This window comes from Urocitellus parryii, chromosome 3 (assembly GCF_045843805.1).
Source record: "Urocitellus parryii isolate mUroPar1 chromosome 3, mUroPar1.hap1, whole genome shotgun sequence".
Lineage (NCBI taxonomy): Eukaryota > Metazoa > Chordata > Mammalia > Rodentia > Sciuridae > Urocitellus > Urocitellus parryii.
Window position 1 is genome coordinate 35973578 of NC_135533.1, and position 144179 is coordinate 36117756.

Genomic DNA, 144179 nt, shown 5'->3' on the forward strand with positions numbered 1-144179 from the left:
CTACTGATGAGATAACTGACTCCTTTTTCACATTTTGTCATTAATTATAATAGATTTTTTAATTACCATTAGAAGGTTTTGTAATTAGTAACATCTAGCTATATAATCAGTGACCCTAAGCCTTCTAATTGACATAACACCTAAAAATTACTCAATGCATGTTGTAGCTTTGCTTTGTGTCAAGAAATTGAGTCTGAAATCCACTTGTGTAAGGAGGGTGGACTTGTGAAATCCATCAAGGATGTATTGTGGCTCGGTGATGTCTGATGAAACTCAATTGTCCTTGAAGAGAAAGAAAAGGAAACTCAGCAAGAAAAGCTTAAAAAAAAAAAAAGATTCAGATGAACAAGATGAATCATTGTAAATGAAGGAGAATCAAATGTTTTTGTTTATCATGCTATCTTCCTTGAAAGTATCAAATGTTAACAATGTGCTTTTTAGTGGTACAAACTGTTAACTTGAAGGAAGCTTAGATTTTGAGAATTCAAATTTTAAGAGAAATCAATTTTAAAGATTGCTTTCTCAGTCCTTCTAATTTTGAAAACAATTAATTTCAACAATTCATTCTTAGAATGATGAGTCATTCTAAGAAGCAGAAATTAGTAAAAATATTAAAATATTTGGATCATACTTGTCATAGGCAATGATGATTTTTATCTCAACTATATTTAGGCACATTACAAAAACAATCATATTTGACCTCAAAGGTGAACAATATTTCTTAAGTACAATAATGAAAAAGATCTACTTTTGTATATTTATTTCTCACATAACACTGAAATCATTAAATAAAATGATTTTACACACAAGGTAGCACTTACACTTTACTTTTTTGCATTTTATAAGGTAGCTCCTATGATAACATTTAAATATTAATAATGGCTGTTTTTATTAACATACATGCTGTATGAAGTGGTAGGTTTGGTGAGAATCTCTGATAAACTCTTTCTAAAGTTGTAGATGTATACTTAGAATACATTCTTAATTCTGTTCAATTAATTTAGTACTTAAAACATTTTCTTTCAAAATGCATACAATTTAAGCATTGCCTTTTAAGAGAGTTACAAATAATAAAGTTCAAAAATTTTTCACATCATTCTGATTCCTTAGAAAACTTGGAAAGGAATCACCATTTTACACAGTTACCCCACTCTTTGGTCTATACCCAAAGGACTTAAAAGCAGCATACTCCAGTATTTATAGCAGTTCAACTCACAAGAGTCAAGCTATGAAAACAAGCTAGGTGTCCTTCAGGATATGAATGGATAAAGAAAATTTGGTATATATACACAATGGAATATTACTCAGCTATAAAGAAGAATGAAATAATGGCATTAACTGGTAAATGGATGGAACCAGAGAATATCATACTAAGTAAAATAAACTAATCCTAAAAAAATTAAAGGCCAGAAGTTCTCTCTGATTTATGGGTGCTAACCCCAAATACAGGAGGTTGGGGAGGGGAATATTAGAAATCTATTGGATTAGACATAGGGCAATGAAGGGAAGGGAGGGGGAGGGCAATAGGAAAGACAGTAGAATTAATACATCATAACATTCCTAGTGTTGTATTTGCATCCACAACCATGTAGCTCCACATCATGTACAATCACAACAATGGGAATCTTAAATGGAATAAGTTATAATCTATGTATGTATAATTTGCCAAAATACATTCTACTGTCATGTATAACTAAAAATAAAAAAGCAAAAACAGAAACAGAAAAAAATTTTCATCATTCCATTTCACTGCAGTCAAAATGGCAAATTATTAAATATACAAACAACAATAAATATTAATAAGGATGTGGACAAAAAGGTACACTCACACATCGCTGGTGGGACTGCAAATTGGTGCAACCACTATGGAAAGCAATGTGGAGATTCCTCAAAAAACTTGGAATGAAACCACCATTTGACCCAGATACCCCACTCCTCAGCTTAAAATCAAAGAACTTAAAATCAGCATACTATGGTGATGCAGCCACATCAATGATTATAGTAGCTCAATTCACAATAGGTAAACTGTGGAACCAACTTAGGTGTCCTTCAACAGATGAATGAATAAAGAAAATGTGACACACACACACACACACACACACACACACAGTGGAATATTAGTCAGCCTTAAAGAAAGAAGAAATTATGACATTTGCCAGTAAATGGATGGAGTTGGAGAATATCATGCTAAATGAAGTAAGCTAATCTCCAAAAACCAAAGGACAAATGTTTCCTTTGATATGCTGATGCTAATTCACAATATGGGGGAGGAGGGGCCTAAGGAAGAATAGAGGTACTTTGGATTAAACAGAATATAGTGAAGAGAGGGGAGGGACAATTCGGGTAGGAAGGACAGTGGAATAAATCTGACATTATTACCCCATGTGCATATATGATTAAGTAACCAGTGTAATTCTACATCATACAACCAGAAAAATGAGAAGTTATACTCCATTTATGTATGATGTGTCAAAATGCATTCTATTCTCTTGTATAACTAATTAGTACAAATTTAAAAATTTTTCTCATCATCCTCTTTTTATAAGGAAAGCATTGTCAAATATTTTACCAAAATTGTTTATAGGTTTGTATTTTATGTATTGAATTAGAAATGTAAAGTTGCAAATCCCTATTCCCTTCATGCTAATTTCTTTGAAATATTGCTTTAATTAATCAATTTATTATTAAATGTGCTTTTATCATTGTATGTATTATTATCCCCTCACAATTTACTGGTAAAATCATAGTTTTAAATATTAAGAAACAAAAATATCTTGTCCTATGAAAATTACACTGCAGTAGAATCATTATTAACTACAGTCTAAACATAATCATAAAGGGATTTTCAAAGGAAGTGTGCCATGTGCCCTTTGTACATCAATATTGAAAAGTGCACTGTCTCTCAGTGGAGAGCACCAATATCTTATGCATTGTATAAAAAGACAGTGATGTTTTAGGCAAAAAATGTTTATATGATTATTTCACTGATTTACAGAAGGTCACAGAATGTTTCGGTCATAGAGCTATTTTTTTTTTTCATTAGTTAAAATGCTTTTAACCACTCTCTAAACTTTCATCACTAAGCTTGTATATAATTAAGGTACAAAAAAATATTTATTTAATCACTTCAGGTATATATTTTCTACTGCAAGTATTACCACAGACAGTTTAGAAATATGTACTTAGATTTTATAAATGATGATATTCCATTTGAATTTTTACCTTTTGTGATTCTTCTTAATTGAAATTATAAACTTTAGTGTTCCTAAAAATCTAGGTGTATTTCTTGTTTTTGACAAAATAGATAATAAGAGTCAATACATTTATTTCAATGTATATTGGATTATAATTACCTAAAAGTTCATTTTCTATATCTAGTATATGATATCAATATTAAAATTATTCTTAAAACTACTTCTTAAAATGCTTTTTTTTTCTATTAATAAGACATCTTAAAAATTGAGTGGTGTTGATACATCATTTATCTCAGAAAAACTTTTGTTTCATAGTGATTATGTATTTTTTCTATAAAAGTTAGTTAAAGTAGACCTGTGAAGTAAATTTATTTGAAATTAGTAAATATTATCTTTTTAATACAGATAAATTTACAGTCATATAACTATAAAATTAAGCATTTAACTTTTATTAAACTCAAAGATATTAAATTGAGTCATTTCTAGAAAATAATCTATACCTTTAATACTACAAATTCTCACATTTATTTCATTTATCATTCAGATAAATTAACAAATAAAGTTTCATAGATGTAATAAAAGAAAGGGTTTGGGGGACAGGGAATGTAACCTAACATTCATAAATTCCTGGGTTCAATCCCTGCTACTACCAAAGGGAGGAATTAAAAAAAAAGAAGTAAGGGGATTTTCATAAAAAATTGGTTGTAATTTCTAACCTCAGTTCCAGTTTGCTATATTTAGCCAATCAATTTCCAATGTCCAAACTTCATATTAAATATTTTTTTATACAATATGACATGACTTCTTCACTTACTGTTTCAAATGACATGGAATCCAGTTGTTCGTATTTTGTTTCCTCTTATCTTTTAAAACCCTGCATTTCTTTTTTATTTATTTTAATTACTATATATGACAGAAAAATGCATTTTGACTCACTGAACACAATTGCAGCACAACTTTTTATTTCTCTGGTTATACATGATGTAACATCATACCCTATGTGCAGTCTGACATATATCTAGGGTAATTGTGTCCTTCTCATTTCACCATCTTTCCTACCCCTCTGCATCCTCCCCACCCTCCTTCCCCTTTACCCAATCCAAGTTTTTCCATTTTTCCATGCCTCCCACCTCCCCATTTTGGATCAGCATCCACTTAGCAGAGAGAACATTAGGCCTTTGGTTTCTTATTAATGTTTACATTTAAGTAGTCACATGTGGCTTGTTGCTACTGTACAAAATAGTACAACTGTATAATTTTTAATATTTCATTAATTATTATGTGTATTTTTAGATACATGATGAACTGTGCATCAGTTAGTATGTTCTTGTTGCATTCCTAATTACATTTCCCCATTCACTTTTTTTTTTTAAATTTTTGCCTGTCTAGTATGCAATTAATACCATTAGTTGCATGTTTTGGTTGTTATATTTTTCCACAAGATTTCTGATTGGTTTTATTGTATATCTTATTATTCTTTTTTTTTATTTTGCTGTATCTTTACTTTGTAATATTTTATAAAGGGAAAATTCACCCTTAATTTTCTCACTAAGCAATTTTAACATATATACTCTTAAATCTTCATCATCTATTTCTATAAACCTATATCTTTGAAATATACACATTTCCAGATAGCTGAGTTTATTGACTTTGTGAACTTTTTTTTTTTTCATGCACCTTAATATTTTGGGCAAAAGACATATTTAAGGAAGTGCTTTTTCCTCTTCCATTTTCTTTGTTTGATTTCATCCCTTTTTGTTCAAATTTTTTGCTTCTTTCTATCTGGTCCATAGACTCCCCATTCAATAACAGGTTTTAAAGTTAAATTTAGGGGCTACCATGTCATGGTTAAATTAAAGATATCTCTCTTCCAGGCAATACAGTCCTGAATTATTTGGCCTAGTTTCAGGTGAAATGACTTTGTATGTTCCTGTTTTTTTAAGTCTATCATGATGATGGTGGTTGAAGATAGTTTTTAAATTTCTTTTTTTAGTTGTTTAATATTATAATTTCCCAAATTAAGTGATTCATTCTGAACATCTGCCTCTGTGCGGTGGATCTGGGACTATTTTAAAACCCTTTTAAGTGTTTTTATTCCAAATAATAAAAAAAAAATTATTTATATTGCTTTGTGCTAATGAAGAACCTACTGATTCCATAATTCAACACCATTCAAAACTTTAGTTTTATTTTGTGATATGACCCTGCTTTTACCTTTCTCATTTTTACTTGCGTTTTATCTGTCATTGGGTTGAAGGGAGTGTATCAAATGTGTTTTAAATGATTAAAAATGAAAGTCTGATGTGCAGTTTACAAAATAAGCCCTTTTGTCTTTGGTCTGTTTACAAAGAAGAAATAGATAATTCACTAGTTTTAAATGACCTTTTAGGTGCTACCCTTGCTCTCCAATGCCAGTGCCACTTCCAGAGCCCCAGACAAAGGAGAAGGGGGAAAGTTGAGAAGTTCTTTCTACAATGGCTCCTGAAAAGTAGACTGGTTGATTATTGACAAAGCACCCAATAAACAACTGCTACAAAAGCCTGTGACAAGAAACCTCCCTCTACTGGAAGGATGAGGAAACCTCACCACCAGAGGCCTGGGACTGTGGCACTCCATGAAATAATAAGTTACTGGGCTGGGGATATAGCTCAGTTGATAGAGTGCTTGCCTGGCATGCACAAGGCTTTGGGTATGATCCCCAGTACTATTTAAAAAAAAAAAAAAGTAAGTCCAGTGAACTTCTTATTTGCAAACTCAAATCAGAAACTCAAAGCCAAATTTGAAGTGTTCGATGCAGAAGTAACTCAGGACTTTAAAACAGATGGGCACTTCCAGAACACAGCTATTCCTGGTTTGCAGGAGGCAAGTGAGGCCTATTGGTTTGGTCTTTTCAAGACACCAACCTTTGGGCTGTGCATGCCAAAAGAATCCAATTAGCATGTGCACATGCAGACAACCGTGCTTAAGAAGTCATCTAGATGGGAAGCAATTTATATTCCAAAAAGTAAAGTGTTCTCTTCTTCCTATTATTAGTAGTTCTGAACATTATATATATATCTCCTCCCCTACTACCAATGGAGTCCAAAGATACCTAAGTATATGATTGCAGGTGAAAAAATAAGGCAAGGAAATCAGGTATTGGCTGTTTTCCATTTTAATTTGTGAGTTTTCACCATAAATGCAGGAATGTAAAGCATTAGTTCAAGGTAAAATGTTCCACTGAGCAAGTGTTATTAGTTCAGTTTTATAACAATTACAAACAAAGCTGTCAAGTTTTTCTAGACCATGCCAACATTTGGAATTTTTTAAACAAGTAAATTTCTTATTGATGGCCAATACTACTAATAAAACAAGAACAACTTTAATCTCATTTTATCAAGAATGCAACTTTTATAATCAGAAAATAGCTTTCCCATTGTTATGAGCATACCTAGAGGGTGATTTCTTTTTTTCCCTAGTAAAACTATTTTTGACAGATTGTTTGTGGCCTAAATTCATTATTATCCTATCATTATAATGACTAGCATAAGAGAAAATGTGGTACAATACATTAATCTCAGAATAGTGTGTGGTTTACACTAAACTCTTAAAAAATGAAATATGTATTTAATCAAACTTTCATTGAGCAAATAGGAATATTGTAAATTATTAATATTCCCAGTAGAATAGGTATTATAAGAATATCACATTAATATTTGGATAAATTTATATGGAAACTTTATTTGTATAATTAAAGATCTTTTTGGTACTGATGACTTTCTGTTTATAACAGTATCCTATAAATAATTAATACATTTTGCTTTGAGAAATATCTTTTTAAATTTGCCTATGTGTACCTGAAAAGTCTATGATTTTTTTTTCTAAGAACTGCTTGACCCTAGAATTTAGTGTAAAAGTTTCAAGTAGTCTAGGTTTGAAAATTCTTGTTTTTAAGGTTCAGGGGGAAGTTATAAAAATTTGTCTTCCAGGTGGGAGAGCTCTAATTCAAATGTCTATCGACTTTACATTTTTTAAGCCCTGAAAATTTAAGGGATAGTTTTTCTATCTAATGTAATTTTATTTTCCTTAGTAGGAAAATATATTTTCCTATTAACAAAACCCAAGATTTTTTTCCAAATTCCCCTTTGCATGTCCAGCAAAACCCTGAATATATACCATTATGAAAGAACATGTTTGGCTATGGGCTTATAAATCTATTTTATCTTTTCAAAGAACCAATTTTTCATCCATATATCTTTCTTTGTTTTTTATTCTCAATATAATTGATTTCAGCTCTGATATTAATTATTTATTTCCTTCTACTGGTTTTGGAACTGGTTTGTTCTTTTTTTTTTTTAAGAGTTTGAGATGTATAATTTGATTTTTCCTTTGGGATATTTAAATTTTTATGTGAGCATTTATAGCTATAAACTTTCTTTTTAGAACCACCTTTGTAGAGAGAAAGGTATAAGGGTGTATACCTGATTTGATTCTGTTTGTTTGGGGAATACATTTGCATGGTACATCAATTTTCATCTTTTTAATTTAGTCTGCATCTATTTTTGTCTTTATACACTTATAAAGCTTTATAACAATTATAAACAAAGCTTTTAAGTTTTATCTGGACAATGCCAACATTTGGAGTTTTTTAAACATGTAAATGTAATGTCCCAGAAGTAGATCTCTCATTTGATTCTAAGAAATTCTAAAATTTATCCCCTGATTTCTTCTATCATTTGATTCTAAGAAAATCTAAATTTTTTTTCCTGATTTCTTCTATCACGCATTCATCATTCAAACATGTATTGTTTGATTTACATTGACCTATATAGGTCCTGTGGGTTTTTAGTGTTGATATCTGTTTTAATTCCATTATCATCAGGTAAGATGCCAGGAATTGTATCTTTTTTTAATTATTTGCTAAAAGTTGCTTTATGGCCTATTTTGGAGAAGGACCCATGTGTAAGTGAGAAGAGAGTGTTGTTGGCTGTTGTTGAGTGAAGTATTCCATAAATGTCTGTTAAGTAAAATTGATTTATAATATTTTAAGTCCAAAGAGTCTTAACTGACTTAATGTATGGATGATCAATCTATTGGTGAGAGGTGTGTGGAAACCACCCAAATTTTGTTCTGCTATATATCTTTAAATTGAGTTATGTCACTATTATATAATTAGGTGTACCAATATTTGGGGAATAAATATTTAAAATTATCATATCTCCTTGTTTAATTTTTCCATTTACCAGTATGAAGTAACTTTCTTTAGCTGTTCTGTATAATTTTGACTTGAAATCTGCTTTGTTGGGTATAAGAGTAGACATTTCTGTTTGTTTGGGAGCTTCATTTGCATGGTACATCAATTTTCATTTTTCACTTCAGCCTACAGCTATCTTTGTCTTTAAGGTAAGTCTCTTACAAACAACATATACTTCAGTCTTAGATTTTAATCCATTCTGCTAGCCTATAGCTTTTAATTGGAAAGTTGACATCATTTACATTCAATATTATTATACAGATCTATTAATTCATGTCATTTTGATTTGTTTCTAATCATTAATTTGGTCCTGTTTCCCATTTGGATAGCTACTCTTGAAATGAGATTTGTTCATTTGTATGCTCCGGAGAGTTTTTTTCCTCTTTGTGAAGTATTTCTTTAAGTATTTTCTGCACTGCTGACTTACTAGACATAATTCTCTTAAGTTCTGCTTTTCTTATTAGGTTTTTATTTTTTCTTCAACTCTGAAAGATAACCTTGCTGAATACAGCCATTACAGTTGCCAATTGTTTTCTGTCAGGACATGGAACACATAATTCAAAGTCCTCCTAAATTTCAGAGTTTGTTCCAGATTTGAAGTTGCTAAGAAATTGGAAGTAATTCTAATTGGCTTACCTTAAAATTTGACTTGATATTTTTCTCTTGGGGATTTTAAAAATTTGCCCTTACTCTAATTGGCAGGCATTTTAATTATAATGCATTGTGAAGAGGTGCTTTATTTGTTTGTTTGTTTGTTCTGTTTTGTTTTGGTTTTGATCTTGCTTATTTGGAGGTTCTGAATGACTCCTGTATCTCAATGTCCAATGTCATTCTCTAGGTTTGAAAATTTTTCTGTTCTTATTTTCTGGAAGAGCGTATCCATTCCATTAGCCTGGATCACATGATCCTCTTCAAGTCCAGTGATTCTTTAATCTGGTCTCTTTGTATTGTTCCGGATTTCCTAAATATTTCTGTCATGGTTACATATTTTCTTTAATACTTTCTCAATGTTCAAGGTTAGCTATTTTGTTTTCTGGCTCTAAGATTCTCTGTTTAGCATTGTCTATTCTATTAGAGAGACTTTCAAATGAACAGTGTATTTGATTTATTTTGCCTTTTCATTACCAAGATCTGTTCAATTCTTTTTCATTGAATTCTGCATTCATAACCTGTATTGACATGCTTAATTCATTTAGTTGATTTTCTGTGTTGGAATTTACTGATCATTTATATAATCATTCTTTTGAGTTCTTCACCTGATATTTTATCCATGTCAATATCTTTGGAGTCAGTTGCTAGTCCATAATGAACTTTCTGAGGTGTTATGCTACTTTGTTTCTGCATATTTCTTGTATTTCTGTGTTGAGTTTTACATATCTTTGGGAACAATGGCTTTTGCACTTTTATGTGTGGGTCTTTTTAGGTCCCAGCCTTCTCTGTGTCCTAGTGATCTAGATTAAGACCCTTATGGTTGTGGTATCCATAGCCTTTGCTTTAATTTTCATTGTTTTTGCTGTAGGAATAGCTATTCATGAGAGGAACTGAGGGCCTTCACTAGCCATTTCTACTTGGGTCCTGGTCATTAGTTTAGAGGTTTTGTCTCTTCTATCTTTTGTATGAAAGTATTGCTGAAGTTTCTGTGTGGTTGATTTTTGACTTGTGTGTGAAGCAGAGTGTACTAGCTCTACACTGAATCCAGTTTAGCAGTAGAGTCTCTTCCCCTGTAAACTTGTAGTGTCCCTGTAGATTCCCTGCACCTCACTGTGAAGCAGTATTCCAACTGCTTAAACCCCAAGCCACAAAAGAGCAAATGGGAATGAAGCTTTCTTCTACTCCACCATCTTGAATCTCCCACTGGTTATGAATTTTAATACTTTGTATTTCAAGCATGACTCTGGATAAATACATGAATAGACAGGAACAGGAATATAAGGCATAATGACATAGTTAATCTAGGCAGGCTAATTTTTTTGCTTAGAAAGCATTGTTTTTTTCTTCTCTATGTATATCGAATAAGGCAGAAGTACACTGCTTTTTAAATAAAGAAATTATTATAAATTTTTACACTTCTATTTTTATGTCCTGTAACTTTCTCCATCCATAGAAATAATATCATCATTCATTGAAATCTTATAAGACTGCTGTATATTTAAAACTGATTTAACTTTAGTTCTGATGAGTTAGTGTATTTCTTGAATTCACACAGAAATGTAAGTCACATTTCTATTTTTGTAGGCTATAGCCTATCATTTAGAATTAATAGAAAATGTGTGATGTCTGTGAAAAATTGAAGAAAGTACAGCAATGTTAGTACATGAAAAGAAGGCTAAGACAGTCTTACTATAGAAGAAGTCAAAGATGAAGCTAAAGAATAAAAGGTGGCTAACAACTCATGAATTGATATCAAATGCCTTGGTTCAACTTGTGACTAGTCATGCTTTCTATATATGCAAATATGGACAAGCAACATAACCTTTCCAAGCCTCAGTTTCCTTACATGTAAATCAGGGAAGGTGATGGTCATACCTGTCAGAGAATTAGAGTTATATGAGATAATACAAGTAAAAATGCTAACATACTGGCTCATTCATAGAAATGACTTGATACAATCTGGACAAAGCCACTCTTCAATGGATAATTCATTTTATGTAAAAAGCATTAATTTGGTAGAAGCTGGGACACATAAAATACTCAGCAATGCACAAGGCCACTCCCATCAAACACTTCTGCTATAATAAAGAATTTTCTGGCTTAAAAATCAATACTGTTACTGTGAAGAAATACTGGCTTAAGTTCATGTTTTTCCACTATAAGTCACAGCAGAGTATAAATTTTATTAGGAAATTATTTGTAACATCCTTATTTAATACATAAACTACGATACAAATAAATTTGTGTATAATGTTTTGTTGAAATAATTCTTTTTCATTCATTATTAATATCTAAATAAAAGGAAGAAAAACAGCAACATTAATCCCTCAGAAATTAAGAAATCTGTTCAAAATTAAGAAATCTGTTCAAATTTCTTGCTTTAGGTTTCAATTTTATAAATTGTTACTAACAGCAAAAGAACTCTTTGCTGCGTGGTACTTAGGTCATCAGATAAAACATCATATAAAAAGCTAATCCATAGTAACAAATACAACCTGAATAATAACAGTTCTACTCCAAAGAAAAGTTTTTAATAGTCAATAAAATTTCTGTCAATTCTAAATTTCAAAATGTTTTACATCTCTCTCTTTTTTTTAACTTTTCCATGACTGTCTTCATCAGCATAAATTAATAATTATCTAATTGTTTCTCAGTGCAAATGTACCTTGATTATCAGTTAAAGAAATATAAAAATACTCACTGCCAGATCCCATTCACTGACAAGTGAAATCTCTATCTCTTTAGGCCAAACCTGGTCATCAGTCTTTTATTTTTTTAGTTGCCCCAGATAATTCTCACATGTTCTGTGGTTATAAACCTGCAGGAGGAAAAGCTCCTGGTATCTACTTTATATGTATGATAAGTTAATAAGTGTGAAAATAACAGTTCAATTGGCTAAACACTTATTCTTACAATTTTAAAAAATATCCTGGATAAAGTTTAACAGGCAAACTTATTTAAGGCTACTATAACAGGGGGAAAAGAAAATAATGTAGTTGGAACTCAACTCCACTAATGCAAAAAAGCAGGGCATTTTTTAAGTGCTGGGGTGGAAAGACTTTAAACCTTACCCAGAGGAAAACAGGCTGTCTTTAATCTTCATGTCGAGAGGTAGTTTCACAAACTGGAACAAGGAATCCACTTTAGACTCCTGCTCTTCCACAGAGACTGGGTGACAGGGATGCTCTGCCTTCAAGTTTTACCTTGCAAATACATTGCAAAGTTCTAAAGTGATGTAGGTGGTTGAGAAACACTGGTTGTGTAAAACTGTCAAGAGGGTTTTCAAAAAATTTATATCTCAAAGAGGCAGAGAATTTTTAATTGACAATTAAAACTTTCAAAAGTAAATTAGGAAAGGGATGCCCAATAATTAAACTAAAGGTGAAGGTAATATTCAGGCCATTTTGGACACAAGAAATTACCTCTTTTTCTAGAATAATTGTGCTCAAATTTGGCAGCAACTTGTATTCACCTGAGAGTTTCACAAAAATACTGATAAATGATTCATTCTTAAATGCTTGTCCTATTACTGATCTTATAATTTCTTACTTCTTACCTGTCCTCTTTTTGTCTTTCAAGCTATAATTGTCCTACATTTGCCCCACATTTTCTCATTTTGTATCATAAATGTTAACTGTCTCAGGCAGGACACATATCTGTGATAGTGTGCTAATAAAATCATGATAGTGCTATTTCTGTAGTAAATGTTCTTACAACTTTTCTTTGGTTTCCTAATAACAATTTTTCCCATCAAAATCAGTGGTAGATTTCACTGGTTTAGTTATCAGCATAGATGATGGAAATACGACCTTGTTAGTTTGATGGGTCACTTTTATTTAGTACACATGTGAGCATGTGTATCTATTTATTTCATTTTTTTATGCTACTACACAATTCACAATCTAGTATGGGTTCCAAATTATGAATGTTCACATTCCTCTTTGAGAAACTGATAAATTCTTAGAGACATCTTCAGATAAATCCTCAAATACCTACATCTACAAAACTTTGGAAACAATTTCACAATATCCACAGGCTCATTAAAGCCTATTCATGTACTCTAGGGCTATAAGATCTCATTATTAATTTTTATAAAATAAAAATGAAATAAATATCAAAGTCACCTAAGAACATCAATTTTAAGCATAACAAACTCTGTCAAGAATTATCCAAACAATATTTTAAGTTAAATGGTTAACCAAATTACTGTATTAGTTTTACTTATAGTTACAAATTAACATTTTGCTATAATATCTTTTTTGAAGTTATAAAATGTAAAGAATCAGATAATCTCAATTATTTAGAATTTTCAAGCATTCTATAAAGCTTTGAAGTAAATGTAAATAAATGTTATTGAAGTAAATGCATTACTTTTTCACTCTGTTCATTTTTATATTTCTATTCCCATAGGAGGGATATTAATTTTGTAGTAGTTTTCTTCCTTTTTTATATCAGGAATTAGTAAGTGTGTTTGAGAGGTTAGAAATTTCAGCCACCACATTGCACTGATGCTCTGGTCATGAAGAACCCAGTGCAGTGTAGTGTATCATGACAGCCTGAAATGGAATTCCAGCCGTGTGAAGGTAAATTTTCCAGCCGCACTAGCACAGATTGAAATAACTCACTCTTGACTGCTGCTGCAGAAAGTGTCAGTCTATATCTCAGACTGTAGCTATCAACCACTTTGTACTGCTGCCTGCAGCAGACACACAGATTCTCAAGTAAGAAGGGGAGGTTAATTCATTTCAGTGGAGTGACTTACAGTATTTAAACAGTTGCAGAGTCTCTATTTTTTCCACTAAAAGTTCTTTCTTCAGAGCCAGGAACTTTGTGGCGTGTGTGTGTGTGTGTGTGTGTGTGTGTGTGTGTGTGGTGTGTGTAAACATAGGGATGAAAACCAACGTCCCGTGCACTCTATGCAAGTGCTCTACCCCTGAGCTATTTTTCCTGCCTGTACACAGAAATGATTCTATTTGTTAAATTCGGTTGCATGTTATTATTTTTTTTGTTATCTTTCTACTCAAACTAGATAAGCACTTGTGCATGTTCAATATTTAAATGTGAACAAATAAAATATGGAAACATCGTGGACAAATTAGGAATTCTTACCAAATTTTATGATGAAAGTCCCCGGTCTTTCATAATTGCTGCATTTTAGTTGTACATATGATGGGATTTGTTGTTACATATTCATACAGTAATGTAATATAAAATGTAGCAATTTGAACAATAGCATGATGAAAGTTTAGAGTAAAAATGTTATGTTTTTATTAAATTGCAGTGTAACTTTGTCTTTAAGAGTTATGTATGTCACTGATTTCTCTCAAATATAAAAAAAATAATAATTTTCTCCAAAAATAAAAATTTTCATTCTTTGTAACTGGCTTCGAGGAAAAAAAATAGATCATTAAACAATAGCATGCTAGAGTTGGCTTTTACTCATCCTTGAAAGCCAATTATGCACAAATCTTCCCAACACCCTGATCAGTGATGTCACTTTAGTATCTTGAATGGAAAACACTGAGAATATTTACAGCACAGAAATTGTCAAGACGCCAAATTCTCCCTTGCCTATCTTAAACCAGGTGCTAGTTATTCACTAGCCTAGCACTGAGATTATAAAATGATAGAAGCCCCCTAGTCATACAATATAAATCAGGTTCTTCAGATAAGGTCAGTAGACGAAGGTGATCAAAGCCTAACTCCCTTTCTTGGACTTTGCAGTCAGATGGTGTTTTATTATTAAATCAAATTTTAGACCAGATTCTGGAAGTTATATATGAATTAAAAAATAAGAAAAATAGTTACGTGACTGGTTCATCTATACTCAGTAAAGCCCAGTCTCTATCTACACTCTAACAAGAGCCTTATTTTAAACACTCACATTGAAAAATCATTTGGAGATGGAAGACCCAACTGAATTACCAGTAAGTCTTTGGAGGTTACAGAGACCTTTTTGCTTAAGGGATGGAAAAAGCATAATAAAAATTGGTCACTGAGAGTTCTGCTCTGAATATGTTGATTTTCAGAACTCTTATAATTTCTACAAGCAGGGATAATGTTGGAACCATCTTTCTAGTCAATCATACATTTTAAACACTATTAATTTCACCAAGGAAGTCTCACCCGAGAACCTCTTATGCTAATTAACATTCCTGCAATGTAGATTTCAATAATGATATTTGCAGTATTCATGTAGCTCTTTTAGAACATGTGTTTTCCTGGTTAGGATGTAATGAATACTAACTGTAGATTCACTATAGTACTTATATACCAATATTAGATGTTTTTATCACAAAATTATATTACAATCAATTATCATATATACAGTACAACATGATGCCAAAAATCTAGTTTAAAAAATACCAGTTTTTCATGTTGAGAGACAGTTTTGCTGTATGTTTCTGTAATGTATGTTTCTGTATGCTGTATTAGCTTTTGCTATTAGAATACCTTGTCAAGGATATTGTTACCATAATCAGCCTTGGAAGATATAAAATGTCTTTTCCTCCTATTTATTTCTGGCAAGCATAATAAAGATAATATCTACTGCAGGGACAAAGATTTGTCAGCAGTTTTCTTATAAGAAAGGGGATTCTCTGAGCTCAAGGTTCTACAGCTATGATACAAACGAACCATAGATGAAATATTCAACTGGGCTTCTTCCCATTATGGGACTTCAAAGTTCATAGAAGTGATGAGAGTGAAATGCCCATGCTCCCTGCTCAGCTATGAGTAATAGACACAGGACTTTATTGCTCATAGTAGAATATAGAGCATTGGCAGCCTGGCTTCCATTAGCATCTACAAACTTTAGGAGGCTAAATTATTCATTTTTGCAAATAGTTAAAATCTCAGCCCCATCACATGTGTTCACACTGCAGACAGGCAGAAAATCTGATTTAATCCGAAGCCAACCATGATAAGCATTCAAGAGTTAAAAATACCACATTTTAAAATGGGACACAAATTAATTACTGTTGCCAACATTTTAATTTATGGAACTTATATTAATATGGAAGGCACTAGGGATAGGAATAGGAAAGACAGTGGAATGAATCGGACATAACTTTCCTATGTACATATATGAGGACACCACAGTGAATCTCAACATCATGTATATCCACAAGACTTCCATCCTAATAAGAATAAGATATATTCTATTTTTGTATAAATATGACAAAATAGATACTACTGTCATGTAATACTAAAAGGAACAAATAAAAATTGAAGAAATGATGCTAATATTTTTCTCACTTTAATGCAGTAAAATATAAAGAAGTTTTACAAAATGTTAATACCTATTATATCATCTTCATTTTTAGACATTGCATTGGGTAAAATCAAAAACTATTATAAATGCAATGTCCCTGAAATATTAATTTGAAAATATTCAGATATTTTAGAAAATATTGGTCTTATTAAATTAATCTTATAATTTTTATTAATAGCTTTGAGACTGAATGAGATAAATTTAATAGTCATCTCTTCATAGATATATCTGACCTCCTTTTTTCAGAGACTTTACATTAGAAAACTTGCAATTATAAATTCTTTCTTTTTCTCTTTGATAAGTTAATTTTCTCTTAGCCTCTTGCCATAATTAAAAAAAAAAAGTCTTTCTCAAAGACCAAAGAGTCATTTCATTAAGATAAAATTATGAAGAAAAATAGGGTCCATTTCCTCTAGTGTGCATAGGACAGTAAGAGCCTAACTTCAAAATTGCCATTTAGCAAACACAGATGACCTAATCACATTGACCCCCATTCCTCCCTGTCCTCCATTCATTTCTACTCTCTCACCCCAGCAAAAACTCTCCTGCTTTCTGTTTCAAGACCATTGAGTTCAATCCATATCCCCTGTTGCAATAGTCTTGAATAAAACCTTCCTTTTCTGACTTGTTCATTGTCAATTTTCTTTGATAAAAACCAATAAAGTTAATACATTTTATAGTCAAAGTATAAAAAACCATATAGGCTATTATAGAATCATATTTCATACTCATAAATATTTGTGAATTAAGAAAAGTAATATTTAACAGAAATAAATAGGTGAACTATTAGGTCTGTAATCTATTTTGAGACTTTCAAAATGGAATGTGTGTTAGTTTTTGGACAAGAAAAACAATATAAAAGATAAATTGTATAGGATGAAAAAAATAGTTGACTTGTTTAAACTAGAAATGGAGGATTTTGATTAAGTTTTTCATGCAGTTCCATTAATAAAACCAAAGAAATCATAGGGAGAGATGTTACAGTGTGATTAAAAGATAGGAAACAAAGGAGAGGAATAATTAGGCAATTCTCAGGACACAAAGTATTTGCTAGTGGGGTGCCCAATGGATTAGCACTGCACACTGCAATTCAAAGTATCTAAAATGTGGATAAGTAGGAGCGTCGTTTATGCTTTGGTTAGTTGGGACTTTGTGAGACCTTTAGGAAGACTTAAAAAACAAAAATAACTAACTAATTCAGGGCAGCAGATGAAATGCAAACCAAAAAATAAAGTATGTCATATTGAAATTATCAGCTTAAACTATTTATATTGTATACTCTAAATTAGTTATAACCTCTCAGAATAATCTCCCAGAAAATTGACCTGAGTAATCTCAGGAATTCTCAATCAGGGGTTTTCTCAAAGTGAAATAAAGCTCATTTTTATTAACAGACCAAGTACAAGAGAGTTCATCTTTCACTATGACAGCCATGGCTGAATAATAAGGGACCAGCTGAGTCTGATAGATTAGGGTTATTGACAGTCTCCATTCCATAGCTCACTTATGGCCTAAATTTTGCAAGCAACTGTAACACTCTTCAAACTTTTTGAACTAATTCTGGACACCAGAACATTTCCTAATTAGGCAAAAAATAATAACACTATCCCCCCAAGATGATGTTCTTAATATTATTTACAATAGCACTTTAACCATAACAGACATAAAACCCAGCCCCTAATCTTGCCTATTTCCTTGCAAATTAATTACTGGTTGCCTAGAAGAAATTGATTCATATTACAAGGCAAATAACTGATACAAAAGATTTAAAATTTTGTGAAGGAGATGGCCTTGATGATTATGCAAGTCATGTTGCCATTTTGTGCTAAGAAAAGTGCTAGACTGTCACACATACTTGAAAGGCTTCTAAGGCTCTGGAATTGAATAATTAAAAAGAGTTTACTCTAAATTTGAATTAAAATCTTCTTATTGAATAATAATAATAATAATAATATCTTAGGATATTAACCCTTATCTTCAGAAGAAAAGGTACTTTGGGTAGGAAATGTAATGCTGCCTTTCAAACATTTTACACATCTGTGGTCAAGTTGCTTTCATGTTCTTTACTGGAAAGTTTTAATAGAGAGGAATAATCCCAGACTATTCTAAGAGTAAAATAATGCTAACTGTTTAGCTTTGGGAGACCTATCCTCCCAACCCCAAATGGAACATACCTTGGCTACAGAAGCAGAATCTGACCAAAAGTAGCCACCTGGAGGACAAGTTAGCATCAGTTACTGTAGGGACCGTCATGGAGGCAGCTGCTGATTAAGGACAACAAGTATAGAAGCAGTTATAGTCTGAGAGCTGTTCTTCCCCCAATTCATAAATTCTAGCCCACAGGGTTATAGTATCAGGAAATGCGGCTTTAGGAACATGATTAAGTCATGAGGGCAGGACTTTCATGAGAGGGATTTGTTCCTTCAGAAAAAAGATCCAAGGGAACTTTGTTGCTTCTTCCATCATCTCAAGTCAGCAAGAAGATGTCCTGTGTGAGCTCAAAGGCATGTCCTAACCTAACACTGGATTGGCCTGATCTTGGGCTTCCCAGCCTCCAGAATTTTAAAAAGTAAATTTCGCTGTTTATAATCCACCCAGTTGATGGTGTTTTGTTTTAGCAGCCCAAGTGAGATTCAAAAGCACATAATGGCACAGGAATGAATAAGGGAAGAAATGCCCATAATATTCAGGACCTTGACAGGAGAAAGGAAAAATTTGACTTTCCAAAGGTTCTGCACGGTGGGAGTACAGACTATGTTCCAAAGACTCCTTGTGATTCCTTTCCTTAAACTATAGACAAAGATGATGCTATATAGCTAAATATTTCAAGCTGAAGAAAAATCTATTATAAGTGATTAATTTCACTCTGAAGTGTTATTTCAGTAATGGAAGAAGCTGGTGTAAAGGTAAAATTTCTAAGCTGATTCTAAGCTGCAAAAGTCTGAGTTAAAGTGTAAAAGACCGGGCATTATAAAGCTTCTAAATGGCAAGGCCTGGGCTAAAAAGTAAAGACTAGGTATTGTTAAAATTCTTCTGCTATCCCCGGAACCTGTAATCTCTGTAAAGTTGTTAGGACAATGCTGGAACTGCCCAGTAAATATTTCCACTGACTTTCTGGTTATTTAATAGCTAAGGGTTCTGAGTTGCTTGGCACGTAGGCATTGCAGGACCTAAACCAATCAGTTTGAATGTGTACCCCACTTAGGAGAACCAATCACCCCTGCCCTGAGTGTTCCCTCCAATGTATGTACTAATCACGTTTCAGAATTGTTGTTCAATTTTCCCGCGCCTCATGATGATTTGTTCTGATGTATGCAAAACCCCCCACCCTCTCCAAAAAGTGTACTTAAGCTCTGCTTGAACTCTGCTCTGGGCTCTGGGCTGCTCTCCCTCCTTGAGTGAGCACAGAGTCCCAGCGCGCTGGAATGGATCCTCAATAAATCCCCTTTTGCCAATTGCATGGAGTCAGTCTCTTGAGTGGTCTCTCCCTCCGACGTTTCGCTGGACCCCCCCTTACACTGGGTCACCGGGAATGTTTTTTATCAAAAATCTTTTGAGTTAGATTTTCCATATGTACTCTGTATATTGTTTTCAATGATCCAAATTTTAATTGTTTGGTACTCCCTTTTATACAAACAAAGAACAAAGACCTCCCCCAAGAGTTTGACTTGGCAATATTTGACACTATGACAGCCATGGCCAATTGGTCACACTGTGTTTGAGTCTTGATGGGTTAAAAAAAGAATGAATGAATGAATGAATGAATGAAAAAAAGAAAGGAAAAGAAAGAGAAAAGAACCATGTTGTTATCCTCCTCCTCCCACCCCATACCTACATTTTCTCTAGCTCCCAAAGAAAAAATATCTGGAATCACATGGAATTTTATGTCTGGAAAAACTTACAATGTGCAAAATGAGAGGAGGTAGTAAACTATTTCCTGAATTTTGATCAAGAAACAATGTGAATGGTCCATTCCATTGATGTTTCCTGTTTACAAAATAAAGGATCTTTTTTTTTTCTTCTGAAATATTCACAAACTTGAGTTTTATTGCATTTAAAATATTTGGGCTATTCTGTTAGTTTGTTTAATGTATGTATCCTAAAATGAAAGAGTCATAACTTGGATTACTAGATTGAACATTGAAAAAAAAAATGTTTTCCCTCAGAATATTCACTAGATTGAAACATTTCATTTTACTTGAAATATTTAATTCATTTGTTATCTATTTAGTTTGTTGGTGTAAATAAGGCATGGGTTAAATGGTAACTACATCAAGCTAATTAATGCATCAGGACTGGGGTTTTGAAAATTAGGAAGAAATGAAGCATAACTCACAAAGAATTTCTCTAACATATCTTTTGCCTCCTACTTCACAACCTCACTTTAATCTGACATTCTGAATCAAGAGGTATTCTAGCTCAGTTAATTTTAGTTAGCTATATTTTCTCTTTCAAGCAGTCAAATCTTTCAACAACCATCAGCTGAGGTTAGGAGAAAACCCAACCACAGTGGAAAAGTGGGTGGAAGATAAAAAATTTAAAACTCAGAGCCATGATGCTCAGGGCCTTTAGGCCAGGAGTAGAGAGAAAATGAAGTAAAATTAAGAAAGATCAGTCATGAGTCTCTATCCCCTTCCTGATTAGAATATAGGCTGAGCATGCTTTATCTGAAATGCTTGGGACAAGATGTACCTAGGATTTCTGGGGTTGTTTGTTTATTTGTTTTTTATTTTCAGTTTTGGAAATACTTGGATATCTTGGGGATGGGACCCAAGTATGGACATGAAATCATTTATGTTTAGCATATACTTTAAGTACATTGCCTAAAGGTAATTTTGTAACATTTTTAATCTACTTTCATTTGGACCACAACCTGTTGCAAGAGATTCAGATATGAAATTGTCTACTTTCAGTGTTAGGTAGAAGCTCCAAAGTTTTGGATCATGGAGCATTTGGGATTTCTAATTTGGGGTTAAAGATCTTTGACTTATTATACATATTTGAGACAATTTATTTGTTCACAGTTATTTGATTAATACCACAAACAGCCATAATAATTAAATTGTAATACAGAAATATTTAGGAGTTTACAGTTACATAAAATGCTAAACAATTCTATATATTCAAGTTTTAAAGTTTTCCTGTTATCACTTTTGTAGTATATTCTCCATGCTTTCTCTCTTCTCTGTCACAAGCAAGTTGTCATTTGTCATTTCCTTTTGCTGCCAACGTCCCTGTCTATAACATTTCTAAAACTTTTCCATACTCTTAAAATAAAAAGAGAAAGTCATAGGCAAATGGGAACTATTAGAAACCAGCAGAGCTTACTTTGAAATGTTCTACTTTACAAGCAAAGAGCTTCACTAGAAAAAGCATTTCTGGAAGGAAAGCTTGTGGAGTACATTGTGGTTTTCAGTGAGATAGAAAAGGAAATATGTATCAAGGAGTGGTTTTGAGAAGACAAAGGAGTGTATAAGACCAGTGGACACAACACTGGAGAGAAAGCAGCCACCACATGCTCATTGCCCAGCTCATGAATTCCTTTTACTGGAATATTGAAATGTATGGGCACCTTTCACTTCCTACTTTGTTTCACTGTGAGACTTCCAAGTATATCCTCAGCTGGTGGAAAACAAAACAAAACAAAACAAAACAAAAAAAAAAACTGACCAAATCAAAACACAAAACCAGAGGCTGGTGTAGCTCAGTGACAGAGTGATCCCCTCACATGTGGGAGGCACTGGATTTGATCCTCAGTACCACGTATAAAATAAAGGTATTGTGTCCATGTACAACCTAAAAAAAAAAAAAGTCAGTCAAAATTAGTGTTTCATGAGTTTGCCTGTTTTTTATAAAAGATCATCATTTTTCTTTTTACTAACTTTTTATTCTTGCTCTTTTAGTCTTGTCTTCCAACCATATTCTAAGATGGGTTTTGAGCCAATGCTTCCATGTTCAGGACTAGATTCCAGTTTCCACTTTTCATCTGATTGCTTGATGTATGAAACTCCAACATTTCATACATTACTGGGACTGATACTTACAACAATTTCAACATACCAAGAAATGTACTTAGCTTTTTCCTTCCTAAAAATGCAGCCTTCACAATTTGATTTAGAGACACCATCATGTTTGACTAGCAACTCAGGAAGATGTCTTCTGGCTAAAACTATATTTTTATACAGTATGTGTGGGGGTATGGAAGGTTGGCTTTGAGGACCACTGAAGACAAAGTTGAGGTGAGGAGGGCTGATGGAGGATGCTGGTTTAACTCCCCTATTTTAAGTACATCCTTATGGACTCCAGCCCAGCTAAAATCACAACTCTCTACTCTTGCTCATTTATTTTTACATTTTCAAAGCTAGAATCAAAGCATTATTAATATCTCCTTTATTCTATTTATCTTAATGACCATTTAATGGTATTCACTGACATTTCTTTTTCACTCAATCTTATCACTTGATCCTGAGATCATAGCAACCTCTTAACTGGAATCTAATGTGTACTTCTTCAGCTCAAATTCTTCGTCATAGGACCATCATTGGTTTTTACTGTGCACATTCCTTAGGAAGGAAAAATCAAGGTGTGGGGTGGGGAGCAGATAGAGAGAGAGAGAGAATATGAACATAAGACAGAGATAGATGAAATGTAAAAAGGTAAGGGAGCAGGGGTTGGGGTTGTGGCTCAGTGGTAGAGCACTTGCCTCGCATGTGTGAGGCTCTGGGTTTGATCCTCAGCACTACATAAAAATAAACAAACAAAATAAAGGTATCATGTCCATTTGCAATTGAAAAAAAAATTTAATGTAAAAGAGCCTTGGTATTAAAGAGAAATTGGAATTAACTTCTTATATTCACACTCACATAGATAAGGAAATTTGAAAACATTCCATCCCTACAAAATCATATTACTGAATCAGGTAATATGAAAATAAATCAAAATTCCATCTTTTCAAAGAGGACCTACTCAATTTCAGCAGGTAAAATATCACTTATTTTTTAATTGTTCAGATACAAGTATTTACATTTATGGGAGCACTTATCACATCATATACTGATTTTTATGGTAATTTTTCACTTTTGTGTCTCCTCCAAGTGTTGATAAGTTTATTTAGACAAGGGTTCTGCCTTATTAATTTCATTTATTAACCCTCCTGTAGGAAAGTAATGTAAAACAATCAACTATTCAAAATACATTTTTATTTGGAGTGTCAATGTCAGGCAATATTAAGAAATCGAGTCTAAGAGGTAATAGACATTATGCAGTTATTTCAACTCTCATCAGTTATAACTTTATTTAGGTTTTTACATTTAAAATTTGTAACTGATATATTCAAACATAAGATTTGTAGACATTTATTGAGTATCAAGATGTTTCATTATGTGCATACTTTCTTTAATTTGTTGTTGTTGTTGTTGTTGTTACTAGGGATTGAACCCAGGGGGCACTTAACCATTGAGCCACATCCACAGCCTCATATTTATTTTTTATTTTGTGACAAGGTCTTGCTAAGTGGCTTAGGGCCTCACTTAAATTGCTGACTCTGGCTTTGAACTTCTGATTCTCCTGTCTCAGCATCCTGAGCCACTGGGATTACAGGCAATACCACCACACCCAGCTTACATTGTATAATGTTTAAATCAAGTTAAACATATCTCTTTCCTTAACTGTGTATCATTTATTTGTCGCAAACATATTCAAACTCCTTTATTTTAATTTTTTGAAATATGCAGCATATTGTTGCTATCTATAGTCATCAAACTATGCAATGGAACACCAAAACATCTTGCTCCTGTCTATTACTTAGAACCTATTGATCAACCTCTCCTCATCTCTTCCTTCTACTCTCTCAAGTTCTTGAAACCCACCACTCTACTCTCAACTTCTTTTTTTTAAAAAAAAAAAATGTTTCTTTATAGCTACACATGACAGTAGAGTATATTTTGACATATTTATACAAACATGGAGTACATGTTATTCTCATTGGGATTTCAGATCAACTTTTATGGGATTTCACCTATGAGTGAGATCATGTCGTAACATGGTACTCGCCTTTCTGTCTTCTTTCACTTCCATGATTATCTCCAGTTCCACCCATATGGTCTTGAATGACAAGATGTTTGCCTTTTTATGCCTGAGTAATATCCCATTGTATATATTCACCATAATTTCTTTAGTCATTTCTCAGTTGATGGGATGTTTGCATCTCTTGGTCATCGTGAATATAGCTGTAATGAACATGTGTACAGATGTGTCTTGGACACTAATTTCATTTGCTATGAATGTATATCCTTTAGTGATTTGCTAGACCACATAGTAGTTCTATTTTTATTTTTATTTTTTGTAGAAACTTACATACTACTTTACATAATGGCTATACAAATTTATACTCCCACAAAAATTTGCAAAGATTATCTTTTCTCTAAATCTTCAACAGCACTTGCTATCTTCCATCTCTTTGATAAGGATAACTCTAACTGGAGTGGGGTGATAATTCATTGTGAAGAAATCTTCAAAAAAATTTTAAGGCTTTTGAATATTTTTTCTGCAATAAAATATTGTTGTATGTTATGGTTACTAAGTAAATGATGTCGAGTAAAAGAGTTTTTTTTAATTTACTTAATTGATACATTAAGCAATATTTCCAGGAGTTGATTTTTATCCTATAGTTTTAAAGAAATAAAAAATGGAAAGATCAACATTCTTTAAAACTGTCTGCACACCAAATGGATTTGACCCTTTCTGTAGCCTTTTCCATTTGTTGTTCATTTATCTTGGATGTCAGGATTCTGTATTTCTAGGCAGTGCTGTTAAATGTGGAATCACATCGAGTGCTTTCTATTTTAAAATCTTTTTAAAGACTAAGATTAGTTTGAACTTTGAATTCTCTTTAGATATGGAGGAGGAAAATAAATTTCATGAGTCTCACCTATGAGATATCATGTTTGGTACTTTTCTCTTTTGCTTTCTCTAAAGTAAGATATTAGCATAATAGATGACAAAAAAAGCACCATGTTCAAATTGAGTATATCATCTCATATTTCAATCTATGAAAGTCTTTAATAAAAATATGCACCCAGATTGTATTAATGTAAATTTCTTTCCCCATATTTTTAAGTGTAATATACCACTTTTTTATTTTATAGATGAAAAAACTATGATTGTTTAAAATTAATCAATGATATTCTGAGTTGTAAATATCTTAAATAAGTATTTATTGAGTAAATGTTATTTGTATTATTAGAATTCATATTAAAACCATTCATCACAGAAAATTTAAATAGTATAAAAATGAATATAAAGAAAATGTTTTATCATTCTTTCTTTAAAAACAGCATGCATTTATATAATGGAACTTTAATTTTTTAAATCATAGTAATAGTAATGGTATGATTTGTTTCTCAATGACTTGTCTGTGTTGAGTATTCATTAGCAGTATTCTAATGTTGCCCTTGTATAAAAACTCCCTTCATTTATAAGAAACCACAGTGTGTTATGGTTTCACGGATAAATAGCCCAAGCCACAGAGATTTTTAAAAATCCTTTTCCTTATTGTCACTTTGTTTGCTTTCTAGAGTCCGACTCTTAATATAAAGGAGCATAGAAATACAGATTGGAGTTGATTAATTGGTCATCTATGGGAGGACATAAATATGTGACTACTGTTCATGCTTGGAAGATGGTTGCCTCCACATCCACACTTCCTGAGTATTTGCACTAGGAAGAATGACTCTCCTCAGACCAGATGAGTAGTTTAACTTTCTTTCCCTTGGGTTCAGAGAATCCAGTGCTGACCAGATATGCTGCGTACTGCTGACTAGGGAGATTTTAGTGCACTATGGACAGGGTGGTGGATGCATGACTTAGAGGTGACGAGAGACTATTGACCAGGGTGATGGACACAAGCCCATCAAGTGAAGAGAGTACTGCTGCCCAGGGATCAGGCACTGTGGACAGCAGAAGGGAGTATTTTTTTGGTCAGAGGGATAGATGAACTGCTTTCCATAGTGGTGGTGCACTGCTGACAGATATGTGTGAGAACTGATTTCCTGGAGACTCTCTGAGAGACACCTGATGTGGAGGGTAGTATCAGTTGAGTGCCTCCAAATGCAGAATGTATTACATAGGAAAATGTAGAGAAATACTGGACAGAAAATGTAGCTAATGTGTGCTTTATGGAAACACAAACTGTTGGTGGTCCATCTGATATTAGAACCCAGATTTTCAGTTCTTTAATGCCCCTGTTGAAATATAAAACCAAACTATTTTACAAAAGAAGAATGATGTTTTTTTACTACCAAAGTAAATTCTTTAAATATGTGATCAGGAGAGTGTGCCCACTGGTCTCACAGCTTCTAACATATTTTCTATGCAATGTTTCATTTGGTAAACATCGATTTAATTTAACTAGCTTTATTTGATTAAAATACTTCTCAATGACAATATACTAATGGCATTTTTTTTCTATTGGAATACAGTATTAAAGGATAGTCTCTGCTCTTGAATCAGATGCAGTTTAATCTATACACCTTTGTCTGCACAATGAAAGTGTCAAAATATACCATGAAAAAACAGCTTGTATCTCAAAATTTGGTCTAAAAGGAGCTGCCTTAAGTAATGAAAAAATTGATTTCTTAAAATTGCATATAATAGTATAGACCATAAAGTGTAAAATATGTAATACTTTTGTTTTTCACATTAAACCTGTTCTTGTATTGAGGGTCTCTTACAGAGTGCACGAGCAAAAGGCATGGCATATGCTTTGGCGTCACCTCTGGTCTCAGTAGAGGCTGCAATGCCACCTGTGCTTTGAGCCACTCTGCCTGCTGAGGGCCATTACCAAGTAGGTATGACGCATCAAAATCTCCTTGCCAGCGTACCCCATGCTGCTTAGGACATTCGATGGGACATTGCATGTATGCTTTAGTAAGATGACCCTGCTCAAGGTGATCGAGGGTGGATCCAGGTTTGAGGAAGTATCCTGCAGGTTTGAGGAAGTATCCCGGTCCTTGGGTTTAGGGTGTTCCCGGTTTAAGAATATGGGTTTTAGGGAAGTTGAGGTTGAAGATTATTGCTGCTGGGATTAGGGTGTTCCTGCTGCTTGTTCCTGTTGAGTTCTCATGAGATAAAAATGGGATTTGGAAAAAGCCTCCTGGAGGAGGTGAATTGTGAGGGCAGAAGGAGACTGCCCCTGAACGTGTGTGGAGGCTGGTGTGAGTTCGGGAATAAAGAATTGCTGTTTGAACCTACAAAGCTGTGTGGTGGCTCGTGATTCTGTGCCAAGCCGAGACATTGGCACTTGGCTCTGGCATCTGCCCTTGAAACACTCCACTTCAATGTCATGCCATTTGTGTCACTTCTATGATGCAGCTGTATGAGGTACCTCTGCGATTTGGCTTAGCGTTGGCATATATGCAGCCCGGAGGTGCTTGTTTTGGACTGGGACTCAAGAAACTGTGTTCCACCAGTGGAGGACACAGGCTAGTGGACAGTGTTTTAGTTCTTATTTCTTTTGTCAGAAATGTTAATGTGACCTGTTTACTTCATAGAAGTATCTGAAGGTCCTGACATCAGTTAACCAACTTGCTAAAATAAGTACCCTTTGTTTTTCATCTTTACTTACTTCAACTCTCTTGGTACCTCACTATTGCTCTCTGGGATATTTTCTCCAAATAAACTACCAGTATTCAAGTCCTTTTGTCAGGCTGTTTTCAAAGGGGACAAGGAAAAAACATGCATCTAAAAAGAATGTACTGAGAAAATAACACTATAGAATTTTAAAAGTGTTTTCTGATTGAAACTTTGTACTAACAAAATAAATGTTACGTTGGATTGAGACACAAGTGAAACAAATAGGTACTTTTAGAAAAATGGCAAAATACTTAATGAAATACATAAATTAAATAGAAGAGTATAGTGCTGAGCATTTTGTAAGAGAGTTGATAATAACTACTTTGAAAGTTTAGAAAATGAATGATATTTTAGACTTGATTAAAAAAAAAACATGTGTAAGTATGCATCTGTACTTTACCTACTCCAAAATACAAATTCATAGAACCAGCAATATTTAAATGAGGTAAATATTTTTGATTAAAACTAAGAAACATCCAGTAAAAATAAAGAAGGGGGTGAGAAACATGAATAGACTGCTCATGTAAGAAAAGACACTAATTATTAATCAGCATATGTAAACTATAATTTCAAAAGGTATAATAGATATGCAAATTAAAGAAATGAGAGAAGATTTTTATCTATGAATGTAACAAAATTTTAGATGCATAGTGTTGAACACTCTATGCTGTTTAGATTATAATGAAACTTTCTTCTGCTAATGCTATTACTGCTATCGACAATGCTTATCCACTTTCAGGTATTATACTTGTGAAATATATTCAAAATAAATGTTTCGAAACACAGAAGAAAAATTGCCTTTTCTTGCAAAAACATTCTCTCTGCCTTTATACAATAGTGGGAAATGTGAAAACAATATACACATACACCAGTGAGGTGATCTATGAGTTTTTTCTTACTGCTTTAACCATCAAAATAGTGTTTTAAACCAGGTTTGGTGGTGCATGCCTGTAATCCCAGTGGCTTGGGAGGCTGAGACAGGAGGATCTCAAGTTCAAAACCAGCCTCAGCAATGGTGAGGTGCTTTGCAACTCAGTGATACCCTGTCTCTAAATAAAATACAAAATAGGCCTGGGGATGTGGCTCAGTCATTGAGTGTCCCAGAATTCAATCTTTAATAATAATAATAATAATAATAATAGCCTAAAATTACACTATATATAATTTTACACTCTTTTGGACTAATCCAGATTCTAAGTAGGGTAACAACCCCTATTCCTGGGATCCAAGTTAATCAGATGAGAACCCCACCCCTGGAGAGAAGCTGAGAAGAAGACCCTAGAAGAGATCTTTCTTTGGTGATATTTTTATAGTGCAAACCCTGAAGAGCTATCCATATCCTTGGAGCTAGACCCCAAAGTGTACAGTTTAGCTTATTAAGTTCTTCTAATGGCATTGAAAAATAAAAAAAAAAAAACTTCACATTAACTTGACACAAATTATTTTGACTAACATTTTCCCAGTGAGTTGGAATGTTATTATTTTTTTTTAAACTGTGGATCATAACCCATGAGATATTATAAATCAGCTTAGTCATAACCAATATTAAAACAGAATAGTATGGAATATAGAAAGTATCAGAATATATTAGATTGAAAGCATGGGTCCCAGGTGTGTAGTGTGTGTGTGTTTGGTGGTGGTGGGTGTGCATGTGTATGTGTGAGCATAATGGATAGTAAACGCAATTTTTTTCTTAATACTTTTATTTTACTTGTAGATGGAAACAATACCTTTATTTTGTTTATTTATTGCTATGTGGTGCTGAGGATAGAACCCAGTGCCTCAAACATTCGAAACAAGCCCTGTACCACTGAGCCACACCCCCCCCTCCCCCGCTACCTCCACATACACATACATTTCCCAGGCTCCGAAAGAAATCTTGAAAGCTACTGGAAGAAAGCATGGCCAAGAACAGGAACGAGGTAATTAACTAGAACTGGTTTTAAACATTGACAGACTGTTTTGACATATCTCTAATAAATGATGATTTTATGACCTTGAGAAAATAAAAGTGGGGAGGGCCTTTTTTGATTTTCTATTAGATTGATTATAATAAAGTTTTAATGGAGAATAAAAATCATGGGAAATAAAAACACGTTCAACATTTTTAATTCTCACCAATAATTACATTTATTTATTTGTTTATTTATTTTTGTGGTGTGACGGACTGAAACCAGGGGCTCATGCATGTTAGGCAAGGGCTCTACCACTGAATTATACCCCCACCCAGGTAATAATTAATTATTTGCTCTGTTTAAGAGTGTGGTGTCACTTTTTGTGTAGTTTCAAGTTCTGTTTTCACTTCATATAATCTTTCATTTGTTTTTACCATAAATATTCTTTTATATCTGAATCTTGATGGTTGCCCAATATTCCAACATATATTTATTATATAGTATCAAATGGTTATTTTGTTTTAAAATTTTCACTAAGAATGGAATATGACTTTTGGAAATTGGATATACTATAACATTTTTCCCTTTTTTTGAGAGAATTTTCCTGTATATAATTTCAGAAATAAAATAGAAATCTAAGAACAAGACCTAAACTATTTTGAAGAATTTTATGTTTCTGACTTCTTTCCAGTTATGAGCTATTAATAAAAATAAATTAAGGTATTATAAGAATGTTTTGGTTGAAAGAACCCTTATATCTATAAGAACAGTACTATAATCTCATTAGTGAGAACAATGGGCCAATTTGTCACTGATGGAGGATTTTACACCATGTATTTCTTCTTAAGAATTCATACAACAGTTTACATTGCCCTTGAATCTACCTTCACCCTGAATCAAAGATTAGCATAAATCTTTTCATTAATGAGTAAGCTTTTTAATGTATAATATTTTTAAAATTTTACAGTATGATTTAGACCATGAAAAAACAAAGCTACATATTATTTATGGATTCATAGAATTACAATTGAAGCATAAAGCTACATAAACATGATCAACATTAAATCTGCAATAGTAACTATTATTTCCAAGGCCAATGAAGAAATGTAACTTGGTGGATTAGGCAGGACTTTTAAGTTACAGGCAATATTCTATTTCTTTAGGTTAGTGGTATGAATAGCAGCATCCATTTCTTTGTACCATTTTAGTCATATTCAATATTTATAAAATAATTTAAAGAAAATAAAGTATGAGAAACAAATAATAATAGACTGTATATAAAATCACCAAATGTGCATTTGTAAATGGCTATCATAGTTCTGTAAGAGACAGGAAAATATCGTTGCCGCCATTATTCTACTTACTAGTCTTGGAAACAACAGATCAGGATAATTTGTTGCAAATGCATAAAACTGAAGTTTAGAGGTATATATATAGTATATATATATTGCCTTTGAAGATGATTCCATTGTGAAAGAAAATAATTTTCCAAATATAGAAGAAGAAACTTTAATGTTCTCAAAAAAATTTATGATACTTCAAAACTCCTTCTCTTAATCTGGACATAGTACCATAAAATCCTCACTGCTGCCAATTTTTGAAGCATTCTAGATTTTTAGTGATAACTGATTAAAACAGTTTTTAAAACTTTCTTCTTTTCTTCTTCTTTTTTTCTTTTTAGAAGTACATTTACTTCAGTACAAAGTAATTGTTTGACCTAACCAAAAGGAAAATGCCTAGAAGTAAACATAATAGTGATACAAAATCAAATACTCAAAAGCTTTGATTTTTTAAGGAAAAAATATAAGAAAATTAATTCCACGTGTAACAAAGTAGGTAACTGTGATAATACTTTTAAAATCACTTTTTAATATTAAAGAAAAGATGTGCAAGTAAAATTATCATCCTGTCTAAAATATCATAATTGCAAACAATACTATTACTATGAGTTAATTTCATTTTTAGTATTTTCTAACTTCATCCACTAAAAGACTGAAAACCTTATAGCATTGAGCACATCTATTACCTGTACTGTGATCTCTAATGTCATTTCTCACCAGAAAGAAAATTCCTTGGAGAAAGTTCAGATTTTATGCCTAGGAAAAAAAAAAAAAAGATGATAGATAATTCAACAACATCTTAGTGTACCACAGAGCAAGGAAGCTATTTAGGAACGTTGGAGAAAAAAAGGTAACAAAAGCCAATATCTAAGTGTTATTTTTGAAATGCTTTAAACATGATATATTTCCTAAAATCTCATGTATGAAACATTGCAAAAATATTCAAAGGTGAAATTATTACACTATGAAAGTTTCAACCTGATCAGTTGGTTTATTCACTTGAATTGATTAACAGAATGGTAACTGTAGTTAGACAGGGTGTGGCTTAAAGAAGTAGGTCACTGGGAGCATTACTTTGGGGTTTCTATTTTGTCCCCAACAGTTGAGTTCTTTCTCTGCTTCCTGACTGCAATGACTGAGCAGCCTTCCACTGCCACACCCTTATACCATGATGTTCTGTCTCCTCTCAGGCCCAAAGCTATGGAGTTGGTTGACCATGGACTGATCCTCTGAAATGGTGAGTCAAAATTATCATTTCCTCCTCTAAGATGATCTTGTCAAATCTTTTTGTCGCTGTGACACAATACTGACTAAAACATATTGTTCAATGTAGAAATTGAATATAAATTTCAATATGAAAATTTAATATATAAATTTTAATATAAAAACAAATAATAGGCTGATGTAATGACATACTCCTATAATTCCAGCAATTCCGGAGACAGAAGGAGGAGGATTGCAATTTTGAGGCAATTTAGCAAGACCTTTGCCCAAAGTAAAAATTTAAATAAGGCTGTGGTATAGGTCAGCAGCAGGGAACCCCTGGGTTCAGTTCCCAGAACTAATAATATTATTATTAATATCAGTAGTAGTAGTAGTAGTACATTGCATGTGACAAACCTCATGATTTTATAAAATCAAAAAAGGTATATGCCAAAGAAAAGAATGAGGTAGAGGAATATATAGAGAGATACAAAGAGGCAGCGAGAGAGAGAGAGAGAATCAAAGAGAAAATATAATGGATATGATTATAAGAAGGACTCTTCTCTGAAAACAAATGGCAATTAAAAAGTAAGAACTATCCATTTATCTTATCTTTCTTGTATTAACTGCATTTCAGGTTCATTAAATGCTTCTTGTTGATGAGAAAATTTCTTTATTGCCCTGAACTCTATGTAATAAATGAAAGATCAACCCAATTAGAAAAATGAGGAATTTATGTTTCCCTTAGTGGAATAATTTATTCATATAACAATCATTATTGAGTGAGATAAAAAGGTGATGAAGAAATTTACTTGGAGAGATAATTCTATCTTCACATAAAACTGCAGATCAATCTTAGTATCACTAAGTTGGTACATCCAGCTCTGTGCCTCCTGAGGCACTATGAAGCAGATGGCTTCACCTTATGAAATATTACTGTCCAAAAAGTTGGTTCTGAATCTAATAACTTCTCTAGAGCTATTTCCGTTCATAAGAAGGATTGAGAAATATTAAAGAACACTACAGGGGCTGGGGTTGTAGCTTAGTGGTGGAACGCTCTCCTAGCATGCGTGAGGCACTGGGTTCGATACCTGGCACCACATAAAAATAAAATAAAGGTACTGTGTCCATATAAAACTAAAAAAAAAAAAAAATTAAAAAATAACACTACAACGGAGTAAACAATTCCAGAACTTGGGAAATTTTCAGGAAAGTTAATCCAGTTGCAAAAAAGTAAATGCATTAAAAATAGCCATATTTTGTATTTTATTTAGAGATAGGGCCTCAGTGAGTTTCTTAGTGCCTCACTTTTAGTGAGCTGCCTTTGAAATCATGATCCTCCTGCCTCAGCCCCCCAAGTTGCTGGGATTACAAATGTGTGCCACTGTGTCTAAGTTTTTTATATGTGTTTTTAATGCTATAAATTCTCCATCAAACCAGTGTTACTGTATCCCACAAATTTTGAAAACATGTATTTTCATTTTCCTGTAGTTCAATAATATTTGTGGGTTTCTACAGTTTGAAACCCTGCCCCTTAATTTGTCTTTAAATTCATGAACATTGTCTTTAAATTCATGAACATGTAATATTTTTTTATTTATCTGATTGTTCAATATATATCTTTCCTGCTTCCTACATATACATTCTGTATATATTTTGTTTAGTTTTGTATCTAACTATTTTTAAGTGGTATGTAACTGATTTTTCAAAATTGCATATTCTAATTGTATTACTGGTCCACAGTAATACAGTTAGTTTTAAATATTAACCTTTTATATATTTTATATATTAACCTTGGAAATCATGACCTGGTTATTGATAATTCTCCAGAAAATGTTTCTTTGACCCATGTATTATTTAGATATACATTTGTTGAAATATTTTGCAAATTTTCAAGCAATTTTGTTATTAATGTCTCATTTAATTTCATTGTAATAAGAAAAAAATTTTCTGTTTCATAATATTTTTAAGTTGTTAAATATGTGCTTATTGCACAGAATGTGTTTTGTATGAGTTTGGAAAAAAAATGTGTAGTATGCCTTTACAAGTAGTTATCATTTTATTTTAGGAAAAACTTTCCAGTTTCAGATAACTATAGTTTTCTACTTTCCTGTGCTAGTCTTTTAAAGGTACAGAGAGTCATCTATAAATCAACATTTCTGATAGATTGAGTTGATAGAATGAAAAAAAATTGATGTCAGAAATTTAAATGTCTTCTATGTTTGATATAGTGTTTTTGTTTCTTCAGTGTCATATATCTTCTTCTCTGTTATTCTATCTCTTTCTGTTTCAATCTATTTTTGTAATATTTCTCACCATGTTTATTTAGTTTTCAGAAGGAAAAATGTTTTTGTTAACTTCATTAACAATTCTGAGCATAGATTTGATGAGGAAAAATTGGAACACATCTGAATATTTGTAGACGTGAATGACATTTTGGTAGCACATGCTTACGAGGCACTATTTTAAATTTTTTGGGATTTCTTAAGAATATATAGTAGGTCAGATATCTCAAGTTATGTGTTCTTTTTAAAATATAATTGTTGCTGGAAATGTGTGAAACTTTAAACAAAGAGCAGAGCATATCATTCACTAGTCCATTAGAATAACAGCCACAGGTTAATTCATGAGTTTTAAGGTAACTCAGTATAAATACAAGAACATGTAAGAACTAATGAAAGTCCTTCTTCATAAACCTTGCCATGACTTAGTTTTAGGTCTTTCTGATTTTCTTCTTAAAACCATAAAGTTCAATCGGGAAAATGAAAAAACGGAAGTATTATCTTCAGTGAAACTAGAAGTCAGGAAAATACTCATGATTTCATCTATTATTATAAATTATATTTTTAAGATTGCCAATAACAAGCCTTCTCTACATTCTTGTCATAAAACATAATTACCAAGTTGAAATTATCCTTTTAATGAAATTCTTGATTGGCTAATGTAATCAAGGATTTCATTAAAAGAATAATCTTTGCTAAGTTTTGTTTTCAAAGTTATATCTAAATCATGCAAAAAAAATTAGGAAGTGTTTTTCTTTGTTTTTATTTTCAAATTTTGAAAATATTTATTTATTATTGGAGATATCCAGTTCTTAAAACTGATAGAAATGACCAGTGAAATAGCCAATATCTGATGGCATTTGAAGGAGCAGGCATTTGAAAATGTTCTTGTTTAACTTATGAATCTGATCATTCAATCACTTATAAAATTGGTATTGGTACGTTGTAATTGACAGATTTTGTCTATGGAAACATAATTCTCATGGTCATTATCAAATTGTATATTACCCCTTCAGAAGAATTGTGAGAAAACAAAGCCTTAACAAACACTTAAAGACTATGTGTACAAGTCAGAGGACATCTTTCATAGCTTACCAAAAGAGGCCTCATTTCCTATAGTGGAAAAACGAACACAGTTTAGAAGCAGACTCGGGATTTTCTAGTTTGAGTTACAGAATTCCAAAGGTTTATGCCCCTCAGTCACATCAATTCTATAAATAAAGTCAATGTTCTGGTTACAAGAATATTGGACCACAAAATATCTATATTTCTTTGGAAATGAGAAAATAATCAGAAGAATTTTAATTCTCCAGACTAACCTGCCATCATCCACCCCCACCCACAGAGCTTTTAGTGGTGACCCATCTGTGTTAGCATGATATAGCTGTGACTAGAATACCTGATAAAAATAACCTAGAGGAGGAATAGTGCATTTTAGCTCATGGTTTCAGATGTCTTTGTTCATGGTCACCTGACTCCTCTACTACTCTGCGCTTGCGATGAGTCAGAATATCATGAAAGTAGGGCATAGTTAGAGGAGAACTACTCCATTCATGGCAGCCCAGAAGCAGAGAAAGAAAGAGAGTGCAAGGGTTTGGGAAAAATAAATCCTTTCAGGGGACATTCCCACTAATCTACTTCCTCCAATGAAACCCACCTCCCCATGGACCATCCACAGATGAGGTCAGAGCCCTCACGACCCAATCATTGCCTAAAAGCCCCACTTCTGAAACATGTTGCATTAGGAGCCATGTTCTCAACACATTGACTTTTGGGGAACATTCCAGGTTAAAATATAACACCACCTCTACTTAGTTATGGTCAATACTTAACCCAGGGAAGAAGATGCAACAAAGGCCACACTTCTAGGACATGGTTGGTCTCCCTCTTAGGAGTTCCCCACACCTCCTCTCCTGATGATTTTCCTGATCATTAGGCAATGGAAGGCTGAATTTAAGGGAAGAAAGGAATAACACCCCGAATCTATTATAAATATTAGGCAGCATGTACTGAGAGGAAACATGAGGCTGGGTTTTGGTGTTGTGTTCAAAGGTTCTGAATGAGTAGACAAGTTAGTTTCTGAGGTACTCCAAGAAGCCTAAACAAGAAACTTGTCCATGCTAAGTGAAGCAGAAATTCCTGAGTGACGCTGGCAGATGATAGGGAAAGCAATAAAAAAAAAAAAAATCCCTTAGAAATGCAATCATGCCACAGTGGATGTGTTAGGATAAATCTGAAGACTCACAAGAGCATTATGCTCCCTATGAAGGCCATAATCCTCCCAAGGGTCCAAGCCTGTCAGAAATGCACAAGTTTAGTCCCCTCTGTCACTAATACTAGATCTGCCAGTAAGGGTGGTGACCATGAAGCTGGATTCATTAACATACATGATTATCTGATTATCATAAGGCCTTTAAAAATAGAGAGATAGTAACAATGATTATCTACCATAAATTGGTAGATTGCAAATAGTAAAAGTTAACAAGTGTGATAGTTAGCTTCTTGTCACCGTTGCCAAAATACCAAACAAGAAAAAACTCAGAGGAGGAAAAGATTATTTTGGCTCATGGTTTTAGAATGTCAGCCCATGATTATCTGATTTTGTCACTCTGGGCACAAGGTGATGCAGAAATCAGTGTGAAAGGGTACAGTGGAGAAAAGTGACAGTCATAGCAACCGGGAAGCAAGAAGAGAGAGGAAGGTACTACCAGGAAGGTGGCCCCTTCTAGAGCATGCTTCTAGTGACCTACCGCCTGCAACCAAGCTCAATCTGCTTAGAGTTATAACCCAGTCCAAGATGGATGCACTGATTAGGTTACATTTCTCATAATCCAAAAAATTTTACCTCCTTAGTCAACACAGGAGCTTTTGGGGGATACCTCATATCTCAAATATCACAGCACGGTTTAAGAGTATAGCTCAATTCCTGCAACTAAAAGAAGGCAAGAATACCAAGTTGAGGCTGAGAGTGCTAACTCCAATAAACGGTCATACTCCCTTGCTCAGATTCTCAGATTCAAGTCATTTTTTGTTTTAAAACCCATAGACCAAAATGGTGACCAAGTCCCCAGAAAGAATAATTCCATAAGATTTCAGTATGCAATACAGTGATTTCCTCAGCCTTCTCCCAAATGATTTAACACTGTTTACTCTGGTGGTTGTACACTGAGAGAAAGGGATTTCTTAGAGAACAAATGGGCACATTATCTGAGTTTCTTTGGATGTGTGGTGAACAAGAGCACCATGAGACTTTGCCTATGCGTCCACAGATAGAATGCCTATGCTAGGGAATGACAGTGTTGGTCCTCCAATATTCATATGTTGAAACCTATTAACGCACATGATGATATCAGGGTGTGGTTCTTTTGGGAAGCGATTAGGTCATGAGAATTGGACCCTTAAGACTAAGATTAATGTCTCTATAAAGGAGTCCCCACAGACCTCATTTACTCTGTCTTATGAGGACACAGAAGGTGCTGTCATTGAGGAAGCAAGCCCTTGCAAGATGAAGACTCCTGGTGTCTTGATGTTGACCTTCCCAAATTCCACAATGGTGAACAATAAATTTATGTTGTCATATATCAGCCAAAAGGGAATTGTTCAGGGGCTTATTAGAGCCAGGTATGGAATTTTGACTAAAGTCTAGTTTATAGTGAGTCTCTTAGGTCTGCTGACTCAGAAAATTGACTCAGGTAATTCCCTGTTGCCTGAGTTTGTCATTTGTATTTATAACCAAGCAGGTGTTATAAACTTGGGAAAAGTAATAGAGTTACTGTAATAGAGAAGGTATAAAAAGGTTCTAAAACCACAACCCCCCCATTCCCTACTCCCTCCTTGGAAATGATAGTAAATCAAGAACAATATATTCAGTGAAAGATGGCAGAGATTAGTACCACCTTTAAAAATCTGAAGAATAGTCAGGCATGGTGCTGCATGCCTATAATCCCAGTAGCTTGTGAAGCTGAGACAAGAGGATCAAGAGTTCCAAGACAGCCTCAGCAATGGTGAGGTGCTAAGCAATTCATTGAGACCCTGTCTATAAATAAAAATACAAAATGGGGCTAGGGAGTTTGGCTCAGTGGTTGAGTGCTCTTGAGTTCAATCCCCAGTATCCCACTCCCCCAAATATTGAAGAATAAATACATAGAGTTCCTCATTTTAATTAATCTACTTGGCTCCTATAAAAATAATCAAATAATATAATAATATTTTATAGTAATATATAAAAATAATCAAATAATAGAATCTGGAGAATGATTATAAACTATTGCAAATTTAGCCAAGTTGTAGCTTTGACTTTAGTGGCTATAGCTGATGCTCACTTTGTAAGAGAAATTTGTGTTGATACATAGGAGGCTGCATTAAATTGCTGAATGTATTCTTTTTCACTTTATTATCAAAGAAGATCAGATACAGTTTACATTCATATGGAAAAGTCAGTAGTTTTTACAGTTTTACATGGCCCTGCTTTTTGTCCCTTTGTCCTTTCATGTCCCAAGGATATCTGGACTATCTGCATATCTCTCAGACATCACACTGAATCATTATACCAGTGATATCATGCACTTTGAACAACATGAACAAAAATTGACTAGTGTATCAAAGCTTTTATCATGATATGCATATTTTTCAGAGAATAAAAGATATTCCCTGCAATGATTTAGGAATCTGGACTGTAGTGAAGATAGAAGTTTATTGATCAAGGGCATGATAATTATATCTGCCTCATGTGAGACAAAAATCATGACATTTGACATTTTATGCTGCAAAGAAGAAAGCACAATGCAAGTGCCATTTTTCGGTTTGGAGACAACACGTTCTCTGTTGGTAATAGGACAATGGCCCATATAGCAAATGATAAAAAAAAAAAAAAACTGTCACTTTCATGCCCACCAGATAGCATCCTTGATGTGGTAGGCATTGAAAAACCTAATAGACAAAATGGCTCATCCCCCTGATAGTACTCAGCTTTCCTAATTGGTCATCTCAGAATTGGCACAATGGGCTCATGGATATAATGAATACCTGGCTTTTATTATGGATAAATGTCATTCATGCCAGCAACAGAGCAAGTGCTAAGCTAATAAAATTGCAAGACCCTTTAAGGAAACAAAAACCAGACAAACTTAGATGCAAGTCAAATGGACTTCATTGTGATCTTTATGGGAATCAGTTTGTCCTTGTAGAAAAAGACACATTATTCTGGGTATGGGTTTGCTTTTGATCATAGTCAGCTGAGGATGCTATAAATCAGATATCTCTCTATCCCCAGTAAGAATAAGACACGTTGGTAAGGAAATCATGGAAGCAGGATTGATCGAATAATTCCTTGTATTTTCCATCTTGCAATTCTGTGTTCTACAAAGTGTGGTCCTAGTCTCTTAGTGAGTCATGCTATTGTCAGGCACAAAAGGGGCTATAATAAACTTGGAGTGAGAGGAAAATTTACTATCCTTCAGAGTTGGTGATTCTCATTGTTAATAGGAGACATTTAGATAATAGAACATATGTAAAACTCAAGTGATATACTTGGGTGGTTCTTGGAATTTCCTTCATTAATTGTAAATTTAATTGTAAGCAGTATTATGCACTGAGAATATATGATTGCCATGTGCTCAGAACCCTAAGAAATGAAGACCCGTTTTATACTACCAGGTAACCATCCATCACCTGCCAAGGTGATAGCAGAGTCTGCAGGACATGGAAGAATGGAGTTTTAATGGCAACCATGTGATAAACTGCCATGTTGAAGGCTACAGTTCATTTCATTGATGTCCTTCTTCAACATTACCCTCAGAAGGAAAGAACCTTGAAAACCACATAGAAGCTGCTTTCCAAATATATTGAACAATGGATCTCCATAGAGCAAGGTATGGCCCCTGTTGTCCTTGGAGATACGCTACTCAGATCTCACTCAAGTTACTGCCATGGGAAGCAGTTCTCTGATTGTTTCCAACTACCTTCTTTTTGATCCACCACAGTATTCATAATGATGCTCCACTAATCCTCACATGCTTCTAGTCTCTGAGTAAGTATGATAGAGTACATTAGCATAGGTCCACTCCTGTCTGACATGGGTCTCCTCCACATTTAATATTTGCTTGGATACTCCACACCAGACTGATTGCCTACAATGAGGTATAAGACACTTCAAACCCAGCCCTTCCTACATTTTTTTTTCTTTCACAAGTAGAATGTCTGCATCATGTTCTGAAGGCACTTCATATGTACTTGTGTTTCCTCCCTCTTTATATTTCAAAAGCATTCCCTTCAACATGTATCTTATTTTTCAATATAACTAATGTTGTCTTAGTGTGGCTTCCTGCAGGGCCTGACCCAACACAACCACAAAATGGACATTCCTATCCATAAAATGCATGATAACACACACAGAAAAAAAAAGCAAGTACTTTTCAGAGTTCAAGTACAGAACAAAATAAAGTAAATGTAACTTTTATATTGCATAACAATGGAATTATTTTCCCAGAAATGTAACTGGAAATTCTTAGGAAATACAAGAATTACATCAGGCAGAATTACTACCAAATAAAATTCTTCCAGACTCTTTCACTAAAAAATATCTCTGACATCTCTGACTCTGAGCTTCTCAACTTAAACCTAAAGATCATAATAAGTAATAGAATGAATATTTTCTGGAAATCACAGTAGGGCCATAATTGTTATTTAAGTTCTGTATCATCTTTAAACAGTTACTTTTTAAACATAATTCCTGTACAGTACTGTTAAGAGAATTTAATGAAACAGAATTACACTGTAACCCCAATACCTGCTAAGAACAGAGTAAAGCCTCAGTTCATGTTAAAAATTTAAAATTCTGGCTTAAAGAAGGCCACAACTTATTTGACACTCCTCCCTTTGATAAGTAGAATCCATTTTGTATTCCCATCAATCTGGGTTAGCTTATAAATGCTTGGATCACTAGCACATGATGTTAGTAACAGTTTTCCACTTCTGAACTAACATTCCAGAGACCTGGAAGCTTATATGTTAGTATATTGGGGCCCATCACTCAGGAAGTCTGAATGCTGTGAGACATTTTTGTAATGATCTATGGACCAGGGGTGGAGAAGCACTAAGGTGCCAGATAATATTAGGAAAAAGAAGTGCCTTAGAAAGTACACCTTTGATCACCAACTATCCAAGTGACATTATGTGGATCAGACATTGACCACCTAGTTGAATCCCTTACAATTTCCTGAACAACAAAAATGCAAACAAAATAAAATGTTTGCTCTAAACCACTAAAGTTTGTTGTACATATGTAGCAATAGATAGCTGAAACAGTTAAAATGTTCCAACACACAGGAAGAGATTAAGCAGTTGTGGAATAAATTTCTTTGGTTTTGTTTTGATATTAGAGAAAATAGCATAATTTTTCACAACACTTGTTACCAAATAAGCCAGGGAGAAAAGAATTTAAACCCAGCTCTTACACTTTCTGAATAACAGTACCTTAAATACATCTCCAAAGTATAGAAGAATAATAATATCTTCATTAGTAGGAGATTCTAAGTTATTATAAGCTCATCAATGGTAGAAAGCATGAATTTTTAGTTATATATTTGGTATACAGCTTTCTTTGGTGTCTCTATTAATAACTCTAGGCTCCAGTTTATCTCATCTACTTTAGAGTTTTTGTTTAAGCCCAGACTTAAAAATCTTACTTTATACTGCTCAAGTCTATATTTGAGTGTGTTCCAAATCTTTCCTGAAATTTTAAGTTGTTTGTAAAGTTGTTCCATAGACACTATTGCTTAAGATCAAGGTCAATATCCAATATTGTAGGCTCAGTTGATTGTGTTTATAAATAAGTCAACCCTGAAGACCATGGAGACCCAGTACATAGTCTGGTTGGTAAAACTTTAAGAAAACAATGGCTGACTTTTGAAAAAGGTTTCCCCCCACCCTTTGAAATAAGTTTCAGTAGCTCTATCCGTGAACTGTCAAGAAGAAATATATTTACATTTTGTATTTTGGTACCATTTAAAAATAAAATTCTGCCAAATGTGTTTTAAGAAATTCTCATGATTGCCACTATCAGACAGAGTCCATCTAAGTACACAGAGTATTAATTAGAAGAGTTTAAAGAACGGATGGCTTAGTGTGGGACATGACTTGTAAAACATGCAGACTAGCAGCTAGAAGTTGACATTTTACCAAAGGCTAAAGTGGAGAGGGGATAGAGCAGTTTTTCTATCCTTTTGAGAATTTATATGGTCAAACCTAAATTTAAAAAAAAAAGCACCAGAAGGGTCAGATGCAAGAGAATATCATCAGCCTCCTAAAGCATAGAGAAAGAGAGAATAAATAATGAGCCTCATGATCCAAGAAGATAATAACCAATGCATAGCTTTTGACTTAAACAACACTGTTGGCTTGGCTGCTCTGAATCACACAGAACTTGGTATGATGTTCAGTAGAGGTCAGACATGCTGGTTCTCCTTACTCTATTTTTTTCTAGTCAGCATTTATCAAAAGGAGGTTAATGCAAGTCAAATTATGTAGTTTTAGAAGAAACTTCAAAGAAATTCAATAATAATAAAAAATGAAAATTATTGTAATGAATACATGAAATATAAAATATATACATAAAATATATGTATACAATGCATAGATAAACTATAAAATATATAATGCATAAATTTGAATTTATAATATATACGTCATGCCCGTGATATTGGCACATTGTAAAATTTTACATTACCTTGGATTCGTGTGCATGTAGCCCCCAGGAATTCTCCTGTGCAGTTAGTGAGAGAGGACATTTGGTTAAGTGAAAGAAGCTATAAGGAATTTCATCTGGCATAGGAACTTCCTCGAGTCCTACTGAGGTCAACAGAATTGGATGGCCTGTCTAAATAGAAAGGATCAATCAGCACTCATGACAGCCCTTACTCATTCAGGGAACTCTGATCTATGAGCTCTGCCCTTTACTTCCAGGAGAAACAAGCCCTCTCCTCCACATCTGGTTCCATAGTTGTAATATCTCTGCTACAGAAGCAGTGAAACTCCAACTTTTACTCTCACTTGAAGCTTAGGAATAAATCATATTCTCAGACAATCCCTTCAGGCACTACTAGAAAAGTATGTTTGAGCAATTGTAACTTCCAATAGAGGAAATCTAGAGAGCTATAAACATGTGCATAGGGCATGTCTACCTAAAAATAAAATGGTCTAAGATTTATTTGGGAATTTGAGACATTTTTAATAATTTATGGCTTGCATTTTTTTCTGTATTGCTTAAACAATTTAGAATAAAAAGATATCATTTGCAAGAAAACAAAAATAACAAGGGGACCCAACATGGCAGCCGGCGAAGAGGCAGCACATTCAATGCCTCCGTGGTAAGGGGATCAGAGAGACTCATTAATACACCTATATGCGTCCTGCTGAGAAACTTCAAGCAAAATTCCACTGATAGGAGACCGACCGGGAACTAGTAAGTTTAATTGGAGGTGTCTGCTTGTCACAGACTACTGAATCTCGGCAACGCAGAGCAGGGGCACAGTCCCGCCGGCCGCCTCCAAATGGCCGCTGCCCACACGGTGCAGCGAGCTTAGCAGCGGGCGCTGCCTGCCTAGGCCCGCGCCGGCCTGGCTCTGTGAACCGCCGCTGGCTGCTGCACACACGTTGCAGCGAACTTAGGAACAGCCTACATCACAGGAACAAATTTTTACTCCACACACTTCAGATAGAGCCCTAATATCCAAAGTATACAAAGAACTCAAAAAATCAGACAATAAGACAACAAATACCCCAATCAACAAATGGGCTAAGGACCTGAACAGACACTTCTCAGAGGAGGATACACAATCAATCAACAAGTACATGAAAAAATGCTCACCATCTCTAGCAGTCAGAGAAATGCAAATCAAAACCACCCTAAGACACCATCTCACTCCAGTAAGATTGGCAGCCATTATGAAGTCAAACAACAACAAGTGCTGGCGAGGATGTGGGGAAAAGGGTACTCTTATACATTGCTGGTGGGACTGCAAATTGGTACGGCCAATTTGGAAAGCAGTATGGAGATTCCTGGGAAAGCTGGGAATGGAACCACCATTTGAACCAGTTATTGCCCTTCTTGGACTATTCCCTGAAGACCTTAAAAGAGCGTACTACAGGGATACTGCCACATGGATGTTCACAGCAGCACAATTCACAATAGCTAGACTGTGGAACCAACCCAGATGCCCTTCGATGGATGAATGGATTAAAAAATGTGGCATTTATACACCATGGAGTATTATGCAGCACTAAAAAATGACAAAATCATGGAATTTGCAGGGAAATGGATGGCACTAGAGCAGATTATGCTTAGTGAAGCTAGCCAATCCCTAAAAAACAAATACCAAATGTCTTCTTTGATATAATGAGAGCAACTAAGAATAGAGCAGGGAGGAAGAGCAAGAAGAAAAGATTGACATTAAACGGAGACACGAGATGGGAGGGAAAGAGAGAGAAAAGGGGAATTGCATGGAAATGGAAAGAGACCCTCATTGTTATAAAAAAACTACATAAAAGAGGTTGTAAGGGGAATTGGAAGAAAAAACAAGGAGAGAAATGAATTACAGTAGATGGGATAGAAAGAGAAGATGGGGGGGAGAGGGATAGTAGAGGATAGGAAAGGTAGCAGAATACAACAGTTACTAGTATGGCATTATGTAAAAAGGTGAATGTGTAACCGATGTGATTCTGCAATCTGTATTTGGGGTAAAAATGGGAGTTCATAACCCACTTGAAACTAATGTTTGAAATATGATATGTCAAGAGCTCTGTAAGGTTTTGAACAACCAATAAAAAAAAAGAAAAATATGGAAATGAAAAAAAAGAAAAAAAAATAACAATATAACAGACAGTACTTGCCTGAAGTTGATTTAAGCAGTTTAAGAAATAAACCATTTTTTCTTTAAAGATGGGAGTCTCTGAGAAGAAAAATTACAAAAAAAAAACTATTAGTTTTCTCAATAAATTGTCTTCTAAAGAGAGAGATATGCTTGAAGTATTATTTTCATTTATAGAAAACATATAGAGATTATGAGTTGTTAAATAAATGATCCTACTCACGAGGATGAAAATGTTAGTATCTCAACTTTAAATTTTACATTATAATAAAAAAAGATAAAGCTAATTTGTACAAGTTAGAGAAGAAAAGAAGCAACCAAAACAACAGATTTTCAAATCCATTGAGAGCTAAAAGCCTTAGTAAATATTTCCATTGCTGATCTTTATGTCTATCTATCCAAATTACATTTTTATTTATGAATAGTGATTATTTTTTAAACCTATAATAACAGGGACATTGCTTATAAAAAAAAAGACCTAGTTTTTTTTGGTTTTTCAAGTATCAAGCTTATGAACTTAGAATACCTTGGCATTACTGGGTTGAGTGTCCAGTAATTGCTTATTCTATATTTTAATCAGCTTTGTGTAACAGTGACCAAAAGACCATTCAAGAACAACCTACAAGAAGAAAAGGTTATTTTGTCTCATGGATTTAGAGGTACATTCCATGGTTTCTTAATTACATAATTCTGGATCCAAGGTGAGGCGGACGATCATGGGGAAAAGGAATGGCAAAGGAAGCAGCTCAAGGCATGGTAACTAGGAAGCAGAGAGAGCTCTTCTCTCCAGGAACAAAACATAAACGCCAAAAGCACAACCTGAATAACCTATTTCTTCCAGTCATACCCTCCCTGCTTCCTGTTTCCACCCGGTTAATCCATATCAGTATATTAAGCCACTGATTAGGCTAAAGCTCTCATAACTTAATCATTTCATCTATGAAAATTCTTACTTCGTTTCATATATAATCTTTTGGGATACACCTCATATATAAACCATAACATTCAATCCCTAGTCCTCCAAAATTCATGCCCATCTCATACTTCAAAATTTAGTCCATTTTCAAATCTCCATAGTCTTCACAGTTCCAGGGTTATCCAAAAGTCCAAGTCCAAAATCTTATCTGAGACTCAAGGCAAACTCTTTTTGTGATAGTAAAGATCAAAAGCAAGTGAAGTATATTCAATATATAAAGGTCCACAGTAAACATTCCCCAAAAGGGAAAAGTAAGAGCATAGAAAGAAGGGATGAGACCAAAGCAAGATGGGACTGAAATTCATCTGGACAAACAAGTTCTGTAGTTTCACATCCAGAGTCTGGGGCACATGGCATCATGCTGGTCTCTCCAAAGGGCTTGTATAGCTCTTCCTTTATGGTCTTGCTTGTTACAACACAAATGACTTCTCCCTTGGCTTCTCTCTGTTTGATTTCTACAGCTTTCCTCACAATATACTCTATGTTACAGGCAACTCTTAACTCAGGGTCTCCACTGTAGTTTCCGCTTTCTCCTCACATCTTCATGCATTGCCCTCTCTAGGACTTCCTGCAGGCATTCCAACCATTCTACACTTTGCCTGGCCTCCCAGATCTTTCTTTGAAATCTCAAACATCCTGCATTTCTGTAGAACCAGCACCACACACTTGATGTCAAGGTTTGTGGCCAGCTTAGCAGTAGCCAAACTACCTGGGACCATGGTTGCAGTACCTCATCAAAGACTTTTGGAACACAGATTACAAGTTTTAACCCTATGTTTCTAATTTGACCATAGAACCCTACAATGTCTTTTTTAAAAAATGCACCTAAGCGATTCTGGTGTGAGAATGGGTACTAGCAATCTTGAATCTTAGTACTCAAGTTTATATATATATTTTTAAATACTCTATTAAGTGAACAGTTGTTAAATAATCCTGGAATGATCTAATCCAGAGAACAGGTATTTAGAAATCGCATGTAAATATATGTGATGACATTTTAAATGATATTTTAAAATGATAATCTTATTAAAGTTATATGCCCTTTTTTGGAAGTTTAATATAATGTTTGGCATGCATGCTTATCAGCAAAGCATCAGATCAAATCCACAGATTAGAAGGTCCATCTGAAGCCTACTCATGTGATTCTAAGGTCCACTGATTCCATGTTAAAGTTACTGAGACATAGTCAAATGCCCAAAGACATGAAGATTGTAATATGTACATGAAAATTCATGTACAGATGTTTGGCAATCCTACTTCTTTTTTTTTTCTTTTTTATTAGTAATTATAGTTTTATATAATGTTAGGGTCATTTTAACATAATCATAGAAGCATGGAATAGAATTTGCTTCACTTCAGTCCTCAGTTCTTCCCCATTCCCTCCTCTCCTCCTAACTTTTGTTCCCTATTTGTCCCTTTACTCAATTGCTATTATATTTATTAACAGTTTTTTTAATTAGTGCTTTATAGCTGCACATACAGGTAAAATTCATGGTAGTATAATCATATATGTATATAGCATAATTGATTTCATTCCACCATTCCTTTCTTTTCATGATCACAGGTCAGACCCAAAATTTTGAGGTAGGTCCAAAATTTTCTTGGTATGTAGTGTTTGAGTATATAGTTTTTGGTACATAGATCTTGTTATATAGCAGATCTCATCTTTATTTTTTTAATTGGTACATAAAATGATTTGTATTTATTGTATTAAAATTACACCTTGAAGTATATCTACACAATGGAATTATTAAATTTGGTTCGTTAACATCCGTATTACCTCAAATAGTAATCATTCCTGTGGTGGTAACACCAGTTTCACTCTCCAAAATTTTCAAGAATATGATTATTTTAACTTTAGTCTCCATGCTGTACCATAGAGCTCTTGAATATATTACTGCCATGTATCTAAAATGTTGTATCCTTTGACCAATCCTATCCACAGCCAGAGGCCCTGGTAACAGTTATTCTACACTCTGCTTTTATCATATCAACTTCTTTAGATTTCCAATATAAGTGAGTTAATGTGCTATATGTTTTCTTGTGTTTGACCTATTTCCTTTAACATAATTATCTCCAGGTTATCCATGTTGTCACAAATGACAGGCTACCTTCCTTTATTTGTGGCTGAAGACTCCACTTTTCAAAATAACTGGAACCATTTTCCAACCTATCAATATAGAAATAACTAAACTAAATATATGAAGCCAATAATTACTATAAAGCTTACATGGAAGTATCATTGCATCATAAATCTAATTGCTGTGTCTTTAGAAAACAAGTGAAATTTAACAAAAATAGGTAGGCAATCCACCGATGGCTTTTCAAATGGCAAATATAGGTACTAACATTACTCTAGTTCACAAATATGGTCAACAAGATGGTACATGTGACATTTTCAGGTACTAAGATGAGCTGTAAAACTCATGAAATTTTAGAAATCATTAAAAAGATTCTATATCCCCTTGAAAGTAATTATGAATCCCATCTGTAACATTTATCTCTTGCTGAGCAACACAGCTAAGTGGGAAGTCTGAGTTTACTAAAAGCTCAATTATTTTTTAACATCTTCCTATGATGTGTTGACAAACCACTATGTAATACGTAGTAGGTAAATTCACTTCAATCTAAGAAGCATTATTGAGATTAGAAAGTACTGATCTAATTAATGTTCCTTGGAAAATCGAGACAGGCTTAGTTTTCTTCTTCAGTAGATATTTATGCTTATTTTCCAGATAAACCTGAATAAAAGCAAATCCACCATTTTTTTTTTTTGGCTATTGCAAGATACTTTTATGTAAACTCATTAACAAGATACTAAACATAAAAGTGAATAGCAAACAATGTAATTCAAATGCTTTAGATTTCCAGCCTGGAAAAGTGAAAGCTATTTTACAATAAACTAGAAATTAGCCCCATTAGTATCATATTGTTGCCATAGTCTGCAAAAGACATAGCCATTTAATGAATATACATTATTCTGAATATTAATTTCCATTATTATAAAATGTCAGGCCAGCACAATGGTTGGCCTTGTCATATTGTAAAATTTCATGATGTGACAGAAAATTGGTCTCTAAAGAAAACTGTTGATGGACTAAAACTATTTAAAAAATGCTTTAGAACTTATGTCTGTATGTAACAAATTCATGTAAGATACTGTGAGAACTCTTTAGATTTATGTTATTCCTAAAGCATAACCACAACAATAAAAAGTATTTTGGAAAAAATATATATATATATAACTTTAAATTTTCCATCACATTAAACAAAGTTAATAATAAAATTTATAACCGCATGCTTAAAACAATAGCAAAGGTTTCAACAAGAATGTTCAAATATCTAAATTCATCTTAAAAGTTTAATTGAAAGACTTTTCCCAAACCATATTGTTATATTGTGTGCATGTGTAAATGCATAACAAGTCCCATCAATATTTACAATTATAATATGCACCAATAGAAAATGAGGAAAGAAAACAAATTTTAAAAGAAGTCACAAAGATGGCAAGAAACAAATCAATGAGCTCTTTAAAAAAGTTTGCTTAACAATCATTTAATACTTTCCTAGTCTTATATTGAAATATATATGCTGTCCTCAAAATGTAACAGAACTCAACACTACAGATTAAAAATTTAAAAGCGCTTGAGAATCTTCAGATAATTTACTTTTTTCTAATGCATAAGTTTCTTGAACAAGCCAGAGTAACATGACTGGGAAGAAAGGAGTGAAATTCTTGAGCCACCTATTCCATGTGCCCCTGTCTTTATTTAAAAAAATAAAATAAAAATTAAAAAAAAATAAAAAAACATCTGAAATGGAAATGGAACCTGATTACATACTGATTTCTGGGATAACAAAAGCCAATGGTGTCTTTTTCTTAACAAGTTGTTCCCCATCAAGACTCCTCCATGGGCATCATTTTTTTTTTTTTTCCAATTTAAAGCCATGCTAAGTATATATTTCTGGAAGTTTCATGTTTGCCTCTAGTTAAGTTAGAAAAAAGGCAAACACATTTTAAATATCTATAGAAAAGATAAGCAACAAAAATAGAAAATCTCAGAGGTATTAAGAAATATTTATCAAAACTTAAGGATGACAAAAGAAATTAACTAAAAATGTAGGAGTTCTCTGTTTGGGATTGAGGTCTACAGTCTTCGTGATGGTGACATGCTTAGTGACTAGGAAGTTTCTGTGCAAAGATGCAGAATGCCTGGCTGCTAGGTAATACCTGGAGACTGGGAAACTCCTGTGCAAAAGCATGGATGCCTGGCTGCCATAACATTGTCCTTCACAAGTCTATCCTGATGCCCAGCCTCTTCCTTCTGAGGTGATAAGACAACTATGCAGGCACTTTCTGGTCTCCATGGATATGTCCTTGGTAGGTAGGAGCCCCATGTTTGTTCTTACCTGAACCTTATCTCAGTTAGCACTTAGGCTTAAAGAAGTACTAATTAGAATGAAGTCATGGTAACTGGAGGTCTGTGTTCTTTGAGTCAATAAACTCCCAGGCAGGGAGGAGCAGACACTTCACTTCTGCACCTCTTCACTACTTCACTTCACCCCTCTTTGCTCCACCCTGTCTGTCTGCTTGAACTTTTTGTTCTTTGTGTGCCTCCTCACAGGTTTCCTCCACAAGTGTTCCTTTACATAACAATAAGAGTAGAGAAAGAAAGTAAGTAAATAAGTAAAACTCAGTATCACACTGAAAGAATTTCCTACTACTATACAACAAATTGATTTAAGAGCTCTTTAATATAAAGAAACCAGTTATGAAGTTATTGCATGTACTATTAATGCTTTAGAAATGTTTATTGTGTTCTCATTTCTTGAAGGCACTATTCTAATCACTAGGAACACTCTCTTTTTTATTAATTTTTAAATTTATTTTAATTAGATATACATGTCAGAAGAATGCATTTTTGCACTTTGATATATCATACACAGATGGAATAGAATTTTTCGTTTTTCTGAGTACATGTTGTAGAATCATATGGTCACGCAGTCACATGTATTTTTTTTTTTTTTTTTTTTTTTTTATTGGTCGTTCATAACATTACATAGTTCTTAATACATCATATTACACGGTTTGATTCAAGTGGATTATGAACTCCCGCTTTTACCCCGTATACAAATTGCTGTATCACATCAGTTACCCTTCCATTGATTGACATATTGCCTTTCTAGTGTCTGATGTATTCTGCTGTCTGTCCTATTGTCTACTATCCCCCCTCCCCTCCCCTCCCCTCCCCTCCCCTTTTCTCTCTCTACCCCTTCTACTGTAAATCATGTCTTCCATTTGTATTCTCTTGACTTACCCCTCCTTACCTCTTATATGACATTTTGTATAACAAATACAGTAATATTGTCTTTTTCATTCTACCATCTTTCCTATCCCCACATCCCCTCCCCTCCTCTCCATTCACTTGCCTCTACTGAATCTAAGGTAATGCCATTCTTCTCTAGTCCCACCTCCCTGGCCACCCCCCACCTTATTGCAAATTAGCATCTGCATATTAGAGAAAACAGTGGGCTTTTGGTTTGGGGGGATTGGCTTATTTCACTTACCACTGTTAAGTAGAGCAAGTATCTTGAGCCTCCCTTGAAGCTCAAAGTCTAGAGTTTGGTGCATCAATAGAAAAAAAATCAAAACAAGAAACTACATAAATGTGTTTTTGGTATGTATTTTGGACAGGAGAGAGAAAGAGAGAAAAATAAAAATAATAGCATTAGTGAAGGAAGTCCATTATCCACTATAACCATTGTCCTTTATACCCACCTGGAATTCCTGAATGTGATCTTACTTTGGAAGCAGCTCTTTGTAGCTCTTTGTTTAGTTAAGCTGAAGTCACCTTGAGTTTGAGAGGGTTGTACACCCAAAGACTGGTGCCCTTAGAAGATAGTCATAGGAAGTATATTGGAGAAGAAGGCCCTGTGACTTGTGACACCAGAGGGAGAGGAATGGAGCAAATACAGGGTTCTATGGACTGCCTGGAGCCACCAGAAGTTATAAAAAAATAAGGAAGCTTTCTTCCCTCAAGCTGTCAGAAAGAACATGACCTGATGCACTATGATTTGTGAACTTTTAGAAGGCAGTGGGAAAGAATAAATATCTGTTGTTTTATGCACACCTACCTCCAGTTTGTGATACCCTTGTTAGGGTAGCCCAGGGAAACAAAGACAATGGAAAATATAGAAAAATACTTTACAATATGCAAGAGTTCATCTTTCTTGAAATAAATATAGGTGTTGGTATTACATGTCAAAAGTAATTACTCTGAGGTAATATAAATAGTGATCATGAAATGTTTGGGAAAACAACACCCAAGTCTAGAGGTTAAAACAGTTACTATTAATGTATTTCCCCACTATTTCATTAATACTTGGCAGCTTTGAATATACTACATTAACCATCGACACAGAACAAGTGCTCACTGGCTGACAGATGTTGATTCTGAGTTTCCCTCTCTGTTACAACCTCTAAATCTAATCACAAAACATTTTGACTGATGGAATTATTTTAATTCTGAGAGCTTTGGGGGAAAAAGGAATAATTGCTCCTAGGGGAGCAATCTCTATTTGAAGATTTTCATAAGTGTTATTTAAAAACGTAATCAATGTAATGTTGTGAAACCAATACCAAAAAAAAGAAACTTAACTCCAACTTATTGACTGCCAAGGCCAAAATTGAAGCTTACTGAGCTGGAAGGGGACCCTGCAATAGCAACGTTTCTTGCTTTAATTTTTATATTCCAAGTTTTGAGGTTGGCACTAAAATATCTTCAGTAGCATTCCAGCCTGCTTTTATGAAAAGACTGATGCACAATAATCGTTAAGCAAAAATTGATTAGAAAGACACTGCCTGTTTAAATGCATTCCAAATACAGCAGACCTTCAACTTCAGAATTTATCCATGCATATAACTCTTATTTCCACTGTGGGCATAAACAACATAGTACACATGAAGTCAACAGCTTTTGATGGCAAGAAATAATATGCCTAAGCATTTTTTTGACCCACATAATTGCTGAAATTAGCTAAAATTTATCAACAAGTGAAGAAATACCTGTATGGTCTCATGTTAAATATTTGATCTTTAAACAACAACAACAAAATAACATTGTTCTTAATTCTGTTCTCATTTCTCTTATCCACATTGTTGCTGTCTGTGTCATCACCACCATTCTCATCCAGCACCTATTACATGATGAAAGTGGGCTAGGTAACGTGGTTATAATAGTGTCTTAGTCTGTTTATATGACTATAATGAAATGCCAATGACCAGGTAATTAAAAAAAAATAAAAGGTTATTTCTCATATTTCTGGAGGCTGAGAAGTTCAAGATTAAGGTATCAACGAACATATTCAATGTCTGGTGAAGGCCTTGACTCCCTCCTTCAATACAATGCCTGAATGCTATGTCATCACCTGGCTAAAGACAGGAGTAAAAATGGAGGGAAGTGAGTTCTTTCCAATCCATTCATTATGGTGTGGATGTGAGGTGTCCCCCAAAAGCTCATATGTGAGACAATGCAAGAAGGTTCAGAGGAGAAATGATTGGATTGCGAGAGTCTTAACACAATCAGTGAATTAACCTCTGATGGGATTAACTGAGTGATAAACTAGAGGTAGGTGGGGTGTGGCTGGAGGAAATGGTTAACTGGGGTTGTGGGTTTGGGGTATATATTTTGTATCTGGAGCTGGAGTATCTCTCTCTGCTTCTTGATCACCATGATGTGAGCTGCTTCCCTTTGCTGTGATGTTCTTCCTCACCTCAAGCCCCAAGTAATGGAGCTGGCCTGTGGACTAAGATTTCTAAAACTGGGAGTCCTCAAAGAAACTTTTCCTTCCCTACAGTTGTTCTGATCGGATCTTTTAGTCACAGCAGCAAAAAGGTTGACTAAAACACCATTCAAAAGAACACAGTCCTCATAACTAAATCATTTTCTAAAAACCTCACATTGTAGTACCATTGTAGTAGGGATTAAGTTTTAACATGAATTTTGGGGACACTCAGCCCATAGCACATAGTCAATACATATCTTATGTTCACTACAGCAAACTAAAATGAGCTATTTCAATATAGTGTGATATATGATGATACTTGACATTATAGTATGCTAATGCAGTACAAAACAATGACAATTTGCTTGTATTTGTGGGTCAAACATTTCAATAAAATGATTCATATTCATCCTTCATATATCAATTTGGTTATTCTTTCAGTCAGTAGTTATATTGGAAAACTAGAGTAAGGGAAAATATGTTATTTTGAAGAAATTTTTAAAAAGTATGATATTTTAGTGTATCTTATATATGACTACATGAAAGAAAATAATGGAATGTGGTGTAACTTGAATATAGGGATGAAGCCTAAAAAGTGATAGATAAGACAGATGATGCATATAGTGTTAGGTTGTACCTAGTCTTGTACATTTTTATGACATGTAGAATTCTTTTCCAAAATTAAGCTGGGCTACTCCAAATTTATTAGATACTCTGTGGTTTCTTCTACCTCTGCATAGAAGAAGAACGGTGAGGATTAATTTCTCAGACTAAGACAACTCTACTTCCATACATTGCCTGAATAACTCCAAACAATCCTTTTGGAGTTATGCAGGCAATGTATGGAAGTAGAGTTGTTTTGTGACTTTTAGTGAAGCTTCACTATAATATGTAGAATCCAAATATGAACCATAATTACCTATACTGTATATAATTTATATTCATTGAGTGTGGGCAAGACCTGTGAACGTGATAAAATATTACTCTATACTTGGGTTAATAATAAGTTAAAATTGGCTAAATCCAAAAGAATGTTATCTGGGGGGGACCTGACCTGTCTAGAGGAGACTTAAAAGGAGGTGAAATGTCAGAGAAGTCTCTCCAATGAACATGAAGAAAGTAGATTGTCACATGATAAACTATTTTTGGCAAAAGCCAAAGTAAACTCTTGACCTAAAGCCACAAGGAACTGAATTCTGCTAGTGTCAGCAACTTGAACAAGACTGAAAAAGAACCTGGGTGTCAATCCCAGTCAACATCTTGATTTCAGTCTATAAGGCCCTGAGAAGAGAACCCAGGTAATGGGTAGCCATACTATGGAATGTGAAATATCTAATTTTTGTTGATTCAAGCTATAACATTTATGATGACTTTTTTATAGCATTAGGAAGCTAATAAGTTTTGCAAACACTTACTAGGAGTTTTATCTTATATATTACCACAACACTCAACTCTTTCTTTGTTCACCATTGCATGAAGTATTATATCTGGCATTTAGTATACACTCAACAAATATTCATTACCCAAATGAGACATGAGGAGTTTTTTAAAGGTTTTACGCATTGGAATAAGGTGGAAAACTCCTGAACATTAATTATAATTACATGCAATTTTGTAAATGTTGCATTTCCAACTTGTTTAACTGCAGTGCTTATCATAGACAGACTCCTCAACCAGCATCATATCTTTATGACAGTTGTCTGATACTTGTGTTTCTCTCTGACTTCATATTTTCTGATGGTATGGTCTTTTTTTTTTTTTTCCATTCTACTCCCACTTACATGTTTTTCCCATTGTCTTATATTTACCTGAAAAGTATTGCTTCAAATTCTCTGTACCCTCCGTGAATTTGACATACTGGATAATCAGCATAGCCATCCTCTTTAAAAAAAAATTTATTGTTGTATTATAATTATGCATAACATTGGGATTCATTATACCATATTAACAATACATACTACATAATTTGACTAATCTCATTCCCTAATATCTTCCTTTCCTCTCCTCTTCTTCCTCCCTGTGATTCACTTGATTTTCTATTGATCTGCCTTTTAATAGTAGTAATATTAATTCAATTATTGCATTATAATTATGCCTACAAGTGGGATTATTAGTAATATATTCATATATGAACATAGCATAATTTGGCAATTTTTTTTCCACAGCATTTGCCCATAACCTGCTCTCTTCCCTCCCTCTTAATATCCTTCCTACACTCTATTGGTTTGCTTCTGTTTTCTTGAAATTCCTCTTCAAAAAACTACCTTTATCTTTTGTGTAAGAAAGATAACAAATTTCTGTGTAAGAGAGATAACACCTGCCCCTTAACTTTCTGAGTCTGGCTTATTTCCTTTAGCATGATGTTCTTTATTTCCATTCGTTTCCTGGCAACTGCCATGGTTTCATTCTTCTTTATGGATGAGTAAAACTCCATTGTGTATATATAGCACAATTTTTCAATCCATTCATCTGTTGATGGACATCTGGGTTGATTCCATAACTTGGCTCTTGTGAACTTGCCTTCATAAACATTAGAATGCATGTATCACTATAATATGCTGATTTGAGTTCTTTTGGATACATACCAAGAAGTAGGATAGCTGGATCATATAGTGGTTTCATTCCTAGTCTTTTGAAAAATCACCATACTGCTTTCCATAGCAGTTGCGCTAATTTGAAGTTCTACCAACAGTACATAAGTGTATCTTTTCTCCCATATCCTCACCAGCATTTATAGTTATTTGTATTCCTGATGTTTGCCATTCTATCTTTGGAGAGATTAAATTTCAATGTAGTTTTGACTTGCGTTTTCCTGATCGCTAGGAATTTTGAACATTTTTTCATCTATTTGTGAGTCATTTACATTTCTTCTTTTGAGAAATGTGTTTAGTGCATTTGCTCATATGTTGACTCAGTTATTTGGATTTTGTTGTTGCCGTTAGTTTTTTTTTTTTTTTTTTAGTTCCTTATACATTTTGGATATTAATCTCCTTTAGGAAGAGTAGGTTTTCTCCCAAGAATGTGAAGATAGAGACTAAAGCCATCTTGTTTAGCTCCACTTCTGAGACATGTCAACTTTGGGATTCAGAGCATAGAAAGGCTTTTAAGCCTTCCTTCAGAATAGAATGAATTTCATTGATACCTATCTCTAGATTTTACCAGATTGAAATATCATCTGGTTATTGCTTTAGACTTAGGATTGTTCATTCAATAATTGGATACATCAATCTTGGAAGCCATTCAGAAACTAGTGACTAAATATTTGCAGCTTGAATTCAGGGATCCATCAGATCAGATTCTGAGAAGACAGCCTGATTTAGATACCTCTTTATGTGTTTTTCACAGACTAAACACATTCCTGTTGCTTTCATATGAATGCATTTGTGTTTTTTTTCCTCTTATAATAGCAAGCATACATTTAAATTTTGAATGATTTATATTACAATGGGAAACTTTCAAGAATTGATTATTCCCATTAAATATCTTTTCTGTCCCCCTCAAGAATTTATATACAGTTGAAAATATAATCTACCCCATTTTGCTGTTCCTCATTTTATTTTTACTTCATTCTTTACTAATCATTCCCTTCCTTTTGTGATGCTCTAAATAAGGCTGCAAAGAAACATCACATAGCAAGTAACCCCTTGGGTAAGGGCTATTACTGGCCTATAATTTCCTAAGAAGTGGTGGGTCATGAGGCCCTTTCAAGCAAGCCACTTGAAAATGCACACAAATGAGCATATGTTATTAGTGAACAGAGCCCTCAGAGAGCCATTGTAGTGGCTTAACTTATATTATGGCTCATTCTCTGTAATTTAATTCTAGCTACAGCAATTATTGGAACTAGGAATCTCAAAATGAGAAATCTTTCTTCTTTCAAATATCTCTCTCCCTACCCCTGTCTCACTCAAAGAGGTCAACAGTTACAATTGCACAAATTTTGATTGTAACATTGAAAGGACACACATTCGTTCACTGTATAATGATGTTTTTGTTATCAACAGACTTCATATATAACCCTGATCTCACAGGATTATAACAAAGCTGAAAAATACCATTGCCTAGTGCCATAAGGTTGTATCTTTAGTCACATGCTTGTGGTGATGCTGGTATAAAAAAACCAATTGCTGTGCCAGGTATATAAAATTGTATCATATACCATTACATACAATAAAAATAGTTTATGATTATAAATGACTATGCTAATGATGTATGCATTTAGAATACTGCACTCTTTATCTTAATTTTAGAATGTACTACTACTTATAAAATGTTTATTATTAAACAATATGCCATGTTATGTTGACAGCAGCCTAATACATCTCATGTTTGCCATGTTTCTTTATTATCAAGAGGCTACCACAAGTGATTGCCTGATATCATCTATACTTGTATAAGTACACTTTATAATTGTCACAAAAATGAAATAATATAACAATGCATTTCTCATAACTTATCTTTATCCTTAAACATAATTAAAAAGCATTATAAGGTTCATTATGATAAATTCCTGATAATATAATCTTCATCGTAGAAAATACTTAAAATTTTATTTTAATCTTAGTATAAATACTTGTAGAACACCTGCATACATCCATGTAAAAACAAAACATATGCTAATTCATCTCACAATGATCAGTAGGAGCATAAAGAATCACACATTACTCAGACTTCATTTTTTCTTATGTAAAATATTCAGTAGCTAAAAGTTGAAATGATTACAAAAATAAACAAGGTGGGTAAATACAAATGAGATAAATTAAAAGCATGATGTTAGACATTCAGAAGGAAAGCTAATCTTTTCAAGATTGAAAACATTTTCTAGTTCACAGCAATTACAGTCAAAGCTAATAAAAACAATTCTGATTTGCACTAAAGATCAACGAGCTAATTTATAAGCACAGCGGAATTCTACATCTGCACTTTGCATCAGCCACAAGAAACCAGGATCAAAATGTGTTGGGTAAATGCCACAGAGGTCTCCATGTGCTCCATGACCAAGGGGGGCTCAGTGGACAAAGAGGTTTTAGTATTCCTTATATAACTTCAATACAGGGCAATAATTACCATGTGGATAAAATTTCATAATGCTTTGCATTGAAAAAAAATTGCATCCTTAGGTTTCTGATAATGGGTAGGGAAACAGCTATTCATAAAGTGCATTTTGTCCAGAAAATGTTGGCCAAAATCTGCAGATTATATTCTCATTTCATTTAGACTTTTACCAGTTAATGTAAAGCTAAGCTAAAATAACTTTGAATTTAATGGGTTTAAATCAGCTCAATGGGTCATTCAAAGCAAAAAAAAAAAAAAAAAAAGAAAAGAAAAGAAAATTCTTAAACTTAATCTAAAGAGAAACACCCTAATTTTTGAAAAAAATTACTTCTCTCAAAATCAAACTTGCTATATAGTCCATGCAGATGATATTTTCAATTTCAATTTTTAAAAATTAATGTGGAGGAAAATATATTAATGTTGGTATTTTTCAGAATATTTTGAAACTTAGGGAACATGATTTTCTCCTTCCTAATCCATAGTGGTACTATTTCAAGGAAAGTACTCTTTTAAAACAAAATAGAAGGAAATCACAAATATTTATTAAGCTTAGGAAATGTAGCAAGAACTTTTTTAAATCCTGCCAATCACTTCCTTAGAATGTGCGTAAGCATGGAAAAATACTACACAGACAGATCAGACTGTCACTCTTGAAGAATTTTGGGTATGATTTGACCACAAATGACACATACACAGATATTTTAGATATTATTTGATAGATAATAAATCTATTCTTAGAGTTCTGAAAAATTTAAGGTGGAATTTGTTTTAAATAATGAGCACCAAGAAATGAAGTGTAAGTAGGCAAGAATGATGTCATAGAGATGAGAAAAGTATTAAATAATACAACACGATTCAATTTGTTTAAAATATAAAAGATAAGTTGGTCACATAAGGTGTAGGTTGAGGCCAGGTAAGTATGCAAGGATCAGATCATGAAAGATTACAAATCATGCTATTTGGTCACCATCCTGAGACAAAGAGTTTACTTGTAATATTATCACATTTTACTTTCCATATAAGATAATGGTAATGACAGATATAAAAGAATGAGGTTTAATAACTGTTAAGAAGCTACTTCCACAATTGATATTAGAGATTATAAGTATCTAAATTAAGTTGTAGCAGGAAGAGAGAACAGAAGAGAAGGTCAGTGTGTATTTAGGAAATATAATTAATCACCAATAAAATGGCTTGGACCCAAAATGACTGACAGGTTACTAACTAAATGGAATAGGATCTACAGATACTCATATATAGATATTTAACAATAAAACTTGTAAATTGAGGGACAAATGTTTTATGGAATATTATTAAAAAGAACAGGAGATTTCACCCATAATATATGAATTATAAATGTTCTTTTTAGAGAAAAAGGAATAATATTTTAAAACAAATTTAGGCATGAAGTGTATTCAAATTATTCACGAACACAACACAGTCTACAATTAAGAATTTACCACAGTAAAAGCCTAGAAAAATTGTTGCATTTCTTTGATTATTAATATAAATGTATAGGTTGTTTAGATGTATGATAAATATTTAAAATGGCCAAAATGAAGAGGCAGAAAAACTAGACCACAACATTGTCAAGTAATAAAAATCTTGGATTATTGCCATTAATAGTAGCAATCCAGAGCTAACTAGGAAGAGAAGGAAATAACTCAGTATGATGAAGTTCATCCACCAAGTCAGAGGACTAACATCATACCTAAAAGCTAAAGAGTGAATTTTTTCTCTAAGATCCAAAATAATGTAAGTATGTCCCATCTTATTATTTGCATCCAATATCATCCTTCCATACCTTGCCATTTCCACAAGGCAAAAAAGAAAATAAAAATGAGAGACATAGAGATTAAAAAAAAAAAAACAGAACCTATAAACAATATAGTTGAGAAAAAATTCCTAGAAACATTTAAAATTTTATGAAAACCAATAAGTGATTTTTAAAAAGACTGAAATAATATGGTCAATATAAAATTCAACTATGCTTATATAGTAACAAAATATTTGAAATTTTAAATTAAAATGTCATTTATGACATCTATGTATTGGTTACATACTGAGTTAGTTTTATATAATATAAATCAATATACTTTTTACAAAAAGATCTATATTCTAATACCACAGAACACTGATGAAATAAGAACAAAGAAAACCTTAAATGTATGTCCATAAATATATATAGTTATTAGATTAGAAGATTTAGGATTAAGATAATAATTCTCCAAAGTCTTTTATAGGAATTTATTGGAATATCAGCAAAAATTTAAAAAATATACAAATTAATTCTAAAATTTGGGGGGGAGGGAGCCAAAGAACTAGAATAGCCAAAATTGTAAAAAACAAACAAACAAATAAACAAACAACAAAAACAAAACAATACGGCCAAAAAATTTTTGATATTTCATAAAAGAATATACAGGGAAGGTATGCACATGGAAAAATGTTTAATATCAACATTCATTGCAAGATTTGAATTTAGTTTCATTGGAAATGAAAACTGAAACTATAATGAGATTCCAGAACACATCTACTAATGTGGTTAAAAAGAAAGGAAAAGAACAAGCTTGAAAATAACAAGTTAAAGGGAAGATGTTAAAGCAAAACTAGTCTCATATTTTGCTATTAGGAATGTATTGGTATTTTGGAAAACTGGTGGTTTTAATACTTGAAAAATTCGCATAAACTTACCATAAGACTAAGCAATCATAGTACAGTCATTTACTCAGTGGAAATAAAATTTTTGTGAATAAGCCCTTGTATGTAAAGTCTAATAGCAAGTTTTTTGGTTTTGTTTTTGTTTTTTGGTTTTTGGTTTTAATTTTCCCAGAAGAATATCCTTCATAGACTAAGTGGTTAACCTATTATTTGCTTTTGAAAACCCAAATGTGCAAAAGGATGTCTGACCTCTTAATTTGTACTTCATTTACTCGGTGGAAATAAAATCTATGTGAATAAGCCCTTGTATGCAAATCCTCATAGCAAGTTTTTTTTTTTTTTTTCATTTTCCCAGAAGAATATCCTTCAACAGGGAAATAAACATACAAACTTAGGCACATCCATATAAAGGAATATTAGTCATCAATAGAAAAAGAATGCTCTATCAAAGCATGCAACAACATTCATAGGTCTCTAATGGTTATGCTTTACAAAAGAAGCCATTCTCAAGAGTGTATTCTTCCATTTCTGTGAAATTCTCACAAGATTAAACTACAGATATAACAGAAAAAAAATGCATAGACCATCGATTGCCAGGGATAGGAGCAGAGGGAGGTGTTGACTTGCTGACTACAATGGGACACAGGGGCACTTGTATGGGGCAAGGAATTATTCTATACTCTGATGGTAGGGTTGATTATATAACTTTGGTATTTGTCATAGCTTACTCACAAGTTATGCTCAATATAGGAAGATTACATTTTAATAAAAGTAAGAAAACTCAAATTTCAGGGTGAAGAAAAAATTCAATAAAACAGTAACCAAGAAAACTCAAGTCTTGCTTAAAGAACAATAAAGTATAATCCCAATTCAAAGGTTATTACCCTGGAATGAAAGGATAGAGGAAAAACTAAGGTCTGTCATTGTGGGTTAGCAGAGGACCAGGGAAAGCATAGGATAAGGCAGGTACGTGAAAAGTAGATATGAATTCCAGACCACACACCATGTCCAGGTAGCATACTATGGCACTGAGGAAGGGTTGCAGTTTTCTACTTTACTAATCCAGAAGTAAATTTAGGTTTTTTTTTTTTTTGTTTGTTTGTTTTTTTAAATTTACCCCTTAAAAAAAGAAGGCAAAAAATGGGGGAGAGGTGCAAGCTTTTCTTGTGACTTCACCAGGAACAACTTTTTTAAAGGGATAAAAGAGAAGTTTACACTAACCTTTGTGGAAACCTAACTGGAGTCATGTTCTAGGTCCTTGAGGCCATAACCACAGCTAAATCAAAGTAGGTACTTCAGTGTGGGATAATGTAAGCCGGCTAGACTTGGAATACTTAGCATCTTCATATATGATTTTCTCACCTCTTCAATTGCCATCTCCTCTAAATTTGCAATAAAACCTATTGGCATCCTAGAATATTTTAATTTAATTGTTTTCTATGTGCTAGGCATGTAGCTGGGGAAAAAAAAACACATATCAAATGACATTTGTAGCTTCATGGAGTATAAATGTTAGATGTAACCTCATGCTAAAACAATTACTTTGTAAATAGGGCAACATTAGCCCAAGAAGGTCAGGAGAGGTCAAATAAGTTCTCTGAAGTCAAACAGTCGAGTAACAACTAAACCAGAACTAAAATCAGTCTCTTAAATGTTCGAAGTTTATTTTTTCATAATTTATCTTCAAATCTGTTTTTCTTTCTTTTTTGGGAACAAAGCTTTACTTTATTTAATAGCAACAGTTGCAAATTAGTTTATGTGTTTGTATAATTGAGATGCATTTCACAAACCATACAGCCTACCGATTTAAAGTAGTCAATTTTGTGAGTTTTTGGTGTATTTACAGAGCTCTGCAACCATCACTTCAATTTTTGTCATCTTCATTACACCTGAAAGAAGCCCCATGTAGTCACCTCCCATTCCAGAGCCCTAGAGAACCACATTTTTTCCTCTGTGAATATTTACTATTCTTGACATTTCATTTAAATAGAAACATTTATATATGTGCCTTTTGTGTCTGGACTTTCTCATTTAACATTGTATTTTCAAAGGTCACCTCTACAGTAGAAAGTATCAGCACCCCATTTCTTTTAATTGCTGAATAATAGTCCATTGTAAGAATGCAGTACATTTTGCTTTTCCCTTTAACAGTTAATGGCATGGTTGTTTTTGCTTCTTCCATATATTAATATTGCTGTCATCAATATCTAAGTACAAGTTTTCAGTGAGATTGTAAGTTTTTAGTTGTCTTTACTTAGGAGATGCATTGCTGGGTCACAGGGTAACTCTGTTTAACCTCCTGAGGAGCTACCATACAGTTTTCTAAAGCTGCATTCCAAGCCAGATGTAACATTTTACATTCCCATTAGTAGAGTAAGAGTTCCATTTTTTCTACATTCTTGTTAACACTGATTATTAACTGTTTTTTATTATAGCCATTCTAGTGGGTGTGAAAAGGTACCATGTACTTAATAACTTACAATATTAGTTTAAAACTACAAAATAACTAATGCAAAAATATTGCTTTGCTGATGTTTGGAAAACTTAAATACTTATCAAGGTCATTTGCCCAAAAGTCACAGAGCCTAGACTCAAACCAGGTCTCTCTGCAGCTAGTACGTGAACTCTATTCTTTTTTCTTTCTTACAACAGAATCTCGGATAAAATTCTTTAAAGCTTTAATTGTTAGCTGTGTTAAAAAAGAAATCATGGGAAAGATGAACTTCTGCATAGACTAAAGTGTTCACCAATTATTTTCTCTTCAAAACCCAAAAGTGCAAAAAGATGTCTGACCTCTTAATTTGTACTTCATAAAAAACAAGTGCTTCCATGAGATCCTCATAATGGCTCTTGAATGAGGAAGTGATCCTTTCTTGCTGTTTATGAATGTGTTTCTCTTCCCACAACCGTCCCTGTGAACCTCCTCCCCACTATCATCAGATACAGAATGGGAGTGTCACCAAGTTTCAAAAGCAGTAACATCCAAAGTATTTAAACATAAATCCATTAAAATTTTTGAGTATACGTATAGACAGACCAATTGTATACTACTTATATAAATATACTACTTACATTATATATATATATATATATATATACAAACTTATTTTAAATATTACTAAAGATGAATTATTATTTTATTTTTTTCCAAGTTCTACTGAGGTAGAATTGACAAATACAAATGTATTTATTGTGGGTGGAAAATGTGATGCTTTGCTGTATGTTTATGGATTGAAATGATTACCACCTCAAGCTAGTCAACATATCCATACTGCACATATTTGCCTTTGTGTGTGTGTATGTTAAGAACTCTTGAGATTTACTCTCTTAGCAAATTTCAAATACACATTTTAAACTATAGTCAATGTTGATTTTAAAATATATTAAAAGCTATAGTAATCGATACAATATGGTACTGCCATAAAAATTGACACATAGAACAATGGAATAGAATAGAGAGCCCAGAAACAAACTCACACGTACACAGTAAACTGATTTTTAACAAAGAAACCAAGAAAGCACAATGTGGAAAGGATAACTTTAATTTAAAGTGTTTTAAAAACTGGATATTCATATTTAAAAAATGAATTATTTTATGCCATACACAAGAATCAATTCAAAATAGATTGAACCCTTCAATGTAAGGCTTGAAACTAAACAACTCTTTGAAGAAAACAGGCCTCCACTCAGAGGTCATAATGATAATAACTTTGTAATAAATAAATATCTAAAAATCAAAATAAAAAATTATAGAAAACACTTCATACTCATTGATGACTGACCCCAGGAATTTTCTGATATTCCCTACAGTCTCTGTTCACATTAATAACTTGTCTTCCTCTTAGTTAGTTCATTTCACATTTCTCTTTGCCTTCTAACTAAGTGAAACATTCAACAAACATTCTCTTTGCATTATAATTTTCTTCTCACATCAATGTATCTTTTTAAAACAATCATTGCCTAATAACACTTTTTTATAGTTGTTCATATACTTTGAGGACTGAAGAAATTTTATGTCACCTAGTTCATCCTGGAGTCCATGAATATTTTGACATACCCAAGGTTCTTCTGCCCTCTCTCCAGAGTTCTCAAGTGCCTGGCTATGTAGCAGAAGTTCTTGCATGGTAGTCTTAGTGGTAGTGACTATAATAGAAAACCAGTTAATTTTTGTTGATACTCTTTTTTGTTACAAGTGCAGTTTTGAGGCTTCATAGTACTTTACTTCATTTAATCTTCACATTATAACCACAAGATAAAAAAAAGAATTTTCACCATAGATGAAAATATTGAGAAACAGAAGTCATAGGGGATTTAGGCCCCAGGTGTACAAATTAAAGTTTAAAAATGTTTCCATGCTGGGCTGGGGTTGTGGCTCACTGTTAGAGTGCTTGCCTCCCAAGTGTGAGACACTGGGTTTGATCCTCAACACCACATAAAAAAAATAAAAGAAATAAAGGTATTGTGTCTATACAAAGCTAAAAAAAAGTTTCCATGCTACGAGTAACAAAATGTTTAATAATTATGGAATATTTAACATGATATTAATACGTATTATTTAATACAAGTTAATATTCAATAGTCAGTAATAAAATGTAATAATTGATGTGAAAATGATTTTTAATAAAATTATTTGTTTTACATGAATATTCTATTAAACAAAATTTCTCATGTGACTAAATATGGGATCATTATCAATTTTCATTTATAACATAGATATCTGATTAAATAAATATTTAATCTTATATAAATAATTTCAAATATTTTAGGATTTGATTTTCAATGGTCCTACAGTTAACATCTGGAGTTTGAAATTTAAAATGAAAATGAATTCTCATTTATATTAGCAATCCCAATAATAAAATACTCATATATAAATCTAACAAATTATGTAAAGATCTATATGTGGAAAACTATAAAACACTGATGATTACCACCTCAAGCTAATCAACAAGCCAGGTATGGTGGTGCACACCTGTAATCCCAGTTTCCTAGGAGGCTGAGGCAGGAGGAAGGACAATTCAAATCCAGCCTCAGCAAAATGAGGCACTAAGCAACTCAATGAGACCCTGTCTCTAAGTAAAGTACAAAGTAGGGTTTGGGATGTTGCTTAGTGATCAAGTGCCCTAAGTTCAATCCCAGGTACCAAAAAAAAAAAAAGAAAAAGTAAATAAACAGAGTTTATTCAACACAATGTCAACCAAAATCAGCATTTTTTGAATATATATAATCAATAAATTGAATACAGAGCAGCAAAAGATCCAAACTACCCAGCTTCAAGACTTATGAAAAAGCAACAGTATTCAAGAAAGTATAGTATAAGCAGAAGAACTGACAAATAAACCAGTATGTCACATAAAGTCTGCTAGACAAAAGAGAAAATGTAGAACAAAGGAACAAAGACTATCCTTCTAACAAATGGTGCTGAAACAACTGTGGATTCAGTTACATAAAGAAAACAAATCTAGATGCAAATATTATATGCTTTAAAAAAATAACTCAAAATAGACCATAAACCTGAATGTAAAATGTGGAACTGTAAAACACTGTTAGGAGAAAACACAGGACAAAACCTAGAGGTCATGATGTATCGTGGTGAATATTTAGATGCAACACTGAAGTCATGATCCGTGAAAGAAAGAGTAGATAAAACTGCCCTTTATTTAAATTAGAAACACCTGAGCTGTGAAAAACAATGTTAATAGAATGAAAACATTAACCATAGGCTGAGAGGAAATACCTGAAAAAGACATATGTGATAGAGAAGTGCTATCCAAAATGGACAAAGAACTCTAAAAACTCAACAATAAGAAAACAAAACGACTTTTTCAAGGATTGTGAAGAAACCTAAGCAGACAGACACCTTGCAAAAGAAGATACATTGATGTCTAGCAAGCATATGAAAACAAGTTCCAACACTGTATGCCATCAGGAAATTACAAAGTGAAATAGTGACATGCCACTATGGATCTATTAGAATGTCCAAAATCTAACAATAACAATACTAAATCCTAATAAGAGTGTAAACAAGAACTGCCATCTGTTGCTGTTGGAAATGCAAAATGGCACAGCCATTTTGGAACACAGTTTGGAATTTTGTTTTTTTTTTAATAAAATTTAACTTGTAATACCAGTAATCATTCTTCTTAGTATTCACAAAATAATCTGAAAAATATGTTCAAACAAAAACTGGCCCATGGATGTTTATAGCAGCTTTAGTCATCTATTTTCAAAATTTGGAAGCACTCAAGATGAATGTGAAAATAATATGTGGTCCATCCAGGTAGTGGAATATTACTTTGGGCTGAAAAACTGAGTTACTAAGCCATAAAAAGACATGATGGAAACTAAATTCATATGACTACATGACAGAAGACATGGTTGGCAGACTCCATTGCTGTGGGTGTGAGATGAGGCAGAGCATACAAAAATATATACTCTATGATACCAACAATACAGCTGCTATGGTATGGATATGAGGTATTCTCCAAAAGTTCCTGTGTTGATGCAGTAATGTTCAAAGGTGAAATTATTAGACTGTGAGACCTGAAACTTATCAGTAGATTAACCCATTACATGGATTAATAATTTAAGTGGATTAACTAAGGGTAACTCTAGGCCGGTGGGGCATGGCTGGAGTAAGTAGATTATTTGGGGAATGCCTTGGAGGTTTTATATTTTATTCCTGTGCCTTGCTGTCTTGCGGCTTCCTAGCTACCTTGTGCAGAGCAGCTTTCCTCTGCCCAACCCTGCCACCATGAAGCTCTGCCTCACCTCAGGCCCACACAATGGAGTCTGCCAACCATGGACTGAGACCTCTGAACCTGCGAACCCCAAATAAACTTTTCCTTCTCTGTGTTGTTCTTGTCAGTATTGGTCACAGCAATGAAAAGTCGATTAATATAATGAATGAAAATCTGGAAAAGCACAACTATGCTTTACTATTTAAAGAACCAATGGTTTCCAGGGGTTAGTGGAGAGGAAAAACTCAACAGGCAGAGAAGATAAGACTTTACGGGAAATAAAAATACTCTGTGTGATAATATTAGGGTGGATTGAAATCATTACATATTTGTCCACACCCAATAGAACATATAATATCATGGGTGAGGTATAATGTGTAAAATATGTTCTTTGCATGAAAATGCATCCTTAGAAGTTCATCAGTTATAACATATGTGCCACTGTGGTTGGGAAATCTTGATAGAGTATAGACTACATATGTTTGGGGACATGTGTATGAGATATCTCTGTACCATTCTCTTATTTGTGTCATGAACCAAAATCTCTTCTTAAACTGTGTCCTTTTTTTAAAAAAATTAACATTACCAAATAATTTTATATAGATCACTCTCACAGAAAAGATATGTACCTTTAAAAAAATCAAAGAAAAATATTACAATTCTAGTAGCCTAACCAGTGATCACAGGAAATGCATTTTCATAAAGACTCACTGTTGAATCACTGCCAAGAATTTTGACTCTTCTAGAAATATGGGCGAGGTAACTATGTGTAATTGTCTAATAGCAAGTGTTAAATCATGTGCCCCAAATTCCTTATTGGTCCTTTCCCTAGCTAAAGTATCAATATCTGATATTGCATCAAGCAGCAATCTAAAAATAGCCTGTTTGTGTTTTACTTTCTCACCCTGCTGTCCTCATTGCTGCCCCCTAAAATATTTAGCTCTTGTCAGGCTTTTCAGAGGTTCCTGTGACTCTCAGAAGAGGCTCTTAATTCTTGGCTGATATTGCCTCTACGTCTCACAGGTGCTGCAGCCTCATTTATCTTCTTTCTCACTGGAGCTGTACAACCAGGAGCTGTCACGCCCACCAATAAATCTAGCCATAATTGTGTTAAGAGCTGGAACTCCGCTTCAACTTCCCACAAAGTCCATTTTATTCTCACTGTCCCTTGGGGGGTAAGATGGAGAGGAATGTAGTCAGGAATTCACTGAACCAAGAGCATGTCAATTTTCCCTCTAAAGCCCTGAAATGTGAAATGCAGTTTCCAAATCCCTTATGCCTATGATTAGAAATTAGAGATTAATAAGGATTGACATTGAAATTTTGCAAATAATCTGTAATTATATCTGGAAAAAAATGAGCAGGAGGAAATAAAAAATAAAAAAGAAACCAATTGACTATGATGCCAGTCAGACCTTTCTTAAAATTACACAGAAATGTTTCCCATTTCATTTTCCAAAGCTAATAAAAAATGCTCTCTGCTGGAAAGAAATCCAATGATAGACATAAGCAGGTTTCCAATCTACTATTTGCATTGTGACTCCCACACACGCTCCATTCTGATCATGTTTTTATATTTTTGATTGGTATGAACTGTTATTAAATGTGAAAAGGCTGAAATGCATGAATAATAGCTATTAATTATCACAATTTATTAAATGAATAAAGGCAGCTGGGACCTCACTCTGTCCCTGACACTATACAGATGAAGCTGTAGAGGAATAGCACACACAAAGAGGTTATTTGTAGTTGTTTTGCATTGCTTTGCTTGGGACTGAAGCTTCGTAGTCATATGATTGTCTGTATTAGAACTCTCCATTCCCAGAAATTTTACCAGTGCCACATGTACAGACACATGAATGTCAGCCATTTTCATAGTTCCCTAATTCAAAACCCCAAGACAAACAAATCAACAACAAAAAAGCATTTCTATGTTCCATATGGCAGTATGAGGAAATTTGGAAGGAGAAACACAAAGTAATGCATATTCCTCATCAATTTTATTTTTGACGAGGACAGTACCTTGTAAATGCTTGAGGCCTCAAATTATGAAGAATGATGGCTAAAACACTTCAGGGAAATAAGATTGTTCCTCTCTCATGTTTTAGTTCTAATATGGTGGGGCTCCACAACAACATCTGGCACCTTTGTTAGGCAGGCCTGTATTGAACTGCTATTTCTCTTTAGCTACTAGTTACACCTATAGGTAAAAATTCTGACTCTAACTTTCATATTAATTCATCTCCTCAGACTATAATGAGTGAAAATCAGTTCTAGGTACACAAAGATTTCACTTTTTATTGATGGTATACCCATATTGTCTGGTGAAACTTTGGACTATGTTTTTCCAAGGACTTTCCATCATTTTATAGATACAGCCTGAAATTAAATAACTCAACTCTGACTTTCAGTATGCCACTCAATAATTCTCCTATTAGCCTATCAGCTTCCAAATTATTTCATGAAAGCATCCTACCCTCTATTTTTTTTTTAATTTGGTGTTACATCAGATTCTGTCTCAGCAAACTTATCACCCTTTTTCTAAGCTTTTCCTCTTCCCATGAAATATGTAATAGAAAACTCAGAAAAAAATGGAATTACTTATAATTGCAGAATTGTTGAATTCAAATGTAAGCATTTTCATTTGAATATCTTTTATATTTGTAAAGAACTAGTTAGGGCAAGTTGCTGTAGGGGAGAAGTGAATCTTATGTGGTAAGTCCTTGGAAGTGAACACTATAGACTTGTGGAGGTGATTCTGGCTCTTGAGAGGGAGACTAGAAGGCTACCTCATTAATATGAATAAATAAGGAAGATGAACCAAAGAAAGATCAGATTACAAGCATTCTCTCCTTGACTTTATAAAAGTTATCCTCATTTGTCAGACTATGTCACTATGACCAAGAATAAAATTAAGTTTTCTTGGAGGTGAAAGTTTAACTAAATCAAAAGTATTGTAGCTATCAAACTAGAAATCTCAAAATGAAGTAGCCAGAAGCTGCTAACCACAGCTACTGTTAGGAGAAGATACTAACCAATGAGAAGGATATAATCACGAAAGGCCCTATGATGGTAACTGACATTCAAATAAATGTACAAGCCATATACTCAATGCAAAGCAGTATCTGACTATCCCAAACTTGAAGCTCACAGCTAAGGAGAGAAAACAGAGATGGGATGCTAAGGGAGATCAGCATGAAATAGAGGGAGAATATAGAAAGATCTATGGGGAACTAGATCCCATGTCAGTACAAAGTAAAATAAAGCTTGGATACAGAGTTATGCAGTACTAGGTATTGAATCCAGGGGTATTTTATTTCTGAGGTGTATCCCCAGCCTTTTTGAGTTTTTATTTTGAGACATCCTCATTAAGGATGACCTCAAAGTTGCTATCCTCCTGCCTCAGCCTCATGTTGATATTATAACTGATGGAAGTTATAATATCAATTTTATTAATTGTGTATCAGTTTAAAAGTCATGAAAATATTTTTGAAGATAATAATAAAATAACATAAGTTAGATCTAAAATGGGATACTATTGTTATTACACAGATTGGTAGAGATCAAAAATATTTATAATGTACTCTGTAGTTGAAGGCACAAGCATTCTTACAGTGTTGTTATAACATTAAAATATTATATACATAAATATCCTTATATTGCTCTTTAATTTTGCTTGTCTGAAGTTACCCAATTGGAACATTCACATAAAAATGCACAGAGGCACAAGTCAAATCATTTCCTTTTTTTTTTTTTTTTTTGGTAACAGCAAAAATTTAGATGAGCCCAAAATGCCTATGAATAAAAACATTCTATAGAATGTTTACATTGTGGAATACAAGGCATAAACAAGAGTCATTTTGAATGCACTGGTATAGAACAACTCCAAATAATATTCTCAGTAAGCAAGTTGCTGAACAGTGTATATAGGATGCTAAACTGACATAGCAAAGAAAAATTCAGTTGTATACACTTTAGCACAAAAGAAAGCACAATAAATCACTAATAGAAGTCCTTGTCTTTTGGGTGTAAGAAACTAAAACTTTGGAAAAGAGGAATGAGAAACACTAAACTTTATACTGTTTAAATTTTATACAGTGTGCTAGAGCTTCTTCTTAAGTACTTTCAAAATAAAAAGGGAAATATATAATTACTACTTGCTATTAGTATAGATCACAGTTGAAGGGCTTATAGAAACCAATTTCATGTACTATGTTTCTCACTTTCCTTCCTTGTCTTAACTATGACAACATGCCAGATAAACAGAAAATGACAGAAAATGCTTCTGTCAAGCATTTCATGTGGGTTAGGATCTCTTGGGTTCTGCAATGTAAAAAATTACTTCAAATTTGATATAATCCTTTAAAATTCTAGTAACAGTAAAGCCTGTGCTTTTGTTAAAGGTTTCCTGCAAGCGCGACACTAAACTCTGGAGTGAAGCTGGGATAATCAATGCTTCTGGGGATTCTGTGTTCTACTCTTATTTCTCTAAAGCCAGTTGCCAGCAGCTTGCAAACAGAGCATTTGCTTTCTTAATATTGTGCCAGCATTTGTTTTCACATTTCATGTGTGTATATATACTTTTAAATGATATTATGGAATTTGGCAGCAAAGTGGTTTACTTCTGTATAAAGGCAACATATCTATATTTTATTGAAAGCTTTTTTGCTGTTACATGTGTTGGTTTTTAAAACAAACAAAAAAAATAAGCTTAAAGCAATTCATGCTTGGCAGACACAAGAAAACAAATTTAAACAAGTATGGCAAAGAAAAATAACTGGCAATTTCTTTTTTTTTTTAAACCAGGCAATAAAATGACCATACTATGGTCACTTTTCTACTAAGGAAACTAATTAGTCCTATGAATAAACAACTCTCTGAAATCAGAGATAAATTACCTAAGATGTTGGAATAATTGGTACAATTTTTTTTCTTTTTTAGAGAGAAGGATAAGAAATAGCTTCCTTCATTTACTCATTAAATACAATTTAAAGATGTTCACAATTTCTTCATTTTATTAATATATTTTTGTATATTAGTGTTGGAAATAAAGATGGCCTTCATGTCACAAAAGTGTCTTTATGGTTTAATATAATGTATAGTTTTGCATTTTATTAACTTCTTCATCGTGGTGTTAAATAGACTAGTATGGAGAATGTTGATAGAGATAGAACAAGTGCTAGATAAACTGGATCCATATAAACTGATAGAATTTCTTCCAAACTAAATATTTGAAATAGCTAGATATTGGAAACAAAATAACTATTTCATTTCTTGTTCATTAGGCAACTCACATCCCTTAGTTCCTCAGCCATTTTATTTGGGACTGCTCTTTCTCACAGTACTTACCTGTTGCACATGACTGCTAAATCAATTCACTAAATACCCTCTAAGTCCTTCTAAATTAAAATAGTTCAACTAACCACAAAGGGCATTTATAAAAGAACAAATCTGCATACTTGAGGGTTGGACCCAGCGCTAGAGACAAAGATTTAATTATCTCACTACTTTGTTAATATATCTGTTCACAGGAAAGGAGATGGAGAGTTAAGGGAACCATTCAGATGTATTGTACACCACAATGGACATTTCATCCCAAATCTCTAGGCTTTTTTTTGTCTCTTGGCTGTTTGTGTGCTTTTTTTATTTGTTTGTTTGTTTTATAAAAAACTTGATTTTATGAAACACTTTGCTTTAAAAAATTCTTTCCCATCTCAGTGATTCTTGCAGTAATGTCAGTAATATTTTGTACCTTCCCAGTCACAGAGCTGGGCCCTTGATGTAAGCAAGACCAACTGGAGTTCTTTTCCCAAACTTTCTCAATATACATAGAATGAGAGAGAATCTCTATTCTCATTGTTGATTACAAATTCAAAGTGTTTGGAATCAAGACAGTCAATGACAGTTTTCTGCTACTTGTGGAAAAACAATAAATATAAAGAACTGGGAAGGAAGATTGAGATTTGAGATAGACTACTGGTGGCAGTGAAGCATTCTTTCAGGTGATAATTTTCTTATTAATTTCATTCTTTGAGGATGCTTCTCAACTAAACACATCAATAAGCATCCTTTCAGCTTGAGATAGATTGAAGTGGTTTCCATAATTTTCCATGGAAAGAATAGAGACCCATACAGATAGGAAATATGAACTTTTGAAATAAAAAAAATTCCATAAAAATGCTGTCTTTAAATTTACACACAATATTGTAATATATATATATATATATATATATATATATATATACACACACATATATATACATATATATACATTATATAGGAAGACATGCCCAAACAAAGATTTTAGAAAAAAATAAAACCATGTCTCCAGGTAAAGTGGTACAAACTTAAAATTCTAGTGACTCAGGGGCTGAGGCAGGAAGACTGCAAGTTCAAGGACAGTCTCACAATTTAGTCAGGCCCTGTCTCTAAATAAAAAAAATTTTTTCTTAAAAAAGGAATAGGGATGTAACTCAATGGTAAGATGTCCCTGGGTTGAATCCTCAGTACCAAAACAAAACAGAACCATGCCATTCATTATACTTAAATTATTTAAAAATTTAATTGCATGCAATTACATTATTGAAAATTATTTAACAAACACATAATCACAATCATACCTTGGTACTAGTTTGCCACAGCAACACAAAAATTATGGAACTATATGGTAACATGGCTGTATTTGCTTTAGTGTGGTGTGGGTGATTCACATGTGAAACACAATTTATACATGTCTTAGAGATTAAATTTTGAAAATTTACAGAATACAATACCATTGATGAAAATAGTTTCCCTCATATAAGATTACTCAAACAGCTCATATCTGCTAAATTCATAGTTATAAAAACACCAAAGAGCTGGGTTTTAAAAAGACAAAGACACAACAAAATCTAAAACTATACCCAAAACTCTAAAGTTTCATTTCTGAAACTGAGGTTCACTCCCCTCAGTAGGTATTTTGGGTAATTGCCAAAAGTTGTATATATTAGAGAAAACTGACTCTTTTTGTATGGTATCAAAATGCAATCTTCAGCAAATTCTTACAACTTACTGTTTAGTTCACAGATAATTCATTGTGACTTTTGTATAAATGACTAGATAATTGGAGATTTTAAATAATTTACCTGAAAAACAACTAGCAACATGAGTTTATAAAAACTAGTATATTTAATAATTCATTGACAATGTTTACATCAATCTTGGTGAAGCTGAAAAAATAATTTGAAAATATTAAGAGCCTTAAACATCCCCTTAAAGGGTAGAAGACTTATGATTGTTTCTGCCCACAGTTGAAATCTTTCAGAGAGGTCTTAATGCTCAGATCCTGATTTGGAGAATACTGGGTATTATTGTGTTCTAAGAACTATCTTGACTAATCTCTTGACATTTTAAAATGAGTTCCTTAGAATTGCAAAGAAATAGACCTGAAATAAAGCCCTTGAAAATTTACCATTTGACCTAGTATCCCATTCTTTGGTATATAACTAAAGGACTTAAAACCAGCATACTACAGTGATATAGCCACATCAATGTTTATAGCATCTCAATTCACAAAAGTTAACCTATAGAACCAAACTAGGTGTCCCTTGAATAGATAAATGAATAAAGAACTGTGGTGTATTATGCAGCACTAAAAAATAACAAGATCATGGCATTTGCAGGGAAATGGGTGGCATTAGAACAGAGTATGCTTAGTGAAGTTAGCTAATCCCTAAAAAACAAATGCCGAATGTCTTCTCTGATATAAGGGGGGTGACTTTAAATGGGGTAGGGAGGAAGAGCATGAGAAGAAGACTACCACTAAATGGGGAAGAGAGGTGGGAGGGAATGGGAGGGAGAAGGAGAATTGCAGGGAAGACTGAGGGAGACCCTCATCATTATACAAAATACATGTATGATGATGTGAGGGGAAAACAAAAGAAATGTGTCACATTATATTGGGTAGAGAAAGGTGATGGGAGGGGAGAGAAGGGGAAGGGGGATAGGAAGGGCAGCAGAATAAAATAGACACTAGTATTGCTGTATGTATAAACTTGGCTGTATAACCAATGTGATTCTGCGAACTGTACACTTGGAAAAATGAGAAATTATAACCCATTTGATTCAAATATATGATATGTCAAGATCATTGTATTGTCATGAGCAACTAATAAAAAAAGAAATTATATATATATATATATATATATATATATATATATATATATACACACACACACACACACACAATGTAATATTACTCAACCATAAAGATGAATGACTTTATGACATTTGTCAGTAAATGGATGGATCTGGAGACTAATACTAAGAGAAATAAGCAATCCCCCAAAATGAAAGATCAAATGTTCTTTCTGATATGTGGATGGGAACACACAAGAAGGCAATGAAGAGGGGGAGGGGTGGTTAGGGGAAGAATAGAAGTTCAGTAGATTAGAGTGGGACAGGAATAGCAAAGACAGTAGAATGAATCTGATAACTTTTCTATGTTCATATATGAATACACCACAGTGAATCTCAACATCATGTACAACCCAAGACTGGGATCTTAATTAGAATAATATGTACTCTATGTTTGTATAAATATGTCAAAATATATATGCTCTACTTTCATATATAACTAAAAAAAAACAAAAAACAAAAGAAAGAAATGTGTTCATTTAGCAAACCTTGACTGCACATTTTAAATTAGGAGCCTGGAGGCTAGCTAAATCATGTTTTCAGACGTATGTTATTCCTGCATTCTATCCCCAGGCATAAATGCATAGGACTTAGTCCTCTCTCTCTCTCTCTCTCTCTCTCTCTCTCTCTCTCTCTCTCTCTCTCTCTCTCTCTCTCTCTCTCTCCCTCCCCTTAATTTACATACCATTACTGATCTTTCTGAAGCACATTTCCTACTCTGCCATTCTCATGAGAATTTTAGTTATATAAGCAATTTGCAGTAAAGTCAACCTATTTCCTTACCTTTTAGCATTACATTCCCATCCTCAAACTTAGCTCACCTAAATCCAATTACCCTTCAACAATCACATCTATATTAACTCTTACAGAAAGTCATCTTTGGTTCTCATTTGTTCACTGGCCTATACACCCTTATTACATTCTTTAAGTACTATGTACACCGCCGTCATATTTAATAAATTGTATTGTAATTGATTATTTGAGTTCACTTTATGAGATTAATAATTAGATTACCACATTCACCACAAAATTCCTACTTTAATGATTTTATAAAGCATACCCCCCATAAATATGTATTGAATGGATAAAGGAAAGAAGTAAGGAGGAAAAGAAATGGGAAAACACCAAAAGAAGGGAGGGAGAAAGAAAGGGAGATGGAACGAGATAATGAAGGAAAAGAGGAACGAAAAAAATAATCAACTATAACAAAAATAAAACAATATCCAAATAGGTAGAAGGAAAAACTCAATGTCATTATGGCATTAGTAACATTCTAGTAGTACTAACTTCATACCAAAAAATTGAGAAAATATGTAAGACTATTCAATAAATCACTGAGAACCCATGAACAATGTGGATCAGTAGAGTAGCAGGTCATAAAGAAGAAGATTCAAACCATGATTGGAAAGGCACCACATAATCTCACTCATATGTGCAATTAAAAAAAAATTGATGTCAGAGAGGGTGAGAGTAGAATGATGACTACTGCAGCTCAGGGCCAGTAGTGGTTACTAGAGGCCGGAGAAGATGGTGGGAAGAAGGGTGAGGAAAGGTTAATCAGTAGGTACTAAGTTACACCTACACAGGAGCGAGCATCTTGGAGAGGTATTGTACAGTTGGGTAACTACAGATAACAATCGTGTACTCTATATGTCAAAAAGCTAGAAGAGAGGATTAAATATTTGTACCACAAAGAAATGATCAATAATTAGGGAGACATATTTAACCTGATTAAAGATTATACGATATACTAATATTGAATTGTTCCTCATTCATAGACATGATTTTTATGTTTGTATGTACAAATTAAAAATAAAAAGGAAAGGCACCAGTGTAAGAGGCCATGGATGCATTATGCTTACTTAATGATATTTTGAAGTCAAACTTAATTGAAAATGGGTTGACATATACCCCACTTACAGCTCTTTTGTGGTAGAAGTTATATATGATATTGTGTCCAAAAAAAATTGTTAGCCAAAACACATTTTAGCAGTTGTAATCCAGAAACAACAGAAACAGAAAAAAAAGAAAGGTCTCATTGTAAAGGCAACTGTGGTATATGCAGTAAATTCTGTTCCATTACTTAACATAGCTGTTTCAGAGTTTGAGAAAATTGGTAGTTGGAAAAATAATACAAGTTCACAAAAGATCTTCATTTTGAATATGCTAAGCAAGTGTTGTTCATTAGTTGCACAAGCTACTTCCATGACAGAGTGTTATTTACCCAATGTCATTTCAACTTCTTTTCAAAACTTTTGTTAATATATGTTAAATTTTATATCCCTCAATATAACTCCATTATCATTTACATTATCATATCTATCTAAAACATTATCTTTAAAAAACTGCCTCATTAATGTGCTTTATATTATTTTCCAAAAGGCATCATGACTTTTACAGAACATAATGGTAGATCTTTTTGGAGAAAAAAAGACTAGTTTGGCTAATGATTAAAAGTGTGTTGCTTGTCATCCAACCATTTATACTGCATAGTATGGGTTATTCATGGTTTATGGTTAATAAAATATGCTTACTTTTAAGAGATAAACTATTTTTAAAATAAAGCAATGCAACTTTTACACATCACATAGGAAAAGTTAGGTATACTCTAAGGTACAATGCAAACATTCTCACCTTATAAATACTTTCTTTTTTTCAGTACATTACTTTCCTTGTGATGATATAAGCTATCATTTTAAACAACTGATATGAGTCTTATTTCAATAGAATAAGAGTGTCCATAGAAGAAAAAATACGTCAGTATATAAATGTATATTTGAACTATTTAATTCATGCCAACTTTATTTTCTAGTATGTACAAATTATTTTTAATTTGTACATACAAACGTAAAGTGTTGGTTTATTCACAAGTAAGAGAATGTAAATTCCATTAAATTTCCCCAAAATAAGAACACTTATCCAACATCATTTTAAAACCACTTTAAACATTTGTACCCATTTGCCATATTTTAGATTATTCTCTAACGTGTTAAGAGTAAGCTATTTATCTTTCAATTTAGGCTTCATTTCCCTTTATTCTAATTGATTAAATGCAATTTTTATATATTTGTCTATTATTATTATCCTGGTAGTATTTTTAAAATGTTAGTAACCTAAGTATTTATTTATTATTAGTAGCAATTCTATATTATGATTTAATATACAATAATACATACTTCTAACAATATTCTAATTTCTAACAATATTCACATAGTCTGCAATAACAACAGGATGTACTGTATATGTATGATAGGAGAGAACAATAAACCATCAAGAGCAAAATTTGCTAAAGTAGCAGGAATCATAAATCAGAGTGTGCTCTTTCCAGTAACATGGCATTCATTACCTGACTGATCCCAGACTGTTGCTTTGAATACAACCAACCAAAATTTTGACTTTGGAAGTGAAAAATAAGACTGAGCAATGAAGAAGTAACAGGAAGCTAGTTATAAAAAGAACACTAAAGCTGGCTTTATCTTAAGAAAAAATATGAGTTTTGGTTTTTATGCCTTCAGGGCATAAACAGTAGGAGAAAGAGACCAGGGCCTGCCCAACTTAGCAAATCAAGGGGAAATAGCCCTCATGGAGTTAATCACCCCTTCATGAAATCTATGCTTCCAAAGAAGAATGCACATCTATATGAAAGAAATAAATCTAATTTATTTAATCACTTGGCACATACCTTCGTTTGGGGTAGTGAAGAAAAGTGACTTAATAACAAGATTGCTAACCACATGATGGCTTAGCAAAATTGCAATAGAAAATAATTTGGGTTGTACTAAACAAAAAGAAACAAAAATCAAAATATTCAAAATGAGAATCTAAAATAAGAAAGGAGATTTACTATAAATATGTCTATGTAAGTGCCTATTAATCCACTTCTTCCTGCAGGTAACAGCTAACGAGAAAAAAATATGAATTAACAATGAATTGAGGGCACTGAATAGTGAAAAATAAAGCAAATAAATTCAAGAGGTGGGGCTAGAACTGATTAAAAAGGAATGACTTGGGCGAGTGATCAACTTTCATGGTTTTAGCCTTCAGCATTCCAAAGGTGGTTGCCTGCAGAAGAGTTTAAATTCTAAATAGAAAAGGGAGAGAGAAGGGAAATTGCATGGAAATGGAAGGAGACCCTCAGGGTTATACAAAATTACATACAAGAGGAAGTGAGGGGAAAGGGAAAAATAATACAAGGGGGAGGAATGAATTACAGTAGTGGGGGTAGAGAGAGAAGAGGGGAGGGGAGGGGAGGGGAGGGGGGATAGTAGAGGACACGAAAGGCAGCAGAATACAACAGACACTAGTATGGCAATATGTAAATCAATGGAAGTGTAACTGATGTGATTCTGCAATCTGTATACGGGGTAAAAATGGGAGTTCATAACCCAATTGAATCGAAGTGTGAAATATGATATATCAAGAACTATGTAATGTTTTGAACAACCAATAAAAAAAGAAAAAAAAATTTAAAAAAAAGAAGAAAAAAAAAAAACCCACTCATCCTCCTATTTTCCAAGCATTCCAGAAATGAGTTAAGTAATTATAATCGTTAAGAGATCATTATGAACTTGGGGCTATGATTGGGGAGAGGAGAACACTGAATCTGTCTTACAAAATTTATAACTGAATGAAAACAAAATCAAAGGATGTATCCCTTGAGACTGAAATAAGTATTTTTTTTAAATAAAACAAAATTAAGTGCAATTAAAAAAAATAATAATTAAAAAAAATAAATTCTAAATAGAAGGCCAATGTTTTCTAGTTTAAAGAAATAGAGGGCAGATTTCAGGAAAAACAGTCACTGGAGAGTGAAAGATGAGTGCCTTCTGCTCAAGTGCTAACTGTTCAAATTCCTGACCAAGCTACAGATCATACGTATATGAGACCCAAGCTGAGAAAATCATAACTAACCTGAGAGTTGAGGTGCATCCTAAGAAATGGAGTTTGTAGTCTAACCAAGTTTGGAGTCTAACCAAGTTAATTGCTTGATAACATAAAAGACATTAGAATATAAAAGAATCCAAAATCTCTACTATATATAGTTATAATGACATGATTAAGTCCAAAACTATACCATATATAAAGTTTCAGAAAAATATGACTGTTTCACAACAGAAAAGAAAATTAGTGAAGACCACTCACAAGATGACTCAGATTTAGGAATAAGTAGATATTTTATGGAAGTTCCTATGTTATATTCAGCAATTATTTTAGTTTTCCATCACTATGACAAGTTGCCCTGAACTAAATATATTAAAATGAGAAAATATTTAATCTTCACAATTTGAGAGATTTCAGCTCATGGTCACTTGGCTCCACTGTATCTGGGCCTCTGGTGAGTCAGAAAATTATGAAGGAAAATATATGGTGGAGCAGAGTTGCTCAAATCATGACAACCAGGGAGCAAATAAAAGAGGCAGAGGTCAGGGACAAAATTTTCCCCTCAAAGTCATGCTCCCAGTAACCTACTTCTTTCAGTTAGCCCCATTTAGTAGAGTTTCCACCATCTACTGATATGCTATTAGGTGGGGACAAAGTTTTCAACACCTGAGCTTTGGGAGGATATTTATTACCCAAACCATAACAGTTATATAAATAAAAATATTCTCCATATTAATAAATTGATTGGAAATAGAAAATATAGATATTATAAAAATTAAATAAATAGAAATTTATTTTAAGACTGGGGATGTAGCTCAGTGTTAGAGTGTTTATGTGAGGTCCTGGGTTCACTCCTGAGCAATAAAAAATAAATAAATAAATAAATAAATAAATAAATAAATAAATAAATTCTATTAGAAAGTACACATGTGAATTAAATTTAAAAAACAATCTGAGTTTCAATGGCACTTAATATACCTAGTCCTTAGATATTTGTTTCTTATAATATTCTCCATTAAAAGGAACCAACATCCCTTAATGAACTTGCTAATTCTAAGACTTGAAGAAAAATGTGTCAGACAGAAAAGTCCAGAAAATGAACCTCTCCAGTGACAGAGCATGTCAAAGAGACATGGAAGCCAACTGAAAGAGTTGCCAATATCTAAAATTAGATAAGTTTGATCAACAGCATGCATAAAGCAATATTAAGTTACAACTCAAAGCACAAAATAAATATTCATAATTTCATGCAGATAAACATTATTATACCAATTGGTAAGTGGGGGCAAAATGACATGTTTCCCAAGTGAAAAGTTCAAAATGATTTATACAGACATTCCATCCTTAAGGAAGGTGTGGTAGCTCTTCACTCCTTAATGTGAGTGGCATTTATTATCTTCTTCCCCAAAAAATACAGTGTGTAAAACTTTAAAATAATAACAACTTTACAATAAAAAAAAACTTGACAAATACTACCTCAGCGAGGTGATTAAGTCAATAGTAACAGTGAAGAGTCATGTTGATTTTATAAACTCTTGATATGACATAATGAGTATAGCAGGTTCCCCAGGTGATTTTTCTCCCCCAAACCCATTGCTCCAATCATGAGAGAATCATCAGACAAAAGCCAGGAGAGGGAAAGTTTGTAGAACACCTGACTAATATCCTCCTAAAACTGTGAAAGTCAAACATTAAAAAAAAAAAAAAAATCTGAGAAACTGTCACAATCAAGAAGAGCCTAAGAAATATGCGGTTAATTTGGCATGGAATCTAGGGTAGGATCCCAGAAGAGATCAGGCAAAAACTCAGGAAGTCTGTTCAAGTTAACTTCAGTGAAATACTCTGACTACCTAAAGATACAAGACACTTCTTTCTGCAACCTGGAGTCCCTGTGGTCATTCATCAACAAACGTATACTATGTTTATTATTCATCCATCAGTCAAATTGCTGCTTCCTACAATGAAATTGTTTGTTAAAGAGCAATGGGTGAGTTATGTAGCTGTTTATACTGTTGGTATTTAACCTAGTTCCTTATTAAGGGGAAGATCTTAGATATTGATGATGTTGCATTCAATATGTAGAAATTTTAAGAAATTTAATTTTTCTTAAAATAAGCCTTGTCATTAGGCCTGGTGAAACTGATTACAAAATAATCCTAAGGAAGACCTCTCTTTAACTTATATTTTCTTTAGAAAGTTAGAGAAAGTACTGTTCAAACAGGGACTAAGGTATCACATTACCTTGTTAGGATTCTCCATTAATTCATAGTCTGATTCCTCACACAGATAGATTCAAAATCCAATTACTATTCATCTAAAAGTTGATTAGTCTTTGCAGATACACTGGAAAATCAATATTAAATGGTGCCTAAACAAAAATTTTAATTTGATATTGATTTAATTGATATTAAATTTGATATTTAATAATTTTGTCATGGAAAAGAATGTCAGTTGGGCCCCTAGGGGTAGGATAAGGAATAATCTTGAGGAAAGCACAAAATAAATGTAATAAAAATTACTCAAAGAAGTAGTTGAACTCTCTTACAGTATATGATGTTTGTTCAACCTTATTTGTGGCATGATGAATCATTTTTCTAGTACTATATGCATGTCCATAATAACCCAAAATAAGATCTTTTTTTTCTGTGAACCAAAAAAAACAGATGTATTTTTCAATCTTCATCTCTATTTATTCTACTTACATTTCATATTTTCCTACATTGTTAGAATACATACCATTCTATGGTAATTTTGATATGATTTTCATCTCTTCTAAATGCTTGTAAAAGTAAAATTACATTTTCCTGCTTTACTCATAGTGGATTTGTGTTTCCAAAAAACAAAATTTCTGAACCCCTTGTTTGATTTGGTAACAAGGCAAGTATAAAAAGTGAAGAAAATATTTGCTCCTCAAATATAGGATCTGATGTTTTAAACAATGATAGAATAGAGAGGGTTTCTTACCTTGAGAGATACTCAAGTGACATCTGTGCCCAGAAAGATTGAAACTTTCTAAGTTGGTGATTGTTGCTGCCAATATAAATAGTTTTGCAAGAAAGTTTTCTAACTTTACCAGAAAACTAAAGTCTTTTAGCCTATATTTACTCAGGAAATGAGAGGCAAAGAGAGATTTAGGATGAGTAAAGCCATATAAATCATCTAATATATTATTTTAATGTCAGGATCATGATAGCTTATCAAATTCATATTAAGAAAATATCTGATCTGGAGGGTTAAGAAATGGCCTGCAAAATGTGATTTCAGTACTTCTTAGTGTATAAGAACCTCTTCTCTTAATTTGTTGTACTTCATTCAAACTTTAGTTTGTTTAACATGAGATAAATGCCTTTTAAAAATGATTTCCAAGGGGCAATGAAGTAGTTTAAAAATACATATTTATTGAAAATACATAGAGACCCACCAAATAGTTTTTTTAGTAAAAAAGAATGATTTGGGCAACGTATGAACATATGTTATTTCTTGATATTAAAATGCTAATGAAGTTTTCTAAAATGTCTAACTTTCTCACAGTAGCTTAGACTGAAATTATCTGTCTCATTAAAAAATTAAGTCTTTCAATGAGAGCTCAAAATTAACCAAATACTCTATTCCTTGTGTCTTTATTCATTCATCTGACATAAATTAAGAACAAAAAGAACTTATTTGATTAATGACCTCTGCTAATCATTTTAGTAGAGCACATAAAGAAATTTTTAAATTTTATTTCACTGACAAAGTAAGTTTGTATTAATTATAAATGTCACTCACATGCAAAACATGCACAAATATTCAGGGTGATCTATATTTTATTAGTTGTAACAGAAAGCTTGCCAGTCAGTGTGGATTTAAACAAGCAATTAGTGCATAAGTTATTAAACATCTTTAAACAAATGGGCTGCATCAAACCCAAATTAGGAGAGTTCAAAGAAATTTCAGAGCATCTTGATTGAACAGGTGCTTGAACTTCTGAGAATTTCTGCATTTATAAAAGATAAAATATGATTTTTACATATGTTATAACCTTCTTTTCAACCCCAGTCTCTTCACATTCATTTTCAAGAACTATTATCGTAACCTAAGTCTTTGCTGTCATCCCTTTTCTGATGTTTATAGCTTCTGGGAATTCAAGTAAATAAGAAAGTCCAAGTGGGATCAACTTCTGAGCTAGGAAGTATAAACCAGGATTCTTCAGAACTTCCAATTAAACCAGGGTTATTTCTCTCAGTTGAACCTATGGGACTCCAGGGAGATTGGGGTTTGTTGAATGGTAGCAGCACTTCAGAATCTCACAATCTGAGCTTTCTTTTCTCTCTCTATTTTTTTTTCTGAGTTCCTTAAAGAGGAAAGAAAAAACTAAACTCAAGACACAAGCTTGTTGGAATTCCTTGGAATTTTTTTTATTTTCAAGAAATTGCTTATTCCTTAGGAAAGTACAGCATGGAATAATGACACAGGCTCAGAAATAGTCAAATTTAGATAGAAAAAATTATAAGATCTGTTAAATTTCATTCCATTCTAAGCATAGAAAGTAACTTACAACAAGGAAAATTGTGCTGTTAGCACAATTAGTCTGTTAGACTTAGTTATTCCCAAAAGTCATATAATTCCAAAACACATTGTAGAATTTTAAAATAGTTTTTCTATTAGTGCTGACTATTGAATGTATTCTAAGTTAGCCTTAAATTTATAAAGTAAATTTCAGTATGGTCCTGTTTGTAAATTTTTTTCATTGCCACAAGCAGTGTTATTAATAATTACTTGGAGATAATTAATAATTACTTTAAATGCAAGCATATATTCAATTCATACCAATCATCAAATATAAAAAATTAATGCAAAAAGTGTTTGACATATGGGAGCACACCAACTAGCATTCAATGAGCAGTAATTAAACACTATTAGCAAATCACTCAATCCTAGGGCAACCACGAGCCCCAAAATACCCCTGATGTCATAAGACTTTTCTTAGCCAAAGAGAAGCCATTTTCCTTGACTGGTGGTTCTCTCCAGCTGATGGATAGATGTCAGGGAATGATGGTGTCAGTCCAGGAACAGACAGCAAGGCAGCCTGTCTCATGGATGTCCTTGGAGCAAAACTCTTCAACGTGGCAAGAGCAGCAATTTAAATACAGTTCCAAGTTGGTGGTGTATGTTGGTTATTGACTACACCCAGTGAAAGTCAATGTTCATTGGTTATGTCCAGTGAGGTGATATAATTGCAACTGGGCATGTCCATGCAGCTGTGCTCTCTATCAATTGTAAACAGTCATTGCTAAGCATGCCTATGGCTAGTGCCCCTTACAGCTCTTTATCAATTGCAAGCAGACATGAATAAGTTCAATGGCTGCTGTTCCTTATGGCCAGCAACTTTGTGAGTCCCAGAACATCCCAACATGTCTGTGGCACATGTGCCTTATATTCAGTAACGTTCATTAAAAGTAAATTTTTTTCTGTTTCATTACTAATATTTTTATTAAACATTTCTGATTTTAAACAAAAAAAAACAAAGTCTATGAATTATTTACAAAAATGTTCAATACCATTGTAGGACATTTTTTAAAATGATTAACCAAAAGGGATTTTTTGAGTGATCAAATAGTTCTAAAAGCTGATTGATGATAAACAACAGAGAATTTATACCTCCATAGTGAGAAGAATGTGTTCATTTCTCGGCATCAATTTGATTCAAATTTGACATAGTTTGATTACTTAATGTGTATATATAAAAAATATAGGATTTTGTAAATTATAGCTTCTATTTTGATTCATAAAAACTATTATTTCAACTTGTTTGAATCTGATATATGTTTTGTTTACTATAACAACCATGATCCTTAAGTTTCTGAACTTATTAGGACAATTCTGCTTAGTATAATATAAAGATTTATTTTCATGTGAGCACCACAAAATTTAAAAAAAAACTGAATCCTCATTTTTAAATTTTTTATCTGAATTTACACTAATGTCAGATGTTTAACATTAAACTGAGTGAATGTCTATGTCACTGTGGTTCATAAATTCAATTAAAAGTAATGTTCTATTTTGGAGATGGATTAATTTTGTATTTAAAGCTCATGGTGACATTGTCTTCAAAGTTGCATCATGTAACTATTCATAAATTTTTTCTTATAATGTAGCCAATAAATCAATGGCTATGTCTTCATTTTGCCTACTTTTACAAAAACCACTCAGAGCTAAAATTAAGCAAAACTAATTTTTTAAAAAGTTATCTAAATTAGTGAAAGTACAGGGTCCATGGAGTGGTGTATAAATAGGTATGCTGCAGCTGCTCCTGTTAAATTATCCTCTTCACAAAATTTTTTCTTCACTAACTCTTGGGGGGTGGAAATAGATTTTGCCATGTTATTCACAGCTTTTGTCTTTTGGTTTTCATTTGGTCATTGAGAACACTGTGCACCCCAGAGGTGACTGTAAATTCAGTAAACAATCTAGGCTATTTTCTAAGTTATTATTGATTTATAAGAAGGAAAAAATAATTAAAATATTTATGCATGCAACTTTGTTTTTACCTCATTACTATCAGTAATTTAGGGCAAATTTTTAATAAAATTATTGGCAAGTAAGAAAACAAATAAATGGATTTTTAATAACCCCTATATGCCAAAAGACAAAAATACCTTTCAAGAGATTTTAGATTTCTTTGTACATGAGCTTTGGCAGAAATGTTCAGTCTCTATCTACTGCATGTGTTTTAAATACAGTGAACTTCTAATTACCCACATATCTTCTTAATCCTATAACTGGGGGCCTATGGTGCTTGACATCTCCCATACCACAGCATGTGACATATCCCATTGGCTCTTTCACCAATCAATATACAATAATTTTTCTACTGCCCCTGAAAATGAGGAGGTATTAAACCCAACCATGGCTGTCCCAAATCTCTTTATTTTATCAACAGGTGCTTCATTTTTTCACAATGTGGTGTTAGTCATGCACTTGAAAATGGTGTTAGTCATGCAGTTGGGAATAGTCAGTAAATGAGACAGGAGTTGTTTCTGGTCATGTCTGAAATATGAACACATGATAGAACTTTTCATTCCCAAACATACATTGGAAAACCTAAAGAGTATTGTCATGGAAAATTGAAGGGTGTAAAAAGTGCAGGTCTATCATAATTATTCTCTATTATTTTAGTGTAATGGTTAACAACTTATCAAGACATTCAGATAAATGATAAATCAAATGGAAAAACAGAGCAGGGGCATGAACTGGAGTCATCACAGCTAAACAAGGGGTGATGATCTCTTTAAGAATAGCTGTGTTACCATTTTTCCACTGATAGCTGCAGCTTGAAGACACATGCCTGGCTTCCTTCAACAACCCGTGGTGTTGAAGTGAAGATTTGGAAAGGACTATGCTGCTGCACAGCAAGCAAATATCCAAAGCAGCGTGTTGGTTGAAATGCTTTGTCTTTACTTATATTTAACCTCCTATGTGTAGGTGTACTTATGCATACATGTACTTATGCAATGATTAAATTGAAGAGAGCTACAAATGTAATTATATCAATTCCAGTTATCAAAACTCTATTAAAAAATACTTCAGATTACTTAGTAACAGTGTGATAGATTTTATATTTATAGAATAAGTATTTGTATTCATAATATCATACATAATAAGACAGAGTGTTAAGCAACTTTAATATAAAAGAAGCCAATAGAATACACTAAGATACAGATGGCCAGATATTAGAAGTGTCTATATCCAAGTAGCCTTTACATATTGCAATACATGCTGTTTTACTTTTGATACTTTTTTCCTATATACAGTTAACATAAACAGTTAAGCTATTGAGTTGATTTTTTTCTTTACTCATATATAAATAGGTTAATTATTATGTATGAATTTTATTTTAGGATAGTACTTTTTGTAATATTTTCTAATAAGTACTGAATTTGATATGGTAGAAAATCATTACTCCAGCAGAATTATTTTATCCATAGTCCTGCTTCTGCTACTCTGCCCATCTTTCTTTATACCTGTGATCGTCTCCTTTATTCTATCCTGACACACTTGTATAGGCCATGTCTTACTGCTTCCTTAAGACCCAATTTAAGTTTCTCTCATGAAATGCACCTTAAGTCATTGTTTTGGTTCTGGGCTCAAAAAGTACTTTATCTGCATTTTATTATAAATATCTATCATTATCCAGTATTTTTTCTAGTTAATGATGTTAATTATTTTTCATTTTTTAAGTTTTTTAATGAATGAATACAAGTTACAGATGTCCTTCAATCATACATTATAACAGCCCTTTCTTGGCCTGACTGAAGGAGTGGGTAAAAGAAACTTTTCAAATACATTTTTATTAACTTTGAATTATATGAAAAATAATTTGGGGAAGAGAGAGGAAAATGCTCAGAAAAGAACCATTAGCAAGAGTTTATGATGATGTTCACAGCAACTATGGAAAACAGATACAGACCAGAGTGGCAGCCTCTGAGAGCATGTCACAGGATGTGGTGATTACTATTCCCATTATGACCTCAGAGAAGATAGTGGGGAAGTAATCAATGCCTCAGTATTAATTTTAAATAACATCTTATCAGTGTTTTCTTTTCTTCTTTTTACTTGAACTTGAGCTTTAAGCTTTGAAACAGTCTTGCCAGCTAGGCATCCCAACTTTACACATGAAACAGCTGAGGTCCATGGAAACTTTTTAACCTGCTTGTGGCTAGTTTTGTTAGGGCTGAGATTTGAACACAGATATACTCAACTACCTGTGTGCTCCTTCAACTATGATTTCTAAATCTGGTGGAAATCAAATTATGAGATTTAGGGAGAAAAAGGTGAACATGTGAATGGAGTAGGTTTAAACAAATGAGTTCAAGGTGTTTGTTCTTTAGAAAAAAAAATTTTTTATATATATTTCCATAAATCAGATTTTGTCAGACTAGGCATTGTTGAAATTTTGGATTGGATGCATTTTCAGTGCAAAGGTGTTCTGAATGTTGTAGAAGGCTTAGCAACATGCCTGGTCTCTCTACCCACTTAATTCCAATAGAAAGAACCTCCTCTAACCAAGTTTGTTACAGCTCCAAATTTCTTCACATATTGCTAAGTGTCCTTTGGAAGCACAATCTCCTGTCCTTAAAATAAAAAAAAAAATTAAAATTAAAATAAAAACTTGGCTTAAACATATTGAGGAGTACGAAGGAGGGAATGGAAAAAGAAGGAACTGAGGAAAGAAACTGACCATTTTTGCTAGGTACACATATGAACATACCACAGTGAATTTCACCTTTAAAATACTAATTAAAGATAAATAAATTAAAGGAAGATCAGTGGAATAGAAGGGAAATGAGGGAGGGATAAGGGGAAAGAAGAAGTGCTGGAGACTGAAGTGGGGCAAATTACATTCCATGTATGTATGAGTATGTCAAAACAAACCCCACTATTATGTATAATTATAATGCACTAATAAAAACATTAATAAAAAAGAATGTCTTCATTGTTCCATTTTTATTTCTTTTTGAAAGTGAAAATATGTATGGAGAACTATGTACTTTTATTGATAAGAAGGAACAGATTTATTAGAAAGAACTAATTAAAAATGCTAGCAAGATAAATAAGCCTCAACAGAGCAAGATCCTGTGATACCCAGTTTAATGTATTACAAGGACACAAGCATGACCTGGCTTTAAAAAAAAAAAAAATGGTTGCAATTCAGGAGAAGACTTTCTCAGTCTGTAAAGCAACAATTTCTGAACAGAATTTCCCCAAATATTTTCTTCTTTTAAATATATAATTTTTTTAGTTGTAAATGGACACAATATCTTTATTTTTATTTGTTTATTTTTATGTGATGCTGAGAATCGAACCCAGGGCCTCATGCATGCAAGGCAAGTGCAGTACCACTGAGCTACAACCCCAGCTCCCCAAGTAGTTTCTGAGAAATATTTTCAAGACCTTTTACTCAGAAGCAAAGTCTTAACATCAAATCATTTGGAAAATACCACTTACTATAACTTTTTGGGATATTCACAATAAAAAAATACCATTTAAATATTTTGGAAGATTATACAGCATTTCCATATTTTCTTTATCATGGAATTTTACTGTTGTGTGACACCTACTAGGATAAGGAACACAATTTGAGGAAGACTATGCAACAATGGTAATTTTTTTTTTAATCAGCCGAGATTAGAAACACAAATTTACATTCTTCTGGAAGAAGATGAATAGTAATTTCTTTCAATGACTTCTATTTCCAAAATGTATGAAAGATACATTCTTTTCTTTGTAATAGCCCCAAACTTGTTATGCCCTTATGGTCAAATTTTTGATCCTTTGGAAAATCTCTAATGTATCTCAGCTGTATCCAGGGAAATGCCGTCTTAGCTCATGCCTTTCACATGATTCCAGAAGGCCAGGAGGAAATGGGGCTCTCCCAGAGATCAGAGGCTGTGAGATGAGTTCATGTTCAGCTGTGGAAGACAGAGTAATAATGAAAGTAATAAAAGACCAAGTTTGTGGAGTGGATGGAATCACAGAAGTCTATACAAAAATCCATTTCTATTTAAAGAAGTTAACTGGGAAGCTGTACTTCCTGTTTGTTGTAGAGATATTTATGTTTTGTTTTGTTTGTTTGTTTTTGTATTTGATGTGGCTTTATATTACTATATTGACAAAGGAAGCATGTGATCATAAAACTCTTATTCCTGAAAAAGACACTGAGACATATTCTGTTCTAAGCCTGAGGTTTAGGAAATTATAAACCAAATGCAAGAACTCATGCAATGTATGAATTAACATTAAAGGTAGTGTAAAAAGACAAATAGACCGGAAACAAATAAAAAATTCAAATTCTAACACAAGAATGATACAAGGAGAAAAAAAAAAACAAAACTAAGAATGGGGCCAAGAAATCGCACCTTCAATATTGGTTTTTTATTTTGACAATTTCATGGTGAAGAGCTGATAAAACCATAACCCGTTACAGGGAGGGCTATATATTGTATGAAAATTTCATTATTTCAGTAATCACTACCATTTATCATGCATTTACTTTTTGTTCAGTTTTCTGAGTTCATTCTCAAAATCATTACATAATACCTCTCAATAGAATGTTTAATTTTCTCTGAATCATATGTAGATATTTACTGAACCTCAAAGTCCATGTTGTCATGCTGTTATTCTCTGTATTTTCTTCTTAATCTTATTGATCTGATAATCAAAACCCAAATCAAAGATTTTCTCCAGATATCCATTAGAACAGGAACCAAGACAAAGTTGATGAATTCTTCATTTTTAGCACTTGAATAACCAATGAAACCAAACGAATTACATATACTTACTATGCAATCTATTTAATATGCTGTTAGTTTGCCATGTGAGAATGTAGGAAAGCAATACTCAATATGCTGGTCAATGAGCAATAAATGCTTTGTAGAAGTAATTAAATTACTTAAATTAAAATGCTACTGAAGAAGAAAATGATAATTGATATCTTTTGACAAGGTCTTTTAGTTGGCTTGGACTGCTATAACTAATATATCATGGACTGAATAGTGTAGTTCACTTTTACTTACTTTTCATAGTTCTGGAGACCAAGACATTCTAAAGAAAGATGCTTGCAGATCCTGTGCTTTGTGAGGGTTTACCTCCTGTTGTAGATGGCTGCATTCCCATTGCATCTTCCCATGGCAGAGAACAGAGAAAGGAAGCAAGCTCTAATGTCTTTTCAGATAAGGCATTAATCCAATTAATGAGGCTCCTCCCTCATGACCTAATTACTTCCCCAAAGCCTCACCTTTTATAAAGTCACATTTGAAGTTAGGATTTCAACATAAAAATACTGGGGAATACAAACATTTGGAGTATAGTGTATGGCACTTTGCCATAATTGCAGAGAAGAAAAGGAAACTTGGGCATGATATGTTAGAATTTGAACCAAAAAATAAAAAATATGTTGAGTTAACTTTGACCTCTACTTACCCTGACTCCACTGACAAAATACTTTTAATATCTTTGAGTGTCAATACTTTCTATAATTCAATTATTTTAGATTGTTAGGCAAATTATGTTAAATAAATATAGTAAAACTTAAAATAGGAGCCTGGCATATAGAAGATAATTAACAGTTAATAATATATTGAATCTTAATTCAAAACTGCATGGGTTATATAATGGAAATGTAAATTATTTTTACTTGTCTAACAAGTTTTCCTAAAGAATCAAACTTGTCTAAAATCCTAGAAGTGGGACCCTTAATACTAACTCTGCCTGCATCCTTAACCAGGGCTAAATGAATCAACTACCAATCACCATTTCAGGCTGTGATGGAGCATCTAAAAGTGAGTGAGAGAGAAGGAGAAGCCCAGACATGAAGACAAAAGAAAGAATCAGAACAGAGGTTTGTGGATGTTGAAAGGTGCTGAATTGAAGAGAGGGAGAAAGGAAGTCAGGAAAGGGAGTATGGAGAAGAGAGGGGGAGAGAGAGGAAATGGGGATTATTTTTCTAATATCCGGTTGCAATTAAGCCTATTCTTTTTTTCTTCATTTGGATTTCTCAAGATTCTCCCATATTTACATAAAAACTCCCCTTTATACTGAGTTTTTCTCAGTGGGTCTCAGTTTTTGCAACCAAATTATCCTTGACTCAGGGAGGCTTGGGCCTTAATATTAAATAAAGGCATCTAGACTAACATTAAACTTCCCATTGCTAGTCTTCTTATTCTATCATAAGAATTGAGCCATTTCTGTACTTCTGATACAATGGTCTTTGAGGATGCCCAAGTCTTGATATATAGGATAAGGAGCAGAGTTAACACAAGTTAGCAGTGAATAAAATCATTTCAATTTGAAAAAGAGAAAAGCTGAATAAATGAAAAACTGTTGCTGAGGCTCTGTGTATGTCACTCAAATATCTGAGTGGTCCTTAACTTTTTTTTTTCTTTTTAAAGAGAGAGAAAGAGAGAGAGAGAGAAAGAGAGAGAGAGAGAGAATTTTAATATTTTTTTTATTTTTTAGTTCTCGGCGGACACAACATCTTTGTTTGTATGTGGTGCTGAGGATCGAACCCGTGCCGCACGCATGCCAGGCGAGCGCGCTACCGCTTGAGCCACATCCCCAGCCCGGTCCTTAACTTTTAAGGACATTGATCAGCAAACTTTACATTCTGACCCATGAGCTTATCTGAATAGCTTGGAACTTAGAAAATCAAAGTTTGTTTTGGTTTTGCTTCAGATGAGTGAAAACAGATGACGGTGTGATCATTACTGATTACACTATGCATTGAGGTGGAAGATAAGGTATCAGGTGTATAACCATATTGATTTATGGCATGTCCGAAGGTAACATAAAGTCCATGAGAGAAAATGCTCATTTATCAGTTAATTTACAACTATGGCTACTAAGTTTTAAATTACCACCATAGATTCGTGGATATTTTGTACTCTTATGCTATTTTGTAATCCCATGATACTCTTTCCTCCTTACACACTCAATAAAACTATTTGTCCTCTTAAATATAGGATTGTATATTTTAGAAACTTAGAAACTTATGCTGAGTTCAGTAGGGGTTAATGTTAAAAGAAATTTAGATGGACAAAATTATTTTAGATGCCTTTTCAAATAAATCATGATATGTATAATTTAGACAATTTGTAACAAATAATTAAATATTCTGAGTCTGGTGACATATGACTATTGCCCCCTTATGATCCCTTTTCAAAATATTTTGACCACTCATGGCCAGGAAATGATATCTCCAGACAAGAAAAAAGCTGGACCTGCCCCAGTCATGGCTCACAGGTAACAAGACAGAGAGGGTTTATTGATCTAATCTGTATCCATTATATGTTCCTTCCTAGGAATTAGGATTGAGAATATAGACCCTATTTTATCAATATTGAGCTACGAGTCAGCAGAGGAAGAAGGATGCCATTAGAAAGAAAAGAACACAAAATTCAACTAGAAAAATCTGTAACCAATGAGGGGAGGGAGGGAACAGCAGATCTTTATGTTCTAGAAAACAAGAGACACTAGTACCTCTTGTTTTTCCAATTTCTAATTTCAGATTCTTCTAAGGCTGTGTAATGCTTTCTGAATTTTAGTTTCTAAAATTCTATTTGAATCCCAGCAAACTTTTTTATTTATACCTAACACAGATAGAATTCTGTTTGTTTGTTTCTTAACCCAAATATTTCCCAGTTAAGGAACCCAGGGGTTGAGTAATCTAATGCATTTGTTTCTTCAGTTATGGATACTGGTGTTCTCAACACATTCTATACTAGGAAGTGAATACATATTTATTAATTGATATGTTGATATTTAACTTTCTATTAACTATTCTTTTAATATTTAAAGTTATTTTTCTTTTTAAAAAATTACTCATATTATCAATGAAGATAAAAGTAATCTTCCTTGTTCCTGTAGTGGTTTGTTATATTTTCTATTAAGGCACTAATAGAAAACATTTCATTGACCTTTAAGTTCTTCAAAATTAAAACAGAGTGACCTGTGTAGGATTCTCAGAGAAAACTTTATGTAGTTCTTGTTTGATTAACAAGCTAAAGAAGTAAAGTAATGAAGACAAGTATATTTAGAATAAGAATAATGAAAAAAAGTAATTCTCATAAATATTACAAACTGGGCTCATGTATTATATTAAAAACTGGGCTACCTCTTAGTGCAATGTCAACCTTATTCTAAGCCCCATTCTACTACATTAAATATAAGAATAACAACAGACTAACCAATCAGAAATAGAGACAGTATTAATTCTCAAAATGGACAAGAGACTTTTTTTTCACTCTTCAAGAAATGTGAACTTTGTTATTACCTGAATTGTTTTCATTTGAGATGAAAAATATCTCTGGAATGAAGAAAAAGTAGGAGGAAGAAAACTAGAATACTGTATCACCAAATAAGGCAATGCTTTGAGACCAACATCAACCCCGAGGAGCCATATGGACTACTGTGCACCTTGATTTTTTGTAATATATACAACAAATATCATCTACAACCCTCTAGGTGGGTGCCTGCATAGTGTACAGTGCCTGCCTAACAGAACACAAAATCTTAAATATAGATATTAACTTTATTTCAATTTTTCTCATAAAATTATTACCCATAAATAATTTAAAACATTTTTTGGCTATTTCTCGCCCAATACCTAAAACTTTATACATCATGGAATTCATTGTTTTGTATTTTCATCTGTTTCATATATCACATAGAATATAGAATGTTAAAGTCAATTAAAAAAATAATTACCTCACAGGTAGTCACAACTGTACTGTGACCAAAAAGAGTCCCTATCATTTTCTCTTTCTGTCATATGTACATGCGCTTGAGCATGTGCTTTCTCTCCTACTGCCCCCCACTACTCTGACACATCTCTTAGAAAATTGTAGAGAGAATAATCAAATAACTTTTGTGTTACATTGTGGATCTTGAATATCTCCAAAGACCCATGAGTTAAAAGCTTAACATCTGCCTGTGATGCTATTGGGAGTTGGTGGAACCTTTGAGAAGTGAAGCCTAGTGAAAGGAGGCATTGGGGGAATGCTCTCAAAGTGAATATTGGGTCCCCAAATCCTTCCTCTTTCTTCTTGCTTGCTGGTCACCATGAGGTGAACAGGCTTCCTCTACTACATATTCCAACCATGATGTTCGGTGCCAAGACAGGTCCAAAGCAACAGGATCAAATGACCATGGGTTGCAACATCTGAAATCATGAACCAAAATAATCTTTTCCTTCTAAGTTGATTATCTCTGATATTTCATCCCTGTAACAGTAAATTGAACAACACACTCTGGCTTCATCTAAAGTGTTGGTTGCTATTTTAGTCAGTTTTTTCACTGCTGTGATCCAAAAACCCGACAAGAACAATTAGAGGAGGAGATGTTTATTTGGGGGCTCACCATTTCAGAGGTCTTAGTCCATAGATGGCCAACTCCATTCCTCAACACCAGAGGTGAGGCAAAACATCATGGTGAAAGACAATGGTTAAGAAAAGTGTCCCCAAACATTATACTAGGCAGCTGAGAGCTCTGCTCCACAATAACAAAATATATACCCCAAAGGCACACTCCCAGGAACCCACGTCCTCCAACCACACAAAACCTCCCTATAGTTACCACCCAGTTAATCTCTATAAGGGAATTCATGCACTGATTAGGCGAAGGCTCTCACAACCCAATCATTTCACCTTTAAACCTTCTTGCATTGTCTCACGCTTGAGCTTTCGGGGATACCTAATATCTAAACCATAGAGGCCCAGTGTAAGTTTTTAGAAACACACATGTCATAGTTCTGGCTACATTATTCTGGAGGTTTCCACTGTTTATTTATGGTTCACAGCATAAAGGAAAATTGTGCTTAGAAATTCCTCTGTGTTCATCAAGGTATCTAATATTATGTAGTGCTTGACCAAGTGAATAAATATTTTTCTATAAGTTTATAAATGGGTTTTAGATAAGTGAATGATATTGAATACATAAATAATTACATTAGTGAAGAGATTAATTAAGCACCCATTTTGTGCAAAAATCTACACTGACCTAGAAAACCTCTTAGAATACCTACAACTCATGTTTAGTAATATGCATTGAGAGTCATTTGTAAAGAGATTCTAGTGGAAGAAAATTTAGTTTGTTGATGTGAACAAAATAAATAAAACCCGAATAATAAAAAAATGTGTGAGAGGGAAGATATTTTAATGGTAAAATCAAAATTAAGGTATATTCTGCAGAAGAATTCTGCAGAGGAGTTTATCTAGGTTGTCACTAAGCAGATGTGGTTTACTGAATTTGTTTTCCCTATATTAACTACGTAGTATTTTCACATTCTCAGACATTTAAGAATATTGGCAGGCTTCTTTCAAATTATTAAGTGTCAGAAAGTGTCCATGACCAACATGAGAAAACAGTCTCTTCATGCTTTTCAATGCTCAGAACATATTCAAATGTAAAAAATCCAATAATTTAATTGCAATAACAAACTCAGTGATGTGTGTTTATCTTGGTTTTACACACAGGGATTTACTAGAAATCACCTTATGGAAAAGTAGTTCTATGTGCTAAAGCCCAAACTCAATGGAGCACTACACATAAAAGTTATTAAAATCAAATGGTTCTTTTAAACTTTAAATTTAAACCCAGAGAGCTAGATAATCCAGAAGGAAATTAAGAGAAATGTTCTCCTGTACATAGTCAAACTACTGAATTTGGAGGGAAAAATGTGAAGTGATAGGAAATCTTTTCCAAGAAAAGGGAAGCTGACATTTTTAAGGGAAATTGTATTTATTCATGTGCACTAAACTGCCCCAAAACATTTCCTATTTAAAAAAACGACTTAAAGAATTATATAATTACTTAAATAAAATGAAACATACATTTTTATATTAGTAAAATTAGTAATGTTATGTGTAACAGAAAAATCCCAATATCAATAATTCTTAACTGTTATTCAGTTTCTCACAATAATAAATAGCAGCTTTTTAAAATGTTCCTTTCATATGCAACAAATTTCCAAAGGGTTTCTAGACTTTCTAGTCTCCAATATTTATTACTTTTATAATTAATAATGAATAGAGTATTAAGGATATGTTAAGATGACCTTTCTTCCTGTGTTAACATTGTACCTTTGCATATATGTGTATACTTACACATGCATAGAGAGTATTAGACTTTTGAAAAAGGCTTGAATTATTTTAAAACTATGACATTATGTTTGTCATTAAGAAAACCAAAACTAATTTTTGAAAAACAAAACAGGCATTCTTTATTGGCATAAATCAATAGAATTAGGAAATAATAAAAGGAAAGAAACAAAATCACACCAACTGTCAGTTACAAAAAATTCTCCAGGAGGAGAAAGATGGCAAGGAAGAGGGAACAAGCATCGCCAGGCAGTCCCTCAACATCAGACCTACAAAGGCAGAGGACGACTTCTCTGTGAGCTGGGTAGCTAAGATAATACACTGAAATTTAATACTAAATTATTTTTTAAAAATTAGACATACAGGTTTAATTGCCTGAACATAAAAATAGTAAGAGAAGTGATGCCTTGGATGTCCCAAGCTGGGCATCAGAAGTGGTGGCTAGGGACAGGGTGGCCCAGACAAAGAACAAGATATGATGGGCAGATAAATAATTTATTTTACAAAAAGAAGTCAGGTGGCACAGTGGCACATAGCTGTAATCCCAGTGGCTCTGGAGGCTGAGGCAGGAGTTTCACAAATTCAATTAGCCTCAGTAAATTAAGAAGACCCTAAGCAACTTAGCAGGACCCTGTCTCAAAATTAAAAGATTAAAAACTGCCAGGGATTAAGCATCCCAATCTCAATTTTAATAAAAAACGAAGAAAAATTGACTTATCTTGGAGAAACCTTGGATTATGGAAATAGCCCTACTTTAATGGACTCTGAGTGTGCATGTAGGTGGCTTGGAGGAGAGAAAAAAAAATATACAGACTCACTCCTCTCCCGGAAAACATTCCTGGGCAGTAAAAGTAGCCAAGGGGATCCCCAGGAAAAAGGCACCACAGCTGTCCTCAGCCATCTAGAAGGTGAATGCACCCTAGTGCTACTGCAGTGCTCCAGTAGACATGCTGCACCTGCCCTTGACCTTCTCATGGGAAGAACAACCAGAGTACTCACCCCACCCTCCAGTGATTATGCCCCACATCAGTGGAAAGGGGACAAAGTTTAGAGGGCTCACTCCAACCTCAGAGTTTCTCCAGGGAAAGCAAGCTGAGCAGCCTGCCCCGCCCCACACCCTGAGTCCCTACACCAAAGAGACTGAAATAGGCAGTAAATTTTGTTTTTGACCTGGATCCTTCATCCTCAAGACCCTAATGGAGAAAGTCCACATTCCTGCAAGTGCTACAGGGTCACACAGGAGCACTGGCACAACAAGAGAAACACACAGTACTTCACACTCCTAACAAGGATTAGCATCCCTCCTCAGCCAGCTGCAACAGAGGAAGAGGATTAACCCTCAAACTTACACTCACAGAGTTCCAAAGTTGGGTAAAATCTAAATCCCATTTACCTGAATCTTCAACTTAGATCTCAGCACCACCCCCAGTCACAGAAAAAATGCAACTGGTCATCACCCAAATAATGCTAAACCACAATGAACAGATGTACTACAATCAGCTGTGCCACTTGGCCACCAAGGCTGACAGCTGTGTGAGGAACACAAAATTGTAGAGCTACACAGTCTCCAACCTTCAACCAAAAGGCAGCAAAGCCTAAAAAAAATACACAGAGTGAGTATCGCTGCCAGTAGTTTTCACCACCCCAGTGGGAAGAAGAATTTTATTTCTTGGAAAGAAGTTTCTGTTTTTATTCTTTTTCTTTTTAGCTTTTATCTTTCTTCTTTTCTTCCACTATATCCCTGCTCTTAATGTTTTTAATTCATCTTTCAATTTTTAGCTTTTAAATTTTTTTCTGCAAACATCACTTCAATGTATAGTATTAGCACAGATAGGCTCTAAGAAAATATTGGTATTAGTTAGGGCTACATATGTCAAAGGAGACACTGGACAATTATCTTAAAATTTATACTTCTGTCACTGTCATTAGTACTATTCCTGGCTCACACTCCCAAAAAGAGGGTCTGGAAAGTGACTGGAACACTTCAGTTTTTCACAGTGCAAACCCTGCTGTGGAAAAAAACTCACAACTGAAATAGGCAGCAAAAACTGAAACAGCCAAGCAACAGGGAACCTCATCCCATAATTAATCCAATCCTTCCTGAGCCTAAACATTACGCAACTCCAAACCAAAACCCCAAATCTTCCAGGAAAAAAAAAAACAAAAACGTATTTCATTCCCAAACAGCTGAATTTGTCTTCCCAGCAGCTCATAGAAGTAAAGCATATTCTAGATCATAATGTGAGCCTAAGCAAACACAAAATCATTGACTTACTCCCACATATCATATTAGATTATAATAAAATAAAACTAGAAATCAAAGCAAGAATAATAATTGAAATGGAGGGAACATTCCCAAATGGATTCTATGAAGTTAGTATAACCCTGATACATAAACCAGACAAAGACACATCTAGGAATGAAAACTGTATAGTAATATCCCTGATGAACATAAATACAAAAATTCTCAGTAAAGTACTAGCAAATCAGATTCAGAAATATATTAAGAAGATAATACATGAGAATCAGGTGGGCTTTATTCCAGGGATGCAAGACTGGTTCAACAGAGGCAAATCAATAAATGTGATTCATTTCTTAAATTGAATAAGGAACAAGAATCATATGATCATTTCAATAAATGCAGAAAACAGCTTTGATAAAATGCAGCAAACATTCATGTTTAAAACACTGGAGAACCTAGGGATAAAAAGAATTTACTTCAACATTATGAAGTAAATATCTGACAATCCCAAAGCCAGCATCATACTGAATGGAGAAAAACTGAAAGCCTTTCCTCTAAAATTAGGGACAAGACAAGGCTGTCCACTCTTATCACTTCTATTCAATATTGTCCTTGAAACTCTAGCTAGAGCAATCAGGAAAGAAAAAAAAAGTGGGGGATACAAATTGGAAAACAAGACAACTTTAACGAAGTGGAAGAATACAAGATCAATACTCATAAATCAATAGCAATTCAATTGAGAAAGAAATGAAAAGAACTGGCCCCTTCACAATAATCTCAAAAAATAATTATCAGGAATTAATCTAAATAATGAAATGAAAGAATTTTAAAATGAAAATGATAAAATACCCACAAGAAATTGAAGATATCAAAATATTGAAAGACATTCAGTGTTCTTGGATAGGCGGAATTAATATCATCAAAATGTCCCTATTCCCCAAAACAACATACATATTCAATGCAATCCCCATCAAAATACCAATGACATTTTTCATGGAACTGGAACAAAAGTCCCTAAATTCATTTGGAAGAAGAAGGGACCTAGAATAACCAAAATACTTATGAACAAACAAACAAAATGTGATGAGGAGGCATCAGAACACCTGATTTCAATTTATAGTACAGAGCTGTAGTTAACAAACAAACAACAACAACAACAACAACAACAACAAAACCAGCATGGTACTGGTGTAAAAATAGAGATAAAGACCATTGGAATAGAAATAGAAGGCACTGAGGAAAACTAAAATACTTACAACCATCTGATTCTTGACAAATGTACCAAAAAATGTATTTTGGAGAAAAGACAACCTATTAAAAAATCATTCTGGAAAAAAATGAATATCCACATGTAGAAGAATGGATTAGATCTTTATATCTCCCCTGCACAAAAGTCAAATCAAGATGAATCAAAGACTTGGGAATTAGACCAGAAACTATGCAACTGGCAGAAGAAAACAGAGGGTCAAAGCTCCATCATATAAGCAAGTCAATGTCTTTCTCATCAAAATACCTAACATTCAAGAAATAAAACCAAGAAATAATAAGAGGATGCTATCAAACCAAATAGTTCTGCACAGAAAGGAAATGGTAAAGAGAGTGAACATAGAGTTTACAGAATGGGAAATAATTTTCTGCCAGCTACTCTTCTCACAGTGAAATAATATCCATAATATATAAAAAATTTTTAAAAAAAACTTAATGCCAAAAAACAACCCAATTAATAAATGGGCCAAAGAACTAAATACAAACTTCTCAAAAGAAGAAATACAAACGATCAACAAATACATGAAAAAAAAATTGTTCAATGCCCATAGCAATAGATAAAGTACAAATCAAAACTACACAAAGATTTTATCTCATCCCAATTAGAATGGCGCTTATGAAGAACACAAATAATCCTAAATGCTGAAGAGAATATGGGGAAAGAGGCACACTTATACATTGCTGGTGGGAGTGTAAATTAGAACAATCACTCTGGATAGCAATGTGGAGATTTCTCAATAAACTAGGAGTAGAACCACCATACGACTCAGCTATTCTATGCCTCAGTGTTTATCCAAAAAAACTAAAATCATCATAGTATGGTGATAACAGCCACCCACTTCAGTTTTTATAGCAGCACAATTTACAATATCCAACTTATGGAATTAACCCAGATGTCTATCAACAGATGAATGGATCAAGAAAGTGGTGTAGTTTTACTAAGTCATAAAGAAGAATGAAATAATGTCATTGGCTCATCAATGGATGGAAACAAACAAACACTAAATCATGCTAAGTTAAATAGCCAGATTCAGCAAAAATAAGACTATGGCAAGAGAGTAGAGTGGATATCATAAAGATATAAGACAAATCAGTAGAGTAGAAGAAGAAGAACAAGAAGGGAAAATAGAACACGAAGGTAAATAGAACTATGGAATAAAATATGCAATAGTAATAGCTTGTAGTATACATATACAAATTTACTATATAGAATTTTATTCATATATATACACATATATACATATATATTACAGTAGATTTCACACACACATAGTTATATATGTAGTTTATATGTACATATATATATAACTAATCAAATGTAAATATATAAAGAAGTGAAAGGAAGATCAATAGGAGACAAGAGACAGAATATGGGAAGAGAGAAAGGAAGGGAAAAGTGGGGGGAGAGAATAAATCAAATTGCTTGTATTTTTTTGTCAAAATGTTCTCAAATACTATAAATAATTATAATGCTCTACAAAGTCAATTAAAGAAACAAAATTTTTTTAAAAAGAAAGAAGCAATTCTCAAGTATCTTTGGTGTCAAAGAGTAAATAATACACTTTAAAATACATGAAAATCCTGGGAAATATACTCAACTCGGAGCTTCAAATATTCTAACATTTATCCAAAGAATCCATACAAGAGAGGATGTCAAAGGAGACATAGACCCTACTGTTTTCAGTAATTTAGAAAGTAATGTATTATCTTACAAAATGGTTATAAATCAAAGAACTCTGCCTACCTCCCATGAAGAAGGAATTGTTTGAAATCTCCAGCTTTTACCAAAATGAATACCATATAAATTTAAATGTATAACATAAATAAGTATGAGAATTTCAAAGCAAAATATACTTAGATATTTATCATAGGCTATATGAGGACTTTCCATCGGATTGATGAAAAAAAAAATCACAGAATCAATGATACATTGTTTCACACAGAGATCTTTTATGTCTCTATGTATTAAAAACACCTACTTTAGGGGAAAAATATGAATATATCACAAACAAACAAAAGGACAGGAAATATTTATAAAAATATTATCAAAACATAAAAATGATTAAAATATTTAGAGTTCATATAAACTAATAAAGATGACATGAAGACTCAAAATATAAATTGCTTACTTTTTACATATTTGATTCATTTAAAGGGAGGATATATGTACATATATATGTGCGTGTATATCTATAAATTAAACATAAATATATTAAATGTATAGTCTAATGTCAGTAATAACCTAAAATCAACTGTAAAAATTCATTTTCCCCTAATAGTTTGCTGAATTAATGTTCACTAAAATAAAGTGTGCTTCGATTGAGTATAACTCTTCTTGGTTACAATATGGATTTTAATATCAAGAATGTATCTGTCAAAGATGTGCATCAAAATAGTGTAATTGATGACAACAAAAATAACACATCAATGGAAATATTTGGCTTCACTTTTTCTGGTAGCTATTCTGAACCACCCCAGACAAATCAGAGGCTGTTATGCAACTGTGTTGGAGTTTCAGGATGCCCACATTGTTCACAAGTTGTTAAACTGCAGACTGCTTTCTGGATGGTGGCCCCAAACTATTGAAATTTGCTAATGCCTCCATCATTCACTTGGTTTCTGGGTTCTCTGATTGTTCTTCTCCATTTGATTTTACTGCTTATGATTGAGCCTCATTGTGGTATCACTGAGGCAGGGAACAAGAAAGCTGTGTGATCTGGCAAGGTCATGAAGTTTGACAAGAAAGTTCAGAAAAGTGAAATAGGTCTCTGTAAGAACTGTCCTCCATCCTGCTGTAACATTCACTTGATGGATGAATGGTCCCAAAACTATTTGTCTCATTGCCATGTAAATTTCCTAGTGAAATATTGATTAATGCTAATGATTTGTGGCAAAAACATCATAGTGAAAGAGGTATTTTGTAACTACATTGTGTGCGTGTGTGTGTTTGAGAGAGAGAGAGAGAGAGAGAGAGAGAGAGAGAGAGAGAGAGAGAGGTATTTAAATTAATATTTTTAAAAATTAATGCTTTTTAGAGGTTGGGATTGTGGCTCAGTGGTAAACTACACGCCTAGCATGTGTGAGGCACTGGATTCTATCCTCAGCCCCAGGTAAATGTGAAATAAAGATATTGTGTCCACCTAGAACTAAAAAATAAATACTTAAAAAAAATCAATGCTTTTCAAATGCTAGTAAAAAGGCCAAAAATCTTTCACAGTACTTTGAGACCTATTAACACAAAGTTTACTGAGGAAAAAAGTGTGAATAAAATAATTATTAGAGTGAGATGGAATGAGTTTACCATATTTATAAAAGGATTTACCAATGTAGAATCAAGGTGAAATTCCACATACAATTTCAACAAGCAATTTCAATTTATAATATTTATGAATCTAGAAAATACAGTGCATAGCTACACACCCATACAAATATGCATTTTATTATACTTTTATTTGGAAATAGTTTTACAGTCATGGGTCTTTGTAAGAAATAATATAGTTTGTGTACCCTTTACCTAGTTTATCCCAGTGGTAGCATATGATAAAAGCTACAGTACACTATCACCATAAGGATGTAGACATTGATGCAGTAAAGAGATAGATCATTTTTTACCACTTAGGTCCTTCAATGTTGTTCTTTAGTAGACGCATGCATCTATTTTGATGGTATCTTATAGCCCTCTCCTTGATTCCTGGCTGCCACCACTAATCTGCTCTCTCTCTCTCTCCCCTCATGATTTTATATCTATCTATCTATCTATCTATCTATCTATCTATCTATCTATCTATGTATCATTTTGAGATACTATATAAAAAAATTGATTTAGTTTGTAAACTTGATATTGAATTTTTTCCATTCAGTATGATTATCTGGATATTAATCTAGATTTTTAAGAGAATAAGTCCTTTGTCATTCTCATACAGGTCCCTGAGGTTTTGCTTGAGCCTCAATTTTCTCTGTTGATCAGATTGAGAAATTTCTATTGTTCTGCCATCCAATTCGCCAATTCTTTCATGGGGTCTTTTATTCTCCAGCTGAAGTCATCCACTGAGGATTTTTTTTTCTTCTGTTATTATATTTTTACTTTTAAAATCTTCATTGAAGCATTTTTTAATGATGCCTGCTTTAAAAATTATGGTGAAAATAGTTCTATCATTTAATTCATCCAAGAGTTAGCATCTATTAATTTGCCTTTTCATTCAGTTTCGGGTCTTCTGGTTCTTTGTATGATAAATGGTTTTCTACTGTAACCTAGATATCGGGGACTTTGTGTTGTGAGACTCTGAATCTTGTTATTAAAACTTCTGATTTGGCTGCTTTCCAGGAACACTGCTTTGGCAGGAGCAGGGGGTTGCTACCTTGTCACTGTCAGATGGAAGTAGAAATCCCAAATCCAAACCACAGTGATTGTAGGGAACTAGGATCTCATCCATTGCTGGTGGAAATGTATATTGGTGCAACTGATTTTCAACAGCCATTTGTCAACAAGTAACCAAGTTAATGTTCTATTATTTTCTAAACCCAGCATAAATATGTATCATCAGAGAGAGATTTGAAAAAGTTTATTGTAACATTCCACACTTTAAAAGTTGAAAAATCACACATATAGGGGAATGGTTTATTCTTACAATAGAATATAATATACTAGATAAAATGAATGAACTATGTTTATATGTAGTCATATGGATATTTTATAAAACATTATATTGATGGAAATAAACAATTATAAAAGATAAGCATATATGGTTTATGTGCTTTTATATTACATATAAAACATACATAATTCTTGTGTTCAAAATGTAACAATATGCACATAAGAATGGAATGCCAACTTCCTAATACTGATTACATCTAGGAAAAGAATGAGAGGCAAAACATACAGAAGCAGGGTACTAGTAATTTTATTTAGCAATGCTTGTAACATTTTTTTCCTTAAAAATAACAACATCTAAAAAATGTCCAAAATATCAGAAAACATCATTCATTTTTTTTTTGGGGGGGGGGGCATGTTACCAGTGATTGAACTCAGGGACACTCAAACACTGAGCCACATCTCCAGCCCTTTTCCTATTTTATTTAGAGACAGGGTCTCACTGAGGTGCTTAGTGCCTTGCTGTTACTGAGGCTGGCTTTGAACTCTCAGTCCTCCTGCCTCAGTCTCCAGAGCCTCTGTAATTACAGACATGAGCCACTTTGCCCGGCTAGAAAACATCATTTTTTTTTTTTAACATGCAGGCCATTTTAAAAAACAAAACAAACAAAAAAAAACTTATTCATTGTAATAAAACAATGTAAACTCATTCTCTTTTCATTATCAACTGATCTATTTGTTTGATCATACACAGCTTTTAGGTTCTGCTTAATAAATATTGGATATCATCATAAAACATGAGAGAGGAACTTATTTCTAATTACCTGATTATAAATTCATGCCAAAGCAGAGATTTAAAAAAAAACAACTTTAGCCAGTTTTTCTATCTTGATTGTTACTACTTTTGTTAATAAAAGTTCTCTACTAACTTTTAACATCCTAATAAATACAAATATTCATCATTGATCATGGATTAAAAAATGTATAACACTTGTACTTGGTATTTTTGGAATATAGTGTTTTGAGCAAATGCTAGTTAATCTAACAAGGATGTGTATTAGAAGTTGGAAAACTTTCTGTCCCTTAGTATAAACCAAAATGTCAATACACACATTCATTTTTCATTTCTGTTCAGATAAATTTTAAAATAAATTTGACACAAAATTTTATTTAAAATCTATAAGTATGTTACAATTAATAAAAAGGAAATCTTTAGAAAGTAAAAAAATATATATTTCATTTCTGAAGTACTTGCTACATTGAAGAAGAAGGTAGCATAGCTGAGAGAGTGATGGTACAGGTTTAGAGGCAAACAGATCTCTGGTTTACTAATCTAATATCCTCCAAAAATTTGCTTCCCTTTGCCTTGGTTTCTCATGCACAAATCTAACTACTGATAGTACTTGTTGTGAGGCTGAGGTTAGCTATGAAATGCAGCACATAGAATATCGCCTTGCACATGATAAGTGCTAAAGAAATGTTTGCTATCAGTATCATTCATGTTATATTTAAAATAATAGCAGAAGAATGGTGTTAATTTCTACTAAGGAGCACCGTGGTCATGATAATCATCATGAATGCTCCCTGAGGGTCACTCTTTTCCCATTGAAGGTTCTTCTGTGGTTGGAAGAACAAAGACCCCCAGCCAAAGTGTTGATACAGAAATGGTGAATATTTCTGATACCTCATCCTCTGAGCTTCCTTTGATTGTTGTGATTGTGGAAGCATCAGTCTAGCTAACACTGGTGTGAATCTACCAGGATTTTTGTAATGAAATTCTACAGACTGCATGGTTTATACAAAAAAAATTTAGTTCTTATAGTTCTGGTTTTGGTAAATCTCGGATCAATGTCCTGGAGGTTTGGGGTTCTAATATGGCATCTTCATTTTAGAATCAGACAACCACCTCTCCCTTTTTTTTCCTCACCTGGTCTTTTCATAGTGCATTTAAAAGACAATCAATCTTTTTGGATTATAGTTTCATCTTTAGGACCTTGAATCTTAATTATTTACTATGCATTCTATTTCCAAATACAGTTATATTAGGGGTTAGAATTTCAACATATGAAGGGGGTGTGGAGTTGACACAATTTCCTCCATAGCAAGATCTCTGTCAGCCTGGGTATTTCAGTGACTGCATGGTAGCAGAGCTCTCTTCAGATTCATGTCCAACTTGAAGATGGGCAAGTAATGGATGCTCATGTTACAATTTAAATGTTTCTCCATCTTGCACATAGACAATGTATATCATTGATGATAAATATTTTAAATATTGTTCTTGTAGAGTTTGCATGTCATACCCTTAACACTTAAAATACAGCCCAGTAATGATCACAAGTCAATAACGAAACATGTAAAAGAAATGCAAATTTCACAGTGTAAGCCTCAGAATTTTGAAAATTAATGATTGAATTCATCAATAAGGTGAAAGTCTGAAGAAGATTTAGAAGGAAGATAATGAGAAGACTTGACACTTCACTGTTTGTCACTGATTATAGAAGGCAATTTTGATGTTGAAATGATGACCAGGATATTTCTTCAGAAAAATCATGAGGCACAGAGCAAGTGATGACATGTCTGTGGAGACTATTGAAGAGGAAGTCTTTCCTTAATCTCCAGGGAGGTGATCAATACTTCAGGATGAAAATATTGCAAAATGTGACTTTGACTCTTGTTGACTACAGTCACAAATTTCTAAGTCAGTACTAAAAAGCAACATTACTAGCTCCCTTTTTAAAGGAAAGTCCACGACAGTGGCACACTGGGTCCAACCCTGAGATGTCTCTCCTATGTTCACATCCAAAATGTACTTGCCCTTGTTGATATTCAGCACACCTTATAGAGCGGATAACTACAATACTGATGTATCTGGAATGTGATGAGATTCATATCAAATACTGTTTTGTAAAACTGTTGTGTATATTTTAGAGATACAAATCTAAAACTTACCTACATGACTGCAATGAAGTATATATACATTATATAAAGTATTGATACTAAAAAGCAGGTAAAATTCCTCTGAGCAATTGTTAAGTGGAATGACATTCCACGGAGTCTGCTTTTATTTCCCTATTGTTAAACATGTAGATTGTTCATATTATTTCATTATTGTCAATAATATTTCAGTGAATATGTTTAAATATTGATTTCTTATATTTTGGATTATCTGTTTAGTATTTCTCAAAGTGGAATTATTGTGCTTCTGTACAAAGCATTCTTATGTGTTTTTTTTTTCTTCTTCTTCCTTTTTTTTTTAATAAGTCTAAATTCCTTTCCTGAAGCTTGTAAAATGAGATATCCTGTGGAGCCTGGCAGGAAAAACTGCCAATTTCAAAGTCATAAGCATTTTCTACCATGTAAAAAGGAAGATTGGAATTTACCTTTTGGAGTTAACAGCTTCTTTATATGGGGAAAATCACTTTATCAGGTCATTTAATCAAGTAGATTTAAAGTAAATACCCTCTATTATCCTTGGAAAAGTTTGAGTGGTTTGAAAGTTCACCAAATGGAGAATTTGGAAATATGTTAAATATTCTAGTTCATAATGAAAATAAGTTCCACTATATCACATACTTAAGATACTTCAATGTTATTCTTGTTAATTTGGATTTAAGTTGTCCTATGTCTAAAAGTTATTTCTTCTCAGAATGTATGTTATTTGTTGACAGGGAACTGAGAGAAGGGACTGGACTGTGCAGTTGGATGGGTCAGGCTGGCCTTCTCTTCCCCTTGCATAGGTGAATTACTGGCCAAAGAGTGGGGACTGTGACTATACAAAAGGTACAATGTACACTGCATAGCTCACATTCCTGAGAGTGGTCATCTATGGCTATAGTAATTGTAAACTGTGTTTCAAGTGTTAAGCATTTTTTTTAATACAAAGAAAGATTTATCATAAGAAAGAGTATCCTTTCTACCCAGCATCTTTGGGAAGAAATTAGATGGGTCCTAGATTAGGCATGGTGAAAGTAGAGTATATTGGTAGGAAATAAAAGAAAATTCTTCCTTCTTTAAGACTATAGAGTCAATATTTCCCAAGTCCTGGGCACTGAAAAACTAGATAATAATGCTTAATGAGCTTAAATGTGCGTCTGAATCATTGAAGGAAAGTGTGCAGAACTCAGAAGTTTAATTTCACAGTGTAGAGCGAGGTTGGTATAAAGTCAACATTGTATCATTTTACACTAATATTTAGGTGTTCATTAAAGTCGCCATATTGATTCTTTTTCTTAAAATATAGAAAAGAAAGCACTGTCTATTCAATTTTAGAATCCAATATTGTGTCTAATTATGCTAGTGTAAAAACATTGTACACTTTCTTACAAATAAAAAATTATTAGTATTTGAAATTGAATAATATTTGAAATGTTCTACAATTTCATTATATTGAAAAACTATGAACATTGAAAAACTATGACTTTTAAACTATATGTGACCCCAATTCAATGCAAAGATTTCTGAGAATGCTTTATTTTTAAATTATACTATTTTAAAGACGCTAACATGGTAGTCATAAGGCTCTTTGTTAATAGTGATTGTAAATGTATCTCCAGAGTCACATTATTCTAGTATTGCTATTTTAGAGTATGCAGAATTATGATTAATATTGATGATAAAATATCTGTATTATATGGCCTCACATAGTATCACTGAAATGTTGAAAATTATTATTCAATAAAAGTCCAAAATATCATGTCAGTGCATTTCTTGATGAAGAAAGAGAGTCATTTTCACTGTAAAACATGATCAATTGCTTCTGAATGTCTACTTTAGGAACAAATAGAGTGAAAGTCTTATAACAATGTATTTAATGATGAACTAAAACTTAGCCAAAAGACAGTGATTTTTTTTTAAATGAACCCATCTCTAACATGAACACTTATGAAGTAAGTACACATGATCCTGGATTCCATTCTACACAGTGCTATCTTTGGAGTCATAGATCATTTACGCACCTTTTTCTGATGATGTATTACTTAGATGCATCATCAGACACATCAGTATTTCTAATGATTTATAAGTCCACTAAATCATTAGAGTGAGGCATAGCAATGACATAGTATTTAAAGATGGATCCAGATGGACAAGGTTTCAAGAACAAATTTTTAAATGTGCCTTTCAGAGTCAGACAAAACAGGAAAAGGATAGTATATTGGATATCAGTACCCTGATTTTTAAGGAAACATATTATAGTTGGTTGTTTAAAGCTATATAGTGTGTCCTAAATACAGTAATAGTTGCCAACTAATGAATTTTTTTGGTTCCATCATTATTTGGCTTCATACAAAAATTTCAGCAAAATATTTTAAGAAATGATTAATTTAAAATTATTAACAACAAATATAAATGATTATGGTATTTTAAAATTATAATTAAAAATAATAGAAACAAAATCAATGACTTCTAGTGCTTATAGACCACAAGACTATTAATTACAAGCAGCATTAGAAATTAGTACCACAAAAGCAAGGTGGCTGAGTTAATTGAAGATTGGCATGAACCTTGGAAATTTTTATTTCTTTGGTTCTGCCAATTTTCACTGAAGAATGAAAACAAAAAACCACCAAAGTGTCATTCTCAATTTTAAAACACAAAAGAGAAAACTGGAAGTGCTTTTCTGAATTTATCAAAAAACTGAGGTTTCAGGGCAACCAGCTAAACAAAAATCTGAAGAAAGGCAGGACCTATAAGGAAGGTCAGGGGGTGAACCCTTGCTTACTTGTAGAAGACAAGAGTAGGGAAAATGTAGCTAGAATAATTGGCAGATTGGTTGAGGTCAGGTGTAAACCAAAAGGAGCATGTGAAGTCCCTGGGGACTACAGATACAAGAGTTGTTAGCACACCATTTCAAGTTTTTCTCCTCTATAAAACCCTTGAGAAACTTATATGTAAAATTGAGAAGAGTTCTGAGAAAACATCTCTTGCAGTTCAGACCTGAGGATGACAAACAGCTGCTACAGAAAAATCCATGAAATTGCTCAGACCCTTATTTCCTCTCCCTTCTATGGAATAAAATTAACTTGTTAGATTGAGAGACCATAAAATCACCACATTTAGAACATCTATGAAAGAAGCAGGAAAAAAAAAAATCCTCTGTTCTGATGTAGGGAGGTCCCAAAACTACAACAGCAAGAGGGCAGAAAAGTTTGTGGAAATCACATCCTTGCAATCTAGGGACAGATTACATGCCTGAAACTTACTCAGAATTTCAAAGGATAATCTTTCCCTCCAACCACCTAGAAAATAAGCATCATATATAAAAATACAATACAGAGGAAAATACTTTTAGAAACAAGACTAGGCTATCTCTGAGACACAAGGAAAAAAGAAAATTCTAAATCCATGTCTGGAAAATATATTGAGAAAGATACTCTGAGGGTAAGAATAATGACAAGAAACTTCAAAATCAAATTAATTATCAAGAAAATTAATAAAGCCACAAACTAAATGATGGGTGGGAAAAATATGCACAATTCCTTATGCAAACTATTTATTTGAATCTCTGATATCTTAATGCCATTCAAATTGCTGGGAACAATAGACAAGGAGAAAATCTGGAAGATAGCTAAAGAATAAAGAGACAGTATGTGCATAGGAAACAGTATGGGACTTATCATTTACTTCTTTCTAAATTCTATGTAAGCCAGAAGGGAGTGTCATATATAAGATGCTACAAAACAAACTTAAACTAGAAGTCTACTCCACACAAAATATATTCCAATATAGAAGAGAAATAAGACTTTCTCAGAAAAATAATGACAATAACTTCTATAACTCTAAACCTACAATCAATGAAAAAGTTCTTCAGGCAGGAGTACAACACCAGAGAAAAATTGAAAGTTTTACAAATATATGGACATTGTTGGAAATCCAATGAAGCTAAATATGTCACTTATTTTTATTTTCATTATTTGTATTGCTTTAAAAGTGAAGTGACTAAAGAAAAAGTAATAATGACATACTATGTGCTTATAAAAGATACACAAGAAAAATATATGAAAAAGAGAAATATATTATAAGAACTAATTGAGAATATAGTGTCATACATTTTTTATCATAACTTAAGTGCCATTATTTTAATATAATATTTATTATAGTTACTAATAATAATAAGCATAAATAATATAAAAATAATATTATGTCGTATTATTATATTACATTATAATTCCTATGGAGTAAAATGCATATCATAAGCCCTAGGAAATAATTTGTGAAAACCAGAAATAATACAGATGTCTTTCAACAGATAAATGGATAAAAAACTATGGTATATTCATAAGGTTAACTACTATTATCAATTTAAAATCTATTGAATTGCACAATAAAATGAATAAATCTTAAATGCATTTATGAATTGAAAGAAATAATTCTATGAGTTTTAATAAGTGGCTAAGATCATGTCTCCTTTTACGGAAACATGATACAGAACACTTCCATAAATCTGTCATTTCCTCATCCTGTGCATATGTCCTCTGTCCCATTCTTTACCATCAACCACTGGGAACCATGCACAAGTTGTCCTTTCCTATAATTCTACCTTTTCTAGAATGTCCTGCTAATAAAGTAAGCGAACAATTTATTTTTATTTTTTTATTGTTGGTTGTTCAAAACATTACATAGTAAAGTGTGAAATATGATATATCAAGAACTATGTAATGTTTTGAACAACCAACAATAAAAAAAGAAAAAGAAAGAAAAGAAAAATTGTTCACTTACTTTAGTTCATAACCCACTTGAATCAAAGTGTGAAATATGATATATCAAGAACTATGTAATGTTTTGAACAACCAACAATAAAAAAAAAGAAAAAAAAAAGAAAAATTGTTCACTTACTTTATTAGCAGGACATTCTAGAAAAGGTAGAATTATAGGAAAGGACAACTTGTGCATGGTTCCCAGTGGTTGATGGTAAAGAATGGGACAGAGGACATATGCACAGAATGAGGAAATGACAGATTTATGGAAGTGTTCTGTATCATGTCTCCGTAAAAGGATACATGATCTTAGCCACTTATTAAAACTCATAGTATTATTTTTCATAAACAGTGATTTTATATAAATGTATGAAACAATTAACCAGGATCTGAGGATGAAGGTCCTAATGAATTACAGACTGTATGCAACAAGATCTCAGTAGTAATAAACACCTCTTTGTTCCAGATCTTGGCTTTGAAATACAATTCTTACTGAAAGAACCTTAGAGCTGTTTGTAAAACTCCTAATTTTAAAGTTAAGTTAATGAATAAAAATAAAAGTTATGTAAATTAATAACTTGGAAAATTAAAGTGGAAAGAAGAAAACAATAAATCTAATTTTATTTTTGGAAAACAGTATTCTGACTGGACGTTATACTGAAATTAAATTATAGGTATATTAGATTGAATATATGAATATATATACTGTATATAATTAAAGCTAGATAACTCATTATTGAAGAAAGAAGTTAAAAATAAGGAAAGAGGCAAGACAAGCATGAGATCCTTGTTCTTAGACTGGAATTGGAAGAAGCAGTATGAATTCATGGGTTTTAAATATTAATACAGATTGTTCCCTTGTTTCCTATTGCTCCTGTAACAAGCAGTCACAAATTTAGTGGGTTAAAATAATACATATTTATTATTTTACAGTTCTGGAGTTCATACATACAAAAGTGTCCAGTTACTACCAAGTTGTTGCAGGATGGCACTCCATTCTGGAAAATCATTTTCTCAGCACTTGTCAGCACTCCTTGGCTTGTGACATCCTGCCCCTTTTAAAGCCTGCAGCACAGAATTTTCAAATTTTGCTCTGGTTTCAATATTTGTCATATCTCCCTTTCATTTATAGGCGACCTTGTAATTACATTGGGCTCACTTAGATAATCTCTCCTTCGCAAAATCTATAAATTAATCATATCTGAAAAGATTCTTCTGCCATGCAAGCAACCATTCACAAGAGTCTGTGTATTTGGACATCCTCATCTTCACAGAGTCATTATTTGGCCTACCACAAATGGATATTTAGAAATAAATCTAGATATGTGTATTCATGCATGTGTACATACACATATATAATTATGATACATTATGTCAAATCCCTATCTATATTACATATGTATATAATTGCAAGCTCTGGCTGCTAAGAGGGCCTGTAAGCAACAAGACCTCAGTAGTAATAAACAACTCTCTGTTCCAGAATTTGGCTTTGAAATACTATTCTTACTGAAAGGATCTTAGAGCTGTTTGTGAAAGCTGTTAATTTCAAATCTACATTGCACTAAAAATGTGTGATAGCAGTACAGCCTTCTATGGTACAAAAATATTAAAGGGACCCAAAATAATAGGCTGTTAGTGGATGTTCTAAAATGAAATTGAAGTTAATCTGAAAGACATACCAATGATCAAAGCTTTTATACCATGAAAATTTGGTCAACAAAATAAATCATAGCATTGAATTACAGTTTTTACAATAAAATACATATCTAAGTATCTATATTTAATAGAACCACCAGATAAAATGTAGGACACAGAACTTAATTTTAATTTCAGTTTTAAACTAGATAATTTATATGAATGTGTTTCAAATATTCATATTATGTACTTAGGCTCAAAATGTTTTGCTTAGCTGAAATTAAAACTGAACTCATGTCCTGTTCCTATTTATAAAATATGGCAATCATGATACTGATATAAAAATGGATTATATAAAGAACAGCATTTCATAACAGAATAATTTCAATGAGTTAATGTAGAAGAAATGAGAGAATTAAAAATTTACCATTAGAATATCAGAGAAATATTTGTCTTAGATAAGATCAACAGATGGCTCTTGAAATTAATGGATTAAAATTTTTGGGGAAGATATAGATAAATAGTCTCTAAATATTTTTCTCAAGTTTTTATTAATTACAAATAATAATAATAATAATAATAATAACTCTCTGTTGATTTACCTCCTCATAAAATACATAAACTCCTAACTCCGTATGCTTGTTAAACTAGGCTTTTTGGAAATGGAGCCTTTACTGATGAAATTAAATATCTTGAGATGAGATCATACTGGACTTTAAATCTCATAGTAGTGTTCTTTTAAGGAGAGGGAGATTTGAGACATGGACATAGAAGAGGCCATAAAAAGACTTCAGTGTAATATTGAGTATGCATCTCAAACCAGGGAACACCAAAATTCACCAGCCATCACCAGATGTTAGAAGAAAGCACGGATTGGATTCTCACTCAGAGCCTCCAGAGGGAACCAACCCTGCTGTCACCTTAATTTGAAACGTCTGGCCTCCAAAACTGCAAGAAAATAATTTCTGTAGTTATAACCTTTCAAATTTATGGTAATATGCTACAGTGGCCCTAGCAACCTAATATAACAAATGACCAAGCAAACCTTATCAGTAATATTATGTATTGACTTCATATAATCTCTGATATGATAAAATAAAAAATAACAATGATTTTCATAGCTGTCTTGCTGTTATGCAGGAATTTAATCTAATAATGAGAAAAAAACATATGAACTCAATCTGAGGGTCATTTAAAAATTATAATTACTGAAAATATTAAAAATTATTAAGAACATGAAGAACAAGAAAAGACTGATATACCAGCACAGATTGAAAGAAAGGAGGCATGATGTTTAAATGTAATGTGTTATCCTGGATATACATTGCAGAAAACAACATTAGTGTGGAAACTCATAATATGTGGGTATGTTTGTAGGTTATTCAATAGTATTATGACAATGTCAATTTCTTTGTTCTAATACTATATTCCATGGTATATAGCATGTCAACTTTAAGAAAGCTGAGTAAGAGGTATAAGAGAGGTCTCTACTATTTTTGTATCATTGTTTAAAAATAAAAAGTATCAAATAAAATTTAATTGATAAGGCCCAACTCAGTAATTTAATTTGGGCAGTACTGTTTGAAACAAGCCTACTGGAAGAGGAGTGCATGTATGATGGACTGAATTGTGTCCTGCAACATTTTTACATCGAATTCCCAAACCCTGTACCACAAAACATTACTATATTTGAAAATAGGACCTTTAAAGAGATAATTGAATTCAGATGAGGACTTTACAGTGAACCTTAATCCAATCCGATGGTATCATAAAAAGAGAATATTAAGACAGAGGAAACTGCAAGGGATGTGAACAAATACCAGAAAAAAAAAAAGCTCATGTGAGGATAGTAGCCACCTACAAGCCCAGGAAAGAGGCCTCAAGAGAAACTCAATCTGCTGACATCCAGAAATGTGAGCAAATAAGTGTCTGTTGTTTAAATAACCCAGTCTAGGTGATGTTAGGATAGGCCTACCAAAATACTATGCAGAGAGTACTACCTCTTGAAATTTAGAAGTATTTATCTAAAGAAGAAGGTTAATATTTAAATTTTCAACTGTTATGATTATTAGAAATACTACAGTTAATAGCTTTGATTTTCTTTGTGAAGAGAGCAGCAAATATTTGCTCAACCTGAAAGAAGACATTGGAGTTCCCAGCTTGAGGGGACAAATGAATGTTTGGAAGAGACATTATGGAAAATGGGAGATGAAAGGACAAATGTGAGATAAATGATGATCCCAATGAATGCAATGTCTAAATAGCATCACGAAGAAGTCAATTTTCTTGCATGAAAACCTACTTATAAATGCCTTTCTACCATTCATGTACATGTTCTTTTGCTTTTTTATCATACTGTAGTCAAATATACAATACAGTATTTAAGATAGCTTAGTCTGTAAAAGTTAGAGGCTAGATAAAAGGTTAAAGATATTTCAAACTGAATTATTTAATTAGTGTCAGTGAAACATAAAATATGCACAATTTATAGTAGGTAATATCTATTTAGAGATAATTTTAATAAAAAGGCAAGATTATAACTTTCATTTATAAAAAAAAGACCATGATAAGACTGTATTTAACTCATAAAGGAACTAGGCAGATGTTACAATTGGTTCAAAACAGAATATGAAAACAGAAAAATATTTGAATCAAGAATATTAAAATGAATATGCAAATAGAGATAAAACTATTTTTTTCCACAGGATAGAAGAAAGAAAATAAACATTCACCAGACAGGACAAAATTTTTATGTCTGTTAATTATTTATAAATTTGTAACCATATTAAAATCTATCAAAGATAATGAAAATCTAGATTAAACAACCTGAATAAATGTCTTCCAAACAGTGCATATGTCCTTATTTTTTAAACACATTTTATTTTGGTTTCCCAGTGCATATAAATATCATGTTTATACCATAATTAATAAATTACGTGTGCAAAAGCATTATGTCTAAAATATTTATAACCTAATTTACACATTTAATTTCTAGACAATTGTAGTAATTATCTGAGTCTTCAGAGATTCATAATCTTTTGGCTGATGGAAGATCATGATGCGGTTTCATTGGATGCTAACTAATCAGGGCAGTAGTTGGCTGAAATTTGGGGTGACTATAAAAATTTCTTAAAATAATGAATGAAGTTTGTTGCATCAATTCACCCTTTCACAAAAGATTTCTCTGAAGCATGTGATGCTATTTGATTATATTTTATTCACAAAGGAATATCCTTCAAAATTGGAGTCAGTCCTCTCAAATTTGCCACTGTTTTATCAACTAAGTTTATGTAATATTACGAATCCTTATGTTATAACTCCAAAAATATTCACAGCATCTACATTAGGAACGGACTCTTATCTCAAGAAAATACTCTGATCATTCGTTAGAAACAACTAATTCATTAAAGTGTTTTCATAAAATTGAAGCCATTCCATCACATCTTCAGATCCACTTTTAATTTGAATTCTCTCTCTTAATTCCAGTACATCTTTAGCTACTTCTTCCACTGATGTCTTAAAACCCTTAAAGGCATCCATAAAGATTGAAATCACTTCTCTAAACTCCTGTAAATGTTGATATTTTGATCTCATTTTATTCAGTTTTTTTTTTTCTTTTTGCTGCTTTGACCAAAAGACCTGATAAGAACAATTTTAGAGGTGGAAGTTTATTTGGCATTCACAGTTTCAGAGGACCCCGTCCACAGATAGCCAGTTCCATTGCTCTGCGCCCCAGGTGAGGAAGAACACCATTATGGATGAGCATGATGGAGGAAAGCAGTTCAGGACATAGCACCAAGAAGCAGAGAGAGAGAGAGCTCCACTCTTCATGGACAAGCTATGTACTCCAAAAGTATGACCCAATGACCCACTTCCTCAAAATCCAATCATTTTGCCTCTAAACTTTCTTGCATTGTCTCATTCTCAAATATGTTTTAGGAGGCGCCACAAATCTAAATCTAAACCATAATAGACTTCTTTCTATATAAATTCAGAATGGTTTTCTTGACTCCTAGAATGGAATTTTTTTTTCCAGAGAATTTCCAATTTTCTTTCCCCAGATCCACCAGAAGAATCACTATCCAAGGGAACTATATCTTCATACAATATATTTCTTTTTTTTATTTTTTATTATTGGTCTTTCAAAATATTACATAGTTCTTAATACATCATATTACACGGTTTGGTTCAAGTGGGTTATGAACTCCCAATTTTACCCCTTATACAGATTGCTGAATCACATCAGTTACCCTTCCATTGATTGACATATTGCCTTTCTAGTGTCTGATGTATTCTGCTGTCTGTCCTATTTTCTATTAGCCCCCCTCCCCTCCCCTCCCCTCCCCTTTTCTCTCTCTAACCCTTCTACTGTAAATCATTTCTTCCATTTGTATTATCTTGTCTTACGCCTCCTTTCCTCTTATATGTCATTTTGTATAACCCTGGGGATCGCCTTCCATTTCCATGCGATTCCCCTTCTCACTCCCTTTCCCTCCCACCTCTCATCCCTGTTTAATGTAAATCTTCTTCTCAAGCTCTTCATCCCTACCCTGTCCTTGTTGACTCCCCTTATATCAAAGGAGTCATTTGGTATTTGTTTTTTAAAGATTGACTAGCTTCACTTAGCATAATCTGCTCTAATGCCATCCATTTCCCTCCAAATTCTATGATTTTGTCATTTTTTAATGCAGAGTAATACTCCATAGTGTATAAATGCCACATTTTTTTTATCCATTCATCTATTGAAGGGCATCTAGGCTGATTCCACAGTCTTGCTATCGTGAATTGAGCTGCTATGAACATCAATGTAGCAGTGTCCCTGTAGCATGCTCTTATTAGGTCTTTAGGGAATAGACCGAGAAGGGGAATAGCTGGGTCAAATGGTGGTTCCATTCCCAGCTTTCCAAGAAATCTCCATACTGCTTTCCAAATTGGCTGCACCAGTTTGCAGTCCCACCAGCAATGAACAAGAGTGCCCTTTTCCCCGCATCCTCTCCAACACTTATTGTTGTTTGACTTCCTAATGGCTGCCAATCTTACCGGAGTGAGATGGTATCTTAGGGTGGTTTTGATTTGCATTTCTCTGACTGCTAGCGATGGTGAGCATTTTTTCATGTATTTATTGATTGATTGTATGTCCTCCTCTGAGAAGTGTCTGTTCAGGTCCTTGGCCCATTTATTGATTGGGTTATTTGTTATCTTATTGTCTAATTTTTTGAGTTCTTTGTATATTCTGGTTATTAGGGCTCTATCTGAAGTGTGTGGAGTAAAGATTTGTTCCCAGGATGTAGGCTCCCTGTTTATCTCTCTTATTGTATCTTTTGCTGAGAAAAAACTTTTTAGTTTGAGTAAGTCCCATTTGTTGATTCTAGTTGTTAACTCTTGTGCTATGGGTATCCTATTGAGGAATTTGGGGCCCGATCCCACAGCATGTAGATCATAACCAACTTTTTCTTCTATCAGATACCGTGTCTCTGATTTAATATCAAGCTCCTTGATCCATTTTGAGTTAACTTTTGTGCATGGCGAGAGATAGGGATTCAGATTCATTTTGATGCAAATGGATTTCCAGTTTTCCCAGCACCATTTGTTGAAGATGCTATCCTTCCTCCATTGCATGCTTTTAGCCCCTTTATCAAATATAAGATAGTTGTAGTTTTGTGGATTGGTTACTGTGTCCTCTATTCTGTACCATTGGTCCACCCGCCTGTTTTGGTACCAGTACCATGCTGTTTTTGTTACTATTGCTCTGTAGTATAGTTTGAAGTCTGGTATCGCTATACCGCCTGATTCACACTTCCTGCTTAGTATTGTTTTTGCTATTCTGGGTCTTTTATTATTCCATATGAATTTCATGATTCTTTTATCTATTTCTACAAGAAATGCTGTTGGGATTTTGATTGGCATTGCATTGAACTTATAGAGAACTTTTGGTAATATCGCCATTTTGATGATGTTAGTTCTGCCTATCCATGAGCAGGGTATATTTTTCCATCTTCTCAGGTCTTCTTCTATATCTTTCTTTAGGGTTCTGTAATTTTCATTGTATAAATCTTTCACCTCTTTTGTTAGGTTGATTCCCAAGTATTTTATTTTTTGGGGGGATATTGTGAATGGAGTAGTTGTCCTCATTTCCTTTTCAGAGGATATTTCTTGAATAATGAAGACTTAAAAGTTGGAATTACTCCTTTATCCATGCTCTGTGGAATGGATTTCATGTTTTCTAGCATGAAAACAACATTATTTTTCTTGCACAGCTTCATTGGAGCTCTTGGATGACCTGGTGCATTGCTCATGAGAAGCAATAATTTGAAAGTATCTTCTTTTTCTAAGTGTTAGATCTCTATTAGCCCTTTAGGATTCATTTACCAACTTAGTTGAGAATTAAATAGTTTATTCCTTCACAACAGCTATTAACACTCCTGAATTGAAAATGTTGGGATATATATCTTTTCAATACTTTTTATTTGCTCCAAAAGTAATCATTTATTTTATTTTTTAAAGGAAAAATATCAACTGCTACAGATGCCACTGATGAGGTCATTATGATGTGAAGGTTTTTTTGTGTATTTTTACTTAGATAATATTTGCATTTAAAAGAAGACACAAATGGTTTGACTCTACTTTGTGTGCAGTTAGAAATATGAAAAAAATGTGCTCTGTATGTGTAATATGAATTGAATCACATTCTGATGTCATACATAACAAATTAGAATAAATAAAATAAATGAATTGCTTCCCTAAGAAAGTAAATGTTTATAGATTTTTTTCCTCTTTACATGTATTCATCATAACACAATTATAAAATAACTAACCAATTTTTTTAAACAGTGAATTTGGAACATTTTCTCCTGTTCCATTATTTGTCAGGCTCACTTAGAGATGGAAAATAAAATAGGGCCTGAAGGAGAGCAAAACTGAAGGGGAATAAGCCATCCAGAAAAAAACACAAAATAATAAGTGTTTCGTGAAAATATATTGCAGTTTTATTATTAACATTAAAGCTGAAATTCAAAATAAATGGGCACAATTTACAGTAATCATTTACCACAATTGCAGATACATAGAAAAATCTACTCTCTCTAATAGTCTCAGACTAGAGAATTTTGAAGTTAGAAATTATATGAAAAAAAAATTTAAAGGTAGGGCCGCACTGCCATTGTGAATTACTGGAACTCAAATGAAGTTCAATTGACTGGTTGTTACTTCATTCAGAGCAGAAACTACATGAGTCCTCCCTGGAAATGCAAGAATTCTGTGGTAAAAACTGGACTGTTACCAAAGAAAGATAGAGGCATCATTCATCCAATGGTTTTCTTGACTAAATTTAATACCATTCTGAACTTGGACACAAAATAGATCCCAAAGTGGATAAGAACATGTCTATATTTGAATACTGATTCTGAAAGTAGGTGAGGTACTTCCTCACTAAACTTCAGTTTCCTCGAATACAAGGTGGAATTAATAACCTACCTCAAACTGCACTGAGGTTTATGCATTTTATATTTAAAAATTAATATCTCCAAAAATGAAAATACAATTTGTTTGAAAATATATATTATAAATGTATGGAAAAATTTAGAGACCATGACTGAAAAGAAATATAAAGTCCGCCACACAGAAAATATTACTATAATAAGAGTGAACATACATACAAGATTAAATCTCAATTTATCTTTCTTTTTGTTAAACTTTTTGGTGTATTTTTCTATGGTGCCATAATAAATTACATCCAAGTAGTTTAAAATGATAAATTTATTATTTTACAGTTCAGAAGATCAAAAATCTGATAGGTATAGGTTTCACTGAACTGAAATCAAGTTATAGGCTTGTGTAACTTTCTAGATGCTCCAAAAGAGAATCCATTTCCTGCTGTCTCAGGTTGTTGGCAAAATTCAGTTCTTTATCTCCAGGACAGAAGCCTGTGTCTTGTTCTTTCCTTGCTTCTAGAAGATGATCACATTTCTTGGGACCCTCTTCCTTCATCTTCAGAGTCAGCAAGAATTTGGTGGTGGAGGAGTCAAGTCTTCTTCCACTTTAAAGAATTCATGTGACTACATTAGATTCATCTGGAAAATACAGGATCAGGATAATCTGCGTATTTTAAGGCCAGCTAGTAAAGAACCTTAATTTTATTGGTAAATTTGATTCCCTTTGGCATGTAATTCAACATACAACAGATTGAGAGATTATGATGAGAACATTTTGTGGCAGAATTACATTCCAACCACAGCAAGCTTTAAGAAAAAAAGAATCCATATTTTGCATGTCCTTTATTAATTCCATCATCCTCACCAATAATCTTTCTTTGCAAATTTTATTCATCCATCATTATTACCTGTATCTAAATAAATATAAAAATCTCAATATATCTCACATTGTTAAGCACTAAATTCAGAATAGGATTCCTCATGCCTCCAAGCTGGGTAATGTGTGTCCCCTTATTCCTTCCTACTTACCTATCTCAAAATATTCACCACACTGCTTTAATTATCAATTGTCTTATTAATTTCTGTCAATGGTTTGTGAGCTCTTAGGAAGAAAGTTTATTCCTTTTCACCTTGTGTAAATCCTCAAGTTTAGTTTACAGCACGGCAACTGGTATGTATTTAAGAAATATGTGCCAAAAGAATAGTAGTAAAAATTATGTCTGTAATAATCAATCTCACACAATCCTTGAGATTAGAGGCAGTGAAACAAGCCAGCCACGGAGAGAAAAAAAAACATTACATGATCTCATTCATGGAGTCTAAAAAGTAATAAAATCAAATGTATAGAAATTGAGGGTAGAGAGATTTAGATTAGGGATTTCAAAGTAGCAGATAGATGGGATATACCAGTGGAAAGTCCCAATGCTCATGATGAAGATTATAGTTGATAAAATTGTTCCATATTTGACATTCCTGCTAAATTAGTACATTTTGCTGCTCTTACTATAAAAACAAGAAAGTTGTTAATATGCTTCGCTGTAATAACTATTTTGAACATTTCTATATATGCTATACCATCATGTTGAATATCTCAAATATTTACAATAAAAAATTTTAAATAAATAAGTAGAGGCAAGGCATGAGAAAATTATATGTAAAATGCTTTCTACATACATTCATGGTTTTATAATTTTAAAAATTTACAAAATAAAATAATCATACTATCATATCTTACCAATCAATTTGGTTGCCTTCCTTCCTGGCAGGTCTGCACTTCCTGGCAGGTCTGCACTTCACTTAAAGGTCTGTACTTCACTTAAAGATTTTAGAAGCTTCATATGAGCCAATGTTTTTGCACTATCCACTAGTATTAAATTTCAAAGAAGACAGGGAATTCTGCCATGGTTAACTGATTCTCACATCTGAGGACAAAAGCACCCTCCCGTATTAAAGTACAGACCATGTAGTGGGAATCCTGACATTCTTGTTGACAACTCACCCTTACTAATTTAGTAGTTGAATGAACACCAGTTCTAAAATCAATGGATGCTTCCTCTTCTGTATTTCAGAAACTGTTCCTTTGTAAATGTAAATAATTGAGTTAAAATAGAATTAGAGTACTGTTATGGTTTGGATATAAGGTGGCTCCAATTTCTGAGGCATTAATGCAAGAGGTAAAATGATCAAGATTAATTTAATCAGTGAATTAATTCATTTGGATTAATAATTTGGATGGATTACTGGGTGGTAACTGTAGACAGATGGGGCATGGCAGGGGGCAATAGTTCACTAGGGCCCTGCCTTGGAAATTAGGTATTTTGTTACTGGCTCCTTCCTCCCCAGACCCACCTCTCTCTCTTTCTCTCTCTCTGCTTCCTGGCTACCATGAGGTGAACAGATTTCCACCAACATCCTATAACATGCCCTACCATGATGCTATGCCTCAACTTGGGCGTAAACAATGCAGTCATCCAACCATGGACTGAACTTCTAAGAACATGTTCAAAACTTTTTCTCCTCAAGATTGTTTTAGTTAGGTATTTTGGTCACAGTAACAAAAAGCTAATAGAAGTGCCAATATAGACAGCATAAGAGATTTTTATCTAAGCTTTGATCAAAGATAGGTAGGGAGTCTAGCTGCATAATAATCTGATTATATCTGAACAGAGAGTAGGTAGCAAAATGTACTATTTTAACGTTGTCATGAATTTCATGAGGAGGGGTCCTGCTCAGACTATCAAAAAGGTGTTTTTGACAATAAGTAACTGTTTACATAATCAAGACATCAAAAAAGTCTTCAAATATACTAATTAGAAAACACTAAGAAAATAAATTCTCATCTTTACTAGCAATGAAAATGTACATTTCCTAAAAATTAAATTATAATACTTTCAAAAAAGTAATTTAATAATCTTTGCATAACTGCAAAGATATGCAATGCTGTTGGACACAGACTTTTCAAATTATTTGGATTTCAATTATTCCTAAAGCATTCTATCCCTAATTTCATCTCCAAGTTAATTTAAAATATCCATCAAAATCACAAACTAATTTTTAGCATAACAGAAATGTTAAACTTTATTCAGAAGGATAAATAGGCAATGGTAAACAATAAAACATTTGAGAATAATAACAATAAGAAACTAAAAATGCTATCAGATATTTAAAACACCAGAGAATACAATGCAGAATAAAAGCAAAATAAAACAAACAAAAATATATACATAGGAAGCTTACAAGGGTGCAGAAAATCAAATTTATAGAAAAAATATTAAAAGAAAATGGAAAAAAAAATTCTTACCTATAGAAAAGCAAAAATAAGAATGATATCTGAATGGTCCTAAGGAACAATGAACATAAGGAAGAAGAGAGTGACAGTGAAATTTTTAAAGTGTCATATTTAATATTTAAAATTTAAATTTAATATTTAAATATTTAAATTTAAAATTTAATTTAAATTAACAATTAATATTTAAATGTAAAGTTAAATTTAATGTATTAATTAAAAAATATTTAAAATTAATATTATAAAGTTTTATAACATTAATTGTAAATACTTATAATTAATGTTATGAAACTATTAAAATATTTAATAGTTTACCAAAATGTAGATAATGGTAGTACTATAAAAGAAATATCAATTAATAGAATGTAATATAAAATTCCAAAAGTGACATAAGAATAAAAATATTTAGTGTATTATGAAGATAATTTCACAACATGGCGGGGGGATGCTTCAATAAATGTTACTAGAAAACTTTGGGGGAATAGGTTTAGATCATTACTTCATGTAAATATCTAACATAAAATAAATATGAATATATATATATATATATATATATATATATATTACAAAAGTATAGAGATGTGAAAATAATTATTGTGTTAGTAGAAAATGAATGCTTACTTCTGTGAATAATCAAGCTACTAAACATGTAATTTTTGGAAGTTTGTTCTACACATTTCAACAAATGAATCGTTTTTTGCAAATGTGCACATTTAATATTTTGCCCAAAGGGACAGTAGTGTTATAAATCTGGAACTAAAAATAGAAGAGATTAACCTGAAATACTTGCCATATGCTCAAAAGGCAACAGAATTCTCAAATACTATTAGCATCGAGAGTTATGTCAAAAGGACTGAAGGAGCCAACTTAAAGTGGCTCCTAAGGGCCAAAGATGAGATTAGCTGAACATAAGCATCAGCAGGGATAATTTGTGAATTTCAATACAGCATACATATTTCAATTCACGGTATCACTGTAGTATTAACTAAAGACAATTAAATATTATAGTCTTTTGACAATTATAGGGAATGCTAGCAAAGCAACTCATTTTGAAAATGGGTATATATAGTGTTAGAATTTATCCTACTTTTCCCACATAAATGCTAACTCAGGGCAACCAAAGGGGAAATTTGATTGTATAGAATTATTCCAAAAACTAAATAAGGAAGAAATGATTGAATTAGAGTATCTTTATTTTACACTGTGTCATGAATTAACAAATTCTACAAATCCTTACCAGAGGCTGATAACAGTCCCCCAAAATGTGTGTCTTTAGATGGAAATGCACAATACAGCTGTGAAGCATTTTCCTCAAACTTTGTTATAAGCATTCATGACAGAATGTGGAAGCCATAACATTGGGATACACTGTGCAAATCCTAATTATATGAAACTGTAGAGCAAACAATCTGTATTCTTCAAAATAAATTGTAAGGAAAACTAAGAGATACTGGTGGAATTTTATAAATAAAAGTCTAAAGTGATAAACTACAATGTGTAGTGCTTACTTGGATATCTAATTAAACTCAGAATATAAAACTTATGAAAGCACCACCAGAATATTTAGACATTGACTAAACATTTGATAATGTGGGTTATTTGTTAATTTTAGGAATGCATACGGATAGAATTATAGACAAAATAACCAAATATCTGTTTCTTGACTTAAAATAATGCAGGTAGTTTGGGAAATATATGGGGTATTGATGATGTATAATTGATTCTTTTTATATTTTTATTAGTTCATTATAATTATACATAATAGTTGGGTTCACTGTGACATATTCAGATATACACATAATTATACAGTTGATTCTTGAAGCTGGATAATTATTTTTTTTCTCTCTTTTTTTTCTTTTTTGTCAATGTTGAGGATAGAATCCAGGGCCTTGTACATACTACGAAAGTGCTCTACCTGAGAACTGTGTCCTCAGCATCCTGTGTTTTTATGTTGTAAGTTTTCTATGATAAATGAAAAAGAAAATGCTGTTTCATAATAAATATTAACATTTTTATTAAAACAAAGACAAAGAAAAGGTAAAAAAACAGTTTATGATAATTCAAATTGCATAATAAGTGTTTGATTTATTCATTCATTTGGTTTTGAAACAGGTAATAAACTAGACTAATTCTCTAATAGAATTATCATTTGAAAAAAAAAAAAGTGACAATTAACCCATAAACAAGTTATCTCTCTTTTGTGGACTGGCAGGTACAAAAATGGAAACATTTCTTAAAACTAAGAAAAATATTTTAAAATTACTATTAAAATGCATATGAAGAAAACTTAAATAGAAAACTTCCATCTCCTACACAAACATACATTTCAGTGGAGCATATGATATGTAAGCTGATTACATCTAAGAAAAATGCAATTGCATATTTTCCAAGCATCAGGCTCAGTAAGAAAAATAAAATTGCTATTACAAGATATTCCTGTAAAAGCCAGACTATATGGTACAAATATGATTTTTTTATGTCTGAAATTGTTGACATGCTAAATCTGATTTATATTATCAAATCTTAATCAGTGCATTTACATATAAAACTTTAAAATATGTATCTTAGTTCCTCTAGAGCACTGATTATCAACTGTATTAAGATTATCTAGAGGAACAGAATATATATATATATATATATATATATATATATATATATATATATAAAAAATATTAAAGGGGTATTTATTAGCTTGATTTACATGATTAGAAACTAGAGAGTCCTCCAACAACTTCTGCACTCTGGAGGGCCAGAGGAAACTATAGCTGCTCAGTCCAAGAAGCTGAAACAAGAGATACCAATGAGGCAGCTCCAGTTTAAGACCCAAATATTGAAAACTCCCTGTAGAATCTTTGGTTAAGAGTTTAGATTTGAAGAGTAAAGAAGTTGGAGTCTAGTATCTTTGGGCTATGGCAGCAGCCATCAATTCACTTGCTCAGAAATAATAGTTCATAGGATTTTCTCCTTCTCTACCATTTGTTCCATCCTTTTCTCCATTCTATTGGACAATGCTGCCCATATTCATTTCAGATGTCCCCTTTCAGTTAGCTCTTCCACATGCCAGTCATCTCTGGAATGATTAATTAAACAATTAATCAGAGGCCTTTCATAATCTAATCAAATTGATAATCCAGATTAACTATTATATAAACCATTTAGTCAGGTTTTTTCACCACTGCAACTAAAAGACCCAACCAGAAATACTGTAAGGGAAGAAGAGTTTGTTTGAATGCTCATGGTTTCAGAGGTCTCAATCCATAGACGCTACTTTCATTTCTGGGTGCTCAAGATGAGGACATCATGGCAGAACAGTTTGGCAGAGGGAAGCAGCTCACCTGATGATCAGAAAGCAGAGAGAGAGAGAGAGAGAGAGAGAGAGAGAGAGAGAGAGAGAGAGAGAGAGAGAGAGGTCTCCACTTGCCAAATACAAATATATACTCCAAAGCCACATCCCCAATTCACACCTCCTCCAGCCACACTCTACAATTTTAGTTACCACTCAGTTAACCCATACCAAGGGATGAATTCGCTGATTGGGTTAAGACTCTCCAACCCAATAATTTCTTCTCTGAACCTTCTTGCATTGTCTCACTTGTGAGATTTTGGGGACACCTCACATCCAAACTATAACATCAATCAAGGAAAATTTTGTGGCTTCTCCTCTCTGGGGATATTTGGACATCTCTACATATATTTTTGGTTCTTGTAACTGGGGCAGCACTATTGAAATCTTGTTTACCGAAATAAGAAATGCTGTTTAACATCCTCTTTTGCACATGGCAGCCTCTTATAGCAAAGAGTTACCCAATTTAAGTTAAGGATTCCTTGATTTGTAAAGCACACTATAGATATATCATTATTTTTAGGACTAATTCATTACTTTTCTTTGTTACAAATGAATATTTTATTTCTATGCATTCATTTATGTATTTAAATTTCACACTACATTGTTCACTAGCTAGATTATACTTACAATGAAACAACATATAGTTTAAGGTCATGACAGACATTAAATTTGCTATAACATTTGAAGAAGCAAACAAAAATTGTTTGATTAAGTAACACATGCTGATTGATATGGAAAATAGTGAACACTTCCTTGTAGCATAACTTTACCTGTGAACATCTCTGAAAGGTGGGGAAATGTCTTTTTCTTAAAAAATAGATAACAGTTTTAAAACTGTAATACTGTTTATGTAAAAATAGATAACAGTTTTAAAACCATAATACTGTTTATGTAACTTCAAAAAAACACTTCAATATTCTTATTCCAGTTTTTATTTTTTTTCTCCACACCTCCAATGGTGTTGCCTGGGTTTGTGGATTTGATTTTAGAGTATGATTCAGAACAAAACAAGATAAATCCTAAAAGTGGTGTACTGAGAGCATTGAGGTCCTTTATCTTCTTGCCTCCCTTAGTGAATGCATAAACCTTCACTTCCCAATCACAACATCTTTTCTCATTTCCTCAGATTTAGATTTTTTTTTTCCAAACATTGCCTTTCACGTCTCAAAGCATAACTTGGAAAATTCTGCAGAACTGACAAGGACCTGTCCCCAACCCCCAGATTCTTTCCTGAATGTCTTCACAAGAAAGTATAAGTAGACATCTTGCTCCTTGGTTCTTGGGGCCTTTTCCAACCATCCTGAATGCGTTGTTTGCTACTCTGGGCTGCACAGCGCAACAGACAGAGTTCAGTTTTCCCAGCCTCACAAAGGCTGCCTCCAGGAGGTCTTCAAGAAAGCACAGTTACCAAACATAGCAGTTACCTCCTTCTTACAAAGCATTAGCCTAAAGATGTTACCATATATCACTAGCATCACAACTCAAAACTGGGAGGAAAAATATCTGAGAAGCATAAATTAGTAAATAGATTACATAAGTCAAAAATCAGGCTGGTTATTGAAAGAGTTTTTCTTGGCTTAAATAGATGGCACTAGCCTTACATTCACATTTGAGCTAGACTATAAGAAGAACAGAAGAAAGAAATTTTATGTTGTGTCTTTACCAAAAGGTTATTCTTTCCTATTTCTGATCGGAGAGAAATGAACTATTTAGATTATTTAAGCTTTATACTATGTATTTTATTCTGAATCACAGTACCATTTGTCTTCTAAAATTTTATCATTGCCAACTGAAGAGTTCATATTTCTGTATACTATTAAATAAAATATACTGAGGCAAATTTGATAATTGTCAACAATATACTTATATAATTCTAATATTTTATAATGAACATTATTTAGAGTGAATTATTTGAATTATAATAATTAGATGAAGAATGGAAGTATCTTTGTGTTTTAACATGAGAAATTTTAGGGGGGTTACTGGGGGTTGAACCCAGGGATGCTTTGTTATTGAGCTACATCTCCAGATGTATTTTTTTTTTTTTTTTTTTGAGAAAGGGTGTCACTAAGTTGCTGAGGATCTCACAAAATTACTGAGGTTGGCCTTGAACTTGCCATCCTCTCACCTCAGCCTTCTAAGTAGCTTGGATTACAGGTGTGCACACCACATTGAACATGTGAAGAAAATATTTTGAAGAACCAGATTTTTATGAAATAATATTCTCCAATAAAATGGGAGAATGGAAGGTTTATATTTTAAAAATTGTAAATTATCACATTACCAACAAGTGTAATATAATTAAGTAGATCCTATACCTCTAAGTCCTAATTTAGACCCAGAAGTTAATTTATAGACATAGTTGTTCATTTTTAATACTTGACCCATAAATAGTGAATTACCCACTGTAAATTTTAAAAAGAAATTTGATCTGATTATATAGACCTATTATTACATACAAAAACTTTATGAAATAATACATTTGTATGCAAGAAAAACAGAAATTAAATATTTTAAAGACATTCTAATTAACCCAACATGTAGTTGCAAATCCCCAAATGCAGACAAGTGACTAATTAGACAGTTAAAATTAATAAAAATTTTCTCTTGTGTGAGATTAATTTTAAAGTATGAATGATCATTGAAGAGTCCTTAAAGTATTCTAATTTTTGACATCCTAAACCTAGTTACAGTGAATGAAAAATTATTCTACCTATTAATAAAATATTTGGTATTTGAAGATTTTTATGTTATATATTATTATCTATATATTATTAAAGACAATATTTTCTATAGAATTTAAAAATTACATGTGAATCAAATATCCAAAATAAAGTCCATTTCATTTAATAATTGCATTAAGAACTTCTGTTTTGGTTGCCAAGCTAAAGTACACTATCATTTAGGGATTCATTCAGAAGATAGCAACAGCATCCAGGGATAACAGCAGCTCTAACAAGAATGAAGATTAAATCTCTCACATAGTAGTTTGAGAAAGGCACTCTAGGGTGGGTACCACGACTCCATTGTGTCATCAGTACCCAAATCTTTTCATTTTTCTGCTTTAGTGTCCTCAGCACTTGTTTTCTATCTTCACCTTAACATCATATATTAAAGGGCTGTAATACTAAGCATCATATATGAAGTCAATCAGAGAAACAGAAACAGGAAAAGAAAAAAATCCAAAGGGCTAATGCTAAGTGTGGATATCATTCTGGTGGAGCATTCCTAGAAGTTCCTCTCTTCACCTTCTGCTTAGATCTGTTTTGTTGGGCAATTGTTTCCGCAGAATCAGTAACATTTTATTGCCTGGCTTGTTTTTCCTTTTCTTATCAATTGAAGAAGTTAATCACTATTAAGTAAGCAACTAGATGTATGTTTCCTTGTCCAAATAGTACATTATTCTTAGATGTACCTAATAAACATCCAGAAGCCCAAATTCTTCCAGAACCCATTACACTGTCTCAAAAATTTTCCTTTTAGCTGTTATTATTTGGTGCAAAAGTCCCATGTTTGTGCTCAAATTTTGCTTGGGAAAGCCATTACCATGATAGAAATGGCACTATGAAGACTACATTTTTTATTCTTATTACCAATAAATGGAAAGCATGCAATATAATATATTAAATTAAATTAATATTTTTCATTTTTTGAGTTGTTAATAGAGTAATGGAAATTTCTTTGGCTGATTCTGTACATCTGTAAAATAAATCTGTTAACAACACTTAGCCTAAATGTTTGCACACCCATTAACAAAGACATTATTCTTGGTAATAAATATATCTGCAATTTAATTTGGCCATTCATTAGGAAAAATCTCTTTAGAGAAATATCTCTTGGGAAAATAATCTTCCTAATTCAAAGAATGTGTCCTATATGTATTAGGAATGTATCCTAATTAGTCAAAGGGACTATAGGTGGAAGGAAATAATGTTAGGGGACAATATACAAAGTGCATGAGTCCCTGCTCATGAACCGGGCTCAGTCTCCTTGTATAGCCCAATCCAACTCTCTCTCAGTCTCCTTGAACAGTTTTTTATTTTTTTTTGTCCTCATGATCCTTTTCTTTTACAACTGTTACATCTGAAATGATGGCTCACTTTTTCTCAGTTTATTTGATTTTAGTAACTGTTAACTGAATTGGAGTCAATTACTTTTGGCTCAGTAGCTCCTTTCTTAGAGGATAAATTTGGTATTATTAGAAAACATTGATCAATTATCTATTTTTATAATAAGATTTGTATGACCAGAACAAGGTGAATATCATTAGTTGTCTTCTTCAAAACAGGATTCTAAGCTGGAAATTGGGTCACAAAAATATTTATCAGCAATACCTGTGAAGAGAAGAGGTGGGAATTAATAAAAGGAAGAAATTGAACAGTGATGGATGTCCATCATAGGGAAACCTAGTGGGGAGCTCTGAAGCCTAATCTTTCCACTAGGTCATGTGGCCATTTGGTTTTTTTACCCCTGTTTCATTTGGTCACTGGATACAGCACTCTCAAGAAATCTTTGGCTTCAAGAAAAGAGATTTTTGCAGCTGAGATAAATCCTAAAAATTATAAGTGGAAGCTCCCTTCTGACTATATTTCCCATAGTGAGGCATTCGGTCCTTTTGACTTCATGTCTTCCACAATCCAGCCTATAGCAGATCATCCAAATGTCTAATGAGACTCTTTCTTGAAGGGGTACTTAGGAAAAGGAAACTAATGGAACAAACCATAGCCATTGCCACTGTAATTGGTATCAGGCTACAACCGATAACTTACCATCTCTCTTCTTCAACTGTTATTCTATACTCCCCTTCACTCTTAGCTACCACATTTTCTGAGCTTAATGACTTACCCTACTGGTATGCGACCTTTATTCAAAAAGAGATAAATTCCTGATCAACATACCATTTCCCAGCCAGTTTTATGGTGCCTGAACATTTTCAGTCACTACAGGGCAAGGGAATACAAAGAGGAAAGCGAAAGATACATCTGGGTTCCACACAATTTTCTGTTCTCTCAGTATAACACCTCTACCTCTTCTTCATTACCAGTTTCAATTCTTCCTACAAATTCATTCATGCTTTCACTCTTCTGCTGGTTCCTGGACATAAGGAGATTCATTTACCACAGAAGTAGCTATGATTATAAATATGATTATAAATGACCCCCTAGTGAGTCATTGGAAGTAATAGTAAGTATAGCTACTAGTGCCTTCTAACCTTTGCTTCTGTACCCATGTGTTCTTCTTATCGGGGATACAATTTCATATAAAAATCTTTAAGTAAATCCATATATTAAATTCTAAATGATGATTTCCTATCCTCTAAATAATTCCTTTCAACTGAGCCATTTACTTGTGCTTTCCAATATACCACTAGGCTTACAACTGGGGGGTTGAGCAGTACCTGATCCCATCAGTAGATCTCATGCTTATAGATTTACTTTACATTTTCTTTTATGTGAGAAGGGGCCTGTGGTAACCGAGAACTGAACCTGCAATTTGTTAACTGTATTATGCATGTGATTTTGCTTCTTATAAACAGTACTTTATCAAGAAATTGGGCATATTTAATTATATTTTTCTCTGCTCAAAATCTTAAATATGAGAAAATAGCAAAACCACACAATAGGTATTCTGGAAGAAAATGAAATTAAAGTTTAAGGACAGAGACAAATTAATATTTTCACTATTATTTATCTCTTCTTGCATTTCAAAACCTGTTAAGCATTAAAAAAAGGTGAAACATTTTATTGGCTCTGTTCAAATAGAATTTAATCCAATGATTATTAATAGTTACTAGCCATATTCAAAACTACTTAGAAATGTAGAAAATAAAAATATGTTCAATGTGCCATTTGGAACTGGGACTCATTTTTATTGATCTGAATTACCATACTTCAGCCTTTTCAGTGGGGAAAGTTATGACCAACCTGACCCATATTCATTAAGATCCCATGGCCTTTAAGTGAAGAATTTGAATTAAAGAAGGAATAAAAGAGTGAGAAAGATTGGGACAGAATAAGATACTCAGCTTCACAGACTCAAGACATTATCAAAGTGGGAAAAGAAGATGAAATAACATTTAAGAGAATGGCAGGTCTGACTGTTTAGGATATTTTTATTTCAGAAGTGAGGCACATGTGCCAATCAAAAAAGGTTCACATAAAATAGGAAGTAGGAGCCACAGAGGGAAAAATGCTATTAAATTGAAAGGTACTGTTAAAGTCTACCTACTTTGAATCATATAGAAAACATTCTTTTTTTCCCACTGAGAATTCACATGTGTTTTAACCATGTTGTAGTCCTCACACCATGGGGTCTAGCAATGTTCTTTATCAATATCTGTGTTTCAAATTGAGTAGGAATTAACAGAAGGCATTCCTGAGTGAGTTCTTACTGAAATTTTATCTTAAAATTTCCACACAATAAAGAAAATATATTTTCTGAAGTCAGCGAGTGACTATTCCTCAGCCAAAACTGCTAGACTACAGCAAGCTAAATTAGATTCCCAAATGACTTCCTACACTGTTGGGGAGCCCCAATTCCTTTCTGGTAACATTAGGTTGAGGCTCCATCAAGAAGCATGTTCCAGTTTGGTAGATTAATTAGACAAAATCCACATGGGTGAAAATCTCTGCTCTTAAAAATTTGAAATATATTCTAAATTTTCTAAAAGTTACTTTGGATTCATCCTTTCCAGTGTGCACAATCTGAAAAGGAATTCATCTTACTCTGAACTGCTGCCTATACACCTGCACCTAATCACCTCCGTCTCCTTTCTTGTAAATACTATCCCCATGCTTATCTTTAACTGCAATCCTCTGCATCTCAGTCTTAGCCAGGGCAGTCAGCCTAATCATTTCTCCTTGGATTAGGAACTACTGAGCCATGTCCATTCAAGAGACTGCTGGTAAATCTCAGCTTGCTTCTCTCAGCATCATTGAGCAAATCTGTTCTTACAGGTTGGATGGACTTATCCACCTCAAAGCAGAAGACTTTTGGGCTGATAGAATAATCACATTTCTTCCCCCTTTGAGCTTATCGCTTTATCCTCAGCAGCCCTTACGTTCATTCTATTTTCAGATTAAAAACTTACATGTTACTGTGCCATTAACTGCTGTGTAATTTTCTACCACCGTGACTCTATCCCTGTTCTTAAACTTCAAATTAGATCCTAAACTATTTTGAAGACAAATTGGTGCAAGACAAATATCTGCCAAGTATATATGGCAAAATGATAAAAATTGAAAGGTTAATCTAATGATTTCTAATTTATACGTAAAGATAAGGCTCTAAATTTTAGATACATATTTTCCCTGTTTTAATAGTCCTTAAACTAACATGAACTGTTTCTAGAAAACTAACAAATTAACACATAAGATCTTATTTCCTTCACATGAATTTACACAAAATGGAGGGTTTACACAAAGAGATAAAGTAAGTAATTATTAATTTATTCCCTAAAAATGTGTATGTGGATGGAAAGAATACTGGCCTCAAAATTAAGAGACTGAGGTTCCAGTCCTAGCTCTGACCAATGAGTTGTGTGCTATATTACTTAATATGTTTGGACTCCAGATTTCTTCTTGTCTGTTTTATGTTGGAATTTATTTAAATTATTTCAAACATGCATTCTGAATCTAAAATATACATTCCATTCTATGAAGTAGTCTTGATCATTAATGTTTTATGATGATTTTTGTTGGGCAGTGATTCCCATTAAGTAACTATTTGCATGTCAGCAGGAGGGCAAGGGTTCTATGAAATCAGAACTAATTTTTTTCCCACAATGCAAAGTTAATTGCTTTTATAATTAGATGGTTTTATGTTATTACAGATAAAATCATTTAAAATTCCCATTTTTGACCTATATTCCACTCTTGCTACATGGTATATACATTTAATGATAAAATTTTTCAAAGATTACACTCAGAGTTTTTCCTAACTTTCTGGCATATACTCTATTCTTGATAAGTCTTATAAATAGATCTTGTTGGAGAAACATTATACATAGAATATTTATGATGTGAATCTTGAAGCAAATCCAGAATGGTAAAATAGATTGAAAAACATCACCATGATTTAAACAATTTAATAAGTCTCTATATTTCTCTTCTATCCAGATTAGATAAAACGTCTCAACCTCAAAAATACTCCTGGGAAAGTTGGGAGTTTATTATACATTCATAATCCTAGCCATTTGGGAAGTGAGGCAGGAGGATCACAACTTAAGACCAGTCTCAGCAACTTAGGAAGACCCTGTTTCTAACTAAATGCTTAAAATTAAAAAAAAAAAAAAAAAAGGCTTGGACAGTTCAGTAGTAGAGTACTCCTGGGTTCAATTCCCATTCCCCCCACCAAAAAAAAAAAAAAAAAAAAATTGCTCATGGATATCTGTGGTATCTGTGGTCTTCTTCATGATAACTTAAACTTATCAAATGTTAACAAAGAAAGAACACTGATATTTAGTTTGCTTGGGACATAGAGATACTTTTTAAAAGATCAAATACTACTTAGGATGTAAAGTTTTCAAAGGGAGTAGTGGTAGTTCTGCTGTAAATCTAGAATTTAGAATCTTGTTATCATTTCATAACAATTTTCTCAAATACATTTACTATGTACCTATCAGTGTACTAGTTGTTGTGGGAACACGTGATATTATTAGAGAGTATCTTTTCATGACACTTTTTATAATTTAACAGGGGAATCCCAATGCCCTTATGCTTCAAATTTTAATACTGTATTCTGATATACTATGCTTTTCAGACTTTATATATTTTCAGTTTATGTCAGACAGTATCAACAAGGCAAAACCACACATCCTCATATTTTTATAGCACTTTTGAATATGGATATTGACCAGTAACTGCAAAATAAGAATCTAACCGATTTTTTTTTCTTTTAAATGTCCTTTTTAGACTATTAAATAGGAAAAGTTTTACTTAAGGCTTGAGTCAAGGCTTTAGAGACCTGCAATCATGTTAACCTTCTGAGTTTATCACACCTTGATAAATGGTATTTCATAATTGCTGATGAAACCTAGCATGATATGTTATTCTGAGAGCACGTAAGGCTTATTATCACTAAAAAGAAATGGAATTCTTCAAATGTATGTAAGAAAACCCTTCTTAAAATTAATATTGGCTCTCTTTAACTTTCCATGCTTATATGTATGCTGGAGAAGACATCCCAAGGTTTGAAAAACTATAAGGTGTTTTAACTTTAACCCTATGTGTTGACACAGATAATTAGCTTTATGAGAAAATACACATATGCCCATGCATGCTAAACATTTTAATGCTTTTATATTTTAATGTTTTTATCTATGTCATTTTGAATAAATCAAACTTTTCAAAATACTCTTAAAAAAGAATATACTTCAGGGGCTGGGATTGTGGCTCACTGGCAGAGTGTTCATCTAGCATGTTTAAGGTACTGGGTTCAATCTTCAGCACCATTTAAAAATAAATAAATAAAATTATTATGTCCAACTGCAACTAAAAAAACAAATATATATATATATATTTTTTTTTTCCCAGAGGTGGAGATGTAGCTCAGTGATAGAGTACTTCCCTAGCATTCACAAGGTCCTAGGTTCAATCCCTAGCATCCCACTCTACCCCCAAATGTACATATATGTATACTTCAAATACCCCAACAAAAAAGTTGAGAAATTAGCATTAGAGAAGAAATGTGAAATTGTACCTTAACTTGCTTTTTAACATGATTTTATAGGTTTTAAAGTTTTATAAATATTTGTATTCGTTATAGTACAGAATGCTTCTATAAAACAAGTCCATGTTACTGTCTTCTACTAAGAAAAACACTATTTAAAAACCTAACAAAGATCTACTGGTGAATGTTCTGAGAGTTTTATGTGGGCTAAGCTTCATTTTGTACTCAGGAATTTATTCTTTTAAAAATAAGAATACTGGGGCTGGGGTTGTGGTTCAGAGGTACAGTGCTCGCCTACCATGCGTGAGGCACTGGATTTGATCCTCAGCACCACATAAAAAAATAAGTAAATAAATAAATAAAGATATTGTGTTCACCTATAACTAAAAAAATAAATATTTTTTAAAATAAAATAAAAATATGAATACTAAAAAGAGCTATGTGTGTGAATTTATTCTGGATTCTTTTTGTGGTATGTTAAGGTTTATATATTAGCTTATCTGCCAAAAGCCCATGGATATGAGAGTCTTAACCCAATCCCTAATGGGATTAACTGTAGGTGGTAAGGTGTGGCTGGAGGAGGTGGGTCCCTGGAGACATGCCTTTGAGGTTTTGTATCTAGGGTTTCTTTCTCTCTCTCTGCCTCTGATCATCATGTGAACTGCTTCCTTCTGCCATACTCTTCTGCCACGGTGTGCTGTTTCAAATGGAGTCCTGAGTAATGAGCTGGCTGTCTTTGGACTGAGCCCTCTGAAACTGTGAGCCTCCAGATAAACTTTTCCTCTTCTAAAGTTATTTGCCTGAGGTCTTTTAGTCATAACAGTGAAAAAAGCTGACTAAAACAGGATGCTGGTAATGCAAAAGATTTTTAAGACCAATAGTACAGAATGTTTAACTTGCCTCTCCCAAATATGTGGTTAATGGCATCTTAGAAAATAGCTGTTAAAACTGTCAACAACATTTCCACTTAGCAACTATGCTGTCAAATTTCAAAAGCTATAACTTGTCATCTGGGGTTTAGATTGAAATAATAGGACATGAACTTGTATGCTTAACAGATTTTAATAATTTTCAAAATGTATTAATTTGCATTTACTTATATTTTACAGGAAAGTTAAATAGAAAAATGCATTTTGCTGTTGTGCATGATTTAAAAAAAAATACTGTTGGTTCATTTAAATCTTTTAATTTCAACTAAGAACACAGCAGTGTACCAGGTCTTGAGGTAAATAAAAAGAAAAATAGAGAAGAAATGTTAAATAAATATGTATCATTAAGTATTAAATAATATGATCAATATATTTTAAATGCAATTTCTCCTTGGTGTTCTCCAATTAAAAATAGAAAGATAAACTGAACAAGATTGCTAATAGGGGCTGGGGATGTGGCTCAAGCGGTAACGCGCTCGCCTGGCATGCGTGCGGCCCGGGTTCGATCCTCAGCACCACATACCAACAAAGATGTTGTGTCCGCCGAGAACTAAAAAATAAATATTAAAAAAATTCTCTCTCTCTCTCTCCTCTCTCACTCTCTCTTAAAAAAAAAGATTGCTAATAATAAAGTACTTCCTAGATGAGCCAAGTTCTATTTTTTCTGAACTTAATGTGAATGAAAAACACAATTCAAAAATTCTACACATTTTGAAATCTACTGCCACAATTTTATCATCAGTTAGTGAAGAAACCATCTCAAATTACTGCATCAATAAATACTCAATTTTGTTCAACACTTTGCCTTGTTAGATCACAAAAGAATGTTGTTTCTGCCCGTGTTCCTATTCAAGCCATTTTATTCCACTTTGAGAAGCAGTCCATTATTTCCCTTCCTCTATTGTGGATGACCTGATTGCTTTTCCTTTCTTGTCAGTTTCAAACACCAATAACATTTCATTTCTTAGGTATGCATTACCATTACTCCATATAGGATAATGGTAATGCATACCTAAGTTTTGTGTGCATATTTTTCTCCAAGTCCTATTCATTTTTCAGTTATTAGGTGCAAGTCTGTAAATTAGATTATTGTTATTATTTTTTTTTACAAATCTGTTTTAGAACTATTTTCATGCAACAAATGATGAACTACATTTTCCAGATGATTTTTCCTTAAGTAAGAGGATGAGAGGAATTATACATGCATCTGGGATTCTGCCACACCTGACAACTTTTATTAATGATTAAGATTCTCATCTCAGTTTATTAAAGAATAATCACTTATACTCAGCTACATAGCAATCACTAGTAAAGCTAACAGGATGTCAACATCTATAATACATCTTCATTCACTCCTCTTTAACAGAAAATAATATTTAAGTAAAAATTTGTCTTCTGTTAAGAAATGATAAAAGAGTAAATAAAAGAGAAATTAATAAGTGCTTAAAATTGCACACTTCAGAAATGGGACTTTTGATTTGGGCTTAAAAAATGTTTGTTCTAAGAATTAGAATAAATTATATATACCCCCTTATACACATATTTTTGCAAGCGCTTGCCAGTTCATAATTCAGTTTAACAATTTTTCAAAACATTAGAAAGTGTCTAAAATATTATCCAGAAAAGAAAACAGTTATACAATGACAAGAGATTATCCAAATATTTACTTGCTACTTTTCCATGCCTTTATAGATGGCTAACTCATTGAACATTCACATTTATTCATTATAGGAAAATATAATGCATTATATGCCCTTACACCACCCATTCACCCACCTGAGCCCATCACCATTTTATTTTCTTTCCTAAATAAACTTCACTAATTTAATGACCACGACTTAAAAATAAGTAAACAAAGAAGTATGTTGGTTAAGATATCATCAAATTTGCATTTCAAATGCTTTGTAAGTGTGCTAGGCAAAAAGAACATTCATTTTCCCACATTGCAAGAAGTCCCAAGTTAGGCAATACCAAAGTAGCAACCTAGTGCTGTTAACATGAACCCAGGTCAATTATCTGTTGGATTACCTGTCTGCTCAGTAATTCTCAATATATTAACAATATCTCATCATGTCTGCTCTCCTCTGGAAATCACACATTTTCATGTAATAGCAACAAAGAAAAGAGAGTGAGATGAGATTGTTGCTCCTACTTCACTTGTCACAAAGGAAGATCCTTCTCGGTAATCTCCCACCTGACTTTTCTTATTTTCATTTGGATGTACCCCTACTCTGAAATTAATCACTGGCAAATGAATGGGCCAACTAAAATGACTTAGCCCAGTAAACATTTAACCCTGAAGCTAGGACAGGGACACACTTAGTGAGCATGTTGCTACCAGCTAAAACCTGCACACATTTGAGAAAAGAATGACTGCTAGATAAACCACACACCATTTCTGTTAGCAGAATAAAGTGGTTTTTTAAATTAATTTTCAAAGTACCAATTTGTATAAAAAAGGTAAAAGTGCATGGATGGAAAGATGATGGAAATGGTATTGGAGACAAATCTCAACACTTGATCCACACTTAAATCCATTTCACTTTTCCTTGTCTAGCCTTTTCATTTTCAAAGCTTGAAAGTAGGCTACTTTCCATATCCTTACACCATTAGTGTGG